Genomic DNA, 121,679 nt, shown 5'->3' with positions numbered 1-121,679 from the left:
AAGGAGGTGAGGAGTGAAGATTTGTGTCCTGCAGCTCTTGCAGATTTGAGAGATCAGGACACGAATCAAGGTGCTTAGCATTCTTTCAACAATGGAAGGAGCTCGTACCGGGCCTCCAGAGACAGTTGACATTTGATCGGCATCCGTGGCAGCTGGCCTCACTACTGAGGCAAGGCAAGGGACGGAAATACAACTCACTGTGTTGGTGACCAGAGCTGCAGCCGGGCCTGGGAAGCTCTTGCAAGGACATGTGCAGATCCCCTTCCAGTTTGATAACACCCTGGGTCTGAAAACCAGGCCTGGAATTGACACTGGGTGATGTGGGGGACGACGCTTGGGTCGGGGGCAGAGTTACCACCATGGAAAGGGCTGGTATCAGTTGACCAAGGGCTTCCCTTGCAGCCAGGCCTGGCGCCAGGCCCCTCATGAGCCTTATTGAGGTTGTGTTCACAGTGACCCCAGGAAGGGGCCGTGCGCTCCCGCTTACAGGGAAGCCAGCTGCAGCTGGGGGTCAAGTGTTTGGCCCGAGCTCCCGAGGCCAGCGAGCGGCAAAGCTGAGATCTGAGTCCAGAGCTCCGCTCGGCTTTGGGCCATTGCTGAGCTGTCCAGGGAGGGCCTCCAGGAAGCTGGCAGCAGAGGCCTCGCTCTGTCCTACCACGAGCTGCTGATGTCACCCGGCATTTCAGTGCTTCTGCTTCCCTATCTGCGAAAATGGGAGGGAAGCAGCCCAGGAGCCACAGCGCCAGCCTGAGCCGGGAGAAGGAAGGGGGCAGGAGGTGGTTGTGAGCCTTGAGAACCGGGCCTGCCACTGGGAAGCCCGGCCGGGACCCAAGTTTGAACAGATTAAGTTTATCTACTCTTCTGCCTAGGTTCTTGCCCCCTGACAAAAGCAAATCTTCACCGCCGATTACACCGAATCCCTCCCTTGCCCTTTCCCTGGGGTTTTACTCCAGGTTGGCCAAGCCTGAACTTCCTACAAGTGTGAAGGACAAAAACCTGATGTGAGGCCCGCCCTCTCCAGGCCTCCTGGGACATCTTCGTGGGCAGGGATTAGCCGCCTGGGATCCCGGGAGATGCCAAGGAGGGAGTCTCGGTGGCCTCAGGGACAGAAGGTGGGGATGTTGAGGCAGGCCCTGCCCAGGCTCCTGGCTCCCACCTAACTTGGCCAGTGCCTGCCAGGGAGGGCAGACGGCACTGGGCCCAGCTTCTGACAGCCAGGCCAGGCTCCAGGCTGGGCCCCTGGCAGATCCTGGAGGCTGAGCCTCCCTCTTTCCCCTGCACAACACACACAGGGTTGGGCCCCCTCTCCACCCTCTTCTGGGGAGCTTGGATTCTCCCCAGCCCTGGCCCAGGATGCAGGGCCACTCCCCTCCGGCCAGCTCTTTCCCGGCACCGTCTGACCCCAGACCAGCTGTGAGTGAGGCGGGGAGGCCGCAGGAGTCCCTGGCAGGCTTCTGGGGGATGGAAACTAGCAGTCTGCCTGGTCCAAGCAGGCAGGCTCGGGCGGGGGGTTGGGGGGGGGAGGGGGTGGCGGGGGCAAGGCGAGCAGGCCCTGGCAGCATTCTGGAGGAATTTCTGAATTACTTCCTGGCTGGAGACCAGAGGCCAGAGCAGGCCTGGGCTGGTCCTGCTGGCTAAGGACCTAGAGGAGACTTTCTCCTGGTTCTGAGGCCTCACCACCTCCCGCCTCTTTGCCCCACTTCCCTCCTGCCCGCCTCAGAACTGAAGCCTCCTGCAATGGCGAGCTCCAGCTGAGGGGGGTCACCAGTGCTCCCCACTACCTCATTTGTGCAAGAGGCAACCAGGGCCTAAGGAGGAGGGGCTTGTCCTCTCCTGGCCCCTGCCCTTCTTTCTTCTCGGACTTATGGGCAACCTGTTGAAGTCAGAGCTGTTCTCGATCTCTCCACTCTTCTGAAAACACATACTCCATCTGGCCAAGAGAGGAGGCCCTCTCTAGTTTCTGGATCTTTACTGTGTTGTTGCAGAGAGGATGGTGGGTTGGCTGTTCCCACGCTGACCTTCCTCCTGGGAAAACTTTGGCAGCAAGGAGACTGGAGCCTCAGGATCCCACGCAGTCCCACCCACCTGAGACGACGAGGGAGGGCCGGCAGTGATAGCGGGGCTCAGGGGCTCCCCTTAGCTGCCCATGTGCACCAGCCCCAGAGCTCTGGGTGGGAGGTCAGGTCCCCGTCAGTCAGCTGTCCTTCCCGAGGGGAGGGAGCAGAGGCCTGCAGGGCTGCTTTGCCAGCTCCAAACCAGGCCTCCACGTGGCCAAGTTGCTTCACTCTTTGTCACCTCTGCACAGTAGCCGGCTCAGCTACCAGCTGGCAGGGTGACTGCCCTTGGGGCCGTGGCGTCCCGAGCCAGGGGAGTGGTGGGACCTGGGTCCAGGAGTGTACTGACTCAGGAATACTGTTTTGACTCCAGGAGCTGAAGCTCGGCCAAGGTCTGGGAAAGCAGGCAGGCCCTGCCCGGGGACTGGAACCCACCCATTGGCTTCGTGACAATGCCCGACCAGAGGGAAGGTGGGCCTGAAGGGAACAGAAACGAGTGCTGCTCCGCCCTGGCAGGCCCCGTGGGCACAAGCCTCTGCAAGACCCTCCTTTCTGCAGCCTCGTCCCCAGGTTTCCAGGCCTGCAATCAGCCTCCTGAAGTGGAGGCTGATTGTGGCCACCATTCCTCCCATCAGGAGGCACTTAGGGCCTGGTGACGGGCTTAGTGGCCCGTGGGTGGTGTCTCATTTATTTTCAGAGAAGCCATGGGAGGTGGGTCCTATTGTCCCAGTAACGAGAGTCTGATTAACTGAATGACTGGTGCCAGTCCCCACGGCTGCCATGCTGTCCCGGAGCACTCCTACCATGGCGACATTCGGGTGGCTGTTTGTTTCCGTGCGCCTCCCTGATTGTGGTTTCAGCTCCGTGTCACCCAGTGGAGCTGCTGTGTGAATTCACATCTGGCCGACTGTGATGCTTAAGGCTGTCACCCTCCTGCCACACGCAGCACCCAGCACGTAGCAGGACCTCATAGATGGTAAGGGGAGGAAGGAAGAGAGGATGGGAAGGAGGGAGGAAGGGGGCGGCTGAGTGAGGACTGCGGCATAGGCCAGCCTCACACAAAGCATGCGCCCCTAACCATTGGACGACACTACCTCGCTCTCACTGAGGGCTCCCTGCCAAGCTGACGTGGCTCCTTGTAGCAAACCCAAACGGGGCTCTGCACCCAGTCGAGGCTGGAAAGGGGGCAGGACTGACCTTGGCATCATGGAAGGAGCTTGGGGTGAGGAGGAATGAGGCTTTGTCACCCTCGCCACCCCCGGTCAGGGTCCCTACCACTGAGCTCTTGGGAAGACCCCTTCTTCGTAGGAGACCCCACTGGGCCAGCTGGTTCCTGGCTGACTTGTTGCCTCCCTAGCCCTGGGAGGCTGGGGTCTTGGCAGGTGGAAGAGACTATCTCTGTGGGGGTTGGGTAGCAGGGTGGGTGTCCGCAAGGAGGCCTGTTCTAGAAGAAACATCTGCGTTTACAGCATGTTTCCAATCTGGCCCCATGGAACGATTCAGTCCTTGGCTTTCCCCATGCACTTGGAATTTCTGCTTTCGGAGTTGTGCTGGAGCCACAACCTCTGGGCCAATACTTCTGTCATCTCAGCATCTGTGGGCGTTCACCCCAGACGTGTTTACACACGGGCACTGCCAGGCGGCTGGGATGGTGTGTCCCCCAGAGCAGCTCACAGGAAACCCAACAGCTGGGCTGAGAGCAGGGATCCCTTCACTCCATCTTCCATTCTTCCAATGTATTCATCAGATATCGCTGAGCCCCTACTCTGTGCCAGGCATGTTGCTAACTACGCGTGGAGATCGCAGATGGGAACACAGCCTGGGCTTCCAGGGGCTCGCAGTCCAGGAGGAGAGGGCCGTGTGTCACCAGACAGTGGTCGCACAGTGATGCTGTGCACAGGAAGCATGGGGAGGGTGATCTGTGTCTCCTAGGATGCTTTTCGTACAAGTAACAGGACTCAACTCAAAGAAGCCTAAGACAGAAAGACACTTATTGGTTCATTTCACAGGCGAGTGTGAGGCAGGGTTGCCTAGCAACTTAGTGATGTCATTGAAGTCGGGCGAGTCCCATCTTTCTGCCCTGCTGCCCTCAGCCTTTTTGGTGATGCCCCCTCCAGTTCACACGACGGATGCCACAACGTGAAGCATCACGTCCTCACACAGCCATGCCCAGGAGCAGAGTGGAAAGCAGGCTCTCTCGGTGCCTGTTCCTCTTATCAAAGAGGAAAGATTTTCCCAGAAGCCCCTAGTGGCCTGCCTTTCGCATCTCAGAACCCCATTGGGTCACATGGGCACAGCTCGTTGCAAGGGAGGCTGGGAAAGCGAGGGCCAGGCATTGTCAGTTCTCACTAGAAGACAGGGAGGGGCACCTGCCCCCTGCTCCATTTAGTGTCAGTTTGTTGAGACTGCTACAAAGGAACAGTGTGGACTGGGTGGCGTATAGGCAACAGAAGTTTCAGTCTCCACAGTTCTGCAGGCTGGAATAATGAGGTGCCACCACGTTTGCGGTCTGAAGAGCTGGTCCCTGGTTTACAGATGGCCATCTCTGTGTCTTCACATGGTGGAGGGGCAAGGGAACGCTCTGGGAGTTTCTCTTATAAAGGCATTATTCCCATTCATGAGGGCTCTACCGTCGTGATCTAATCACACCCCAGAGGCTCATCTCCTAATGCTGCCACCTTGGGGTTTAGGATTTAAACACACGGATTTGGGGGAGCACAAACAGTCTACAGCAGGGTTCCTGTGTGCATCACAGATTCGGCAGCACCCTTGGCCTCTGCCTCCTCGATGCACCCTTCCCCAAGCTATGACAGCCAAAAAACGTCTCCAGACGTTGCCAAATGTTCTTTCGGGGGGAGGGGGCGGGATCACCCCCGGTCGAGAACCATCGATCTAGTCTTTCTTAAGCCATGTTGAGAAGCTAGGGAAGGTTGGCCCTGACTGAACTGAGCTCTGAAGAGGAGGGCTTCTGTAGCTGAGTGAAGGGTCCCCTCTTCCCCCCTCCCTCCTCCTCTCCCCGCCTCTCCTCCTCCTCACATTCCGGCAAATGCATATTGATAAACCCTCACATTTGTATACAGCTCTACAGTTCATAATGTGCTCTCGTTTATTTCCTCTTACTTGTTCCTCGGGAGGCGGGTGGGGGAGGGGTAGCGGGCCTCTGATCTCCTCCCAGCCCAAGAGTCTTTGGCTGCTGGTGTGACCACACCGAGCTAAGGACTCCTGCGGGGCCCCGATGGGAGATTTGATATTTAGGGCCCCCTCCTGTCCCTTTCTTCCCCTGTCGCTTTTGCCCTCAGCCTGTCCGAGCTCTCCCTGTCCTGCCCACCCACCGACACTGTTCCTAGGAGAGGTTTTGGAGTGAGTCTTTGTGGCTTGGCCCCTTTCCCTGCACCCTGGGCGCCCCCCCCCACCCCCGCCAGCCCCGTCTCTCTGCTCAGTCCCTCAGGGGCCTCCGCTGGTCTCCTGGCACTAAATGTCATCTCTACCACACCCAGTTCCCCCAAGCATACACCCAGTCCCGATGCTTCCCCCAGAGCCCATTCTTGGACCTGTGTGACTCCTCCCTGCACCATCTAATAACCCCCTGAATTAATTGATTTTCCTTCTCCCCACCTCCAACACCCGAATCTGCTCCTTCAGAGACTTTTCTGTTTCAGCGATGAAGACTTCATTCTTCCAGGTGCTCGGGGCCCCAAACCTTGGGTCACCTTTGGCTGCTCTCTTTCTGCACAGTCCACATCTTATCTGCTGGGGGAATCTTGTTGGCACCACCTTTAAATATACCCAAGGTTCTGCCACCCCCATCGCCTCCACAGGTCCCCCTTCACCTCTGAGTTATTGTAATAGCCTCGCAAGTGACTCTCCTGATTCTGCCCTTGAGTCTCTAAAGTCAGTCTTTTTTTTTTTTTGATGTTTATTTATTTTTGAGAGAGAGAGAGATAGAGACTGAGCACAAGCCGGGGAGGGACAGAGACAGAGGGAGACAGAATCTGAAGCAGGCTCCCTGCTGTGCTGACAGCTCAGAGCCAGACGCAGGGCTAGAACCCACAAAATGCAAGATCATGACCTGAGCTGAAGTTGGACACTCTCCAGGCGCCTCCCTAAAGTCTGTCTTCACGCAGCAGCGGCCCAAACACCCTTCTAAAGGATGTCTGAGTATGCCCTCTGCTGCCCGAACCCTGCAAGGGCGCCCTTCACCCAGACCCCGTGTTCTATCTTGGCCTTCAGGGCCCCCACCTGGGCTGGCCCTCCCCTCTCACCTCACCCCTCACACGGAGCAGTCTCCTCCCCTCACTCAGCTCCAGCTGCACAGGCTCGCTCACTGGTCCTGCACGGCTGCTCCTGTCTTGGGGCCTTTGCTCTCCCTGGAAAGCTCTTCCTCCAGACGTCCTTCAAGTCACTGTTCAAATACCTCTTTTTACAGCCCCAACAATGCACCTCCTGAACCTCCTTCCCTGGCTCATCCCCCACCCTCATAGCTCTTATTATCTTCTAACTTACTGTATGACTCACTTATTGATTGTATTTATTGTTTGTGGTCAGTCTCTTCTTGCTGGAATGTCATCAACTCCATGTAAGGGATGGCTTTTGTTTTTACTAACTGATGTATCCCAACATACCCACAGCAGCCGTGGACACCAGTTAAGCCCCTAATAAATGTTTGTTGAATTTACTTGAAGTCGTTTACACTTTAGTATAAATAAATGTACGTAATTTCCCCCACCCCATCCCCCAGACTTGCATTCCCCACTAATTTTTAAGAAAAGGTTATTTCCTGCCTCACAGGGCCCTTAGGAAAGGCATTTTAGGGGCTGTGAGTTTTACAGTCTTGAAATAATGGCAAGTGGATTGAGAAACCACTGTGAAGCCAGGACTCAAGGAAGAAGAGAGATCTCCCTGGTTCCTCAAAAGGCAGAGGGGACAGGCTCCAGGGTGTGGCAGAGAGGAAGGGACAGCGTCCTGCACACGTACCTGGTCATGGTGCGGCTTCAACTGGTTGCTCCAAGGACTGTGGTGGGGAGAGAGGGGTTGGAGCTGAGTCTTTCTAGCCTGTTTTCATGGCAGGATGGGCTCAGGAGGCAAGCTGGACTCCCCATTCCCAAGCGTCTGGCCGCTGCTGGCGGTGATGCAGGCAGAGGCGGAATCACCTCCACCCCTAAAGAAGCTGAAAAGTCTGGAGCTGAGGAGACCCTCACTCAGTGAGACCCTCTACCAAGGCCTGGGCTGATGTTCAGGCCACTGTCGGCTTTTAGAAAATGTGTGGATTTCTCCCCCATTCTAAATAAGCATCCACTTACTATACCTCATATTGTATTTGTAATTTTTTATTTCTTAAAGAGATCCCCCAGATTGCAGAGCTCAGCCCCCACAGAACCTGGACTACCCCTGGGTGGAGAAACTTGATCTCCAAGCAGGTGGAGAGTTCCTGCCCACGCTCCTCCGGTATGACCAGTATCGCCGAAGCCGGTTGCACCGCTGCCCTTTTCGTCTGAATTTGATTTCCTGGAGCCAGTTTGGGGTCCTGCTTTCTTTTTCTCTACTCTCCCCAGACCCCCCACCCGACCCCACCTTAGAGAGTGGAAGCGTTCGGAGGTGGAGGATTTGTGAGGTTGGAGCGCCCTCTGCTGGGAAATCGGAGGTTCAGCCAGGAGAGGTACACGCTGAGAGTGACCCGGTTTGGCCTTTAGGATGCCTGATAGAAAGGATCCTTTCTTGCTTTCATCCTTTCTGGGGGTTAGTACACAGGTAAGCTCCTCTTGTTGGGCACCGACCCCCTCTTGTTGGTCATGGACATATTTAAAACATTTTTTAAATGGTTTTTTTGAGAGAGAGAGAGAGAGAGAGAGAGCAAGCATGAGCAGGGGAGGGGCAGAGAGCATGAGAGACACAGAATCCAAAGCAGGCTCCAAGCTCTGAGCTGTTAGCACAGAGCCGGACAAGGGGCTCAAACTCACAAACCGCAAGATCATGACCTGTGAAATCATGACCTGAGCTGAAGTCAGATGCTTAACCAACTGAGCCACCCGACGCCCCCCGTTCCTGGACGTATTTGGGTACACACACCATGTCTCCATAATTCAAATGTGAGCATACATTTGTATACACGTGCTCCTTTTCCATCATACCTTGGGCAGCATCTCTAGAGTGAGCTTTGGAGTCCACAGGTGAAGGGCTCAGTCCCCTACAGACTACTTCAGATGCCAGCTGCAACGGGGTCCCCTGGGATATCTGCACTTCTGATCTGCCAGCTACAACGGGCGGGGGGTTCCCAGGACCCCCTCGGGTTTGATAATTCACTGGAACAATCCATAGAACTCGCGGAAAGTGCTATACTCATGATTACAGTTTTATTAGAAAGGATCTGGCTCAGGGTCAGGCAAATGGAGGTGTGTGCAGGGCAAGCCCTGAAAGGGGGTGCAGAGAGCTTCCATGCCCTCCCACCCCAGGACATCCAGGTGTTCACCTCCCGGGAAGCTCCCCTGAGCGGCGCTGTCCAGACTTTCCACTGGAGTTAACTCTAGGGAGGCAGGATTGCACACTGGCTGCGCGCTTGAACTCAATCTCTACCTCTACTCCCAGGTTGGTCTTTCCCAGCTACCAGCATCCCTAAGCGATCTAAGGGCCCACTCAGCCCTCATTAGCATAACAAAGACAGTCTGGCCACTCAGGAAGTTACAAGGGTTTTTATTATTTTTTTAGTTACTTTTTAAAATGAGACTCTTTTCTTTTTGATAAATGTTTACTTATTTGGAGAGAGAGAGAGAGAGAGAGAGCGAGCATCCCAAGCAGACTCCACGCTATCAGCACTCAGCCCCATGAGGGCTCTATCCACAATCCTGAGATCATGACCTGAGCTGAAATCAAGAGCCTGATGCTTGGCGCCCGGTTGGCTCAGTCAGTTAAGTGTCCAACTTCGACCCAGGTCATGATTTTGCAATTTGTGAGTTCGAGCCCCGTGTCAAGCTCTGTGCTGACAGCTCAGAGCCTGGAGCCTGCTTCAGATTCTGTGTCTCCCTCCCTTTCTGCCCCTCCTCTGCTCGCGTTCTGTCTCTCTCTCTCTCTCAAAAATAAATAAACATTACAAAAAAAAAAAAAAGAGCCAGACGCTTAATGGACTGAGCCATGCAGGTGGCCCCCAAGGGTTTTTAAGGCTTGGTAGCAGTCTGGGAGAAAAACCCAGTATGTTGATTTATACTACAACGTGTGTACACACACACACACACACACACACACACACAGGAGTTTTGTCTTACTCATCCTGGCCACCATGGCAGCCAGCTGGTCAGCCCTCCTCCAGCTGATCCACAGACTCCCTAAGGTGGTGGCCAGACAGCAAAAGCAGTCTTCCCAGGGTCACACCATGGACCTTCCTTAAAGGCACCACTGGGCCTCAAGGTGGGCCTCCCAGCCTCCTGGTCCCCCTCCCCCTCCAGGATGTCTGCTTCCTGAAGGAGAACTGTTCCCTTCCTGTAGTTCAAGGCCACTGGTCTGCAGCCAGGATTTAGGTCACAGGCTTGCCTTGCCAATCATTGTTTTCTTTTGCTTAAAACAAAACAAATCAAAACAAAACCCATCCAGAGCCCCCGCTTGGCAAAGCAGCCTGGTCCCTCGAGGACGCTGCAGCTGCCACTGTGGCCACACAGCAACCCTGAAGCTCACCCCGCCGAGCCGCGGGTTCTGTATCCTGGCCCATCCCACCAGTACTGATGTGGAAATGTCGGGGTTTGGAGCTGACGGCCAGGAAATAATTCTTGAGACGTCTTTGGTGCGAAAAGGTGGTTTTATTAAAGCATGGGGACAGGACCTGTGGGCAGAAACAACTGTGCTGGGGTTGTGACGGGTGACTGAATATATTCCTTCAGGTTGGGAGGGGGTTAGGGATAGAGTAATTCTCCAAGGTATTTGGGAAGCAAGGTTTCCAGGACTTTGAGGGGGGCTAGCTGCTGTTAGGAAAAGGTCAGTTATTACTGTTTAGTAAACAGTCATGAGGCCCTTCAGATGTCTGTCAGTGGGCCATATGCTTGGAGGATGACGGTTAACATATATTTGGGGGGCGGGTAGAGATAAAGGAAGTTTCTAAAGGAATTTTTATATGTTAAAGCAGACTTAGAGGATTCTGGGCGGTAGGCTAAGATTGCCTTTTGCCTTTAGCAAAGTATCGCATTGAGGCAGCAGAGTTCCTGGCAAATGTCACTCTGCCTGTGTCAAGGACTTGTTGATGGGCTGTAGGCCGTAAGGGAATTTAAGTTTTCATTTGCCTGTGTTTCCCGCATCAGTCTCGCCACCGCTCTGAGGCCACGCAGCTGCCACTGCTCTGAGGCCACGCATCCAGCTGCCGTGTTGCAGCTGTTAGAGAGAATTCACTGTGGCCTTTGGTTTTTGGGGATGCTAGCTCTGGATTCTCGTTCTGAGCCTCTGGTGGAGGTGTGATCCTAGGTCCCGGCTGCAAGTCACAGCCACCCCTCCCCCGAGGTGAGGCATTCCCAGCCCAGGGAGAGGGGTTTGGACCTCAGCAGCCAAGAAAAATGCCAGCTCTTTACCGTGTCCCCTGCGTTGTCCACATGGCGCTGCTAGTCCCTGGTCCGCCCTCCTCCCTCTAATTCCTAAGATTCTGGACGAATTCTTTTGATCTGATGCAAGCCTTAAACCAAACCCTGAGATGAGAATGCTTCCCATGACGTTTCAAAGGCCCAGTACTTAGTGCTCGCTTCGGCAGCACATATACTAAAATTGGAACGATACAGAGAAGATTAGCATGGCCCCTGCGCAAGGATGACACGCAAATTCGTGAAGCGTTCCATATTTTTTTCAAATTTGTAGATGGTTCAGTGTGTGTGGGGACATGTGCATATGTGTATATGTGTGCACGTGCATGCATGCATCTTAAATTTAGAGATGGGTTACATTATCAGTGAGCCAAACTGTGTCTGTAAGCCAATCTGCCTTTGGTTTCTTTAATTATCTGGGGGACCCAGAGAGGCCACAGCTAAGAAGGGGAAAGGAAATCCCAAGAGTGGTAACATTGATTTTGGTGTAGAATCATCTTGTGTAGGGGTGCCTGGGTGTCTCAGTTGGTTGAGTATCTGACTTTTGATTTTGGCTCAGGTCATGATCCCAGGTTTGTCAGATTGAGACCTGCATTGTACTCCATGCTTCAGTGTGGAGCCTGCTTGGGATTCTCTCTCCTTCTCTCTCTGCTTTCCCCTGCTCAAGCCCTCTCTCTCTCTCTCTCTCTCTCACACACACACACACAAACTTAAAAAAAAAGAATTATCTTGTGCAGAAATCTGGCAAGAATAATATAATTGTAGCTTTTATTGACCTTCCATTGGTCTTCCATATCATAAGCTCAATATAGACACAGCGTTATTGATAATTCTACAAGATCTGCATTTTAATAGCCCTCAAGAATACAGGATTGTTAGAAATTGTCCTATATCCTAATGATCTGAAACTGAAGACAAAAATGGATGCCTAGCCTTCCAGAACAGGGGGTTAGTGTGCTGGGTGCTGATGATACGGTTTTAATGTCCTGGTCTTAGAGTGGCCTCAGTAATTGGTTCTGAGTAATTAACCATTGTCAGTGCTGTTGATGCAAAGGATTGTAAAGCTAATGTCATTATCATTAGCAGATATTTCCCAAAATTCAATTGATTTAAATAAATAACAAAACCAAACAAAAACAAAAATCAAAATAAAACAGAACCCAAATCCAAAAAAAAAAAAAAAAAGGCCCAGTACTTAGATATTTCAAAGATGGCTGCTTGGTGTGGCCCCTCTTGTGCCCTGCAGGACCTAGGCCTCCCCGCCCCCCACCTCTCGGAAAGGAAAGCCACTGTGATGAGGTCATCCTTATAGGAAGCACTTATTGTATGCTAGGCCTTGGGTTTCACCGGCACAATCTCATTAAATTGTGGGGGAGGGGAGACCATTATCATTTCTATTGACGGGTGAGGAAACTGAGATTCAGAAAGGTTGAGTGACTGGCTCAAAGTCACAGAGCTAAGTGGGAAAGCCAGGCGCAATTCAAACCTCAAAATGTCCGGTGCCAGAACCCCGTATGCTTAACTGCTTTAAGATGCGGGTGCACAGTGCTTTCCATGTGCTTCCTTCTGTCCTCCCATCCTACCTCCCTGGCACAATTTCTGATCAATACTGGGAGCAGGGACGGCCTGTCAACCTGACCTTCAGCAATCAGCCACACTAGAACAGTATCTTCCGCCTTTGCCTCCCTCCTGGCCTGCAGCTCCTGCTTGCTTATCAATCTAGTTGTTCCTCACTCTGTTGTAGACACAGTGTAGACAGAGTAAGTGCATTTAAACTCCGAGGTCTGGATGTGGAGCTGCAGCACAGAAGCTGCAGGGGGCAGGGAAGCACAGTGGTTAAGACCCCAGGGAGCCAGAGCTATATTGTTAGGGCCTGCATCTCCGCCTCCCCACTTACTAGCAAGAAAGCTTGAGTGAGATGCTTAACTTCTCCATGCATCCGTTTCCCCAACTGTAAAATAGGATAATAAACTCTTCCTGCACCGGGTTTCTGTGAGGAACAAAAACCTACCACATGACGCTCACCGAGTTAGGGCAGGTTAGGAGGGGCACAGCCAGGTGCTGATTCCCTCGCTTGCAGCCGGACCTCCTTCAGTGCTGGGCGTGTAGTCCAATGCCTCTGGGTCATTTTGACCTGCTGGCCTCTCCTACTTTGCAAGATTCCTCTACCTCCACCTTGGGTTTGCAGCTCCCGCCCACCAGCCTCCAGACTGGGCAAGCTGATGGTCAGAGGATGAGTTCCTCGCGCACTCCTACCCAAATGAAACACTGTCTCTTCTTGTCTTGCTCGGCTCCAGGGTGGGCTGACTGGGGGAGGGGACTGAATATTTACGGAGTTTTTACCCGCCCACCCCTGATTTTCTGCCTCACAGCACGGGTGCGAAGTTCGCAGTTAGAAACCGCAATTCACAACGAGGACATTGAGCGTTGGAGAGGTTTGCCCAAGTGTCAGGCTGCTGGACACTCCGGGGCTCAGATTTCATGTGTCGGGCTTTTGGGGGGGTGGTGGGCAGAAGTTTGGGAGATCACAGAAAGTACAAAGGCTGCAAAGCGTTCTGTAAGGATCTGGAAGCAGTGTGTTCGCCAGGAATTTGAAGCTGACCTGACACCTAGTGGCCACTAGTCGGAATTACTCCAACTTTGGGAAGGTTCCCAGACTGTTGCAGGCAGGTTTTGACTCTGTCGTCCTTCACTTTCTTGGGATTGGTAATGTTGAGGGTTGGCCTGGAGGATTGGGGGCGAGGGGGTGGATTTTAGCTTCCCTATATCTCCATAATTTCCCCAAAGCTACCCAAACAAAACATAACATTTGATCAGAAAATTGCTGCCTTTCATTTTTATGCAAGAGATACATTAAAAGCATCTGGAGAAAACTTTGCTGTTTTTATTGATCCATAACATAGTCCACAATTTTTGATACCCCCTGGCTTCATAATCCTCAGGGCTCCACCCAGACACCAGCAGCTGCTGGACAAGAGACTTGGTGGGGGAAATTTATAGATTATAATAAACCTAAATGACACGGCTCCTGATTTTAAGGGGATTCGATTTATTTGTGGAGTCAAAGACATCTACATACCCTGACAAGTATGAGAGATGTGAGTTTCAGCCCACGAACCCCTTAGTGCATTTCTTTATTTTCTTTTATTATCCTAATTTTGACTCTGAGCCCCTCTGTCACCCAATTAATGGAAATTCAATTTCAGGCTAAGACCTTGAATAAGGAAGGGAAAGGGGAAAATGCACTGCGGGGAGGGGGTATAAATTATTTCAAATAATGATTCTGCCACATGGGCAGAGAGGCCTCAGCCTCCACTCCAGCCCTGGTGAAGCAAAGGGAAAGCCAAAGGCAGTGACTGGATTCCGAGATGCCGTTTCAGCATGCATCACACATCAGGGCTCTAAAGGGTCGGTTCCTGGTCACCCCCAAACTTTCCCACTTTTCCACCACTTGCCCCCCAAAATTGCCAGGTGAATGTGTTTGTTCACCCCATAGGTCTTTATTGAGCATCTCCTATGTGTCAGGCACTGTGCGGTGGTACAGAGATGTGTGATTCAGTCCCTGCCCTTGTGCATCCACAGAGACGACTGGCGGGGCTAATCAGAACCGGCCAGTTACCCATCCCCGCACCTGCTCAGCGCATGCTGTTCTTGACTATCCCTGCTCTTGTGCTCAGCAATTCGTGTCTCCTTAGCTTCCAAGGAATTTTAAAAAGAAATGTAGAACAGTAGATTCCCAGAACAGATTGGGAAGCCTTAATTTCGGCTGTCCTACTTTTTTCCGATGGAAGCGTAAGGCTCCACGCTCAGGTGGCGAGGTGGCGCTGGGCTATGACTACATGCCAGGTCTCTCTGTCTCCCATCCTGGGCTCTCTCCACATGACCCCTCAGCATTTGCTTCTAAAGCAGCACCCCCTCCAACCCCGTCCTTGTTCCTGAGCATCTGCTCCCTCTCCACTGCCTCCGGTGTCTCCGAAATCTCTCTCCTGGATACAGTTTACATTTACTAGGATGACTGCCTTTGTGCACTGATCTCCAAGCCCCACTCGCCCCCCCCCCCCCCCCCCCGCTCTTTTCCTGCTGCCTAGCAACGCCATTGCATTCCCAATTTGTTTTCCGGCTCCTACTAAGGCCACCAAGGATGCGCCCCCTGCTGGTCGCCAAAACCAAAGGGCGCTGCTCCAGTTGGGGGGGGGGGGGTGGGGGCGGGGGCACGCCACCTACAGCCCAGAGACGTGGGGACCCAGGCAGACTTTATTGGCTCGCTCGCAGTCTGGCCTTGGTGTTTGTCTACGGAGGTTTCAGAACAGATCTTCGCCTCCTGAATGCCACCAATCGACTTGCCAGGACCTCTCCGTCGCGGCGACTTCTTCTCAGACCAGACTTGTTGCTACCGCTTCTCTGTTTTTAGGAAACTGGTTTGAAAGGTAAGGGGATAATGCTGAGTGCCAATGCCGCCTGATTGAAGGGAGTGTTTAGGCAGACTCAAATCCAAGCAGGATCATTTGTAAACCCATCGCAGCAGGAGGGTTGAACATGGGTAAGTTTTGGTGTCAGCCCGGGGAGGGGGCAGAAGAATCGGTTTTTGCCATTGGCAAGGAAGGGTTTAGCAGTCGACTGAAATTTAGAATGTGCACACCCTTTGGCCCAGCGATTGCCCTGGATCCGCTCCACCTTGTTAGAGAAGCATGTGTGGGCAAACACCATCTACAAAAGGATGCTGGGTATAGTATTATTTGTAGTAGCAAAACAATGGAAATAATTTAAATGTCCCTAACAATGAGATAAATAAGGAGACTTCTGTGCTATGAAATAGCACGCGGCAGTTAAAAAAGACTGAGATGGATCTAAATGCACAAACACGGAAAGATTGCCAAGACATACTGGAAGGCAGAGCAAATTCAGAGGAACGTGATAGCATGATTCTATTTAGGATAAACAAGAAACCGTGTGTTTGTCAGTGTGAGGGTACAATAATGTATAATAAAACATATGTGTACTCGGAGCCTAGCACATGCCAGGTAATGTTCTAAATGCTTTACAGGCATTAATCCATTTACTCCTCAAAAGCTCCAATGTCATGGGTACTATTATAAGCTCTACAGGACAGATGGGGAAATTGAAGCTTACGGAGATTGGGTAACGTGCACAGGAGTGGAGCTGGGCTTGGAACTCAGGCAGTCTGGCCTCAGAGCCCACGTTTTAAACCACTACACCACACACACTCAGGTGTGCACGCACACGTGCACACTCGATGGCAAGTATGGGAAAGGCACGGAAATGTGCGCTGGGACTGTTCATGGGAGGCGGCATGTACCGTGGAGAAGAAATAAAAAAAAAGAACCTTCACTTTCTTCTTGCTATACTTCTGTGGATTTAGAATTTTTACAAGTAGATATTATTTGTAACAAAAATTAAAATAAAAAATTCACGCAACAATAAAAATGACCGCTCTGCTCTTCAATGAGAATAGAGCTGAGGGACAATTTGAGGTGCCCACGAGAGACCGCCCCCTCAGTTCCCAAGACACGGGGACCCAGACCCCAGTATTGCCTCTTGATGGCCACTTGACCTCATCTGCAAAGCTGAAGGGTTTGCTGGACCTGGAACCTGGTCTCTTGGCCTCTGCCTGGGCACTTCCCACCAGCTTCCCAAGGACAACAAGCACCACTTTAGGGGGGACAGGTGGGGAGTTTCAGGACAGAGATGCGGTGTGGGGGACGTGCAAGCCTGAGACATCTTCAGAACGAGCCCCCTTGCTGGGTGACGTGTGCCAGCCTCTTAGGCACATTGTCCCTACTCTATCCTTACAAAGCCGCTTGGGTGCTGTGGTTACACCCCATTCTAAACACTTGGAGACTAAGAGCCCTGTGAAGAGCTGCCCCCTCCCTAGAAGCAAGGTGTGCAGATGGGTCCGGCTGCCTTTCCTATCTTTGCCTTGGTTTCTCCCCATGGCAAGTATTGAAGAGGGCACAGAACAGAGGTCCAGGGTGGGGAGGCTCGGGGGGCAGGACCAGAGGGGGGTCCCTCTGATAGAGCTCCCTAAGGACTGGTGTCTAAGACAAGAGGTTGCTGGGTCAGTTGGGAGCCTTCATCCTTCACCGCGTACGGGTGATGACAGAACCGGGCACCTGGGCCACATATGGGTCATGACAGTGCCGGGCACCTGGGCCACATATGGGCGACCACAGCGTCAGGCACCTGGGCAGGTTTGGGGCCCCACAGAGTACTTGGCCCAAGGAGGTAGGGGCTCACAGGTGTTCTTACAGTTCTTACTGTTACACAGGCCCTTTCCTGTCTCCTTAAGGAATTGAGCCCAAGTCACAACGGCATCATCCCCTAGGCCACAGCAGAGCTGAGTGGCTGCAGTTTCCCAGCCACGTGAGGCTCACGCTTCCACCCTTGTTTCCTGCCCGAGTAATCCTCCTCTTTGAGCTACCCAGGCACCTGCCACAGACCTCTCACCACGCCAGGGCCTACCCACGTGCTCTGTTATGTCCCCTCCTACTTGGCTTTGACACTGTGTCCCCAGAATCTGGTCCCACAGCCAACAGCACACGGTTGAGGCTGCAGCTCTGCTGGGAGGGTGAATTGGAAGTTGAGGAGGAGGGCAGACAGTGGGGCCAGCCTCGGAAGCCAGGGAGGGCGCGGCCAGCTGCTTCAGGGGAGGCTGTACCTGATCAAATGTAGATACCACTGGGACGCCTTATAGAGAACTGGGGGCCTGCCTGGGGCAGAAGCAGGATAAGACGGGCGCTGGGCCTAGACTGACCTGAAGTTCACCATGCCTGTCTTCTCAGCCAGCTTCTTTATCAGCTCCCTGACTTGGTACGGGTTCATAGGGACCTTGTCCTGCTGAAGAAGTGGATGGAACATGCAAAGTCAATGGAGCTCTCTGCCTACCCCTTCCCAGGCCTAAACACACACACACACACACACACACACACACACACACACACACACACACCCCACACTGGCTATTGCCACTAGGGTTCAGCACACCTGTATCATAGCTTTCCGGAAGTCACCCACAGACATCATCATTCTTCCATTAGGGTTCAAGCTCTTGAAGAAGTCTATGACCGTGATTTGGTGCTGGTCTGCATAGCTCTGAGAGAAACCGGAGACACCAGAAGCAAATACTTGACTTTGTAACATCTGTTAACAACACCCTACCCCATCCCCACCCTCCACTGCCACCTTCCGCCAAAAGGTGGCCCAGGCTCCCAGACCTGGCAGGCCCAAGGAGGTGAACTTGAATAGAGACCTAGAGAAAGAGTAGGAATGAGTACGACACTGAGGACAGGAAGAAGGGTGTTCCAGGCAGAGGAACCTGCACGTGCACAGGCCTGGAGCTGAGTGAGAGCTAGTGCAGAGAAACAGGGGGAAATCTTGTGGGGCTGGATTTCCGGGAACCAGGGGGGATGGGTAGGTGGAGAGGGTGGGGCTACAGAAGACCTCCCTGTGGTGGCAGCGTCACCACCTTTATTTTAGTCCCTTGGGCTTGACGTTTTGGAGTTATCATTGGCTCTCTCCTATCATCACAGGCCTCCCTTCTCCCAGCACACACACACACACACACACACACACACACACACACACACACACGCATACTTGCCCACATGCACCATGTGCCCAGCCATTTACCAAATCCTGGAGCTTCCCATTAGGGGATCTCCTACATCTGTCCCTCCACTTCCACTGCTATCCTCAGGCAAGGCACCATTCTAGAATACTAGTTAGCACACGGAGAATACTATCATAGTGCCTTCATTAGCATTCCCACTCTCATATTTACCCCCTTCAGTTTATTTCCCTCCCCATTGCCTGAAAGGTTACTCTTTGGTCCTACCGGATTCACCTTACCCACTGCTCCGCAACTGTAGCTGGCTCCCGCTCCCTGTGGAATCCAACCCCAGCCCTGAGCCTAGAATCTGAGGACCGCCACATCTAGCCCCAGCCTCCCTGGGTAGCCTTGGCTTCCAGGCTTTGCAGGAGCCTGGAACCACACGGTTCTCCTGCTGGAGCCACATGGTTCTGTTCCCATCTCCCAAGCACACTGTGTGCACCCTGCTCTGCTCCTCTGCTAGTGGGAACCCTCTCCCCAGAACTCCCTCCCTGTCACTGTCACTGACCTGAATTCTTTCTTGCTCTTCAAGACCCTTCCCCAGGACATGTCCCTTTCTGTTTGCCTAATCCCACAGTGGCCTCTAATCTGGATTCAGATGGTATTTGCTGCCTTGGTCACTCATTTATTATTTATCGTATGATGCTTTCTATGAGAAGTTACTGCTTCTGTCCCATCTTTGCAACCAGATTGTTGCCTGTCCTCTCTCCCCAGAGGGGAAGGACTGTGTTTTACATCGCATATCTGGCTCGGTTTCTAATCTGAGATTCCTATGAGATCCCTAGAGATTTCTATGCTGTTTTAAGCAGGGGTGGGGCCCCCGCTTTCCATCCGAGATCTCCATCCCTTGCAAAACAGGTGTCCCCTCGGTTCCAACTGATGTCATCTGACTTGTGAAGGTACTCGATACCCCCCTTGCCTTCTAGAACTTTCCACACAACAATAATTGCCATGCAGAGCTCTTCTGTTTAGTCCTGGAAACTGAGGCACAGAGCAGACCAACCAAGGGGCAGGAGGTAGCCCCAGCGGCACATGTCCTCTAGAATCTACATCTGCACGGGTATCACCCCAGGTAGCAAGAGGTCTGTATCCAGCTTCCCCGTCAACTCTGCCTCCAGTGAGAGCCAGGCATGGGAACACCAGCCTGGGCTGGGCGCTACTCTGTGAGGTGGTCAGACCAGAGGAGCTCCCTGGCAGCTCTAAAATTGTCTGGGTTTTCATTTCCATGGCTTTATCTGCCTCCTGTGATCTAAGACTAGAGCCAGGGGCAGGTCACCACTGGATATAAAGGATCTGAGGGTCCCACTTTAGCTGGAGCCACCGAACAGCTGTCTTCACCACAGGGGTGTCTTGGCATCCTTACTGGCTATTGGAAAGAGCTGGCTTTTGTTGGGCGCTTATTATTGGCCAGGCATTGCTCTAAGCACTTCTTGTGTGTTGTAGAATTCAATCTTCACAGCAGCCCTCCCGGGGTGAGTCCTATCGTTATGCCCATTTTCCAGGTGAAGAGAATGGGGCACAGAGAGCACAGCGACTTGCCTTCAGCCGCACATTAACAGGTGGAGGATCCTGGCTGGTGGAAACCATCCTGTTCCAAGCCCCTCCCTCTTCACCCAGATCCCAGAGCCCCTCTTCCTGCTGAGGGGACCCAACATCCACAGGGAATATTCCATGTCTGAGACATTCCTTGTCAGAGAGGACTGTGCAGACACTTCGGGGGAGGGGAGACGCTGGTCCTTGGGGTCTCTGAGAGGAAAGCAAGGGCTCACCTGGATCAGTTTCATGGGGTTTGTCCACAAGAGCAGCTCTTTCTTGGCAGAGAAGCCTTGCACTGCCTTGTACGTCACGTCCAGCTGGGGGTGGATGGCACACACCCCATCCAATATTTTTACGAACTGTTCAGACACCAGCACATTCTGAGGAGGGGAGAGAGGGGACCCATCGTGAGGAAGGCATCGCCTGCTGTTGTAACACCTCCACCCCCACGCCCATCCCCCACCCCCCTGCAGACCAGCCGCCCCATCCAAGCCAAAGGCAGAGAGGTTTTTTTTTTTCCGTTTTTTGTTTTTTGTTTGTTTGTTTTTGTTTGGTCTTTTCCAGCTTGTTCTGCAGTGCTGCTTCTAGACTGGGAGAGTTCATCTTTCCTAGGGCTTGTGATTTGACTTGTAAAGTTTGCACATGAGTGTGATCAGATGTCCTAGTCGAGTGCCAGCAGCCTGTGTCACACACGGTCAGCTCGGCTCTGCTCTTAGATGGCGAGCATCGGTGTCTGCATGGGACAGATGAGACACAGCTATGGGGTTAGGAGACTGGTCCTGAGGCAAATGTCCTAAAATGTCCATTTCTACACCAGTGTTGGTCTTGGGAGCAGGTGCCCCGGACGAGGATCCCTCATTCCAACCACCTGTCCTGGCTGAAAACCCATTGGGAACTCCCCTTTTGGAAGTGCCCTCAGAGCTGGGTTGTAGGCCACAGGAGAAGACATGGTCTATGAAGCAGTGTTTGACCAAACTGGGCCTTCACTGGTTCAGTCAGCCTGCTTCACTCCTTAGATGTGGTTCTGACCACTTCTGCCACTTCAAATAATGAAACTCGTGTTAAAGGGCTGACGGCTTCCCCCATCCTGATTTGTAGATATTCTAGAGAAAGTTCTAGAAGCAGTGAAGGAATTCCAACACTGTTTAGAGTTACATCAGGAGAGATGATAAAAGAGAAGGAAAAGTGTAATTCAGACCTGTCTGTCCTGGCAGGCTTGTAAAATGCCAGTGTGATCCCAGCTTGTGGGTTTCTGTGCCATCTGGGGCCTAAACAGCACCATTTCTAATGTTCCCTTAGACACCAAGACAGTGACTGACTCCATGCCTTCCAACCTGCCCTGGGGGCGGGGGGAAGGAGGGAGAGCAAGTGCCAACAAAATCTGGACACATAACTGAGACCCAGAGGCAGGGTGGGGTGGGAGCTAAGGCAGCCTCAGGGGTACAAGGTCAGAGCTGTAGGATGAGCATAGAGAGAAGCCCCCTAAGGAGAAACAGACTGAACCAGGGGACAGACTGAAAAGAAAAGCAGGTATGTTTTTCTAATGTTTTATAATCTGTGGCAAACCTAAGTCCAAATTTTACTTATTATTTAAGTTCCAAGGTGTTTGGGTTTAAATATTCAAAATATCATCACTGATATAATTGTAAGGCATTGAAATCTTGGCAAAACGTCATATTTGTGTGGCTTTAAAATAACACAACAAGACTTTAACACTGCACTAGAGTGGGAGGCAGAAGCCTCGGCTTTACTCTTTGTTGTGCTTTTCACTTGCTGTGTATTCCTGGGCAAGTGATCCAACCTCTCTGTTTCAGTTTCCCTGTATGTAAAATGGGAAAATGAGGGAAAGTTCTCGTTATGGGTTGAATTGTGTTCCCATCAAAAAGATGTTGAAGTCCTGGGGCGCCTGGGTGGCTCAGTCGGTTAAGCGTCCGACTTCGGCTCAGGTCACGATCTCGCGGTCCGTGGGTTCGAGCCCCGCGTCGGGCTCTGTGCTGACAGCTCAGAGCCTGGAGCCCGTTTCAGATTCTGTGTCTCCCTCTCTCTCTGCCCCTCCCCTGTTCATGCTCTGTCTCTCTCTGTCTCAAAAATAAATAAACGTTAAAAAAAAAATTTAAAAAGGGGCATTTGAATACAGAGACAGACGTGCACATGGGGAGAGCGCCATTTGAAGCTAAAGACAGAAATCAAGACGATGCTCCCACCAAGCCGAGGAACACCACAGATTGCCACCAAACCACCAGGAGCTGGCAGGAGCACAGCACGCATTCTTCCTCGTGGTCCTCTGAAGGAACCAGTTCTACCACGACCTTGATCTTGGGCTTTGGTTGACAGGACGGTGAGACAATACATTTGTGTGGTTTGAACAGCTCTAGGACATGGGTGCACTCTACCTGCCTCCCAGAGAAGGATCAAATGAGCCGAAGCCTATAAAATCCCTTTGGGGGGAAACCGTATAAAGTGGGGGGCGGGTCTAGGATATTGTTTTTACCAGCTACCACCTCTCTGAGGATTCAGGCAAGAATACCTGGTCCAGTGAAGTCACCTCCTCAGGCCTTCCTCCTCCACCAGGGGGCCTTACCCTCAAATTCTACTCAGTCAGCCAAGTCACAAAATAAGCATACAAGTTATTACGTGTTTTAGGACTCAGATTCTAAAAGTTCTGTGATTCTGGGAGTGCCTAGGTGGCTCAGTCAGTTAAGCATCCATCTCCAGCTCAAGTCATGATCTTATGGTTCATGAGTTTGAGTCCCGCATTGGGCTCTGTGCTGTCAGTGCAAAGCCTGCCTGGGATTCTCTCTCTCCCTCTCTCTCTGCCCCTCCCCCACTTGCACATGCTCATGCATGCTCTCTAAATCAATCAATCAATCAATAACAAAAAAGTTAAAAATTCTATGATTCTGAAACCATTCTGGGACCCAGGGCTGTCCATCAGCAAAGGTGGCAGTGAACAAATTCTGTTCTGGGGGCCTCTCACCTTTGATTCTGGTGTTTCTGCTCTTAGACCCATCAGGATCTGGTAAATGATTTCACACCACAATGTTATCGACCGAATGGCTACTCCTATTAAAAGGACCCCAAGAGAAGGCCAAGTCGTACTCCAGAAGAAGTGACCTTTTCATGGAGTATTTGTGTGAGGGCCCATGAGGGGACAGAGCTGTTGCCACCTGCCAACATAGCGTGGCCGTGGTACCTGGCATGCTCCCTGGTGCAAGCAACCACGATCTAATCACTTACAGAAATGTCAATCTCCTCCATCTTGGATTTGGGGTTCCTCTTGATGGACAGGATAAGTAACGTAGCCCCATCCATACTCACAGGGTTCAGGAAAAGCTGTGGGAGGAGGGGCGAGACAGAAGGAGGACGAGCTGGCTAGAGGAGAGCCTGGCTCAGAGTGTGGCTTCCATTTCTTCCCATCAAATTGTAATCTCTATCTTCCACCCAGACTCCTCTGTAGGCATCTGTCTCCCTGTCTGTTTGTCCAGTCATCCATCCACCTACCCATCTCACTGCTCATCCATCCATCCATCCATCCATCCATCCATCCATCCAGCAAACATTTATTGGAGGCCTGCCATGTGCCGGTTGCTGGGTTGAGTGCTAAGGGATGCACAGGCAGATGTGACAAGCTCTCTGCCCTCACGTAGCTTACACTCTAGAGGGGGACACAGGCAAACAAGCACATAGCATCAGACGTGTGGGGAGGGCAGTGACAGAGAGGTACACACTGGTACTGCAGGAGCAAGGAAAGGGGCATCTGGTACAGTGGAGGGGACACTGGAACTAAGCCTTGCGGGACTAATAGGGATTATTCTGGTCTGAAGAAGCAGGGCTAGGACCAGAGGAGGGAATGAGATGCACCAAAGAAGGCAAAGGGGAGGCAAGTGCAAAGGTGCAGAGGTGTTTGGGCAATAGCAAACATTTCATGAGCAGGAGCAGAAAGAACGAGGCCACAGAACAGGGCTGGGCCAGATCACGGGGACCATGTGGACTTAGCTAAGCACTCAGGGCATTATTCCAATGGGGCTGGGAGCCAATGAAGCTTGGTGTGGTGCTTCACAGCAAGGAACATAGATCCCAGTGGCTCTGCTTACTAGCTTTCGGGCCTTGGGTTATTTCCCTGGCCACTGGGCACCTATCACTTAGGGCTACTCTGAGGATCCAATAAATCAATTCAAGCAAAGTATTCAAGAGAGTGCTTGGTACATAGTAAGCAGCAAACGAATGTTAGTTAAGCCTGTTGAAGGCTTTCCACAGGGTGGCTTCTTGATGAGGCAGCCAAAACCTTGAGTATCTACTATGTGTCAGGTGTCTCCCGGGCTCTGATGGACTCCAGAGCGAAAACACAGACTTCGTAGGGCTTAGCTTCTAGAATCCTTTGCTTGACTCCCTTCCCTGGGAACATCATTATTTTTCCAAGAGTAGGGAAAGGAGGGTGGCACTTGATGTGTTTAAAACTTTTTCTTGGGGTGCGAGCCTGGCTCAGTCAGTAGAGCGCGTGACTCTTGATCTTGGGGTTATGAGTTCGAGCCCCACATTGGGCATGGAGCCTATTTAAAAAATAAAAATAAATCAATAAAATTTTTTTCTTTCATTTTAAAACATTTACAAATTTTAAGTATATTTAAACACGGGACAACGTGTTTAAACATTTAAACAATGATGCATGGTCATTATAGAAAAAATCCAAAAAGAGGTAGAAAAAAATGTTAAAATCACCAGTAGCACCACCAATTAGAGAAAATCCCTATTGCCATTTTGTGGAGGCAACCTTTCAATCTTGGAAGATGCAGGTTCTCTGCACTTTCCTTGGCTTCATGGTTCCACGGAGGCTGAGCCACCGGCAGGCTGCATCAGTCTCTCTTCTCTGAGTTACTCCTCCTCCCACTCCCAGGCCTCGTTCCCAGCTCTCCCTGTCACTAGACAGTCACCATGCTCCCTCCAGTGCTGGCAATCTGACTTCCTCTTCGCAGCTCTAAGGTGCTTGTCCTCTCGGATGGCAGCTCATTGTTGCTGATTTCTTTTTTTTTTTTAATTTTTAAATGTTTTTATTTATATTTGAGAGAGAGAGAGAGAGTGAGCGAGCATAAGTGGGGGAAAGGCAAAGAGAGAGAGAGAGAGAGAGAGAGAGAATCTGAAGTAGGCTCCAGGCTCCGAGCTGTCAGCACAGAGCCTGATGCGGGGCTCAAACTTGTAAACCACCATGAGCCGAAGTCAGATGCTTAACCGACTGAGCTACCCAGGCGCCCTATCGCTGATTTCTAACTCCCGTCCTTCTCCACCAGCACCCCCACACATGTGGTCCTCCCGAATCGCCCCCACATCTTGAGGAATTTGAACTGCAGCAGGGAAGCCTGGCAAGGCCAACTTCCTTGCCTCTCGAGTTACATCACCCGAGCAAGTCACAGAGCCTCAGCTTTCTCATCTGACAGGGGAGCTAGTGGAGCGCACGTCGGAGGGTCGGGCTGTGAGCCAGCAGCAAACCACCTGTCTGCCCCTGGCTCACGGCAGGAGCCCCAGAAAGGGGAGCCGGTAGTGGAAGTCCTCATCTTTCTTCTGTTTTCCAACGACCCAGGAGCTGCCATGTTATACATTAGCGTCTATAAGCCAATCAACTTAAAATGAAAGATGGATCCACTCATTCACTTAGCTGACATTCATCAGGCATCTCCTATATGCCCAGCACTAAGCTAGGCCCGGGGGGAATAGTAATGGGCAGGACCAAACACAGTGTTCGCTCTCAGGAAGCTCTCACACCAGTGGAGGTGACCAGTCAACTAGTCACTGAAATGAGAGTATAAGGAAGAATCTTGAAAGAAACCCCCGAGGCCGTGGCTGGACAACAAGGGAGAGCATGGGGTAAACTGAGGCTGGAGAAGCACACCGGGGTGAGAGAACTGGACTTGCACCACAGGAGGCCACGGAGTGGGGAGTCTAAACTGGAGGGGACTAGATGGGGGGTGGGGTGGAAGTCAGACTTCTGCTCAAAACACACACTCTGGCTTCAGGGTGAAGCAGAGTCTGGAGGAGACCCAGATGGGAGGAAGGAAGACTGGTTAGGAGTTGACATCATGTACCTGGTGACAGCAGAGGGTGACATTAGGTTTATAGGAGAGAGACAGTCAAGAACCTACGCACATGTGAAACATAAGGTGAATTTTCCCAATGATTCTCTCCAGCAATATGTAACTCCATCACCCTGCTCTCCCCACCCTCCCCCCACAGATACACACATACACACACACGGATGCGTGGACACACAAGGACACAGGGACATGCACTGATACACACACACGGGCACAAGGATGCATAGACACACACATGGATGCACACACACAGATGAACACACATAAGCATGTGGATGCACACACACAGATGAACACACATAAACACGTGGATGCACACACACAGATGAACACACATAAGCATGTGGATGCATACACACAGATGCATGGGTGTGCACGCACAGATATATACACGGATGCAGGCACACAAGCGTGGACACGTGGGTGCCATGGAAACATGGACGCACAGAGAAGCATGGGCGTGCACACATGCACAAGGACACACACACAAAGTGGCCCATCCCCAGCTTAAGTAAAGACTTTACCTTCAGAACTTTGAGGCTCTCATTGAACTCCAGTCCTTTGCTGATTTTGATGACTCCTTCGTTGCTGATGTCATTGCTGCTGACGTCTATGTAGACCAGGGAGTTGTTGAGCCTGAGGACCTCTCCCAGGGCCGTAGCCCCCTCGTTCCCAAAGCCGTTCATAGAGAGATCCAGTTTCTGCAGGGTTACATTAGCCTCCGGGGAGGAAAAAGAACAGCACCAGCCTCAAGGTTGCATGTGACTCACCCAGCCAAGAGGCCCTGGTTTCTCTCCCCTGCTGCCATCCAGACTGGGTGCTCAGTGGCCCCCAGGAGGGAGAGCTCAGTCAGATCCCTCCCAGTGGGGGGAGTCAGAGTCTGGTCATTCTTTACCCCTTAATTAAACTGCCCTCTTGAAGTATCCCCAAAGATGACACCAAGACCCCAGCAAGGTGAACCAGCTGAAGTAGGATTTATCCTAAAGAAGAAGGCACATCCAGGAATTGGGGAGGGATGCTAACAACTTGAAAGCACTTGATGAGAGCTCAGTGTGTACTCATCAGGAGGGGGTCACGAGGAAGAGGTTCAAGATGGTGGGATGCGAAACCCTGACCATCCTCACTGGTTTCAACACACCACTGCCAGAGAGAGACTTACCCGGAGACCATTGCACAAGGCCACAGCTCCCCGTGTGTGGAAGTGATTCCAGCTCAGATCCAGTGACTGGAGTCCTATATTGAGGGCTAGAGGAGGGAGGGAATCATCTCAGCATGCCCCAAATCCCAGAGAACCCACTCTGAGAGTTGACAGATAGCCATGACATTGGGGAATAAGGACTACTCAATACTCACTCAAAGTAAAACTCTGGGACAATAATTTTTCCATTATTCATTTAAACCCCAAATTGTAAGATGATTCCCAGTGTTGGCAGTAATGTAGTAACATAATCATGCTCCTGTATCGCAGGTGGCAAGCAAATTGCCACAATTTGGCAAATGTGAGGTGGTCACAGGTATTTTGCCATCAGACTGTGTGTACCCCTTCACACAGCAATATCACCCTGAGGCTCTTCCTAAGGAGACAGTGCAGGATATGAGAAGAGTGATTTATCAGGTGTTTATCATGGCATCACTTATAAAAGTAACATTCATGACTCACAGGGGAAGGGTAAAGTACAGAATAAACATCCATTTGGTAGAATGTTGTGCAACCATTACACTAGGAAGAGAGAGCATGGAGAACAGGGGTTGTATTTAGGGAGGGAGGCTGTGGTGGGCAGGGCATATGACCCCACGTGATGTGTTTTTCCTGGAGAACTTCAGGAGCAGAGGTGGCTCCAGAAAGCTTTCGGGACACTATCACTTGTAAGTGCTGCAGCATCAGGCTTGTCTAGAAGCTGACTTGCACAGACGTTTTAACTTGCATAGAACTTTTTAACTTAAAAATATTTTTCCTTATGTGCTGCGTAGGGTTGGGGAAAACATCATGTGGAAACACATCATCATCCTTATTTTTATTGGGGAGGGCGGATATGCTGAGGACACTGTTGGAAGGACGCTGAAGCACTCCTGACGTTTTACTGGGTGGGAGGCATGGCCTTCAACCCTCAGGCCCAGGACGATGTCTTACTCTATTTTCTTCTCCATGGTCAGTGCCCTGTGTGCTGGTTGTGGGTCTCTTGTGTCAACAACCAGGAGCTACTTTGCATAAAGTGAACACCGTATCTTATTTTGAGAACAAACTTTCTCCTGCCTTTATCCTCTCCCTCATTCTCTCTCTCCCTTCTTAATGTTTTTTTGTTTTTGAGAGAGAGAGAGTGTGTGTGTGCAAACTGGGGAGGGGAAGAGAGAGAGGGAGACACAGAATCCGAAGCAAGCTCCAGGCTCTGGACTGTCAGCACAGAGCCCAATGCGGGGCTTGAACTCAGGAACCGACTTCAGCTCAGGTCATGATCTTGCCGTTTGTGAACTGGAGCCCATCAGGCTCTGTGCTGCCAGCGGGGAGCCTGCTTCAGACCCTGTCTGCTCCTCCCCAGCTTGCCCGGGGCAGGGCATGCTCAAACGTGTGCGCTCTCTCTCTCTCTTTCAAAACAAATAAACATTAGAAAAAAAGTTGTTTTAAAATTTAGATGTTTTTTTTTTTTTTTAAGATTTTATTTTTAAGTAATCTCTAGACACAACATGGGGATTGAATTTACAACCCCGAGATCAAGAACCGCAGGTTCCAACTGAGCCAATCGGGCACCCCTAAAATTTAGTTTTAGAATATTTAAAAATCAGTTTTCAGATGGACTCAAATTGCCCCATAATGCTTGCAGACTTGCTCCTTCCCTCAAACCTGCCGGCCTGAACCCTCTCTCCAGGAAGGTGCTGTTCACACATCCCTGAGGGGGCGGCAGCAGAGAGATGGGAGAGCTCCCCCCTCCCGACAGGACAGACTCCCCGCCCCTGCATGCTCGCTCCTTCTCCTCGCTCTATTAGCGCTGCGCCCTGCCTGTCGGTTCCAGTCTCCGTGGCCGCCAGCCTTTTCAAGGATTCTGCTCCTGCCACCATCTCCTCTTCCTTCCCCAGACGCCTATCTTCCTTCCTTCCTATTAGCATCTTCCATCCTTGGGAACCTTCCTGCCCTCAAATCACCCATCTTTCTGGCGCAGCCTCTCTCAGTGGGGGTTCTGCAGGTGCCTTTCACTTTTTTGCGTCCCATTTTCAACTCCACCCCCTGGGGGCGGGTCTCCACACTCATGGCACTTGTCAAGGTCACCAATTATCTCCATGTTGACGAGTCCTGTGGTCACTTTTCTGACCTCATCTTATTTAACCACTAAGTAACACTTGACCCCGCCGAAGATTTCCCCCTTCTTGAAAGAATCCCTTACTTGGCTCCTGGATACTTCACCTTCCCCCTCCTTGACTGACCACTCCTGCTCAGGTTCCTCCTCCCTGCCTCTGGTACACCTAAAAGTGTCAGAGTGACCCAGGCAGCGATGGGACAGCTGCCTTCTCAACTCTATCCACACTCCTTGCCAGGATCTCATCTCGCCCTGTGGTTTTAAATGCATTGGAATGCCTATAACTCCCAGATGCGTATCTCCAGTCCTGATCTGCTCACCAAGCTCTAAACCCATATAACAAATCAGGTGTCTCCATGTAGATGTCAACAGGCAACACAAACATCACATGGCCAAAATGGGAATTTTGGCTCCTGACTCATGTCCCTCCATACCTGTTACTCCCTGAGTTTTCCCTCCAACCACTTCCTGAAACAAAATAACCGGGCATCTATCTTTCTCCCTTTCCTTTGTTCTGCACATCAGCAAGTGGGTTTGGCTTTACTTCCAAAGTACGTCTGGATCCATTCACTCCTCTCTGTCACTACCTCCTCCCTCAGCTCCAGCTATTGTCCTGTCTTGCCTGGACTATGGCATTAGCCTCCTAACTGGCCTCCCTTCTTCCATTTTGTTTTAAGTGTCATTAACATACAATGTTATGTTAGTTTCAGGTGTACAATGTATTGATTCAACAATTCTATACATTACTTAGCATTTACCATGGTAAGTGTATCACCATCTGTCGCCAAACAATGCTATTACAGTACTGTTGACAATATTCTCTATGTTACACTTTTCATCTCCATGAGCTGGAAGTGTGTACCTCTTAATCTGCTTTGCCTATTTCACCCATGCCCCCCCTTCCTTGCCCCCCTTCCTCGCCCCCCCCCCCGCCCCCCTGCTGCTCCTGGCAGCCACCACTTTGTTCTCTGTATTTAAGAGTCTGGTTGTCATCAGTTGTGTTCTTCATAAAACTGCGTAAAACTTCACAAAACAGTTCCTTAGAGGAACTGCAAATCAAGCCATGTCACTCCCCTGCATTAACGTCCTTCAATGGCTTCTCAGCACATGGAGAATAAAATCCAGATTTCATGCACCTCATGGCCCACAAAGCCTGACCTTAGCGGCTGCAGGCCACCTTGGTGACCTCCTCCTTCCATTTCCTTCCCCTGCTCTGCTGCAGCCACAGGGTTCCACCCTCCTCCCCGCCCCTCCCCCCCCCCCCCCCCCCCAGTCTGTTCTTTCAGCCTGGAATGCTGTGCTTCTGGAACTTAGCATGGCTGACTCTTCTTTGATATTCAGGTTTCAGCAAAAAGCCACCTTCCCTGTAGGGCTTTTTCTCACTCCTCCACCTAAAGTAGCATCTCCTTCGCTCATAATGACCGCCCCCCCCCCCTTACTAATTTCCCCAGGAATGAACACTTAGGTTCTTTCTTTTCTTTTCTTTCTTTCTTTCTTTCTTTCTTTCTTTCTTTCTTTCTTTCTTTCTTTCTTTCTTTCTTTCTTTTTAAAAATTTTATAACAAATCTGCAGTGAACCTCCTCGGACATCTCTCTCTGCGTACGTGTGAGAGCTTCTCCAAGACATGCACAGATGAATTGCTATATCAAAGAATACATTTTTAATTTCACTAAATACTGTCAAACTAATCTCCAAAGTGCCTTTACCTTGTGTTTACTTCACTGGATGTTCTCTCACTTGAAATTTCTGCAGCTTCGGTGGATGACAAGGGGAATCTTTTTGTTTGTTTTGCATTCCTCTAATTACTAAAGAGCTTAGGAATTTGGTTTTCTGTTTTCACTGTCCATAGGCCTTGACCACTGTTTTATTGGGAGTATTTATCATCGTCATGGATCCGTAGGATCTTTTATCAATATTCTGAAGACAAATTTTTTATATTCTACAAATACTGCAAGTATCTATTTTCTGTCGCTTATCTTTTAACATGGCCCAATCTTTTATCATAAATAAGTTTTAAACTTATTGTTGTCAAGTAAATGAATCATTTTTGTTACGGTTTATGCCCACTGTGCATATTTAATAATCCTTTGCTTCCTTGAGGTCAGCAAGTTATGTTTTTCTAGTCATTTTATAGTTTTTAAAAAATGTTTTATTTGTTTAGTTAGTTATTTGTTTTGAGAGAGAGCATGAGTGGCAAAGGGGCAGAACGAGAGGGGGACAGAGGATCTGATGTGAGCTCTGCACTGACATGCCGACAGCAGTGAGCCTGACGCGGGGCTCAAACTCATCAACTGTGAGATCATAACCTGAGCCACAACTGAGCCACCCAGGCACCCCTGTTTTTCTAATCATTTTAAAGTTTTATTTCCCGCATCTAGGTGCTCGCTCCACTTTAAATGTATTTGGGGTGTGGTTTACATCACTTTTTATAAGCAGAACGTTCAATAACAATAAAAACCAGGAGATGCAGCTCTGACAGGTGACTGTCTGCTGAGTGCCCTCTCCTAGGCTGGCCCCTTGCCCCCGTGGGGGACTCACCTAGCATCTGCCCCAGGTGTTCTCCTCCCTTATCAGAGAATTCGTTGTGGCTGAGATCCAGTGTCTTAATTCGGTAATTGGCCTGGAGAGAGAAACGGTGCAGAGAGAGGTGATTTTTGTTTTATGTGACCGCAAATACCTCTCTTATCTCAGGGCGTTGTGATGGAGGGCTCCCACACACCAAAAATTGGGTGGACTAGAGATTTTAGACTGAAGATGACTTCTTGTGCATTTTTTTGTTTAACCGTCGGTGACTGCTAGGAGGGTCTAGTCCCATCCAAACAGCCCGCCCTCTGCTGCGCTTTGGTCAGGATCGGCAGAGTTCAGCCACTCACCAGCTCCCTAAACATTCAAGTGACCTCACTTCTCTATACCAAGAGCCACTCTCCAGATCCCCCACATCTCCCAGGGCCATCCCCCACAGGGCTGGGTTGCCCCTGCCCCCTTGTTACTTACCGAGAAGGCTTGGCAGAACAGCTCTGCGGCTTCGTCCTTGAAGTTATTTCCTGTAGTGAAGGTGGGTGTTTGCAATGCTGTCCAGACTAGGGCTCCCTCACCCTCCTGCATTCTAGCCCTGCCAGTCTCTCCCCTTTGCAACCATCAGCCACAGGAAAGGTGGCAAGTGCTTAAAGCAAATATATGGACACAGAAGAAAACAAGAGAAAAGAGGGCAACTATTTGCCATCCCCTTTAACATTCCTTCCTTTCTCTGCCATGATAGCTCGGGGAGTTCCAGAAGTCAGTCCAGCATGCCTTGTGCCCCCACTGGCAGCATCAACCCCTAGCTTAGCGCCTAAATTCTGTAACATTATTAAAAATACGAATCCAGCGGCAGGGCCATGACCAGAGAGGCACAAATGAGGCACTCCCTCTGTGTGCAAAATCTAAGCTCCGTAATCACAGGGAGTAACGTCTTAATATTTGTAAAAGTCAAAAGTAATGCAAGACATCTATGATGAACAAAATTGTATTTTTTTAATTTTTAAAAATTGTAATTTTTTAAAATTCTTCTTAGAGAAAGAATCCCATGCAGGCTCTGAGCTACCAGCACAGAGCCCGCCAACGTGGGGGCTCAAAGCCACTAACCGTGAGATCATGACCTGAGGTGAAATCAAGAGTCAGATGCGTAACTGACTGAGCCACCCAGGCGCCCCTCAAAATTTTTAAATTTTACATAAAGGCAGGATCTGACCCTGTACTTGAATGGTTAGGCCTCACTCACCTCACCAATAACCTGTCCCTGTTGGATCCTATTTTATATTTAAAGTGTGGATATTTTGTTCACCACAGGCATTTTTCGCATTATTTTTGACTTTGACAAATATTGCAACAGGATATTATTTACTTAGTTACTGACTTTTTTGAGCCCCTTGAGTTCTGTGATCGAGGTGTGTGCCTTCCTCATCTTGCTCTCACCCCAGCCCTGCTGAATAGTTTAAAAGATTTCTGGAGGGGCGCCTGGGTGGCTCAGTCGGTTAAGCGGCCGACTTTGGCTCGGGTCATGATCTCGCGGTCCGTGAGTTCGAGCCCCGCGTCGGGCTCTGTGCTGACAGCTCAGAGCCTGGAGCCTGTTTCCGATTCTGTGTCTCCCTCTCTCTCTGCCCCTTCCCCATTCATGCTCTGTCTCTCTCTGTCGCAAAAATAAATAAACGTTAAAAATATATATATAAAAGATTTCTGGAAAATATATGCGATTTCTGGGAAATAAGTGATATAGAGACTTATCCCCAAATTTCTTCTTTAAACCCTTAATAATCTTTGTATCTCTAGCACCTAAATAGTGCCTGGCACATGATAGGTGCTCAGTAAATGTTTCCTGAATGAATGAATGAGTCCACCTAGACACAAATGCTTCTTGGTTGCATTTGTACCAGTGTAATAAAACGAGACAATAAGCTAGTCAATGTGTAAAATTAGGTTATTAGCTATTCAAATTGTTGTGTTTACATCAGTGGTTACAAATAGTACGGAGCTGGCAGTAACAGAGTCATTTGGGAAGTCTGATAAAATACAGATTCCCAAACCCCTCCCTTTCAAGATTCTGATTCAGCAGTCTAGGATAGGGCTGGGTAATTTGTATTTTTACAGAGCTTTCTGTATTATTTAATGTTATATTAGAGGTGTTAGCCAATGCGACTAGAAAAATCATTAGGAGCTGCAGATATTGGAAAGAAGAGACAAAACTCCCATAATTTACAGACATGATCACCTGCCTAAATAATCCAAGAAAATTAACTGACAGAATGTTAGAACTAATAAGATAATTCAATAAAGTCACTGGACATAGGATCAACGTACAGAAATTAACAGCTGCCAGACATATCAGTAATAACCACTTAGAATATATGATAGAAAAAACATTCTGTTCACACAGGAATAAAATGATAAAACACTTGGACCTGATATGAAATGTGCAGGATTTCTAATGGAATGAAAGCATAGGACTTTATTGAGGAAGATAAAAAAAGACTTGAAGAAACAGAGGTAAACCCAGTGCTTGAAATTTGGACCCAAGCGCTGACCTCAACATCCACACATTTAATCATTCTGATTCACAGATAACTTGCTGATAGCCAAAATGGACGTAGTACAGGGAAACAGAAAACAGTTCATTGTAGAACTGTAACCTGGTACCATCTTCTTTTTTTTTTTTTTTCAAATGTTTATTTATTTTGAGAAAAAGGTTGAGCAGGGGAGGGGCAGAGAGAGAGAGAGAGAGAGAGAAAGGGAGAGAGTCTCCCAAGCAGGCTCTTTGCTATCAGCACAGAGCCTCATGCAGGGCTCCATCCCACGAAACACGAGATCATGACCTGAGCCGAAATCAAGAGTCAGATGTGTAACTGACTGAGCCACCCAGGCGCCCCTAGGCCATTTTTAAAAGTTATCTCTACACCCAACGTGGGGCTCAAACTCACAACCCTGAGATCAAGAGTCACACACTCTCCTGACTGAGGCAGCTAGGCGCCCCTGGCACGGTCTTCTTGAGGGGAGATTTGGAAATTCTTTCTCAACTTCAGAAAAATAGGTGTATCTTTTTATATTCCGTAATTTTGCTCTTGGGTGTCTATCTAGAAATACTAGAACATATGTCCAAAAGTTGCATGTACAAGAAAGTTCTTTAAAAAGTATTTGAAAGATTGAAAAACTGGAAATGTGCCCCTTCCATACACACACAAATGGAGAGAGGTTAGATAAACTATGCTATATCCATCCCATGGAATACTATCCAGCTGTTCCAGAGAATGAGATAAATCTATTTTCTATGTCATAGAAATAGAAGATATATTTAGAGTGAAAAAGAGGAAATTGGAGAAGAGAACCTGATATGTCATAACATTTATATTAAAAATTACACAAACTCTATTTTTGCATTTTCTCTCTGGATACTTTTAAGATCTTTTTATTTTAGATGTTTTTTCTATGATATATTCAGGGGTGGATTTCTTTTTATTTACCTTATGAAGGACTCACGAGGATTCCTGCATCTGAGAATTCAGCAATTCAGGACATGTCAGCTATTGTTTGCTTAGATATCACTGCTCATCCATTCTCTTCTTCTGGAACTCCAATGAGCTCTGTTGGGTCTCTCTCTCTCTCTCTCTCTCTCTCTCTCTATATATATATATATATAGATATAGATATAGATATAGATATCTATAGATATCTATATATAGATATAGATAGATGCAGAGATTACTTAAAAATAAAATCTTTTAATATAATTTTTAAAAGATTTTATTTTTAAGTAATCTCTGCATCCAATGTGGGGCTCAAAGTCACCACCCCAAGATCAAGAGTCACATGGTCCACCATCTGAGCCAGCCAGGAGTCCCTCATCCTTTTATATATTTTTTTATCTTTTATGTCCTCTGTATCTTAAAAAAAATTTTTTTTAACGTTTATTTATTTTTGAGAGAGACAAGAGACAGAATGCGAGTGGGTTAGGGGCAGAGAGAGAGGGAGACACAGAATCCGAAGCAGGCTCCAGGCTCTGAGCTGTCAGCGCAGAGCCCAACACGGGGCTTGAACTCACGAGCTGAGAGATCATGACCTGAGCCGAAGTCACTTAACCGACTGAGCCACCCAGGCACCCCCTATCTTTATCTTTCTGTACTGCAAAGGATTTTCAAGGTCATTAATTTTATTCACCTGATTCTAATTTGCTGTTAAATGTATCCATTGAGTCTCTAGTTTGGATGATTATATACTTTCCATTTCCAGAAATTCTATTTTGGGGAGGTCTTTTAAAAAATAGTGTTTTGTTCTTGTGTGTTTTTATTTTTATGTTCTTAATCATATTAAGAACATAGTTTATCGTTGGGGTCAAGATATCTGTTTGCTTGCAGTTTTAGTTAATTAATAGTGCTTTTATGCAGTTGGAAGATAAATTATATGGTCACCAAATGTACAGTTTATTTCTGATAATTCTATTTTCTGTAGTCCTTGACGGTCTGATGCTGCCGCTTGTTAGAATCTGACTGCTCTCATGGTGTTTTGTTTCCTTGTTTTGCAATTTTGGACTCTGAGCCCATCTTCATTGGAGCTTTATCTGTGGGAATCCCAAGCAGCCTGCAGCCTGGGTCAAGGGTCATTCCTCCAATGAGGTTTTCTGTTTGTGTCTGTTGCATGCCCCAGGGTATTACCAGTATAGGACGACTTAGGTTAATGTCTTAGGGGTTCCAGGACCCTGAAGACAGTATAAACTCAAACCACAAACCTGGGTTCTCAAGTGAATTTTTTTTTTTCTGTGAGAGACAGATAACAGACTAATTAAAAAGTGAGTGTACAATAAGGGGCCAGGGGGCAATAAATGCTGTTAAGAAAAAACAAGTAATGGAAACAGGATAGTGATGGTGATGGAGGGGAGGGGAGGGAAGCCCCCCTCAGGAGATGACATTTGAGCAGGAGCACGGATAAAGCAACAGAGTGAGCCATGCAGTTATCTGGGGTAGAGACTTTCAAGCAGAAGCAGGTGTGCTGCTGAGTGAATCAGAAGTTTCTTGTTTGGGAAAGCCAGCAAGCCAGTGTGGCCATGGGGAGGGGGAAAGGATGACTGGGAGGGTTTAGCGGGTGTGGACACAGTTTTCTGATCTCAGAACTCGGAGGGGCCTGGTCTGGCTCACTTAGACCCTGGATTCTCCCTGCCCTTCCCCTTCTCTTCTTTTCATCCCTTTGTCCTCTCCCACCTCTTCCGTGGGCTCACCTGAAAGCTGGAGGTTCAAGAGCGAAGAGGTATTTCTCTGAAGAAATTCTGAGATGGTGCTGGCCCCCTTCAAGCCAAGATCATTGTTGGAAATATTCTAAAAGGCAAGAACACATTCATGTGTGTAAAAATCCCACCCAAGGGCCCTTACTAACGAATGGTGCCAGCGTGAGCCTTACTTGAGGCCTGCACCAGGGAGTAGGGCTGGGTGGGGAGAGGGGCAGGAGAGGAGGGGCAGGATGGATTGGGAAGAGCAAAGGAGCAGAGGACCATGGGAACTCAGCCCTCCTAATGCCTGGCTGGGGGGCCCCTCCCACTGGTCTCAGTTTTTCTGAAGTTGGCTTTGGTGACTCCCCACCTCTCCAGTTTAGCTCTAGCACTTTAGATAAGCACACTGTACATTTATTTTTTGAAATCCAAGGGAGCTTTGTTTAGACAGTTCGACGTAAAGCAATTGAAAAATTAGCTTCGAGTAATTCATCGTTATAAATTCCATTCATTGATTGGTGAAGCATGAATGAGTCTGCTGGGGACACCCAGGGATACAAATGGACACATTCCTTTCAGGCGAGTGGGAGGGACGTTCATGTAAACCAGCCATTATTATCTTAATTGTTTCTCCCCTCTCTTTTTCCCTTTTGTGTGTGTGTGTGTGTGTGTGTGTGTGGTAAAAATAGACATAACACAACATTTACCATCTTAGCTGTTTTTAAGGGTATAGCTCCGTGGTCTCAAGTGTATTCACCTGGTTTGCAACTATCACCATCATCTATCTCCAGGCACATTGTGTTTGATGAAAGTATTTCGTGTCTTTAAGTTCACTTTAGAGTGACTCTGCACAAATAAGGGCTTATAAGGTGCAGACAGAATTGGTTTCTTAGGGTTCCTGGGACCACAGGGAACACAGCTCCCCTCGCAACCCTCCCCGCGGCCAGCCTCGGATGTGTGGCCCTCCTCTGGGGAGTCACATCTGGAGGAGAGGGCCTCCAGGCTGCAGAAAGCCGGAGGCTGGCCAGGGCTCGGGCAGGGGCCCCCGGCCCGTGTCGGGTGTGTTCCGAGAGCCCAGATGGTAGGGATCGGCAGAGCAGAGCACAGTACCAAGTCTTGCAGGTAGTAGTTTTCTTGCAGCATCTGCACCAGGCTCAAGGTGCCCTCCTCCATGATCCAGTTGTCTGCCAGCTCCAGGGTGACAACACTCGTGTTGGACTTCAGCCGCCACAAGAGGAGGGGGAGAAAGACAGAGGTAGTCGGCGACCTAGTCAGTTCCCTGCCCTTTCCCAGATCCCGTCCTCGCTCTTGACCGTCCCAGCCTTTTCAGAGGGTACGGAGAGGCGGGCTAGCAATTCTGGAGAAAGCACAGGGATGATCCATCCCGCTGAGTTTTGCTAGCACAATATGCTTATTCTGGGCACCTCCACCAAAGGGGGCTCTGCAGGGGAATTTCGAAAGGGGACATTAAAACGATGAAATCCTGGGGCGCCCCGGGTGGCTCAGTCAGTCAAGCCTCCAACTTCGGCTCAGGTCATGATCTCAGGGTTCGTGAGTTTGAGCCCCACATCGGGCTCTGGGCTGACAGTGTGGAGCCTGGAGGCTGCTTCAGATTCTGTGTCTCCCTCTCTCTCTGCCCCTCCCCCGCTCGTACTCTGTCTCTCTCTCAAAGATAATAAAGATTAAAAAAAAATTTTTAAGTAAAAAAAACAATGAAATCCCAAAAAAGTGTGGGGCACAGGGATGAGCTAAACAGACTGTAGCTCTTTCTCAGGGAGGAGAGAAGCCGTGACCTACTCTGACATTAAGGAGAAGTTGATGCCTTTAAAAAATTATTTAAACATAAGGCATTTACTGTGCCTGTTTCTTTCACAGGTCTTTCTTCTAGTTTAGGCTCTGGCTTATCTGGTACTTTCTTTCAGTCAGGACGTTGTCCCAAGGCTGTTCAGAAGGACCTGGGTTTCAGTCTTAAGTATCCATATCCAAGCTAGTCAGCACTCCTACAGGCAGCAAGGTGAGAGGAAGCAACGTGCAGCATGAGGGCCCGGGGTCAGCTCTAGTCAGGACTGTTATTCTTCCCTTCCCCACCTCAGTTCCGGTGCAGAAAGGTATGAAGAATAGACACATCTTTGGATTTGGGTATTCTCAAAGTGCACCAAGCGGCGGGAGAGGCAGCCACCGGGAAGGAGTCCTAGCCGCACCCCCCCCCCCCCCCCCCCCCCCCCAGCAAAGGGCAAATGTGACGGCTCGGATAACACAGTGCCTAACAGTCCACCCAGGGCCTTCACCAAGTGCCTTCTGGCCTCAGCTCTCCGAGGTGGGCAAAATTACATTGTGTGCAGAGGCAAGGGTCAAGGCTCAGGGGGCCAGGTGTCAGTCAGTGCCCAGCATCGGGGGCTGGACGACCAGCTGCATGTCACCCTGGGGACCAGCGCAGTGTGTGGGGCAGTGGGCAGAGCCCGCACCAGGCCTGTCCACATTCACGTCACACAGGCCAGTGGCCGCTGGTTCCTCTTTGTGCCAGTTTCTGGAGAAACAAGGATGAGCGGAGGACATCCCTGCACCCCGCCAAGCACGAGGGCGTCGAGGCAGGCAGGTGAGAGATGGACGGGAAGCATGAGATATGAGCGCTGCCATCAGCGTGCTTTCAAGCCGAGCCAGGGAAACACAACATGTGCAAAGTTAACCAGTACAAAAAGACAAATAACAGTTCAGTCCCCCAGCATGTCACAGTGATTAATTGTCAAATTAGTGACACAGAGAATCAGGGAAAAAGAAACTCCCCCCAAACAGAAACTGTTGGTGCTAAGAGACAAGCAGCCCAAGTCCCGAGAGAATTGCATTGTCCGTGAAACTCATGCCGTAATGGTGCATTCCTAACACCTCATTAATCAGTCTTTCAACACTCAATAAATTTCAAGATGCCTTTGTTCTTTCTGTGCTCTTCCCTTCTTTCCTCCCTCCTCCAGAAAGCAGCACAATCTCACATTTCACGTGGCCTCTTAATGGGCATGTGCCAAATGCAAATGCTATGATATTTCCCAAAATGAATGAGTGCTTTTTTTTTTTTTTTAAATCAAACTTTCTCTTTACCGTCCTAAATGAACAGGCAGTGTTGTGCTGACATACAGTTGTTACATGATCTGTTTTTCTGGGATGGAAGCTGGTTTGTATACAATCAATTATAATTATATAAGGCTATGACGAATTCAAGGTCAAGTCCTTGGTTGCTCATGCCAGGCTGAGAGAGAGAGAGAGAGAGAAAGAGAGAGAGAGAGAGAGGACATTATTCCTATGGGAAAACATGAGTTTATTCTACAGTGTGATCTTTTAAGAATTGCAACATTGCAAAATGGGGCGCCTGGGTGGCTCAGTCGGTTAGGCATCCGACTTCGGCTCAGGTCATGATCTCACGGTCCGTGAGTTCGAGCCCCACGTCAGGCTCTGTGCTGACAGCTCAGAGCCTGGAGCCTGCTTCCGATTCTGTGTCTCCCTCTCTCTCTGACCCTCCCCCGTTCATGCTCTGTCTCTCTCTGTCTCAAAAATAAATAAACATTAAACAAACAAAAAAAGAAAGTGGCTGCACTATTTAAAAAAAAAAAAAAGAATTGCAACATTGCAAAAGGCAAACTTTGAATAGAACAGCTCAGTAGTGAACACCTTTATAGTAAAGGTGAGCTTTGGAATTGAGATCCAGGCTGGCATTTTGTATCATGCACCAGCATTAGTGACAAGCCGAGCCACTTACCTGTGGCTGCTGCCTTTGCTTCCTGAATCAGAAAGAGCATAGACTTCCAAAGCCAAGGTCCCTAGCAGCCCCCTTCCCAGGAGCCAGTGGGGCATCCATGCCTATTACGTAAATCGACTGGCAGTCAAGCAGAGCCTAGGGCAGGGCGGGCATAAAGCTTGCAATTTAGGATCCCATGGGGGGGTCTCTCTGAGTCTTGAGCCCACTACTCTGTCAACCCCCACCTCTACCCATCATCAAGGGCCCCCATTAGCATGCTCACCACCAGGGCTATGGCAATAGCCTTGGTACCACTGGGTCCCAGCCCATGGTGGTTGAGGTTCACGTAGGACTCCTCCATGTTCCGGATAAAGTAGGAGACGGGCACTACACCCACCAGTTTGCAGGCCTCCAGGTACAGCTCCCTTTGTCCGGTGGTGAAAAGTTTCTCCGTATCTACACAAAAAAATGGAGGAAGTGGGGTTTTTCTTCCACCTTTGCCTCATTTCTCCTCTAACCCTGGGCCGAGTGTGCTTCTGCCCGGTGTCCCCTCTGCCTGAGGATGTCCCTGTGGGTGTGTGTGGTGGAGGGCAGCTCTAATCAGAAGACGGCCAGAGGCGGGAGAGGGAGACCCAAACTCCAGAAAGCCCCAAATCTCCCTCTGAGTAAGAGATAAGGCCCCTGGTTTTAGGCCCCAAGCCTTCCCAGGAGAGGGAGCAGCATGCCCACACCTTCCCGTGTTGCCACATCCAGGACTGATTATCAAGGATGCATAAAGGCCAGCTCTCTTGTCCACCTTGGGATGGCTCTGAAAGGCCAAACCAAAAGCTGATTTGTGACGGCTGAAGGAACCCTATTTGTTTCAGTTTCACTACCACTATTGAACTGAGAGCCACGAATAAAGCTTTACTAAAGATTTAGAGAGGTTCCAACCTTCAAAACCCCTAGTGGGACTGAGTGGGCTTCTCAAGGTGGCAAATCACTGCAAGATGGAAAGACCTCCCCAAATCACGTAGAAACAAAGTTGTATTTGAATTGATACTCCTCTTTCAAAGACTTGTATGTCATTTTTCCTGACAAAAAGGACTATTGTGTCTACTTTACCAATGACAAATCTAGCCGCAAATCACACACAGCTCATCAGTGCTAACACCAGCTACCAGAATTGGGGACTTTATCTCTCCGTTCCAAGCTCTTGGGGCCTTTGTTCCTTGGACTTTAGATGGGTCTGGCTCGTGGTCAATGGGCCTCCCTGGATTCCATATGCCCTCACAGCTGTGTCCTCATTAAGTGGGTCCCTTCAACAGCTGGGCCTCCCATGGCTAGCTGGGGTCTAAGTGTGCATCTGTGATCCCTTTGGATGCCAGGGCCTTTAGCCAACCCACCTCGGACATTTTACGAGGCAGACAACGTGAGCTTTGTTGGTGAACAGACAACTTTACGAGGAGGCTCACTCTGCAGGCACAGCTTCTAACTGGCCTTCTCTTTGGAATGGTTGTAGGGTAGGCTCTCTCAAGCTCGGTGCTGCTGACATTTTGAGTTGGGTCATTCTCTGTTGCAAGGGGCTGTCTTGAGCGGTGAAGGATATTTAGCAGGATTCCTGGCCTCTGCCAGTGAGTTGCCAGTAGCATCCCCTCCCCCTCCCCCCCCCCCCCCGGGGTTGCCAAATGTCACCTGGGGTGCAAAATCGCCTCTAAGTGAGGACCGCTGTCGCATAAGCAAAACTGCACGTGGCAGGTGCCCAACTTCTGCCTTCTCTCCCTCTTCTGTAGCCTCACTGCCAGCTTGCTGTTCCGCCGGGGGCTCACGTCTCAGGCCAGCTCAGAGAAGTCCTCCGGCCACATTCCCAGCTCCTCAGCACCAGGGGGCACCAGCTGCTGGAGCAGCTGGGCCCTGAGTTTCTGCCCCAGCACAGCCTAGCTGCCGGTAGAGATTCTTCTTTGCCAAGGCAGGCGGTAGGTAACCCCCACCTTTGTCCTCGACACTAATTCTGCTCTGTTTCACTCTGCTGACCCTTTCTAGCTGTAGTCGCTATGGTTATATTTTAGAGGCAGCTGGCAACCGTGTTATCTCTTGTGGGGAGCTGGGGGGGGGCGTGGAGGGAAGACGCGACAGAAGCAGGAGTCTGGGACAAAACATCCAGTTTCTATCTGCCACCCCCCCAACCAGGTAAAGGTCCAGGTTGAAACCAACATCAGCACACTAGCGGCAGCCTGGACGTGGAAAAGAAGTCAGAAAAAGCAACGAGATGAGGGCGGGGGCAGGGAGGAGGCATATGGGGAGGGGAAGTTGTACGCTGGCCACCGTAGGGAGGTGTATGAACGGACTGACCCAGCCGCCAGAACACAGGAGGCGAAGGCAATGGGCTAGCCTCAGCCTGGAAGTTCCGGGCTGGCCTTTCAGGTGGGGCGAGCAATGTGCTCATCTTGCTTCACAGGTGTTCTTGGCACTTCCCTCCCTGGGGAAATGGAGAGGGCGAAGAGGGTGGAGGCATTGTTTGCAATAACAGTCTTTGCTGCAGCTCAGCCGGCCCTCTTCCTCCCCACCCCCACAGGGCACACTTGGCTTTGTCCAGAGCAAACTCTCAAGTAGGGGAACCAAGAACTCTAATGAGTAAAGAGAAAAGTCACCGGGTTGCAAGAGGGGCCACAGACGGTCCAGCGGCCCCCACAACACCGAGCACGAAGGCAGATCAGCAGAGCAGCGTGAACAGGGGATCAGCAAACATTGGCAGCTCTCTGTGGCCTTGGGCAACTCACACAATCTCCTTAAGCCTTAGTCTCCTCCTCTTTAAAAGGAGGGTAATGATGACAACCTCCTGGGATTATTGCAAAGAGGACATAAGATGCCACACGTGGAAACATTTAGAAAACCGGAAATCCCTGTGTAAGTACTGGTTCCACTTTCAACAAGCTGATGCGACCACTCTGCTCAGCAGGTAGGCCATGAGCACGGGGCAGCTGCTGCCGCCAGGCCAGCCTCGAAGAGGACGTGGCATAAGACTGCCCCAGAGGTTGCTGCCATGTTCCTTCTGTGGGGTGGCCCACTGGGCAGAGCCACGGCCGACCCGGGACAGCTGAGGTCTCCAGCTTCTGAGGAAGGAGGCGCACCCCCACCCCGTCCACTAAGCGCCCACGGTCACCTTCGATCTCCAGGTCTGTTTCTGAGCTCTCCCCGCCTGGCTTCTCTTTTTCTACAGCCACAGAGGCCTCAGCCTCACAGTAGAAGGTCTCGTCACTGTTCTGTGCTGCCGGCTCGGTTTCAGGTTCATCTAGAAGAACAACTCATCTCCTTGATTCTGGAAATGAAACCTGAGGGCCTCTCAGGTGAAGTCTACCTGTGGCTTCTCCTCCCACCCCCACCCCCTTCCTTTGCCAGCTAGGTCCTGGAGGACCTCCCCCCACCAGCCAAGGACCTGCAGTGTGCATTCAGTCCTGTCAGGGACTCCATTCTACAAGCCCTCCCTCTTGGACGCAGGGCCACTGCCTGATCGTCTGTAGAGTCTTGTGCTAAACACCCCCTCATGTCCTCTGCAGACTCCCTGCTCATTCCCTGCTTTGGGCTCATCTCAGAGATTGGCTCTTTGCCACTATTTTCCTTCTTGTCGGCTTGGGTGGGGTTCAGGGTCTGCTTTACTCTTTCAGGGAGAGGGTGTGTGCCGATGCCTAGGCTGCCTCATTGGCAGGCACAAACGATGTTGCAGAAGGCGAGGGGCAGGGCAGAGCAGGTGACTTGGAACATCCGTAAAATGCAAGGGAACACAAGCAGTCCCAAGGAGAAAGAAGGATAACTTGATCCCTAAGAATTTGACCTAGCTTCTCTTCCTTCCAATCCAACATTTATTTTAGGATCATGAAGAAGGAAGAGCTCGGGGGGGGGGGGGGGGGGGCGCCTGGGTGGCTCAGTCGGTTAAGCGTCTGACTTTGGCTCAAGTCATAATCTCACGGTTCATGAGTTTGAGTCCCGCATCTGGTTCACTACTGTCAGCGCAGAGCCTGCTTGGGATCCTCTGTTGCCCTCTCTCTGCCCCTCCCTTGCTTGCACTCTCTCTCAAAAATAAATAAACATTAGGGGCGCCTGGGTGGCGCAGTCGGTTAAGCGTCCGACTTCAGCCAGGTCACGATCTCGCGGTCCGTGAGTTCGAGCCCCGCGTCAGGCTCTGGGCTGACGGCTCGGAGCCTGGAGCCTGTTTCCGATTCTGTGTCTCCCTCTCTCTCTGCCCCTCCCCCGTTCATGCTCTGTCTCTCTCTGTCCCAAAAATAAATTAAAAACGTTGGAAAAAAAAAAATTAAAAAAAAAAAATAAATAAATAAACATTAAAACAAAAAAGAAGGAAGAGCTTGCAAAATCTTGCTGGGGTTGAAACTAATTGCTATGATTAAATACACATGTCCTAAGCTTCTCTTATAGCAGTCCCGATACTTTGCTGGACCTGAGTTTTCTGCTGCTGGACCACTGATCTGGGACTAGGATGAGTTCCTGAAAGCCACACACAGGAGTCTAGAGCTACTCCTCCCACATCCACAGGATGCAGTGTTTGGGGGAGCCATGCTGTACCAGCAGGTAACCCATCAAAACGTAGCCAATCTACTCTTTGGGTGGACTGAGCATTTGTGGCAGGGGTCCCCAGCTTTAACCACCCAAGTTCTCAGATGGTGGGCTTCCTAATAAGTTCATGCAGATGTTTTCTTAGTCCTTCTCCGTACACCAAGCTCCAGGAATTATTTCCGAGACTGTAAGACAAGGTCTGTGTGATAAGGGGTGGAAGTAATAGTGGCCCAGCAGTTAGAAGATATACAGCAGCTTAGCCATCAAATGCAGCCATCAAAAAGTTATGACTTTCTGAGTCTCAATAATCTCATTAGACACACAATTTTAGAATTCCATCCAACCAGTAGAATGCTATTATGTGTTCAACGGGCTCTCTGGAAAAAAAAAAAAAATCCTTGATTTGTAAAGTTAGCCAATTCAGGTGGGGTCAATATTCCCAGTATGGCTGATTTCAAACTACCAACATGACATCAGACAGCTCACAAAGTGGAAATTAAAGTTGGCCAGAGCTAGTACGAGCCAATTCCAGCATAGCATTGCCTCCAACTGTCTCATTCCCTGTTTGGGAGGCCCTGAGGCCAAGTTGACGTAACACATCATCCCAATTCTAGAGGATCCCGGGTGAGGAGGGAAGGGGGCTTCAGGGTCCCTGTGATCACTGGGTGTTATAGAGACAGCCCAGAAGGGCCTGAGTGGTGAGAGATGGGATGCCTGTTCACCTTTTGTCTCAGGCTCAAGAGGTTCATCATTGTCCATGGCGCCAGGGCCCTCTCGGGGGCCACTGTCCACTTCTTGTCACCTTTCTGCCGCTTCCCTAAGAAGCACACCCGTCCATTCACTTCTGCCTCAAACTTCGTGCACCCTGCCCTCACACAGACAAATCCCAGGGGGGCTGTAGTTATTCTTCCTCCCCAGCAAGCCTGGAGAGAGTGGGCTTTGGTGGGAAGAGGACATGCGTGGATTTGACCCCAACTCTGTCTGGGAGAAGCAGCTACTTGCTGAGATCATCAGGGAGAGTGGTATGGCTCTATTCCCAGGAGCCCTGTCAAAAGGATGCCCACCCTCCTGCGACTTTGTGACTTAAGAGCCACTTTAATGTCACCTCTTCAACATTCCATGACCTCATGCAGCCATTGTGATCCACACGGGTGGACCTGGCAACAGCCAGCCTCCCGCCCTCTTGGTGGCTCTGGCAGTCCTCTTTCCTCATATGTCCACTGGGGCCGAGCCCGGGCTCGGCTGTGAGTGGGCAGGTGTTGTGGGGGGGGGCTCTTGGTGGTGGTGTTTCCCTCTGAGTCGGGAGCAAACCCGAGCCCCTTAGTCAGGTGACTGTGAAGACGCACCACAATGTTCTTCTCTCAAGGTGGTTGTGCTTCAGGTACGAAATATTTCAGTGATGGGTGAAGTCCGTTTTCTTCTACCCTGTTCTCATTCCTTTTTTCTTTCCCCCTTGGGAGAGTATCCTCAACGTTGGAGCAGAAGATCAAAAGCAAAGCACGACAAACATATGCTCTATCACTACAATTTGTTGCAGCCGAAGTACTGTTCAATCCAAACTACTGGGCTGCCTAACTTGAAACCACTCAACCATCATTCCCGCGCTTGGCTGTTTTCACATGTCTTGGAGTTGAAGTTCACTTGCAGTTTACTATCAAGAGAATCTGGAGGCGTGTTTGTTCCTTCTTGATAAGCTTCCGGCACATCAACGGTCAGGTCAGTGACTGGAGGGCTTGGGGACACGGAAATCCCTCTTTGCCACTCAGAAGAATGAGGAACATCTGGGAATTTGTGTAGGGAGAACATAGTTAGAGGCTTGGACCAAAAGAAACATGTGCATCTGACACGTTACTCATTCCTTCAGGCATTTGTTCTGAAAAATATTTATAGAGCATCTATTATGTAAAAGGCACTATGCTAGGCACCACTGTGGGGAGGGAATGCAGACATGATTATGGCTTGGACCCTTCAAGGCATGTATGATACAAGATAGAAATTGACACAGCTACTCCTAGGGTATGAGGGTTGTGGGCAAATATTTTTGGCAGAGCTCCTGTTCACATAAAGAATTGGAGTCACCCCAAATCAGCATGGCCACACCAGTCTAGGGGTCCCATCTCATGTAGTTCCTTGAAAGAAACACCAAATAGACCAGGGGGACTGGTCAACTCCCACGATGATTTGGTAAGCATGAGTCCTGGAGACTCTTTGGGCATCTGGTCTACGCCATGCTGGCGAAGAGGATAGAAAATGTCCTTAAAGGAGAAAAATGGGGACTGGAGAGTATGTAGATCCTGGTCTAAACTCTAGGTGCTCTGCCTAAACAGCACCATGTGGTCTCAGGCCCCAAGGGCAAATTAGAAAATTTGGGGGAAAGCACTCTAGCCACCAGCCAGAGGCACCAGGCAGTACTGGAAATTGATAAGGATCATGAGGGAGATTTGCTGGGAGTTCAAGGGAAAGTGAGGTTTCTTCATGCTGCAGAGCATTTGTGGGCTCTGGACAAGTAGAGTCCTGGCAAAAGGCATTTCTAGGAAGGCAGAATAAAGGAAGGAAACAGAGCCCAAGGTGGGTTTGGAGGAGTATAGGGTGCAAAGAGTAGTGGGAAAAAGAGGCGCAAAAGGAACACAAGCTATTTCATAAATAGATTCAAATGCAGTGAAAAGTCAATAGAAAGCCACTGAAGATTTTTGAACAGGAGCATGATTTAATCAGGGCTTCTCTTTATAATGATGGGCAGCAATTATTTACTTATTTGGGGAAGAGTTCATTCTGGAGAAATAAAAATGTTCAGGAACCACAATTTAAAAATTTTGTATCTTTTTAGAAATGAAATGTAGGGGCGCCTGGGTGGCGCAGTCGGTTAAGCGGCCGACTTCAGCCAGGTCACGATCTCGCGTCTGTGAGTTCGAGCCCCGCGTCGGGCTCTGTGCTGACAGCTCGGAGCCTGGAGCCTGTTTCCAATTCTGTGTCTCCCTCTCTCTCTGCCCCTCCCCCGTTCATGCTCTGTGTCTCTCTGTCCCAAAAAAAAATAAATAAAAAAAAAAAAAAAAAAAAAAAAGAAATCATGAAATGTAATACCTTCAACTTCTTTTGAAAGTTTATTATTATTATATCCTGTTTTAATTCAAATTCTAATTTTGAAATATTTTGGATTATAGCAGAGTTACAATAATAGTAGAGTTCCCATATACTCTTCATCCAGCTTTCCCTTGTGTTAACATCTTGCACAGAAACATTACCAAAACTGAGGAATTAACAGTGCTACAATGCTATTGACTACATTACAGACCATTTTTATATTTTATCAGTTTTTTCACTAATGTCCATTCTTTGTTCCAGGATCCCACACTGTGTTATCACGTCTCTCCCAAAATATGACATTTCTTTAGTCTTTGTCTCTCATGACCTTGACCCCTTATAGAAAGTACTGGTCAGATATTTTGTGTAATGTCCCTCAATTTGCGCTTGTCTGATGTTTTCTCATGATTACTGGGAAGGGTGCCAAAGTTGATGTGCCCTTCTCAGTGTGTATCAGGGACACATGATATCAATATGTATCACATCGATCTCTTGGTCAGGGTGGTATCTGCTGGGTTTATCTACTGTAAAGTTCTTTCCCCCTTTGTAATTAATACATATTTTGGAGAAGATATTTTATGCAAATATCTTATTTCTGCTTAAAATTTTTGCTCAATAATTTTAATATCATAAAATTAAAAAAAATTTTAAACATTTTAAAAAATGTTTACTTATTTATTTTGAGGTGGGGAGGGGCAGAGAAAGAGAGAGAGAGAGAGGAGGGAGAGAATCCCAAGCAGGCTCCATGCAGACAGTGTGGAGCCTGACATGGGGCTCCCATCCCATGAAACTGTGAGATCATGACCCGAGCCGAAATCAAGAGTCGGATGCTTAACCAACTGAGCCACCCAGGCACCCCAGCACCCATGGATTTTATTGAGATCTTGCCTCAACAAGTACTATTGTCGTGTTCTAAGGGTGATTTTCTGTTCCTACCATCCTTCTACCTTTGTTAATTGGAATTTTGTAAGAAAGAGTGGTCCCTTTACCTCATTTATTTATTTGGTTGTTTATATTAATAGGGATCATGGATGCTTATTTTATTATTCGGGTTACAGTACAATACTATCATTATTTTGCTGTTCACATTCCAACTTTGGCTATGGGAGCTCATTCAGGCTGGCCCCGGTGCCCGTTTGACATGCTCTCCGCCTTTCATTTTTATTTGTTTGCTCATATCACAGGCATCAAGCACTTTTCCCAGGAGAGTGAAAACCTAGATGTGGGTGCTGGCATGCTCATCACCGTTAAGTTCTTACCGCTTCTCGTCATTTTCAGTGGGTAGAGTGAGGAAATGAGTGCTAGCATGTATGTATGGGTACTGACCTGTGTATAACACACATCTGTATTTACTTCTATACCCATCTATCTATATGTATGTGAAACAAAAGCCCCGGATACACCAATACCTCTGCTTGTAAGCCAGCACCACAGGAGACATTCATGTCTTTCGCCAGTGCGTGTTTGTCACTTCTTTCTCGTCAAGAAACCCGGCTCTCGTTTTCTACCATATATTTACTTATTTGCTCATCTCTAGTATACACACAAAATAGTTTCAGGATTGGTAAACCATAACAGGGGAAACAAATTTACCAACTAGAATACAGTATTTATTGTGTAGGGGTTTTTGTTTTTTGTGAGTGTGTGTTCATCCTTATGTATCCAGTTAAGACACTTGCCCTGCCCCCCGAATTATCTAGGTCTACTCTTTCTTCCTAGCCCCTTCGTTGTGGTTATTTGATGCATTTGTAACATAGGTGCACTTGTCACAGCCTGCGTTTCATCTTTCCCCGCTTATCTTGGTTGATTTTACTTGATTTACATACAGCAACATCCACTTCGTGCAGCACGGTTCTGTAGGTTTCAACAAATGCAGAGAATCATGTGTTTACTACCATGCTTCCACTCAAAACACTTCCATCACCCCCAACTTTCCCTCATGCTGCCCCTTTATGATTAAGCCCTTCCCCCAACCTAACCCCCAGCAATCATTGTTCCATTTCCAACATTATGGTTTTACCTTTTCCGGAGTCATATAAATGAAATCATACAATGTGTAGTTTTGGGGGTGGCTTCTTTCATTTAAGATTTATCCTTATTGTTGCATGAAGCTGTAACTTGTTGTTCCTTTTTATTGCGGAGTAATATTCCACTGTAGGATGTCCCACACTTATCCATTCACCTGCTAGCTCTTCATTTTTTCCCTTTCTTGGTGATTATGAACAAAGCAGCTATAAACCATCACATACAGGTTTTTGTGTGAACGTAAGATCTCATTCCTCTTGAGTATTAAATACCCAGGAGTGGCATTGTCACGTGTATATAGCAGGTGTATGTTTAACCTTGAAACCACCATGTTGTTACCCGAAATCCAAAGGGGGTGTACCGATTTGAATTCTCAGTAGGAAGATATGGTAGGATCAGTTGCTCGACATTCTCGCTAACACTTGATTATGTTTTTGGGTTTTTTTGCCATTCATATATCTTCTTTACCGTTTGTTCAGATGTTTTGCCCATTTTAAGTTGGGTGGTTTATTTTCCGATGGAGTTTTGAGAGTCCTTGATATATTCTGAAGTCCTTTGTCAGAAATGTGGTTTAGCTTCTTATCCTTAACAGTGTCTTTCACAGAGAACACACTTCAATTTTGATAAAGTCAAATAATTTTGATAATTTTTCAGAATCCATAATCAAAACATTTTCAAAATTTATCAAAATTATCAATTTTTTTTCTTTTATGGATCATGTTTTTGGGGTCATAGCTAAACTTTCTGCCCACCCCAAGTTCGTGTAGATTTCCTCCTGTGTTGCATCATAGAAGCTTTACAGTTTTAGTGTTTACATTTAGGTCTGGGATCCACTAAAATTTATGGTAACATAAAATGTATCGTTTTAACCCTTTTAAAGGACACAATTCAGTGGCATTAAGCACATTAACAATGTTGTATAACCATCACCATTTGTTGTTTTTTTCTCCATTTAATTGCCTTTCTACCACCGTCAAAAGTCTGTTGACTATATGTATCCTTTGGTGTTATTTGTGGGGCTAGCATTTCAGACTGTATAACCAGCATGTTACATTCCATCTAATCAAAATGTTGGACTTTTAAACTACTAATTTGTGAGATGAGCCCCTGAGGCGCTTGGAGGTAGGCGTAAGGCATTTAGGGGGCGGCAGGTAAACTAACTCTACAGTTAATCCACAGAGCAGGGACAAAAGAGAGTCCCTGGGGAGGAGGGGAGCTGTGATTTTGACTTGGAATGAGTCAAGGAGAATGTCACCCTGGGTGAGGTATGGCCAGTTACTAACAGAATGAAAATTTCTTCCTTTATAGCCAATTTTATTGCTACAACACTTCCACTAGTGGGGAACATGGCAGAGGGACCCTTTACTATCCTATAAGCTACCATTTATATGGCACTTGTAAGTGACCACACTGTTCTGTAGAGTTTACATTTAAATTGTCTATTATTATGCTATTATGAGATACTATGTTTAAAAATTTTTTTAATGTTTATTTTGTGAGAGAGAGAGAGAGAGAAAGAGAGGCAGAGTGCCAGTGGGAGAGGGGCATATGAGATACTATTTTTTAAACTTTTATTTATTTATTTTGAGGGGGGAGGGGCAGAGAGAGAGGGAGAGAGAGAACCCCAAGGCTTGGCACAGATCCTGGTGCGGGGCTTGACCCCATGGCTCAGACCTGAGCCAAAATCAGGAATCAGATGCTCAACCAACTGGGCCACCCAGGTACCCTGAGATACTATTTTTTATTACCATTTTACAGAGGAGGAAACTGAGCACAGAGAGGCTAAGTAAGTAGCCCAAGATCACACAGCTAAAAAGTGGCAGAACTGGGATATAGATGAAGTCTGGCTGCAAAGCCCATGCTGCCTCTCTGCACTGACCCCCTTGCTGTTAATTTAACATGACAAGGTTGTTCTCCATTCAGGACAGCTGCTGTTCATGGTTTAGAAGGGTCTGGGTGCAGGTGATATATTTCAAGAATTGTCAAACTATAGTAGAGTATATATAGAGGACCAACTCTGGACCACTGCTTGTTTTGTAAATAAAGTTTTCTAAAAATACAGTCACTATCACTCATTTAGGTATATCTGTTGCTGCCTTCATGCAGTCACATCGCAAAGTCAAGCAGTTGCTACAGAGATCCATGGCCTGCAAAGCCAAAAATATTTCCTATCTGGTCCTTTAAGGAAAAGTTTGCCATTGTATTTGATAGCCACTAGCATAAGATCATAAGATAATGAAGGTTCCAGCTCTCCAAGGAAAGAATGGAGGGAAAAGAATCCAAGAAAGTTGGCAGAAACCATGTTAGAAGGCAAGATGAGGAAGCACATGGCCACCTGGGTAGCTCAGTCAGTTGGGCAACCGACTCTTGGTTTTGGCTCGGGTCATGATTTCACGGTTCATGGGATCGAGCCCCACAGTGGGCTCTGTGCTGACAGCATGGAGCCTGCTTAGGATTCTTTCTCTCTCTCTCTCTCTCTCTCTCTCTCTCTCTCTCTCTCTCTCCCCCCCTCTTTGCCCCTCAAAATAAATAAACAAATATATTTTAAAAATTAGGAAGCACAACCAAAGAAAGAAACAGATGCCATTATTATTAGATGTAAAAAGATCCCATTTTATGCAAGGGCTTTTCAAAACAATGATAGTTGTAAATCAAGTGAGATTTCAAATATGAGGGGGTCTTTTCCTCTTGCACTGCTGGTGGGAATGCAAACTGGTGCAGCCACTCTGGAAAACAGTGTGGAGGTTCCTCAAAAAATTAAAAATAGATCTACCCTATGACCCAGCAACAGCACTGCTAGGAATTTACCCAAGGGATACAGGAGTGCTGATACATAGGGGCACTTGTACCCCAATGTTTATAGCAGCACTTTCAACAATAGCCAAATTATGGAAAGAGCCTAAATGTCCATCAACTGATGAATGGATAAAGAAGTTGTGGTTTATATACACAATGGAATACTGCTTGGCAATGAGAAAGAATGAAATATGGCCTTTGGTAGCAACATGGATGGAACTGGAGAGTGTGATGCTAAGTGAAATAAGTCATACAGAGAAAGACAGATACCATATGGTTTCACTGTTATGTGGATCCTGAGAAACTTAACAGAAGACCATGGGGGGAGGGAAAGGGGGAAAAAAAAGTTAGAGAGGGAGGGAGGCAACCCATAAGAGACTCTTAAAAACTGAGAATAAGCTGAGGGTTGATGGGGGGTGGAAGGGAGGGAAAAGTGGGTGATGGGCATGAAGGAGGGCACCTGTTGGGATGAGCACTGAGTGTTGTATGGAAACCAATTTGACAATACATTTCATATTAAAAATAAATAAAAAGAAAAAAAATGGCAAATATGAGGGGGTCTTTGAAAGAAAGGCACTGGCAGAATGATAAAGCAAGAACTGCCCCATTATGTGTCTACTTTTGCAAGTGTGGATTTTATTATGCTTGGTTTCCTTATGAAACTGAAGCTCTTCATTCATTCGGTGTGTTGAATGCCCTAGTGCTGGGCTAGGCGAGGGGAACAGAGTGGTGAACCTCATGAAGGGCACTGATGAGTAAAAAGACAGTGACCGTGTTGGGTCCAGAATAAGCAAGGATGAGAGAAAAGCAAAGAGGAGGAGGCTGCTGGTCCAGCCTGGGGGCAGTGGTACGTTTGTGTGGGGGTGGTGCTGGAGATTTGGGAGAGCTTCCTTGAGGAAGAAATGTCTAGGCTGAAACTTGAAGGTCCATTAGGCAGATGAAGGCAGGGGCAGGGGCAGACCCAAGGGAGGAGGAGTATTTGAGGCTGGGAAGAAAGCATATACAAAGTCCCTGCAGCATGCTGAGGCCATCACAGGTGGTTTAGTGAAGCTGGGTTGGGATCCTCATTGACGGGAGTGGTGATGGAAGGGAAAAGCAGACAGAAGAGATAGGAGGTGAGCAGAGGCCAATAACAGAGAGCCTTTGGTGCTGTGCTAAGGAGTTTGCCCTGCATTTGAGGACAGTGGGGTTTACAGAGAGGTTTTAAGCATCAGTGTGACCTGACATGATTCCCAGAGTAGAAATATTGCTCTGGCTGCAGCGTGGAAAGCAGACTGGGGAAAGGAGGAGGATCAAAGCCAGGTAGAAGTGGCTGCAGGGGGCACCTGGGTGGCTCAGTTGGTTAAGCGTCTGACTCTTGATTTCAGCTCAGGTCATGATCTCACGGTTCGTGAGATCGAGCCCCGCATTGGGCTCTGTGCTGACACGGTGGAGCCTGCTTGGGATTCTCGTTCTCTCCCTCTCTCTCTCTCTGCCCCCACCCCACTCATGCTCACTCTCTCCCCCTCTTAAAAAGAAAAAAAAGGGGCGCCTGGGTGGCTCAGTTGGTTAAGCGTCCGACTTCAGCTCAGGTCATGATCTCATGGTCCGTGAGTTCGAGCCCCGCGTTGGGCACTGTGCTGACAGCTCAGAGCCTGGAGCCTGCTTCAGATTCCGTGTCTCCCTCTCTCTCTGACCCTCCCCCATTCATGCTCTGTCTCTCTCTGTCTCAAAAATAAATAAACATTAAAAAAAATTAAAAAAGAAAAAAAAAGTGGCTGCAGGGATGAAGTGGACTTACTGAATAAATATAAAGGAGGCCAAAACACTCGGACTCGGAACAGCTCGGATATGAGAGTAAAAGGGAAAATAAAAAGCCTGAGGCCAGGGTAACTTGGTAGATGACTGTGCCATTCAGAGCCAAGAGGACAGAAGAGCTGAGGGGACAGAGGGGCAGTCATTTTTGGAGAATGGTGGGGAAAGGTGCTGAATGCAATTTGGGGTGTGTTGAATCTCTAAGGTGCCTCCGGGCCATCTATTGGAGAGGCCGTTAGGCAAAAGGATTTATGAGTCTGTGGCCCAGGGAAAGGATTAAAAATGTAGATATGTGAATTGTTGGTATGTGAATGGTATCTGAAGCCATTGGAAGGGTGAACATTTCTCAAGGAGGGATTTTAAAGTAAGAAGAGGAAAGAGACCAAGGGTGAAATCCTGGGAACACCATCATTGAAAGGGGGGTGTTCAGGGGAACAGAAATAAAAGACACTAGGACAAATGTCCACAGTGTCAGAAGGAAAACAAAAATGTCAAAGAAACCAACAGGAGAGAATCTTACAAGAGGCGGGGAGTTAGGCAAGATTACAGAACATTCAAGAAATAATAAAGCCTGGAGGGTGCCCATTAAATGTGGCCACAAGGAAGGCACTGGGAAATCTGGTGGGGAGTTTCAGTGGAGTGATGAGGACAGAAGCCCCACTGCAGTGGGATGAAGATGAGACAAATGAGAGATGAGGAAGTATGGATATCAGGAGTGGACAACTCAAGAAGCCTGGCTATGAAGGAGACATGGGGAGATGGAGGGATGGCTGGAGGAGGACTTGGGCTGGGGGAGAGTTCTGTATAGGAGATCCGAAGCATGGTTAAATGCTGATGGGAAGGAGTCCAGGAAAAAAAGGAGAGTGGTGAGCAGAAGGAGCAAAATCTCTGAAGAAGCAGGAGGAGGGGATCCTATGAAAGATGGAATGGCCAGCCATCGTGTTGGGAGGGAAGGAAGGCAGTTAGAGTTGCCTGTCAGTGAGTTGGTGTGGCAACAAGCAGTAGAGAGTTTTCACTTGGTGGCTCTAGTTTTTCTCTAAAGTTGGTAGGGAGACGATCTCCAGAGAACAAGAAGGGACATCATAGGACAACAAGTTTGAGAAGAATGGTCATCGTGGAAAGGGAGAGAAACCTAGTTAAGAGCACAGGATTGCTGGGGAGGGTTGAGGGCTGAAGTGAGGTTGGAGGCCAGCACACTAGGAGCTCCAGTCCAAGGGGCTGGTAATTTTATTCACCAGTGCTCAGCAGCCCAGATGTAAGAAGGAGAATGGTTTTACTTGACCTAGGAGTAATCAAAGAACAATGGGCAAGAGAGATGATACTGGGAAGACAGTGATTTAAAAGATGGCTCATGGGGGGTGGGGGGCACCTGGGTGGCTCAGTCAGTTAAGTGTCAGTTCGGCTCAGGTCATGATCTCACAGTTTGTGAGTTCAAGCTCTGTGTTGGGCTCTGGGCTGACAGCTTGGATCTTGGGGCTTGCTTTGGATTCTGTGTTTCCCACTCTCTCTCTCTGCCCTTCCCCTGTTCACACTCGTGCCCCTCTCTCTCTCAAAAATAAATAAACATTAAAAATAAAAAAAAAAAGATGGCTCATGGGGATTCCATGTTGGATAGAGAAAGAAATGGTGATTGAGGGAAAGTGTGAGGACAGAATAGAGAACCCGAGGGTTTGATGGAGTTAGAGAACTGCTGAAGTAGAAGCAAAAGTGGGCCATGAGGTGATCTGTCGGAGTGGGTGTGTGAATTTATGATTTCGGAGGCAGGGCAGTACCCCGTAATGATACTCCAAGGGTATCTGATGTATAGTGGGAATGTGGCCACCGAGGAGGTGGTGACAGTGAGCTTCTAGGGCTTGGGATGGCTCATCCACATTGGGCATAGGAGGATTTGAGGTAGGAAAAACGGAGTCTAAGGCTAGAGTCTGCAATGAAAGAGGAGGAGGGTGCTGGAGGTCAAGAAAAGACAGGATGAGGCTGGGGTAACACTGATGAGTGCTTGATAAACATCTAATGGATACATGAATGTGTGAATGAGTGAATGAGTGAATGTATCAATTCAGACCAATCTGGCACATTCTGGGAATATCTAGCCATAAATCCCAAGATCCAGGAGGAAACACTAGGCTAACAGAAGCCAAGTTAGGAGAAGTGCACGGGTGTCAGGTTATCGTAAGATTTGAATGGAGGCAGTTCTTTTCAGCATATCCCATCTGAGAGGCTGTTGAGCCCTCTAGACCTGCGCAGGTTCAATACGATATCTACAAGCCCCTTGTAGCCACGGAGCACTTGAATTGTGGCTAATCTAAACTGAGATGTGCTATCACATATACTGGATTTCAAAGGCTTAGTACAAAAAAAGAAAAAAAAAAAGAACATAAGCTGCCTTATTTTAAAATATTGACGATGTTGAAATGCTGATTTTTTGGATAAATGGGGTTAAATAAAACATACTATTAAAAATTAATTTCACCGTGTTTTTTTTGTTGTTTTTTTGTTTGTTTTGTTGTGCTTTTTATATGAGGCTACTAAAATTTTCCAATTACATATGCGGCTCACATTATATTTCTCTCGGGCACCTTTGCTCTAGGCCTTGCTCAGCAGCCTCTGCAATCCTGAAAGGAAGCTTCATGACAGTCTGTGTAATGTACACGTTCGACCAATAAATTAATAAGGGCAGCCATCTTGAACTTCCACACATACCTGCTGGCATAAGTAAAATTTGAATCCGCAAGTACTTAAGCTTCTTGCATACAGAAAATTTCCCTGTAAAAGAACATTTTATATCCCTCAAAGTATTGCAAAACCTTCCACTTGCCCTATTCGTTAGGTTCTGCGTCCTTGAAACCACCCAGTGGTTTATCATTGCCTCCACTGTTATCACAGTTGGGATGAATCGAGGGACTCATCCGGTCTCTCTTCTTGGAATATTTCTGACATGATGAAGCTGCAAATTGTAGTACCACATTACAGTTTGGAAGGCCCTTATTTCTGCCAGAGACTGTAGAAGGTGACCCTACATTAGCAGTAGCCAGAGCTGGTTTGCGCTTACGTTAAAAACATGCATATAATGGTAAACACTAAGAGCTTACCCTGGGTTGGGCACAGCGAGGAAGCTGAGGTTTCAAGAGGTTCAGTAACCCGAGAGGTTCCACAGGTAGGAACTGGCAAAGCCATGGTCTGAACTCAGGTGGCCTCACTCCAAAACATGTGATGCTCGCAACCCCCTACCCTTTCCAACATAGCTGAAAGTGGATTAGGAAACAAAAAGAGATCAGTCTTGCTTACTTGGCCTCGGGAAAAGCCTCTGAAAGAATATGGCATGAGCTGGCCTGACACATTTTGCTCACACATGCATTGAACAGCACAGTTGAGGATTAGGTCCTTTAGCAGAAGTTCCCAAACTGTATGCCAGAATAACCTGGTCAGTGTCCATGGCCCCATTCCAGACCTGTTAAATCAAAACCCTGGGAGTAGGGCCTAGGAGTTTGTACTTTTAAAACATTTCCAAGTGGATAAGGGAACCCTCATTTCACAAAATGAAACATAGTCCCTAGGTAAGTACCTTGATTTGGGATCTGATTTACAACTTGGACTTCTCGGTAACCACTGGGACAAAACAGAAGGAAGGTACAAGGAAGGTTTATTTAAGCCACATAAAAGGAGTGGGCCTGGCTTTGGAGGCTCTTTAGATAGAGCTAATATTTGTGCACTAGTTTTTAAGAGGCTTCTCAACCTTCAGATGGCCCCTGGGGCTCCTGCTTCTTCTCAGGCAAAGGTGAGAGTGCTGTTACTTGAAGCCAGACTGACTCTCTCCGTCTTCTTTTAGCCTTTCAGTGTTATGATGTATCCAGCTGGTCCTGGATCTGGTGACTCTCCAGAGGGCTTCTCCGAGCAACCGAGGCTCCAGTCACAAATCGGAAATCACACAGCTCAGACACTAGGTACCAAATTTGGGAGTATTACACGGTCCTTCCTTCAGAGTGTGGCTGAGGCAGACTGAGGGTGAGGGATGGGGGAGAGAAACTCAGAGGTCTTTGGGTAAGCGCACAATGGACGGAAGACCTGGCCTTCATTAGGTGACATATGCTTTGTTTGGTCAACAAAGATTTGGTCCCTACTATGTGCCTGGCATGGTTGGAGGCACTAGAGAGATATACCTCAGTGAAAACTAACCAACAAACCAGACTTGGTCCCTGCCTTGTGGAACTTTTTTCCCCACCTTTCTTGAACCCTTTACCAATGGGATACCCCCTCCCCTTTTTTTCCCCCAGATTGGGTAAAAAAAAAAAGGGCCCATTTTGAATAGGATGGGAGAGGAGACAAAGGTGTAGACTTAATTTGTGACCTAGAATCTGAGCTGAGTAAGACAGTAGAGTCAGGAAAAGTAAACAAATGGGGAAGAACTGGCTCTCTTTTCTGGGATGAGAAGAGATTATAGAAGTCAGGGCTGTGTGAGGCCTTAGAGAAAATTCTGCCCTTCATTTTACAGATGAGAAAACTGAGGGGCAGAGAGGTTATAGTGTACCCGAGGTGGGCCCCCTAGCTCCGTGGCAAAAGTAGCTGTGAAACTGCCTTAGAATGGATACTATGGGAGCCTCCAATGCGGTGCTTAATTTTCAAACTGGGCTCCTGGATGGCTTCCGGGAGGCAGGCCGGGCCCGTTGCCACGGAAACAGACTCACCGACCTCGCGGTCCCACACATGGCTCTGCGCTCCCAATAAAGTTGTTGTTGAATCGCAGCGGTACCACGTGAGCCGCCCCGGGGGCGGGGCCGGGGGTGGGGCCGAGCTGAGAGAGAGCCGGCGGGCGGCCGTGAGGAGGGGAGGCGGGCGCGAGCGCGAGCGCGGCGGCCGGCCATGATCGCGTCGTGCCTGTGTTACCTGCTGCTGCCGGCCGCGCGCCTCTTCCGTGCCCTCTCAGGTACCGGCCCCGCGTCCTGGCAGGCGGGCGCCAGGCCCGGGCCCACGTCGGCAGGGCCCCGCGGGGCCTGGGGCCGGCGTGCGGCGCGTCGGGCGTCACGACCACTTTTCCCCCCGGCCGAGGTGTGGGGAGGCGGCCCCCGGTGCCGCTCCTGGACCCCACGAGGCCCGGGCCTGGCCGACGAGCCTCGCGGGCGGCCCCCCTCACGCCTGTGGCCTGGTGGCGTCGCGCCACGGTTAACGCGGGAAGAGGCCGGCGAAGGGGCAGGGGCCCGCCGAGGCACGGCCCTGGGAGGGGTCGGCGAGGGTTGGGGCGAGGCGAACGCCCGAACTCCCTGGGGGCGGGGGGTGTGAGCCGAAGACCCGCACGCACTTGCCTTTCCCTGGGTTACTCCACACTCACCTTTCACAGCCGCCTCTCCGCTCTCCCGCCCAGTGCCTGGTTGAAAACCCGGTGCTCGCAACCCGGAGACCATTTAAACCCCAGCTTTGAAGCGGTCTCCCGTGGGTTTGGGTTTAGAGAGTCCGTGCGGTGGAGCCAGCGCCCAGAGAGAAGAGAGTTATTCCGTCACTTTTCCGTGATCTGCCCGCGCTCCCGTTCCTGGTCTTTGAAATTCCCGAGGCTCTTAGGAGACCGTCAGTCCCTGTGACAGATCCCGCAGAACTCCCAGAATGTTCTCCGGCAATTTAGAGGGCGGGACAGACCAAGAACTACTTTCTTAGAAATACGCGGTTCAGCTGCATTCTGTGCTTGTCGTTTCCGGAACTTTACGCAACGTGTGTATGTAAAATAGCCACTCAGGTATTTATTTCTGTGGGTCTGTCGCTAGAATGCAAGCCGCAGGAGGGCAGGGCCATGTCTGTCCTGCTCCCTGTAGCTCTAGCGCTAGCACACTGTCCAGAATATAGTAGGCACTCAACTAAGCAATATTTGTGTGTCCGTACTTCTGAGGAATGAGAAGCTCCGCGGAAGTAATTGTTTTCAGAGAATTAAAGCAGATTCCTTTACCCATGTTGCTGCCATTTCTGGAGCCCTTCCGATGTCTCGTGACAGTCTTAGTGACATATACTTGTCCACAGGTTTATAGACCAGTAGTCAGAGTTTAGAGAGATCACAGGAGGGGCCACTCCCTCCCTCCCTCCCTCCCTCCCTCCCTCCCTCCCCCATAGAAGTAGTGCCACTTCTTTCAACTTTGTGTATTGGTTCCTACAGAAGGTTTTCTTTCTATGCTTCCCATTCCCTTCCTCCCTCCTCCCTTATAAAACGATTCTGTTGAAAAACCAACGGCCGCCGCCACGCCACCACCACCACCACCAAAAATCTGCTAAATTTGAAAACGAGTACTTTCACACTTGTAAACAAGAGAAACTCTTCCATCTGGTATGCAGAGGATGTTTTCAGGGGCAGGGGATTAGCAAATCCCTGAGGTTAAAGCCAGCAACACAGCCCGTGGATTTAAAACAGGGTTTCCCAATCTCAGCATTATGGACATTTGGGCCTGGGCTGTCCTTTGCACTCTAGGATCTTCAGCAGTATCCTTCTCCTCTGACCTCTAGATGCCAGTAGCATCCCCACAGTTGTGACAGCCACTGTGTTTCCAGATAATATCAAATGTCCCCTGAGGGCAAAATTACCCTCTGGTTGAAAACCACTGGTTTAGAGGGCCATAAATCAACATAGACTATAAATAAGATAGTATCTCTCAACATTTGAACCATTTTGAAGTTTTTCTTGCCTTTTAAAAAATAGAGCTGATAAAATGAATCTCTGGTGATTGAGGGTGAGTGTCGTGCATGTCACTTGTCCTGTGTTGTAAATAAGTGATTTAGTGAGTGTGGGTGTTTGCTCGCACCAAAATACTGTGCTTGGAGTTTGGGGGCTCTAATTTTAGAGTTTTCCCACCTGCTTTCTTGCCTGTTGGCTGTCATTTGTGGCTGCCGTAGCAGAGAGATGACAGCTGTCTCTTGCTGTCAGTTGTTGGCGTCTTCTGATTTACAGCCTCTGGTGTGTTATGGAATGGGAAAGCTGATAATGAAGTTTGTGAAGATTGATGAATAGAATACATAGCTTTGAGACAAAGAGCAAGGGCCTTTGCTAAGAAGTAAATTGTATAGATTTTGAGACACTCTTTTTGTCTACTTTAGGACTTTTTCTTTTGGAATGTATTTGTAGGTTAGAGGATTTATAAAACTGGAAAGGCTCTTGGAGATTATCTAGTTCAAACTTCCCCTGTCTCCACTTTATAGGCAAGAATGAGTTCATCTCACCAGAGGCATTGTCCAAGGTCACATGGTTTGCTAATTTCATTGCTAGGTCGTAACCCACGGTTCTGATTCACGGTCAAGTGCTGGTTCCAATGTAATATGGCCCTTAGAACCAGAGAGTTGTGGTTCTGATGTTTAATAGGAGTCTTAACCTCCAGATAAAAGGGATGTGGTTACATGTGACCGTCTTTGTCCTAGATTATGTGGGATAGCTGTTCTTTCATTCATACAGTGAATACTTTTAGATCCCTACCATATACATTAGTTAATATGTATGAAGCACTTAGAATACCACCCAGCACGTAGTAAGCACTTCATGTTAATGGTGAGGTGTTCCAGGTATTAAAATGGGCAGGCTCAGTGATGGTACAACTATGAGCAAGGTGGATATGATTCTTGCTTGTATGGGACTTACATTCTAGTTGGGAGAAGAGTATGGGTTGGGTGATGTTGTCATCTTATAACATGGTATTTTGCCTTCTTAGATGCTTTCTTCACATGTCGAAAAAATGCCCTCCTGGCGAAGAGCTCGTCCACCCAGGTAGAGGGCAGCTTTGCCATGGCCCCTCGGGGGCCCGACCAGGAGGAGTGTGAGGGCCTGCTACAGCAGTGGCGAGAAGAAGGGTCGAGCCAGGTGCTCTCAACTTTGAGTGAGGGTCCCCTTGTAGATAAGGGACTAGCCCAGAGCAGCCTGGCGCTTCTGATGGATAATCCTGGAGAACAGGATGCTGTGTCAGAGGACAAGTGGTCCAGCAGGCAGCTGAGTGACCTACGGGCAGCAGAGAACCTGGAGGAGCCTTTCCCTGAGGTGCTAGGAGAGGAGCCACTGCCCGAGGTCGAGGGCCCAGTGTGGACGGCTGTCCCCATGCAGACCGGCCCCCAGTATGCAGACTGTGCTGCCCTCCCAATGGGTGCCCTGGCTGCAGAGCAGTGGGAAGAGGACCCTGCAGTGGTGGCCTGGAGCATAGCACCTGAGCCTATGCCCCAGGAAGAGGCTCTCATCTGGCCTTTTGAGGGCCTGGGGCAGTTGCAGCCTCCCCCGATGGAAATCCCATATCATGGTGAGTCTGACAACTGGCTGAGTGAGCCAGGGTAGCAGCTTGTCTCCACTCTGGGCAGAGCCATTGCTAAAGAGAAGACTCTCTGGTGGGGAGCTCTGTCTCTGCATTCTGATCTTACAGTGTCAAATCTAGAGGGGCCTTAGAGATCGTCTCATTCAGCCCCATGGTCTTTCAGATGAAATAACCATGATGCAGACAGGTAGCAGGACATGCCTGAAGTCACATGGCTAGATGCAGAAGCGAAAGCACTGCATCTGATTCTGATTCTCCATGATGCTGCATCTAGTTCTGATTCTCCATGATGCTGTTTCTAGGAGTAGTGGTGGAGAGATCTCAGGGCCTGTACTCTGCCTCAACCAGAATTTTATCTTCTAGTTTTACCTACATATTTGGCTTCCATTAAAATTTGAAGAATGAGTTCTGTGGCTCAAGTGGGTTGAGCCCACTTGCATCTCCATGCTCTAGGGGAGATGGGGAACATGTGGTTTACAGCTCCACAGGCTTTTTCAAGTATAAAGGTTAGAAAACACCCAAGGCTAAGATTACTCTCGAAATGTCTTTAACCTCAGGTGACTATTAAACACATTGATCCGAGGGATCCTCCACAGAGACCCATGGATTTATCAAAAGTGAGAAATTGTCAGCCTTCATTTATTGAACATGTACTAGGTGCCAGGTACTATGCTAGGTACTGGGGATCCACTCCACGCTGAACAGGCCAAGATTGTCTCTGGCTTTACGGAGCTTGCTGTCTAGTCTGGAAATGTCCATAGAGTACTGCTGAAATAGCCAGAGAGAGGGATGGGTGACAGGAAAGATGACAAAAAGGAACTTCAGACACAGTATCTCTGAGTCAGGAGTGGAGATGGTGGGGCCTGTGGATAACATGTACTTCTTGTGGACTTCTCCCCAACCCCTTTGCAGAAATCTTGTGGCGAGAATGGGAGGATTTCTCTACTCAGCCAGATGCTCAGGGCCTGGAGGCAGGGGATGGCCCTCAGTTCCAGTTCACTCTAATGTCCTATAACATCCTGGCCCAGGACCTGATGCAGCAGAGCTCAGAGCTCTACCTGCATTGCCACCCAGACATCCTCAATTGGAACTATCGCTTTGCGAATCTCATGCAGGAATTCCAGCACTGGGACCCTGATGTGAGTGATGAAGGGGGGAAGGTGCCATCTTGTATTTGCTCTGGACCTGGGCTATTTCCCAAATGCTCTTAAAAAATGAGTTTACAGTTTATATGTGTATAGGGTCAGAGTTCTGCCTAGGGCTGGAGCCTTCTTGCCTGGAATAAATGAGTTTTTGGCAGGTGTTGAGAAGACTCCGTGGGTACACACTTTCCAACACCTTTATGCAGGGAGGGAGACTTGAGGGATTCAAGGAACAGGAAAACCCAGCACATGCTTCGGGTCTACTCAGCTTAAGTCTAGGCTTTTCCTTGATGGGGGTGGCTGTATGGGAAGAGTTGGCCCTGCGGGAAGCTTCAGTGTGACCCTGCCTGAGACCAGCAGCAGCTTTCCACCTGCCCTCAGTCCCTGCTCCTGGGGTGGGAGTCACTCTCCAGCACTCTTGGTACTCTGGAGTGATTGGTTTCCTTGTCACTTTTCCAGATCCTGTGTCTCCAGGAAGTCCAGGAGGATCATTACTGGGAGCAGCTGGAGCCTTCTCTGCGAATGATGGGTAATGCGGTTCCCTGGCATGTTCACCAATCTTGCTTCCTATGGCCCTGTCTGTTCTCTCCTGAAGGCACCATCTTTTTCTTTTGCTTCAGTAAATCCTCATTCTCACCCGTGCACTAGCTCCTCCTTTGTATATGGGTGAGAAAGAAAGAGTTCTGTAGTTTTAAAGCAATTCTGGCATTAATTGCCTTGAATTAATTAATTGACATGAATTGCCTTTAATCCTTGAAGTAACCAACCCTGTGAGGTTGAGTATTGTTATCCCTGTTTTACAGTGAGGAAACTGAGGTTCTGTAAATCTGTGTGACTTGCTCAAGGTCACCATGCTACAAAGCTAGTAGGTTGTGCAGCTAGGACTCCAATTTGTTTGACTCTAGAATCCATGCTTTTCCTGTCGAGTTCTGTCTCTTCATACCCTTCTGTCCTACTTCCCCTTTAGCCACTCAGTCATCTGCTTACCACTGTAAGGGAACCTCTGCAGAACCAAGGAGTTGGCAAGGACAGGAACTCCCCTTATGGAGCAGCGGGAGCAGTGCCTTAGGCATACACGCCTCAGCTACTGCCACTGCTTGGAGGGATTCAGGCTTCAAGGACTCTGACCCATCTCCTTGGCTGGGTGTTCCTTGCAGGTTTTACCTGTTTCTACAAGAGGAGGACCGGATGTAAGACAGATGGCTGTGCTGTCTGCTACAAGCCCACGAGATTCCGTCTGCTCTGTGCCAGCCCTGTGGAGTACTTTCGGCCTGGCTTGGAGCTCCTCAATCGGGACAACGTGGGCTTAGTGTTGCTGTTGCAGCCACTAGTCCCAGAAGGCCTGGGGCAAGTCTCAGTGGCCCCTCTCTGTGTGGCAAATACCCATGTCTTATACAACCCACGCCGGGGTGATGTCAAGCTGGCCCAGATGGCCATTCTCTTGGCAGAAGTGGACAAAGTGGCCAGGTTGTCAGATGGCAGCCATTGCCCCATCATCTTGTGTGGTGACCTGAATTCTGTTCCTGATTCACCTCTCTACAACTTCATCAGGAATGGGGAGCTCCAGTACCATGGGATGCCAGCCTGGAAGGTGAAATGGGGGAAACCACTTCAGGGGTGGGAATATGGCCAAGGGAGAGATTCAGGTGTTGGCAGCTAGTGCTGCTTCTGTGGCAGGGACCTCAGTTACACCTGTTCTGGCTCCCTCCTGCCTTTTCTTGTTCTGTTGAATAGTTTTTGTTCTGAAACCTGGAAGTTAGAAATTCCTGGGTGCCTTTGGCGTCTTGAAATCCTTTCAATTTTTATCATTGATTGGTAGTTTAGATGTAATACACAAGTACATCCTTGCAAGAATTCAAACATAAAATAAGACCAAACCCACGTTTATTACATACATTCCTTACCCTTTCCCTTAGAGTGAAGTAGTAACTGTTTGAAGTTTGGTGGTTGTCTTCCAGAACGTTCTGTATATATTTACGGTGATATCTATGTTCCTGTGATATTGTAATTATAATTTACACTTATTAGGTACTAACTGGATTCCAGGTGCTATTTTAAGCACTTTACATGTATTAACTCACTCAACTTTCACAATTTCTGTCATCGCTTAACATTTTTTAAGTGAGGAAACTAAGGCGTAGAGAAGTTAGGCAGTTGCTGGCTCTAGATTATGCAGGTAGGTAGTGGTGGAGCCAGGATCTGTAACCAGGATCTGCAAGCCCTAGAGCTCTTGCCCCACCAGTGCTATGCTGTGATTGCTTCTAACTGCTGATATTTGACCTATTGTGTATATGTGTGTACTCTATGTTTCGTTTTGTAGTTTGGTTTTTGTCACGCAGCAACGTATATATGGATCTATCTCATTCCTTTTAAATGCTGAATGTTGGTAGCATAGATATCTTACAGTTTTATCATGTGTATTTAGCCTTGCTGCTAGACCTTCAGCTTGTACTGATTTCTTTATATGTCCCTTAATCTCCCTGATCCTCTGTCTTGTCCTTGCTGTCCATCTTCTTGCTTTAACTTTTGGCAGGGCACAAAAATGGCTGAATTGTTATTAAGCACTTTGGACTTTTATTTTAATGAGGTTACTCAAGTGCTAGCAATATCCTGGTTCTCATGTATGCAGAGAAAGGCCTTATCCTGCTGGAAAGCTGCCATGGTCAAGGAGCTAGAGAATGGGGAAAAATAATTTAAGTGCCTACCATGTGACTGGCACCATTAGGCATAGTGATTAAGAGCACTCGTTTTGAAGCCAGACAGTCCTGAGTTCCAGACCCTGCTCTGCTACCCTGTGCAAGTTACTTAACTTCCTTAAGCCCCATGCACCTCATCCATATGCTAGGGAAACAATGGGAGCTACTTCAGAGGGGTTTTTTGTTGTTGTTTGATGGATCAAATACAATAATGCACAGTAAAGTATTTTCCAGTTCCTGCTTCAAAGGAAGCAGTTAACAATCAGTTATTATTATCAAGATCATTAATTGTATGTGGTATTACTATCCCATTTTATAGTAGAGGATATTGAACCCAAGGGAGTTAACTGACTTGCCCAAAGTCACACAGCTAGAAAGTGGCCATTAGATTCCAGCTCTGTTTTACTTGAGGCGGCATATTGAAAATTTATGTCCTTCAAGGCCAGAGAGATTGTTTCTCTCACTGCTCTTGCCTCCCCACTTAGCTAGTGTCTTGCACATATTTGGCATTCAAATATTTGTTGTTGTCAAATGAAATAAAGGGAATTTTGCTACACACGTTGGAGATATGCAGATGACTGATGTTGCCGAATGTGTTTCCCTACTGCGTTCTGTCCGTTCCCAGGCTGCTCATTGGCTTTGACCGAGGATGGTGACATAGATACGGTAAAGTGCTTTGGTGCATTTCCCATTTGGTTTGACCCTGTGGTTTCCTCATGATAGGCTTAAGATGCTAGACCTTGATCCAGAAGATCCAAAGATCAGGATAAACCTTTTCCCACTGCAGATTAAAGCCCCTGAAAGTTGATATTCTCCGTGGAGACTCAGGTAGATTTTTCCGAGGTGAAATTTAGGAGACTATATGTTCATACACGTTCTATTCTCTTTCACCCTCATACCTCATTCTCTTACCCCTTATTTCTGCCTCATGGACAATTCAGTGTTTCTAGTTAAAAAAACAAAAAGGGTTTTACTCTCTCTCCCTCAAAACAAACAAACAAATAAATAAAACGGGGCACCTGGGTGACTCAGTCAGTTAAGCATCCGACTCTTGATTTCAGCTCAGGTCATCATCTCACAGTTTGTGGGATCAAGCCCCGCACTGGGCTCTGTGCGAGTAGCACAGAGCCTGCTTGGGATTCTCTCTCTCTCTCTCTCTCTCTCTCTCTCTCTCTCTCTCTCTCTCTTTCTCTGCCCCTCCCCTGCCTGTGCACAGGCGTGCTCTCTAAATAAATAAATAAATAAATAAATAAATAAATAAATAAATAAGGTTTTCATTAGCTCCTTATTTTTAACCTTACCCAGAGACTTACATGTTTTGCTTATATTATGTATATAGTGTGTGATTGTGTGTGTGCGTGTGTTTGTCTGCATGTCCCAAATCATGGGCTATTTTCTTTTTCCATCTTGGTGTCCTCATTCCCACCTGCTCTTTCCTTATAGGTATCTGGACAGGAAGACTTCTCCCATCAGCTTTACCAGAGGAAGCTACAAGCCCCACTATGGCCCAGCTCCCTGGGTATTACTGATTGCTGTCAGTATATCACTTTTTGTCACCCCAAGAGATCAGGTGAGCATGTACCACATTTTTAAAATTTATTTATTTTGAGAGAGACCGAGAGAGAGCAAGCAGGGGAGGGGCAGAGAGAGGGAGAGACAGAATCCCAAGCAGGTTCTGCACTGTCAGTGCAGAGCCCGACACAGGGCTCGAACCCACAAACCCTGAGATCATGACCTGAGCTGAGATCAAGAGTCGGAGGCTTAACCAACTGAGCCATCCAGGTATCCCCATAGACCCCATTCTTAATTGGCTGTGCCTCTGTGCCCATTTTGGAAGAAAGCTAGTATTTCAGTGACAAGAGAAAATGTAATTCCTTCAATTCGGTTAGCAAATTCCTTTGTTTTTCTCACTGTCCTCATGATCTCCCAGTGAAATGGACAACTTTAAATCCTATCTGTTGGAGATTCAGCTTGTCTTCAGAGCCAGGCTTCCCCTGTGTCCCTACACTGGAAGCTTCTCGGTATTAAGGAGGTTTCAGCATGTGGCTTGTCTTCCTTTCTCTCACTGTATGGCTTTTCCTGGTTTACAGAGAGACTACAGTATAGCCGAGACTTCCTGCTGCGATTCCGTTTCTGTGATGTCGCCTGTCAGCGACCAGTGGGACTGGTTCTTATTGAAGGAGTGACAGATACTAAGCCAGGTAATGTAGGAACTAAGCTTGTTTTCTTGGTCTTCTTTCCTCTTCACCCCTGATAATTTGTCAGTTATGTGGTTCCTTAGTCTTTTTGTAAGTATAATTGTTAGAGGTAAGCTTGTGGTGATAAACATGCTTAGAAGGAAGGTCCATGGAGTTCTTTGGCCATATGCATGTATGGGTGTGCAGTGCAGTTAGAACATAGGCCAAGAATCAAGAGACCTGAGTTCCAGTCATCTTTGAGACCTTAAATGAGCCATGTAACCTTTTTAGGCTTAAGTTGCTAATAACTAGCATGTGTTCGGCATAGAGGAGGGAAGGTACACATGACAGGGCTTTCAGAATCATAAGGTGACAGTAGTCCTGCTTGTAATAAAAAGTTACTCCTACTGAGAACTTCCAGATCAAATATGGCAGAGTATACTTGACATTCTCCTCTTCTCGTCTCTGAAACCATTCCAAAGCAACAAGGAGAATGGAAAAAAGCAATACAACCTGTATCGTTGAGAAAGAAGTTTTGAAGGTATTTGAAACCATGGATCACAGCACAGGTGGAATAGCTTCAGAAAGCACTGGAGATCGTGCAGGGGTGCTGGAGGAAGTGTGGAGGGACTTATCTGGGGACTGTATGCATCTCACAAGGAATCAGCACAGTGTATTTCTCCAAGGTGAGAAGTGTACCTTAAGCCACAAAACTAAAATCCCTTGTTTCATCAGCAAGAATAAGTTGCACAGGTTGTGACAGGAGATTTTCTGAACCCGTTTTGGTCTTAAGAGGCACCGGAGAAAAGCCTGATCAAGGAATCAAGCCCTATTTGCATTAAGCAGTTTGAGTGGCAGTGGGGAGATGAGATACTTACAGAGCTGCATATCGCTTTTGGAGGGAGAAATCAAGATTAAAAGGACTCATATATTCATATATGGCCCTGTGTCATCAGGAATATTCCTTTTCCTTGGAGTGCCTACACAGTTCTTCCCTTAGAGAAACTATACAGATAGCTGCTATAGAAAAACCTCGACTGATTCAAAGCTGGGCTGCCTAAAAGGAGCCAGCATGAGATCTGTGCTAGAATACTGCAAGAAAGAAAAGCAGAAGGAACTGGAAAAATAAAAGGCAGATAAAGAATGCTTACCTCAGAGATAAAAATTGTTGCCATGAAGCATGTGAAAAATTATGAACATTGTCCCGTGAATAAAAAAGTGAAACAATTGCCTTTATAAAATAAGAGTACAAAAACAATTGCCTTAGAATAAGTTCATGCAAATGGCAAGGCATCGGAAGATGAGACAGAAGCTGCAGAACTCAGGAAAGAAGTAGACTAAAAAATTTTAAAAATCACATAAAATGAAGACAAAATTGGGTGTAGCATAAGAAGGAATAGGAAGAAATACTGCTGAAAACAAGAGACCGAGGCCATGAAAGAAAAAGCAAAATAAAAAGAAGTAAAAAGATAAAAGAGACTGGAGAGAAATGACAGTAGTGAAGGATAAGGAAATTCTCAGCATACACATAATTGAAGTTCACAAGAAAGTCTGTATAATGGCATACAAGAAATGTATAAAGGTATGATTCAAGGAAGATTTTCCCCAAATTAAAAGATTTGAATCTTCAAATTGAGAGGATGTACCAATTTTCAGTAAAAAATGAAATAGGAGAATCAACAATAAGACATCCTTGTGAAGTTATTGGAAGCCAGAGATAAAAGAATCCTTTGGGCAATTGAACCAAAAAGATTGGGCTACTCTTAAAGGTAAAAATAACCAGGTTGGCTTCAGACTTCTTAACATTATCATTCAACTCTGGAAGACAGGAGAACAAGGCTTCAAGGAAAGAAGGTGTGGCTCAAGAATTTCATACTCAACCAAAAGCGTTTCTTGGCCAAACGGCTACAATAACCTAAGACAACCAAGCAATGACTGGAAAAACTATAGAACGACTGGTGATAAAGCAATGAATTTATTTTTTTCTTGTAGGAATTTAATTTGAATTGGCATTTTGCACAGAGTAATGAACATTTCAGTGGCTCAGTTTTTTTTTTTTTAATTGCAAAGCTAAATCAATTCTCTAACTGTAGCGTTAGCGAAAACAATACTGACGGCCCTCGTGCATTAAGCAGCGAGCACGTGCCACGTGCCAGTGTTTTAGAATTACAAAAACCTAAAGTTAAACAGTAGTAGGATACCACATTTCAGGTTACGAGTAGAAGATTAAAAACAAAATGGGGGGGGGCGCCTGGGTGGCGCAGTCGGTTAAGCGTCCGACTTCAGCCAGGTCACGATCTCGCGGTCCGTGAGTTCGAGCCCCGCGTCAGGCTCTGGGCTGATGGCTCGGAGCCTGGAGCCTGTTTCCGATTCTGTGTCTCCCTCTCTCTCTGCCCCTCCCCCGTTCATGCTCTGTCTCTCTCTGTCCCAAAAAAATAAATAAAAAACGTTGAAAAAAAAAAATTTAAAAAAAAAAAAAAAAAAAAAAAAAAAAATAAAAATAAAATAAAAACAAAATGGGGGTCCTGGGTGGCTCAGTCGGTTAAGCATCCGACTTCGGCTCAGGTCATGATCTTGCGGTTCGTGAGTTCAAGCTCTGCATCAGGTTGTGTGCTGACAGCTCGGAGCCTGGAGTCTGCTTCGGATTCTGTGTCTCCCTCTCCGTCTTCCCTCCCCCACTCATACTCTGTCTCTCTCTCTCAAAAATAAACGTTAAAAATAAAAATGAAACAGGTCTCCCCTGGCTCAGTTCATGGAGCATGTGACTCCTGATCTCGGAGCTGTGAGTTCGAGCCCCATATCAGGTGTAGAGATTACTTAAATAAATAAACAAACAAAATGTAAAACAAAACAAAATAATACTAAAAGCAAGTATTTTTTACTTCATGTTTTTGTTGGCCATTTGTATGTCTTCTTTGGAAAAATGTTTATCTGATGAATGTCTTTTAAAGACTCCAAATCTAAAAATCTACCACCTTTTTTAGACCGTGACTAGAAAGACTTAAGTGCAATAAGGAGATGATAATATGTGATCTTTTTTTTTAGAAGATGTATTAGATGTGCTAACAAATAATATTTCTAGTCTAATAGTAGAGTCATGCAACCCACTAGTTAGTGCACATCAAAACTTGCTGACTTGACTGTGACACTGATTTCAAGGGGCAGCATGTGAGTTGCAAAAGAAGCTGCAATGCTAGGTAATTATGGTACCTTCCTGTAGGCCGATGTTGCATTGCCCTGGAGCATTCTACATTGCCCAAGTTGTGTAATAAAAACATGTGGTTCTCACTCTCCCCAACTCCCTTTTTGGGGGAATAATTCATAAAGAGGGAATCTAAAGTTCAAGTCCTCTGCTTGTAAACATTTTCAGTTATTAATGATTTCTTCTTTCCAGTATGGCCTTAAAGACACTGAAAAGGGGTTACTGTGTTTTTTTTTTTCTTGTGAGCACTTGCCCATTTCCATTGAGCTCTCGACCTTCAGGTCTTTTTATAAATAAGAACAAAGCATGTACCCAATAAAGTGCATTATAGGAAAAAATAATTGCTAACAGATTATTTTTGTAACCACTATTTACAAACTGACCAGATGGCCACAGACCAAAGTCTGTCTGATCAGTTTTCTTTCTTTTTTTTTTTTTTTTAATTTTTTTTTTTTAACGTTTTATTTATTTTTGAGACAGAGAGACAGAACATGAACGGGGGAGGGGCAGAGAGAGAGGGAGACACAGAATCGGAAGCAGGCTCCAGGCTCTGAGCCATCAGCCCAGAGCCCGACGCGGGGCTTGAACTCATGGATCGGATCGCGAGACCTGAGCCGAAGTCGGCCGCTTAACCAACTGAGCCACCCAGGCGCCCCTGTCTGATCAGTTTTCTAACCAGGGAAGTTCTGAATCCAGCTTCTTCACTCGCTTCTCCACATGCCTGGACACAATTTATCCTTTTCCCAAGTACTTGCAGAAGAACTTACTTGTTTGGCTGCTACTTTGCTGACTGGGTCAGGAAGCCACTGCAGCTCAGGTAGAGGCAGCTGTGGCCCATGTGGTCAAATGGCCTAGTGGGGTATGGAGAGGCCTCTAGTCTTGTGTGACTGCCAGAAACGCTGCTGTTTGTACCCAGTGCTGCATGGACAGAGCCTGGTGTTGAGGGAAACCATTTTTAGTATCCTGCTGGTCACTGAAATTTTTCTGGTATGTTGTAATGGTAAAAGATGTGACTCAAAATGAAGATATTAGCATTACGAATATTTATGCTCTGAATAACATTACATTAACAATCACAAAGTGAAACTGCAGACTTTAACAAGGAACAATAGTCAGAAAATAACTAATGGTAAAAGGCTTTAAATAATCTCAGCCTACAACAGGACAATTAGATAAAAGGTAAGAATATGGAAGTCTTGGGGCTCCTGGGTGGCTGACTCAGTTAAGCGTCCGACTTTGGCTCAGGTCATGATCTCATGGCTCGTGAGTTCAAGCCCCGCATCAGGCTCTGTGCTAACAACTCAGAGCCTGGAGCCCACTTCAGATTCTGTGTTTCCCTCTCTCTCTGCCCCTCGCCTGCTCATGCTCTGTCTCTCTCTCCTTCAAAAATAAACATTAAAAAAAAATTTTTAAGAATATGGAAGTCTTCAGTATATGTATTATGGTAAATCTGATTGGTACATATCAAACTCTGAATATTGAAAGTAGAGCAAAGACATCTTTTTAAGTATTCATGGAAAATTCTTAAGAATTAGACCACCATTGGGGCACCTGGGTGGCTCAGTCAGTTAAGCGTCCAACTTTGGCTCAGATCATGATCTCACGGCCCGTGAGTTCGAGCCCCATGTTGGGCTCTGTGCTGACAGCTCAGAGCCTGGAGCCTGCTTTAGATTCTGTGTCTCCCCTTCTCTCTGCCCCTCCCCCACTCATGCTCTGTCTGTCTGTCTTTCAAAAATGAATAAACATTTAAAAAAAAAGACCATCATAAAAACCTCAGTAAATCTCAAACAGTAGAAGTTGTACAGCCTTTCTCTGATCACACGTTCAATAAAAATAGAAATTAAAAACAAAACATTATCATCTGGAGATTTGGAAATTTTCAAGCAACTTTTGAATCAAAGGTGAAATTTAAGAAAAATTGCAGAATATCTAGAAAATAATAATAACAAAAGTGCCGTATTGGTGGAGTATGGCTAAAACAGTGTTCAATGGAAAGTTCGTAGAATTCTGTAGAATATTTAGAATCACAGAATTATATTAATAGAGAAGAAAAAAGTATGTAAATTACATTCAACTCAAGAAGTGAGAAAAAAGAACAAATAAAGAGAGCAGAAGATAAATGGGAGCAATTTAGGTAACAAAAATAGTGGAATAAAATCTAGAGTTGTTTGGGCAAAAATCAGCTGTCAGTTAGGTGAGTCCATTAGCTAACCTATTTTCAAAGGGCAGGGAAAGGAGCAAGTGAAGGTATCCAGATGCAGAAAAATTAATAGGATTACAAGGGGGTTCTTGGCCCAGCTAAGTGCAAAAGAAATTAAAACTTACAGGGCATATATTAATTTGAGAAAATGTAATTTAGTAAAACTGATTACAGAGAAGAAAGAGAATCTAAATAGGGAAGAAATACATAAAATTCTCAGAGATGCAGTCCCATGAAAACACTAGGCTCAGATTGATAGAATATTATCAAATCTTTAAAGAATTTGTAAAATCATTATTATTTAAATTACTACAGTGCACAGAGGAAGAAAGGGGCCAATTATTTTTATGCAACAAGTATTTGACACCGATACCTGACCATTACACACAACCATAGACGCTAATATTCTCCACTTATGAAAATTGATGCAAAAAATTTTAAATAGATCACGAGACAATCTAGCAGCACAGTGAAAGAGCAGTATACTGTGACCAAATGGAGTTTATCAGAAATATAAAGATTATTTGATATTGAGAAATCTATTAATATAACATACTAATATATATGAAATCTACTAAAACATATGAAATGTGTGTCATCCTATAGATGTCAAAGAGACTTAAAATTCAACATCTATTCTAGATTATTTTTTAATTATTTTTAAAATATTTTTTATGTTTATTTTCGAGAGAGAGAGAGCAGGGGAGGGGCAGAGAGAGAGGGGGACAAAGGATCTAAAGTGGGCTCTGTGCTGACAGCAGCCCAACACGGGACTCGAACTCATGAACTGCAAGGTCATGACCTGAGCCTAAGTTGGACTCAACCGACTGAGCCACCCAGGCACCCCTATTCTAGATACTTTTTAAAAGACCACCCCCCCCGCCCTAAAATTAAGGAAAAACTAGATACAGGCGTACTTTGTTTTATTGTGCTTCACTTTAAAGAGCTTCACTATTGCTCTTTTGCAGACATTGTGTTCTTTTTACAATTTGAAGGTTTGTGACAAACTTGCAATGAGCAAGTCTGTCAGCACCATTTTTCCAACACCCATTTGCTCACTTTGTGTCTGTGTCACATTTTGATAGTTTCTGCAATATTTCAAGTTTTTTCATTATTACTATATTTGTTACGGTAATCTGTGATCAATGATCTTTGATGTTATTATTGGAGTTGTTTTGGAGGGTCAAGAACCACTCCCATATAAGATGCCAAACTTAATTGATAAATGTTTTGTGTGTTCTGACTGCTCTACCGACCAGCCATTTCCCTGTCCTTCTCCCTCTCCTTAGGCCTCCCTGTTCCCTGAGACACAACAATAGTGAAGTTAGGCCAATTAGTAACCCTACAATGGCCTTTAAATGCTCAAGTGAAAGGAAGAATCATATGTCTCTTACTAAATCAAAAGCTAGAAATGATTAAACTTAGTGAGGAAGGCATGTTAAAAGCTGAGACAGGCAAAAGCTAGGCATCTTGCCTCAAATAGTTAGCCAAGTTGTGAATGCTAAGGAAAAGTCCTTGAAGGAAATGAAAAGTGCTACTCCAGGGAACCTGTGAATGATAAGAAAGCACAACAGCCTTCCTACTGATATGGATGGAAAAAAAGTATTAATGGTCTGGATAGAAAATCAACGTGGCCACATTTCCTTAAGCCAAGGCCTAGTCCAGAGGAAGGCCCTAACTTTCTCCAATTCTGTGAAGGTTGAGTGGTGAGGAAAATAACAAAAGCAGAGTTTGAAGCTAGCAGGGGTTGGTTCTTGAGGTTTAAGGAAAGAAGCCGTCTCCATCACATGAAAGTGCAAGATGAAGCCTGCAGTTCTCGAGAAGATCCAGCTAAGATAGTTAATGAGGGTGGCTACACTTAACAGATTTCCAGTGTAGACAAAACAGCCTTCTATTGGAAGAAGATGCCATCTGGAACTTTCATAGCTAGAGAGGAGAAATCACTGCCTGGCTTCAAAGCTTCGAAGAACAGACTGAATGCCTTGTTAGGGGCTAACACAGCTGGTGACTTTAAGTTAAAGCCAGTGCTCATTTACCAGTCCAAAAATCCTAGAACCCTTAAGAATTATGCTAAATCAACTCTGCCTGTGCTCTGTAAGTGGCACAACAAAGCCTGGATGACAGCACATCTGTTTACAATGTGATACACTAAATATTTTAAGCCCACTGTTGAGAGCTACTGCTCAGAAAAAATGATTCTTTCCAAAATATTACTGCTCACTGACAATGCACGTGGTCACCCAAGACTCTGATGGAACTGCACAGCAAGATTAATGTTGTTTTCGTGCCTGCCAACACAGGATCCATTGTGAAGCTTATAGATCAAGGAATGATTTCAGCTTTCAAGTTTTATTATTGAAGAAATATACTTTGTAAAACTGTAGCTGCCATAGGTAGTGATTCCTCTGATGGATCTGGGCCAAGTAAACTGAAACCTTTTAGAAAGGATTCCTTTTCACTAAGAACATTTGTGATTCATTAGAAGAGGTCAGAATACTAACATTAATTAACAGAGCTTGGAAGTTGATTCCAGCCCTCAGGGATGACTTTGAGGGGTTTGAGACTTCAGTGGAGGAAGTCACTACAGATGGGGTGGAAACAGCAGGAAAACTAGAATTAGAAAGAAGTGGACCCTGAAGGGGCCCCTGGGTGGCTCAGTCGGTTAAGTGTTTGACTTCAGCTCAGGTCATGATCTCACGGTTTGTGAGTTCAAACCCCGCATCGGGCTCTGTGCTAACAGCTCAGAGCGTGGAGCCTGCTTTGGATTCTGTGTCTCCTTTCTCTGTGTCCCTCCCCATCTTGTGCTCGTGCTCTCTCTTGCTCTCTCTTGCTCTCTCTCTCTCTCAAAAGTAAGTAAATAAACATTAAGAAAAATTAAAAAAAGAAGTGGAGCTTGAAGATAGGACTGAATTGCTGCAATCTCATGATCAAACTTTAACTTATGAGGAGTTGCTTCTTATGGATGAGCAAAGAAAGTGGTTTCTTGAGATGGAATCTACTCCTGGTGAAGATGCTGTGAAGACTGTTGACATCACAAGATTTAGAATATTCCTTGAACTTAGTTGATAAAGCAGCAGGAGGGTGTGAGAGTGTTGACTCCAGTGTTGAAAGAAGTTCTGTGGGAACAAGGTCTATCAAACAGCATCATGCTACAGAGAAATCGTTTGTAGCCACCACCCTGATCAGTCATCAGCCATTGACATTGAGGCAAGACCCTCCACCAGCAAGAAGATTATGACTTGCTGAAAGCTCATGTGATGGTTAGCAGTTTTTAGCAATAGAATATTTTTTAATTAAGGTATCTACATTGTTTTTTTTAGACATAATGCTGTTGCACATTTAAAATATAGTACAGTATAAACATAACTTTTATTTGCACTCTGTTGTGGTGGTCTGGAACCGAACCCGCCATATCTTTGAGGTATGCCTATAATATCTTTGAGGTATGCCTGTAATCTCTTACACCATTAAAATAATCTTGGTCAGTCGGAGTGTGTGGCGGCAGCCTGCACGGCAGAGGTCAGGAGCAGGAGGAGGGAATGGAGCCACTGCAGGCCTGAAAATTAAAAACGATACCAAAACCAAACCACAGCATTTAGCTCAGCTCCAAAAATCAGCATCTTGCTTAAAAGAAGACAACTGTAGTAGCATCCGTGTCAGTCAGGAGTAAGACAAGGATGGTCACTGTCATTATTCAACTGTGTTCAGAGATTCCAGCCAACAGAATTAGAAAATAGGGGTGTCTGGGTGGCTCAGTTGGCTAAGTGTCCGACTCTTGATTTCAGCTCAGCTCATGATCTCGCTATTTGTCAGTGCACAGCCTGCTTGGGATTCTCTCTCTCCCTATCTCTCTGCCCCTCCCTTGTTTGTGCGTGCACGCACTCTCTCAAAAATAAACTTAGAGTAAGATTTATTTAATACCCTTTTTACAGCTTTGTTGTATTGAAATTCATATACCATAAAATCCACCCATTTAAGGTGTATAACTCAGTGGCTTTATTCAGAATTGTGTGACCATCATGACAGTCTAATTGTAGAACATTTTCATCACTCGTGAAAGGAACCCCTATATCTGTGAGCTGTCATTTTCCACTCTTCTTCCCCTTGTGAAAAATTCATTAAACATGGCCATATGGGTGTCTGGACACTCCATTCTATTCCATTCATCTATGTCTATCCTTATGCCAGCACCACACTGTCTGGATGATTTTGGCTTTGTATAAGTTTGAAATAGGGAAGTGTACGTCCTGTAACTCTGTCATCTTCCAGGTTATTTTGTCTATTCTGGGTCCTTTTCATTTCTATATGAATTTTAGGGTAGGTATGTCCATTTTTGCACAGAAGCTAGCTGGGATTGTGATAGATTTCTACAAATCTGTAGGTTAGTTTGGGAAGTATGGCATTTAAATAATGTCTGATGATCACTGAATATGAATGTCTTTCCATTTATTTAGCATTTCTTCCCATGTTTTGTAGTTTCCAGTGTGTAAGTCTTAACACTTTTGTGAAATTTAGTACTATCTATCATATTCATTTTGATATCGTAAATAAATAGAAACGTTTTCTTCATTTCGTTTTTGGATTTTTACTGCTAATGTATAGAAATGCAATTTTTGTATATTGAGCTTGTATGTTGCAGTCTTGAGAACTCATTTATTCGAATAGTTTTTTAGTGGATTTCTGAATATTTCCTGTATATAAGATTAAGTCATCGTGCACACAGAAACAGCATTACTGCTTCCATTTTAATCTGGATGCCTTTTATTTCTTCTTTCCCATGATTGCCCTGGCTAGGCCTCGTTAATGTTGATTGGTTAAAGTGGACATCCTTGTCCTGTTCCTGACCGTAGAGGTAGAGCTTTCAATCTTTCACCATTAAGTGTGATGTGAGCCCTGGAGTTTTTGTGGGTTCCCTTTATCTAGTTGGAGATGTTCTCTTCTGTGCCTAGTTTTTAATGTGTCCGTTTTTTTTGGTTTTTTTTTTCATAAAGCGTGTTGAATTTTGCCAAATGTTTTTTTCTGTGTGTGCTCAGATGGTCATGTGGTTTTTGTCCTTCAGTATTCTATTAATATGATGTATTACATTAATTGATTTTCAGATGTTAAACCAACTTTACATTCCTAAGATAAATTGTAACTGGTCATAGTATGTAATCATTTTTATATTTTGCTGGATTTGGTTTGTTAATATAATGTTCTTTTGGTGCTCTGAAACTTAATTTCCAACGTTGGGAAGATGGGGGTTTCCCTCCCACACCAACAATTCAATTCTATTCTGACACCATCTGCCCAGAGATAGCATCAGATTCCACAGGTTAAATAAAGGTTCAGTCCTGGAAGACTGCCCCCTTCCCCAACTTCAGACACCAGTCACAAGCCCAGCCTGTGCTTCTGACAAACTGTAGGTTCCAACAACCCCCTCCATGGACTTTAGATGCCAGTCATAAGTCCAGGATGTTACCTGTACTTGCTGACCAACTGACTATTATAAATCAGAGGTTTCCATGACCCTCTCCTTCCTCGGCTTTAATTAATTTGCTGTAATGGCTCACAGAACTCAGAGAAACATTTTACTCACTAGACTACTGGTTTATTATAAAAGGATAAAAGTCAGGAACAGCCAGCCAGATGAAGAGATGCATAGGGCAAGGTATTTGGGAAGCTTCCATGCCCTCTCTAGGCATGCCATTCTCTCCAAATCTCCACGGTATTCACCAGCCTGGAAGCTCTCTGACAAACTTTATTACGTAGGCAGGGTTGATTAGATCATGGGCCATTGGTGATTCAAGCTCCAGCCCCGCTCCCTTCAGGGAATTGGGACAGAGAGTACCAACCCTCTAATAACAGGTTGGTTTTTCTGGTAACCAGCTCCCATCTTCCAGTGCTTCCCAAAAGTCACCTCACAATATAACAAAAGACACCTTTATCACGCTCATCTCAGGATATTCAAAGGGTTTGGGGAGCCATGAGCCAGGAACTGTGGACGAGGCCGAGTAAATATTTCTTATAAATCACAGTATCACAGTCATTGAGGAATTTTGCATGTACATTCACAGGGGATATTCTGTAGTTTTCTTTGTGATGTCTTTGTCTAATTTTGATTAACTTAGTAACACCTTATAGCATGAGTTGGGAAGTATCCCATCTTGTTATTTGCAAGTGTTTGTGAAGGATATGTATTACTTTAAATGTTTGGCAGAATTCATTAGCGAAGCCATCTAGTCCTAGACTTTTCTTCGTGGGTAGTTTTAAAATTACTAATTCAATTTCTTTCCTTACAGGCTATTCAGATTTTCTATTTTTTCTTGAATCAGTTTACATAGTTTGTGTCTTTTTAGAAATTTGTCCATTTCATCTGAGTTCTCTCATTTGTTGGTTGTAAGCAGTTGTTTACAGTATTCTCATGATTTAAAGATTTCTATAAGATTGGTAGCGGTGGCCCTTCTTTCATTCCTGGTTTTAGTAATGAGTCTTTTTTTTTCTTGGTCATTCTAGCTAAGGGTTTGTCAGTTTTATTTATCCTTGTATCCTGTTGTCTTAATCAGTTTGGGCTATTATAACAAAATGCCACAGCCTGGATGGTTTATAAACAATAGAAATTTATTTCTCACAATTCTGAAGGCTCGAAGTACAAGATCAGGGTGCCAGCATGGTCTAGTTCTGGTGAGGGCCCTCTTCTGGGTTGCTGAGTGCTGACTTCTTGTGTCCTTACATGGTGGAAAGCAGGTGAGGGAACTCTCTGGGATTCCTTTTATAGGAGCATTACTTCCATGCATGAGGGCTCCACCCTCATGACCTAATTACCTCCAAAAGGCCCACCTCCAAATACCATCTCATTGGGGATTAGGACTGCAACATACTTTGGGGAGATACACTCAGTCTATAACACCTATTAATGTCAGTAGGCTCTGTAATAATATCCCCTCTTTCTTTTAAATTTTTTTTTTAACGTTTATTTATTTTTGAGACAGAGAGAGACAGAGCATGAACAGGGGAGGAGCAGAGAGAGAGGGAGACACAGAATCTGAAACAGGCTCCAGGCTCTGAGCTGTCAGCACAGAGCCCAACACGGGGCTCGAACTCACAGACTGTGAGATCATGACCTGAGCCGAAGTCGGACGCTTAACCGACCAAGCCACCCAGGCGCCCCTATCCCCTCTTTCTTAACTGATGTTGGATATGTATCTTTTTTCTTTATGTGTGTGTACATATTTATGTGTATTTAAGAGTTTATACATACATGTTATATGGTATATGCACATATATGTATGAGCACATACGTGTATATACACATAACAGATGGTGTGTGATAGAAAATCTCTGAAGGAATATACCAGGAATTTGGTAACATTGGTTGCTTCTCGAGAGGGAAATTGGCAGGAGTCCCAGAGTGGGAGGGAAACTTTTCACTGATATTTTTCTCTACATTTTGATTTTTATACCATGTTACTCTATTACCTATTCTAAAGAATAACTTTAAATAAATTATTTGAAGAGGGGCTGAGCCAAGGAAGAAATGTCTGTGTTTAAGGACTCTGTCTGCCTTCCTGGGTTCTTGACTTTGGTCCATTGTTACTATCTCCCATCACCTTCTATTTCTCCTTTTCCCTTTTGGAGTCCGGTGAAGGATCTGAGAAAGATTTCAGGGTGCAAGGTTCTGCCCTTCTTAACTGTATGTGAAGAATAAAACCTTTTTTCTCTGGTCTTCTACAGAGCGACCTGCCGGCTGGGCTGAGTCTGTCCTTGAGGAAGACACATTGGAGCCTGAGCCTGTCTTGCCCAGGTGATCTTCCTTCCAATTCCCCTCAGCTTGCTTATTAGCCCCTGAGTGTATGAGATTCTCATTGGCTCTCCTGAGGCTGATTGAGGGGGACACTTTTTGCTGAGCTCTCTCTTTTCCTAAGATGTGCTAAGCTTTGGAGGCGCTGGTGTGCAGAGGCCAGAGGTGACTCACTTAAGTTCTTGCAGACAAAGAGCCCATGCACTTTTCCTGAGGGAGTAAGGCTTCACAGAAAAATTTGCTGCTCTCCCCCGCCCCCTGCCCCCCCCCACCCCCCCCCACCCCCCCGGACAGGGGCACATTAGGTATACATACTTTACCAGGTAATAAGAGGAGAGTTGGGGGGTGGGGTGAGGAAAGTCAGGGGGACTGAGTATAAATGTGTCTGTTTCTAGGCTAATTTTAGCTAAGACCATCTGCCTCTTATTAGCATGGGAAGTAATTTGCTGAGATGGAGTTATTTGGGATCGTCCCTTAAAAAACTTTATAAAACCCACAGAGAAAGTGACTTTGAGAAACGTTCAATGTTTGTTGACCGACATCTTCTCCTTCATCCCTGTAGGACTGTAGGTACCATCCAGCACTGTCTTCACCTGACCTCGGTATATACTCATTTCCTGCCCCAGCATGGCCGCCCAGAGGTCACCACAATGCCCTTGGGTCTTGGAACAACAGTGGATTACATCTTCTTCTCAGCTGAGTCCTGTGAGAACAGGAACAGAACTGGTAAGCCTGGTGGGTCCTGGGTTCATAGAAGCCACCCTCAAAAGTCCCTGGGAACAGCTGATAGTAGGTCAGGCGTTTGGTCACATGGCTTGGGCTACTGGGACCTGACTCGCAATGTAGCAGATTTCTTTTTTTTTTTTTTTTTTTTTTAATTTATTTTTGGGACAGAGAGACAGAGCATGAACGGGGGAGGGGTAGAGAGAGAGGGAGACACAGAATCGGAAACAGGCTCCAGGCTCCGAGCCATCAGCCCAGAGCCTGACGCGGGGCTCGAACTCACGGACTGCGAGATCGTGACCTGGCTGAAGTCGGACGCTTAACCGACTGCGCCACCCAGGCGCCCCGCAAAGTAGCAGATTTCATACCTAACCTGGCACTGGTCGTCCTCATCATAATTCCCTTAGGCCATTTGCCTGCCTTTTCTTTTTGCAGCATTAGAGAGAGGTGGGCAGACCAGCCCCACCTCTATTTAAGAGGTAAAAATAGAGCACCAGGAGGTAAGTGGATTTTGAACAAGGCAGCCATTTAGTGAGGGGCTTGGTTAAGTTAGAGATCCTATTTCTTATTTCTTTCCCTGATAACCAGCAGACAGTGTAGCAGTCTGTCAACCCCATGCTTATCTTATTTAAAGCAAGTCTTTTAAATGTTGGAATTGGTTGCCTATGTTGAAAAATCAGATTTTATGTAGAAAATCTGGATTTCCAACTTTTCTTGGAAAATCTGAAGATTTGGTAAATGCTGAGCCTGGGCATACGTTCTCCATTTGCCGCAGTTTCCCTGAACCCACCTTATTTCATTCATTGATGTATCACAGAGTATCTGAGAAAGTGAGGCCTCAGCCACAGGCAGCAGGGGAAGTGAGGGAGGGTGGGGCATCAAGGGGATGCAGCCTCCCTGTGTAGCTCCCGCAGGCCCCAGCCATCCCCATGCAGTGACCTGTGGCTGCTTTCTCCACTGGCTTCTGCTTTGTGCCCCAGATCGCAGGCTGTGTCAAGATGGGACTCTCAAACTTCTGGGCCGTCTCTCCCTCCTCTCTGAAGAGATTCTCTGGGCTGCCAACGGCTTACCCAACCCCTTCTGCTCTTCAGACCACCTCTGCCTGCTGGCCAGCTTTGGGATGCAAGTCATCGCCCCATGACGGGGCTCCCAGGGGAAGAGAGCTTCTCTTCTGGAAGAGCTCACTGGATCAGAGACTGTGGAAATACCCCATGCTTTTGGAAACTTAGATCCAAGAAACTTCCGTCCCCTCCCCTCCCTTCCCCTCCCCTGTTACCTTTTTCCTATGGTTAGATTTTCTCCAGGCCTGTCCACGTTCTCTGCCTGTGGTCCCTGCCCACCCCAACCTCTTCCTAATCCTGTGCCGCATACTCAGTGGCCCTGGGAGAGGCCGAAGGGGAGATCCCCCTTCCTTCCATGTATCCAGTGCTCCCCCTTGATTTTTAATTACCAGGGTTGTGGGAGCTATTGATCTCATTGGTTATTTGCTTTCAGGCTGTTTCTTGATGGTATCTTCGAACCCAGTCTTCTTCCTGCCTTCCTGACCTCTGGGCCCAGCCCTCTTGCCAGGCCCGTATAACATGTGAGATGTGCGTAGTGTGCATGTGTGTCCTCTCGGGGTGGGACTGCTCTGTACGGCGTGCCTGCCTCTGATCAGCCCACTTTCCACATGGGGGCTGTCAGCCTAGGGGCAGGTCGAGAGCATGACCTGGCTGCTGTGTGTTGCCAGGCAGCAGCAGGAGCATGGGCCCTTCTCCCCTTTTATCTTGTGTGTCTCATTAGGCGTTCATCATGCCAACCAGGGCATCCTCATCATCTGGGCTCTGGGAAAGAATGGGCCACACAGCCTGGAGCAGTGGATTCAGGGATGTGCTGCCTGCCCCAGCTGCCTCTGAGCCTCCAACCCAGAGCTCCCCACAGGCCTGGCATGCTTTCTCTAGGGCTTGTCTCTTTCCCCAGGCTGCTGTGAGAAAGGCAAAAGTTTGAACCCCTGTATGGAGTCAGTGGGCTGGAATAGTAGTTTGAGGTTTAAAAGGATGAGAAAGAACCTTCAAGAAACTCTTGTCTTGCTGGACTCTGCCCCCTGCGGAACTGGGGCAAGGGTGGGAGTCCTGGTAGGGGAAAGAGCAGGCAGGCTGTGCAGCTGCCTCAGCTGGGACCCAAGACCTCAGGGACTTGTTCTCTTCCTCTGCATACCTCAGAAGCAGTTTTCTGTTCCTTTCCTCCCACCTCTTTTTACCTCCTTCCCTCCCCCATTCCTTTCCATTTTGTTCTAGAAAAGCCAGGTATTTAGCTCAGGCCAAACCCTCTCTTCAGAAGGTGGCCTTGGGCAAAGCCTGTCCAAGAACTCAAGGTGGCAGTGTTTTAGGGTTTGTTCCTGCTGGCAAGACCTCAGCTGCTCATTGCCAGTGTTGCCCCTCTACCACAGGGCTACCCTGGCCCATTCATGGCCTTGCCCTGACCCCCCTGTGTCACCTGCATGCCTTAATCTTTCATAGCTGGGGTACAGCCTAGGTGTTACCGGGCCAGCTGGTCCTCCCAGAGTAGCTGCTGGTCCTTGCATACTGGCCTTGCTGTTGCCCTGCTTGGCCTTCGGAATGGGACTGAAGGGAGTACCTGAGCGGCTAGATGGCTAGAGTTAGGGACAGTTAGCCAGAGGTTCTCTCCCTTTTTTTTTTTTTTTTTTTTTTGAAAGCCAAAGACCCAGCTTGAATTCTGCTGCTGTGTTCATGGTTATAAGCTTTCTGTGCCTAGGTACTGGGGAATTTATCTGTGCGTGTATATTTCTGAACATTGTTTCCTGGGTACTGGGCATGTGCCTGTCTGAGCCCCAGGCCCACTTGTCCACACCCCACCCATCATTCACTCTGTCTCTCCCCGGGTGCCTCCTGAGATGGTCTTAAGTCAGTGCCCTATTGGTTGTCAGGACTATGGCCTATCACTGTTCTCTTCTGCCAGGAAATGCGGTTTAAACGGCTCAAGATGGCAGAGGGCAGGAGTTTTTAGATTATCTTTTCCTTGTTTTCTTATTTGTTTCTGTTTTGGAATTGAAGTGGGGGTTTTAAGTGGTCATTTAAGCTCTCTTTTCCAAATAAAGGTTTACCATTTCCCCCCTGCTGTTGGTCATTTGTTCGGATCCTGAAGGGCAGGGGAGGATGGGGGAGAAGGTCTGGAGAGTGAGGTGGCCAAGAGGAAGAGACATCCTGGGCTGGGCTCTCGGGTCCTGAATCTCAACCGGAGAAAGGTGTAATCGTCCTGTGATAACTGACACGTATTCCCGCTGCTTTGAGGCCTGGGACGAGCAGGGCTTGAAGAAACCTCGTTCCCTGCCTTTTGTTGGGGTCTAGTTCTCTTCTCCCTCCTCACCAAGCTAGAGAACAGCTCTTTCGGCTTCTTTCATTCCCATTCCATCTGCTACTACCATACCCCTGGTCCACATGCATTTCAGGAGGGTCTGTGCCGAACGTGGGGTGAGAAGTATTTTCCTGGTCAAAGCCACAGCCGCTGTGTGAGGCATGACGTGTGTGGCAGTTGCTACTTGCTGAGTGTCTGTTTCTGGTCATCTCTTTTGCACTGTGGAACCAGAGCTGGACTGTGGGCCATCTGTTGCTGGAAAGGTTTCCTTCCCGGGCCTCACTCTGCTGGTACTTTCGTTTTCCTCCAGCTCCCTTGTGCAGCAGGTCCATGAAGCCCACATGGCCACGTGAAACCCTGAAACCAGGTGTGGCTTCCTGCCTTACCTCAATGGAATTCCAGACCCCACACCTCTGAATCAGCCTGTGAGCATCTGAATTATTTAAAGTTACCTGGTGCTTCTGTTGAACCACCCGGGTTGGGATCCAGTTGAAAGAAAACAGCCAGGGATAAGGAACACTACTTGTCACGTTGGCCTGATCATTTGGTGACTGTGGGTAAGTTAAGCCCTTGTGTTTCAAAATCTTGCTGAAATGGGAATTAAAGTAATAATCCTTGGAAGCTTGTGAGGAATTGTCGGCTCTGGAATAGTGGTGTTGGGCTTTGGCAAGCAAGGGACTAAGACTTGCAGAGTGTCACTGGCTGGAGCTGAGGGTGGGTAGTTCTCCCCGATCTGGCTGCGTGGTTTGCCCAGAGGTGAGGAGTTCTTTCACAGCTCCAGGCTTTGAGGTGCATGCCCAGAGACCCTTTCCAGCCTGGAGGGCTTCCTGAGTCGCGTAACATTTGCACAGACTTTTAGTAAGTTTAAGCAGTGCTTCCACACCCACTGTCCACAGACGATAGTACCACGCGGTGGCAGGTGCAGCTGTTCCTACGTTACCTTATTTACATCTGAGGAAACGGAATTCCCAAATTCCTTGACTCCCCAAACTCCTCAGAACCACAGCCTTTCCTGGGGTAGGAGAGACAGGTTATCTTGTAAGGCGGACACATGGGGGTGAAGGAGAAATGACTGACCAGCCTGCTGCTGCTGCTGCTGCTGCTGGTTTTTGTCTTTAAACTTTTTCTCTCCAGTTCTTGCCCTGGTGTAGCAACTAATTGAAGGGTTACTTTTGATTGGTTATGTAATGTGTGGTGTGGCCTCCCTTTTCCTAGGAGTTGGAGGGGCCCACCTCCTCTAGCTTCCACCCAAGGAGAGTGGACCTGCGGCCCCAACACTTCCAGACTCATCCTGGTGTGCCTTTCCCCTCTGTTTCTTCCCTCCTGAGCAAATGCATGAAAACAAAATTGTTCCAGGCAAGGACCAGCCAGACAAGAGAGCCTGGTAGGGTGTAGATGTGGCCCCACTTAGAAGAATGGGAACTGAATGTGTTTCTAAGGGGATTCTGCCTCCTGCCCCATCCCTCCTCAGTTCCTCTGCCCCCGAGGCCTCACACAGCTGTGGAGAGAAGAGTGGCATCTCTACACTTAAATTTAAATTCTGGGAGGTTGTCTTTCCCATGACCAAGCCCTTTCTTGTTGGGACTTAGAGGAAGTGCACATCCCCAGAGAACTGTTCCTTCAGCCGACCTGAGGTGGCCCATCTCCACCACCTGCCAAGCCTCAGCAGTGGGTCCCCTAACCCACTTGGCAAACACTGAAGACTATCTGGGCCAGTTGGCTTGGGCCTTGGTATGATCACCTCTTGTCACCATTGCCCTCCACAGTAGCAGTCAAGAGGTCAGATCCTGGTAGATGGCGATGACAGGGCTTTCAACCTCTTCGTGTTCAGGGCTCCAAGAAGTGCCACCTGCATCCAAAAGTCCAACACAAATTAGTCATGTGCCTAAATGAGGCTGGGACCTGCTGAGAGCCTGAAAGAAACAGGGCGGTAGGAAATGAGGTAACCCCCCAGCCCCCGTAAGCTGGGCCCTGATCCTCCTGGAAGTCCACGATGACATTTACCTCTGTGTCAATTCTAAGCAGTGTCCACAGTGAGCCTGTTGGACTCATGACAGACTGGCCACAGCACTGACCCAGCCCTCATTTGTACATGAGCAATCCAGGGGCTCTCTGTGTATTAGCCCGTGTCGCTGAAGTCTATCCACAGGTCCTTTACTTGGTATCTTAGGTGGACATGAATGTGTACATTTTAATGTTGCCTTTGGGTAAAGGTGTACAATCCATGTTATTCACAGATTCTGGTTACCTCTTTTGAAAGGTCTTTTTTTGGTATCCTTTAAATTGGACTTAAATGAACCTGTAAGTAACAAAATAGCCTCTATTGGATGGTCTACAGTCTAAGATGTTCATGGATTGAGCAGACTGCTTCTTCTCTTCCCAGGTGCCACGCCTCACCACCATGCCACTGAAAGTGAGGGAGCCCTGTTGTGCTAAACTACACTTCTAGCTAAGACTTGATGGGGATTGGCTGGGATGAGGAGGGGTAAATGCCCTACCTCTTCTTTCAAGTCCAGGCTTTACTCTCAGCTGAATGAGAGGGTAGGGAGAGGAAGGGTACAGGTGAAAAGTAAGGCTGTGGAGTCTAAAGCTATTTCTGTGCAAGTCTGGTTGCAACTGTTGGGAAGGGGCCCAGAGCTGGAGGGAGCAGGGACGATGAGTGGAACCAGAGGTGTTTTCCAAGGCTGTGGCTTTAGCCGCCATTGATTCTGCAGCAAAATTGTGGGCGATGGTGCTGAGAAGGGACTTCAGATCCCTGTTGCTGTGGTTTCCTGAAATAACCTTCCCTCCTAGGGGAATACTCATCCTTCCTCCTCTGTTTCCGGGGGACTGCTGGGGACCTGTTAGGGACTGGGATGGGAGGAGCAGGTGCTGGCCTGCGGGGCTCAAGCGGGCTGTGTGAGGGAGAAGGGTTCATTTACAGCCAGTGGGAAAGATCTCCCAGGGTAGGATCAACAAGAGTGGAGCGGCTTCAGCAGGCTGAGGGTGACAGTCTGGGACCTCAGGAGTCACCCTGACTTCAGAGGCCTTAAGGGTTCCTGTTGGCTAGTTTCGGGCTCCCCTCACCTCTGGTCAGGTTTTTTTTCTGGAACCACCGAGGCTGACACTGGTAGGTGGCCAGGCTCCAGGCCCAGCTCCCAGGGGAAAGGAGACAAGGCTTTCAAGTGGTTTCTGCCCAGCCCGTGCAACCGGAGCTGGGAGCCTTTATTCATTTCAGGAAAAAATTGAGCACAGCAATGAGAGGGGTGTAAAAGTGAGAGGGGAGAGAACAATACTGACGCGGGAAGAGCAGGAAGGACAAAGTCTGTTCCCACAGGCAGCCCAACACAAAGCTTAAGGGAGGGGTATCTCCCATCACCAGGTCCCTGAGGCCAAGCACACCAGAGAAAGGGGAACTTGGGACCCAGGAACACCAGGATGTGGCACGGAGGCCAACACTGTTGAGCGTGCAGCTAGCACCACAGCAGCCCTGTGCGGCCTGGGGCAGGACCCCTCCAGCCCCACACTCCAGAGGCCCTCCCACCCTTCAGCTGGTTTCTCAGCAGGAACAAGTGGAGCAGCACAGGGTGCTCTGGCACAAAGAATGCAGTCAGTGTGCCAGCCCAGCTTTGCACCTTCCCGTACTTCGAGGCCAGAGGGTGGGCCTGGGGATGTTGTTACATCAAAGCCAAAAAGCTACTCAGGCAGGGGACCCAGGGTGCACACAGATACATGGGCCTCTGGGCACGCTGCTGACCAGAACTGGACCCTAGCTCGGAGCCAGGAGGTCAAGTCCAAGATGGAAGGAATGGGGCATGTGCTGGCAGACAGGGTCAGAAATCAGACACAGCCAACCTCTGGGCCCCTGCTGCTCCTTGGAACCCTGGCCCTAGGCTTCATGGTACCTGGGCTGGGGGGCTGCTACCCTCCCCACTTGGCCACAGCCAGGAAGGATGGGGTCTGGCATGATGGGTGAGGGGAACATGACTGTGTTGAGGCCATGGGAGGGAGAGGACTGGCAGCTAGGTGGGCAGGAAGGTGCTCTAAACACTGTTTCCCAGTGTTCTGAGCTGGCACTGAGCACAAGGAGCCGGGCTTTGGGGAGCGGTCATCGCCACCCCGACCCACCTTCATTAAGCAGCTTTCTCTGACCTCACCTTGGGCCCTCCTCAGCCAGCAGCCCCCACCCCTAGGGGCAGAGGAGCCCCCACTGGGTGATGGAAGGCAGTCCTGAGTCAGGAGCCAGGCCCCTCTTCCTCACAGGAAGGAGATGAGGTGAAACCAAGGATGGTGACTAAGGCCCCAAAGTCCCTGCCTCTGCCTCCCCAGAAACTGCAGTCAGGCCAGCCCCAGGGAGCAGAGCCTGTGTAAACATGCTCAGGAGGGGAGGAGGGGTTGCTACATATGAGAAAATGTTAAAAATAAATTAAAAAGCACCGCTGTATCCTGTGGTGGCCTCCACAGGCCCAAGGTCTCAGCGAGGAAGGGGGCTCCTGGGGGTTATCAGCTCAGGGTGATCAGCTCCCTCTTGCGGGCAGCAACAGGGGTGGGCCTCATTTCACTCTGTCTCCCCAGAGGGCTCTGGGGAAGGAGCCTGTGGATTGAGCAACTCCCCACCCCCCCACCCTCATCTCCCTGACCCTAATCCCCTCTCCCCTCTCCCCTCTCTTCTCTCAAGCCCTGGGGTCCACAGGTCCTGAGTCCCTCCCCTGCTGCTAAGTGGCTTGCAGGAGGCACCCACACATAGACCTAGAAAAGGCCTCATTCATTTTCGGCTGCACGCCTCCCAGAGTGAGCCATCCCTGCCTCAGGTCGATGTGGAAACATGGGGACCACCACCCCACTCCCTAAAAACAGGGATGGGATGGGATGGGATGGTGAGTCAGGGGTCATGACGGCCCTTGAATTGGTCTGGCTGGGGACTACAGTCCAGGGGCAGGTTAGGTCCCTCCCCAGGGCCCAGTGACCCCTGAATAACCCAAGGGACTGCCCAGCTGGCCCTCCTGCTGGGCCTGGCTCTGGGCCAGAAGCTGCTGGTGTGGAGAGCTGCCAGCCCCTGGGGCTTCCCCGACGGCACTCGCATCAGCAAAGGCATCCTGTCTCCCTCCCTCCCTCTTTCTCTGCTTCTCAAGCCCCATCCATCTCCCTGGCAGGCTGGGAACTATGCCATCTCTACTCCACCCCGACTGGTGACCCTGGTGGGTCTCTGGTCGGCAAGGAGCGTGAAGAGGACAAACCTGGGCCAGTTGCCCTCCCCGGGAGAAGCTTCAGCGGCAAGGACTCTGCCCTGGCCCAGCTTGCTCTGGGAAGCCTCGAACTGTTCTGATTTTCCACCTCAAAGCATCTCACTGGACTTCTCCCCAGCGCAAACTCTACCTCAGAGATTACAAACTGGCATTCTCTTTCATGTTGGGTTTTTACATTTTCTGAACTGATTGCCATTTAAAAATCAGGATATTTCACATAAAAAATTCAGAGTCCTGGCTTCTGGAAAAAAAATCAGACAATCTGGTAATGCAGGGCCCACATTCTGAGAATAGCTGAGCAATAGTTGCTGCTTGAAAGGGATATGCCCTCTCTTGTTTGCCACAGTGGCCACCCAGCCCTGCTGCCCTTTTAATCCCCCTTCTGGCCCTGTCGGCATCTGAGGTTCTGGTCCTCCCTTTTCCAGGGCTGAACCCCAGCTGAACCCCTGGCTGAACCCCAGCCATTTCAGTGAAATGAAACCTTGATGGTCCTCTCATCCTGCTACCCCTTCCATAACCTGAACCCTCTCTACAGCTTTCTGACAAGTAGCCATCCGGACTTTGCTTGGATACTTCCAGCAACAGAGAACTCACTATTCCCCAAGCAGCCCGATTCTGAACTCTCCCCCACATCCTTTTCTCACTTACGCTCCTCATTTCTCAGTCTCTACTCCTCTGTGGTGTCAGCCGCACCCTTGCCCTACCGCCTCCTTGTTGTTTGAGCCTCCAGAACCTTCCCCCAACCCTGCCAACTTCCTTCCACCTCTCACTTGCCTGCCAGGTATCTCACACTTGCCAGGCAGACTGTGTAGTCTCCAGCTATTCAGATTCTTCCCTGACAAGCCACATGCAACAAATCTGATCATCACTGGTACCCCCAAACCTATACAGGTTGCTAAATGAGGGGAGACAGGCATGAGGCACAAGCATCCTGATCTGGTCTTTGTTTTCACAGCAAGGACTGAGGTAATAGAAAGGGGGGAGTAGCAGTGCCTCTCACCCCCACCCTTGGGGACAGGACTGCCAGGGGATAGCCCCAGGCCCAAGTGTCTTACTCTGTCCCCAGCCATGCTTCCTGGACCCACTGGGTCTGCTCAGTCCCTACAGTCATGCTGAGCCCAGGGCAACTCTGGGCCTTTGGCAAGGCTCAGCCCCTCTGCAGGGAGCCCCCCGGGCTTCAGCAACAGGCAGAGCTGGGCTAAGTAAGGAGACTAGGTAGGAGCTGGGCCTGGGATTTCCTCCCCCAGTGGTCTCTCCTGGGCTCTCCTACAGCCCACACAGCACTGTCCATGGGCCACAAGCGCACAGAGCTGTCCTGGGCCATGGACTCTGCCCTTGGGGCAGATGTGGCCTTGTGCCAAGCTCCTGATATTGGCCACACAGACCTTTCCCAGGATGATTTCTACCCTGCTTCCCGTTCCCTGGCTCAAGATTCTGCCAGGGCAGACAGAACTGGAGGAAAACCTCCGTCCCTCCCCCTTCCCCACCCCCATCCTGCCACAGGCTTAGGGGGCCGGGAAATTTCCCACAGGTAAGATGGACTCAAATCCCAGAGGGATACCAGCAGAGCCAGCAACCCCCTCCTTGCTCAGCCTTGTGGCACTTAGATGTCCTAAGCACTGGCCTTCCAGCCACCGGCAGATCCATTAGTTTTGTTTTCCCCAAATCCCTTAAACTTCAGTTACTGGGTTAAAAACTCCAAAGAAAATACTAACTGCTTCTTGGCCCAAAGTTAGGGGGCTTGGCCCAGCGGGAGGAGCAGCAGCTTGGGTGGCTGAGCTGGGACAGCCTCTTCCTGCTGCCTCCCACCCTGCCCGGTCACCAGCCCCTCCCTCCCCACGAATGAGGCTGGTTCTGGCAGATGGATCCCAGCCAGAAGTGGTGAGGCTGGGCACTGCCACGTGCCTCACACCCGAATCTGGTACCCGTTGAGGTCCGGCATGGCTTTGGGCTCAGAAGGCTTCTTCTCACCCGATGGCCTGCAAGGAAAAGAGAATGGAGAAAGGGTGAGGGGCTTGGCAGGGAGGTGGGGGAGGAGGGAGCAAGCAGTGGCTGCTCCTGGTCACTCCCCCTCCCTTCTTCAAGGTGCCCCAAATGCAGCAGTAAAGTCCACTTGGAAGTGTGTTTCTGGAACCCTGTCCTGCCTGTGCTGTCCTGAGTGTGGTCCCTCCACTCTCTTGCAGGCTCTTGCTCTTTGCTGGGGGTCCCCTAATCCGCGGTTGGCTGTAACAGCTGAACTGTGTGCCTCTCTGCGTGGGGAATCTGTTCTCTACAAAAGCTGCCTAGGTCCAAGCGAATGACACTGCATATCAGAGGCCTGCTTGTGCCCCTTAATCATCCCCGAGCTGTGGCTCCTGAATGACGATACTAAATCAAGAGCCAGACCCACATGTAGGGGACACACCAGAGGAGGCAGCCTGGTATTTTAATGGGATGTTTCTCGCAGGGGCAAAGTCACAGTCAACGTGGCCTGCTAGCCGCAATCTGATGTTAACCTCTCCCAACCACTGGGAGAGTTCCCTGTCTGACAGGGGCCCACCCCTCCCACCCTCCCTCCCTCCCACACGAGCTATCTTAGACCCTCTGTGTGGGTCCTCTGGCTCTGGCAAGAGCATGGAGTAGCCAGTGGGCCAGTGAGTGGCATTTTCTCCGGGGAAACGGGACAGCACTTCTACCAGGAGGTAGCAACACAAACGCCTAAACCCACCAAACCTACATCGCCTGCCTCTGGCGGGGGCCAAAAAAGGAAGGGTGGGAAAAGGGTGAGAAAACGTGGGGATCTAGAAGATGAGAGAGAAAAGCCTTCTTCAGGCTCCCCCAGGTCCCTCACCAGCATCCCCCCACCCCCCAGGCACAACCCCATCCCTCACCGCCTTTCGCTGCGGCTGTTCCTGCGGTGGGGGCTGGACTGGCCCCTCTGTGGGGAGGAAACGTCCTTCTTCCGGTCCTTGGTGGGGGAGGGAGGGCCAGTCCCTTTGCCAATCTTGGTGTGGAGGAAGAAACAAAGTCTCACCTAAGGCTTCCCTAGAGCCCCTCCTGCCTTGTCCAAGCCAAAAGCCCTGAGACTGCCCTGTCTGCAGGGTCATCCTGAACCTGTTTCCCAGGAACTAAAGCTGCCGGGCAGAGCTTCCTCTGCAGGACAGCCTGCACTTACGGGCAAGTCACCGAGCTTTGTGCTGTTGTAAGAAGCCCTCAGGAAAAGGGCCATTTACCCATGCCAGACAAACGTGACAGCTGGGGAAGCAGCCTATGCCGAGCTCTGGGCGGGATCTACCAGCCCCAAGGGGAACATTGGCTATCTCAAGAGCAGAAGCTCAGACTGGCGGCTATGTACGATAAAGGAAAAAATGAGAAAAGCGACCGAATCCCCTTTTACACAGCATGGTCAGCTTGACCGGAATTCTCAAAACACAGCGTGGGGGTGCTAGAGGGGGACAAATAACTTGGGGAGTCCTGAGTGCCAAATAGATTGGGAATCACAGTGCTAAAGCATAGGGAACTCTTGGCTCCAACTCTAGGTCCAGCCTGCTTTGAAGCCCAGTACTACTCCAGCAGCAGAAGCCAGGGTGCTGGGCAACTGGTGATATGCAGGGGAGGGCCAGCCCCCGAGAGCCAAGCAAGGTCACCGCAGCTGGCTTCTACCCTGGGGAAAGGTGTGGTCACCGCACAAGGTCAGGCCTGAGGCCTGGCAAGGCGGGGCCAGCTGAGCTCTGACACGCCCTGCCGGGGCACCTGTGACATGCCTGCATTCCCTATTTCTAGACTGAGCTCCTGTCCCACCTCCTCACCACCTGTGAGGAAGCTACTGGGCGACGTGCACTTCAGTTTCGTGCCCTGAAAACAGCTCCCACCTGCCACCAGCCGGCCTCCTGGGTTCAATAGTGAACAAGCAATGGGGAGGGGCTGAACCCAGGAGAGCCCAGGCAGGCTCCAGGGGAGGTACCCTGGTCCAGGGGGACCCAAAAAGAGACCACCATCTGTTCACTGTAAGGCTGGGTGGGGGCAAGCTTCTCAGCAGCTTGGCCCACCTGCTGGGGTACTACCCCCCCCCCCCCCCCCCCCCCCCCGTTCATTGCAGGTAGGAAAGAGGGAGAAGGAACATCCTCATCGTCTTCCCACGGCATGACTTCTTCCTTTTTCTGACTTCCTCCCAGTCCTTTATTGAATGCAGGGGTTGGGTACTCAAGAGTCAGGACACAAGACTGATGGAGGCTGCTTGCACCTGGCCCTACTTTCCCTCCCGACAGCCCATGGCTTCCCAACCAACGGCTCCCCTGAGGGTCTTACCCCTGCCCTTCTCCCCAGGTTCTGGACTTGCCCTCTGCCCACAGCCAGCTCACCCGTTGCCTCCTTCCAGGGCCCTCCCCGGCCCGGTGTCAACAAGGAGCAACGGTAGCCGGTTCACCCCTATCACGCCCTGGAGCCTCACGCCACCTCTGCTGGGGTGGGGGCCGAGGTGAGGGGATTGGTGGCATTCCCTGGAGAAGCGGCGGGGCCCTTCCACTCCCACAGCCGGGCGGAGGGTGGGCGCCGGCACTGACCTTGAGCCGCATGTCGCGGGCGTGGCGCTCCAGCTCCTTGCGGAAGTCCTCGCGGCCCAGCCTGTCCACGTCCAGCACGGAGTGCTTCCACTCGATCTGCTCCACGCTGTGCGGGTCGTGGGACACGCACTGGCCCAGCTTCACCTTCTTGAGCACGTGCCAGCAGCGGCCGTAGGCGGCCTCGTAGTCCAGCACGAGCTCGCTGAGCGTGCGGAAGGCCGGCGGCTTGTACATCAGGTCCTCGCGCCGGCTCATGCCCAGCGCCCCGTAGCGGCCGCCGAAGTTCACCCCCAGCACGATGTGGCGGAAGTAGTTCCCTGAGAAGTAGGTCTTGAAGCTGATGGGGAAGCGCTCCAGGGTGGGCATGCTGTTGGTGAGGTAACTGCGCCCGCCAGCCCGGCTAAGGAAACAGCGGCGAGAGGCGCGGGGTCGGCGCACCCCGCGGGGCCCCTCCACCCTGGCTCCTGAGGGACACCCCGTGTCTGGCCCGACTCCACAGCCCGCCCCCGCCCCCTGCACCCCGCCTGGAGCCGAGCATGCAGTAGGTGCCCAATAAAGTCACCGGCTGGGCAAGGTGCCCAGCGATTAGTGGCCGCTGTCATGATGTCAAGCGGGGCTCACAAAGTATGAATAGCTAACTCCAGACTGCAGGGCTCTCCAGGGTCCCCGTGGCGGAAGGAGGAACGAGAGGGGCCCCCCACCCGCACCCTCCTTCCACCAGTCACACACATTTCCCCTCGCCGGCCCCTACATTTGCTCTCAGACACACTCTCCCGTTTTCTCTGTCACACATACATCCCTCCAGACACAGACACCTCTCTTTCCCTCGCTGCCCCCACGCCCTGCCAAAGGACACACATGCCTGCCCACCAAAACCCCCGTCGGCCTGGCCTAGGAGGCCGGCACCGCCCGGACCAGCTGCCCACTCCGACCTCGTACCCTGCCTGCCCTGCCCGTGCAGTCGCTCCATCCACCTGGATTTCCCACTGAGCACCTTCTGCACCAGCTCCTCCCTTCCACCGCAGGGCTGTTCCCCATGTGCCTTGGCCTGCTCCTGTCACACCTCAGGCTTAGTTGTCGTGGCTGACCTCCCCTTCTAATCCAAGTCAGCTCTCCTGTTTCTTTTCTCCGGGACACACCCCCACACTCAGTAATGATTTGGCTTCTTTGTTTGCTTGCTTGTGTTTGTCTCCCCTGCCGGAATGCAAACTTCTGAGAGCTGAGACCTTGTGTGACCATGTTCCCTGATGCCTGTCTGGGGACCAGCATGGAGCCAGGCACCTAACAGTTACTCAATAAACTCTTCTTGAACACATGAGTAGAAGAAGATGAATGGATAAAAGCTTGGAGCAGATACCCCAAACAGACACTGTGCCAAGGGTCCTATTCGCAGTGACTTGTTCAGTTGTCCTAACAACTTTGTGAGACAGACACTACCGTCGTGCCCTTTTGCAGAGGGGGCTCCAAGGCTCAGAGACGTTAAGGAATGAGCTTGGGGTCACACAGTGGGAAGCTGCGGAGCTAGGGTTCACGTCCAGGTCGGCCTGACCCTAAAGTCTATGCTGTCAGTCACTACCGTGCTTCCTGAGCCCAACTCCTTGCAAGTGTCTGAGGACGCATAGATGAACAAGGCACAACAGGCTCAGGGAGCAGCGAGGAAGAGACACAGGAACAAACTCAGTATAGCGTCCACCGTGTGCACAACAAACGAGGAGACAGTGGCAGTTCTGTGGGGATGCTGAGGGGCTCCAGTCCAGATGGGAGCTGCTCTTGTCATCTTCCTGTCCAAGAGCCACGAGGTAACCTCTGAGAGGCCTCTGGGACCACATAATCCTGCCTGGACCAGCTTTCCGTGAGCACTGTGGGGAGGAAGCTGTCTCTCTCCGTCTCTGTCTCCACTTTGGTGTGCGTGGCCCCCGAAGAAGAGGATGTGGGAGCATGACGGAGGCACTGGCAGTGGCCTGAATCAGTTCTCAGGCACATCCCGACAAAGAACCCTTCGGACAGGGCAAAGCTTGTCAGGAGTGAGCTCCTGGGGCCTCTGCGGGAGGGGACTGAGGAGGTGGGCCTGTAGTTCCTTTGTACAATTTAAGGTAGGTATGTCCATGAGGGGTGGGGGGAATCCCTCCCTCAGATGACAATCCTCCTCAGGGGAGCTGTGTTCCTGGCCTGACCACCGTGTTCTCCTTCCTCCTCGATCTGTCCCAGGGAGTGGACCCCTTGTTCTGTTAGGCAGCTTCCCCGCTGCCCTCTCTGTAGCACTAAGCCAGGCATCTACATCGGGGCCCGGGGACAGTGGGGAGGCAGACAGAATGTTTAAGAGCGGGTAGGTACTATGGATAGGGGGAGATGGGAGGGGTGGGCAGAGGCGAATCAACATAAGCCTTGAACTGGTAAGACTGAGTGATTGGGCACATGGGATTCATTATATTGTTCTGTTTGTACAAGCTTAAATTTTTCTGTAATAAAACAAAACAAAAGGCTAGAGCTGAGGCATGGACTCCTAGAACACAGAACTGGCCACGAACACCAGTCTCCCTCCTGCTCTGATCAGGGGTTTGTCTGTCCCACCTAGATACCCGATGACCCAGCTATAGGCCTCAGTTCTGCCCTTTGGATGGGGGTGACCAAGAAACTTTTTTTTTTTTAAGCCAGTTCTATTTCAAAGACCCCATCTAACATCTCTACAAATCAACATGTCCTGCAAATGCCAACATTTGGGCATTCAAATGGCTTCTCCCAGACTGTCTGGTTCTCAGAAATGGCACAAGAGCCTTTGTGAGACAGTGTGCCTTGATTTGGGGTTCAGAGAACACAGTAATGGTGTCCAGAGGACTCAGAAAAGAGCTGCCCGGTGGGCCTGGAAAGTTAGCAACTGAGTTGCTAAGTTGGGGACTGAGCTCCCCCTCGAGCTCCTTCACTTTGGGACCAAGTTCATGACTGCTGGGAGGGCTCTGAAGCTCATCCAGCCCTCCTCTTCCAGAGGAGGAAGCTGAGGCTCAGAAGGGCTAAGCCCACCTGCCCCTAGTCTCCAAGGGCCAAGGAAGGATACATTCCCAGGATCACGGCTTCCAGGCATTTGATTGGCAGAGCCTCTTTGGTCATCTCCTTGGCCAGGTCCATCAGCCTGGGGGGAGGGAGGCAGAACACTGAGGACAGATTCTCCAGTCTGGTAGGGGGTGGTCAGAAGGAGGAAGCAAGTCTAGAAGTGTGACAGGACCGACAGCTCCCTCCCTTCCAGCTCGGGCCCAGCACCTGCCCACCCCTCCAAGTCTGTCCTGAGCCTAAGGGGGGAGAAAAGAGGCAGCCACTGAAAATAAAGAAGGAGTCCCCTTCCTTCTCTCCTCCCCTCCCCTCCTTTCACTTCCTCCTCCCACCCCAGACTCCGGCTCCAAAGACTTCTGGGAGAGGGGAGCACGAATGGGGGTTGTGCCTTGGTAGGCAGATCATTGACACCCACCAGGCTGGGAGCCTTTTATGAAGACGGTGTTGCAGGGGCTGGTGGGAAAGCATACCAAGGATGCTGGGGACGTTGGCATTGCTCTTGTCCCTTCCGGAGCACAGTGAACACCCCTGACTCAACCATGGCTTCTCCAAAGAGCTTGTAATTGATTACAACTGCTCCCCCACAGCTGGCCAGCTGCCCAGGGCAGAGACACAGGATCTCAGGCAGTTAACTGCCCAGCGACTCCCTGGTCTGCTCCTGAACTTGCAATTCAGGCCACTTCAAGACAGCCTATCCCTGAGGCTGTTTCCTTCCTCCTCGCCAAATGCTGCTCCCAGGCCTGGGAATGCAGCCTGGCCACTGGCTTTGCTCAGGAGGGTGTTGGATTCCTACATCCCACCATCCCACCGAGGCTGGAGCTGGGCTCCCAGCACACGGCAACCACGGGACAACAAGAGCAAAGCTTCTGTGTTAGGGAGGCTGGATTCTACCCAGGGGTTTGGAGAGAGGGTAACGAAACAGTTTAGCAAACAAACCATTTTAAGTAGTTTTCGTAAGAAAGCAAACATGGACAGACTATATGTGAAGATGTAAAATTCAAGTTAATTTCTGAAACACAGGATTTTAAGCCTGCACGCAGCTTTCGACTGAGCCCCCAGACCCAGCTGTGGTGTTCGCTCTTCACTCTGCTCTGCCCTTGGGGCTTCTCTGGGGTGAAACCAGCTAGAGGTCTGCATGGGGTGAAGGAAAGGCAACAGAGAGATGCAAGCTTCTCTCCCAGGGGTCCCTGCTTCTCAGACCCTGGGCCTTGTACTAAATGACTAGGATGGAGTCCAGCAAGGCAAGTGGGGCAACATACAGGTGCCCTGCAACGGGGAGGATGCAGGCAGTTGCAGAGAAAGGAGAGAACGGGAGGGCTGGCTCTCTCCTGCCAGGCTCAATTCTTATTAAAGAAAAAAAAAAAAAGGGGGCGCCTGGGTGGCTCAGTCGGTTAAGCGTCCGACTTCGGCTCAGGTCAGATCTCGCGGTATGTGAGTTCGAGCCCCGCGTCGGGCTCTGTGCTGACTGCTCAGAGCCTGGAGCCTGTTTCAGATTCTGTGTCTCCCTCTCTCTCTGACCCTCCCCCGTTCACGCTCTGTCTCTCTCTGTCTCAAAAAAATAAATAAGGGGCGCCTGGGTGGCTTAGTCGGTTAAGCGTCCGACTTCGGCTCAGGTCAGGATCTCATGGTCTGTGAGCTCGAGCCCCGCGTCGGGCTCTGGGCTGGTGGCTCAGAGCCTGGAGCCTGCTTCCAATTCTGTGTCTCCCTCTCTCTCTGCCCCTCCCCCATTCATGCTCTGTCTCTCTCTGTCTCAAAAATAAATAAAGGTTAAAAAAATAAATAAATAAATAAACGTTTAAAAAGAAAATTAAAACAAAAGAAAAAAGGCGGCTCACGTCCGGACATCTACCTGGGACCACCCTCTGTCATCACCAAGGAAAACTGGGGGGGGGGGGCTGCCCATCACCCCACATAGCTCAGCACAGATGTTGGGGTTTCCATCAAGGAGGCCCTGGATATCCATCTCGGCCAGAGGGTCCCTCTGTACGACAACCTTAGAGCCCCACAGTGGTACTTGCCCCTACTGGCTGGCTCTCCTGGGAAGTGTCCCTCCCGGCCTCATAAGCTTCCGCCCAGAGGCTCTCCCCAGGTGCTCCAGCCCACCTGGGGGCACTAGTAGCCTGGATGCAGAGGGACAGGGTGTTCCCCAAACTTACCCTGTCAGAGGTCTGCTCTTCTTAATTTCAAAGAACTGTGTCCCTGTGTGATTGTACCTGCAGGTGCCAGTTAAGGGCTTCCTAGCTTGTTCTGGAAGAGCTGTGCCCTTCTGTCCCCACCCATCCCCAAGTTCTGGGGCCCAGCACTCCTGGGGTGCAGGCTGGGTAAGAACCCTACAAAGTGTTCCCACAAGGTACCTTGGAGGATGCTGAAGACTGGAACATCTGAGAGCAGAGGAGAGCACCTGAGGGGAGACTGAGCAGTGGACAGCCCTCTGCAGCACACTCCCATTTTCCAACCAGCCGAGAAGCAAGCAGCGTGAACAGAGAGGGGGCTGGAGGAGGGCTCCAATGCAACCAAAGTGCTGGGCAGTGCTCCTGAGCCAAAGGCGTCCCCTCTTTGGGCCACAGCTTCCCCACTGGGAAATGGAAGGACCGGACCCAATTTCCATTAACGAGCTTGTCTTTTCTCCTGCTCAGGACCCATGCCTGGTCCTTCCATCCCTGTCACATGTGCAGCTAGAAGGGCCTAGGGAGAGGACTCAGGACACACAGCTCTGAGCAGGCACAGGGGGATAGAGAGGCCCAGAGCAGGGACCCCGGGGAACCAGGCTCAGAGGGGCCAGGTCTTTCCATGCTAGGCAGCCGGCCTCCTACCAGGGGAGAGAAAGGCAAAGGACTAGGAGAATGTTCCAAGATGTGGAAGTTACCTCCTGGAGTGTCAAATCCTTGTTCTCCTCCATTTGCCCCCCACTTATTGCTTATGAAACAGCTTTTAAACAGCCCCGCGGGAGCTGCTCCGTTCTCCTACTGGGTCTGGATGGACAGCAGAGTAGGGTCTATGCTGGCGGCCCGAGACACGGCCATCCCACCAGCGGGTCGCTCAGAAGACATTGCCCTGTCATGAAGAGGAGGAGGAGTGGGGGGGGGGTGGGTGGGTAGGGAGGCCCGAGTGGGTCTGGCATTCATCAGATAAAACCCTCCAGCAGTCAGGCTGTGCTGGCACCACGAGATGGACACAGAGGTCACCTGTGAGTGGCACTCTTGGGAGCTGTGGGATCCGGCTGCTCTGCTGATGCCTCTCCAGCCCTGTCTGAAAAAAGCCCCACTTGGGTGTTTGGACCAGCATGCCAGCCAGATGGTGGCCATGACCCTGAACCAGGGAGGATACTGCAGCTCCCTGATGTAGCGCTGCACAGCTTCCAGGCGCTCAGGGACGGGCGTGGAGGGCTGGAACGTAGGCACACTCGGTATGGGAATCTAGGGACCGAGAAAGAGCGCTGGTCATTACAGGGAGGCTCACCCCGGAGCTTCCAGCCACCCGACACCCAGGATTAGCCCCCAGAGAAGCCACCACCCAAAGATGGCCTCCTCCTTCCGTCCTATCCCGAGCCTCTGTCCTTGGCAACTCCTGCCAGAGACTCCGGTCAGGCCCCCACCATGGCCATTTCTCTCCTTCCTGGCACTTGACGGCATTCCTCATTTGGAGCTTCTGTCGAGGTTTGAATTTTATGCTTCTGTAATAATTTTAGAAAAACATAGGTTGCCTCACCAGCTGTTTTGAATTGTAACAACTTCAAGTTGTTAACAATTTGAATTCATCAACTTCAAGGCTTAACAAGAATGTCCATATTGGGGTTAAGTTCATTTGCATTCGGGATTTGCTCTGGTTCAAGTGCTGGATCAAAACTAATCTACCTGGTGTCCCCTTCCCTCCCTGCCCTGCCTGGGCTGGGGTGCCCCTCCCGTGGGGGGTGGTGAGTGCGCCCCAGGATCACAGCACATGGAAAGGCACAGGCCCTCCAGCTGCGAGCTGGACTGCTGAGGAGGTCAGCGCTGCCCAGCAGGAGGGACATGTTTCGGGACAGGTCTTGCCATGGATCTGCTTGCCATGGCCTGGCTGCTTTGGCCATGTTCCCCCTTCCACACCCTGTTTCCTGCCAGCTCCACGTCTGCAAGCAACATGAGCAACCAGGTAACTGGGCTCTCCTCCTCACCAGAAGAGACTTTCCAGTGCCCGGCCCAGGAAGCGGGGAGATTGGGGGGGGGGGGGGGTCCCAGGCAGGCACCTCCTGATGGCCAGAACTCATGGGCTGCCCGGCTGCCAGGACTCAGGTCAGGAGCCGCAGACCCGCAGCCGGGCAGTCTCCAGGAAAGAGGCACTGCACAGCTGTGTGCCCAAGGCCACAGGCCCCCTTCTCAGGCCCGGGGAGCCTGCAGTTTGCCCGCATCAAGCCAGTGAGGCTGAGGTGGCCCAGACAGGCACAAGCTGGGGGCCCTCTGGGGCTACAGAACTCCTCTAGGCGGAAGCAGCAGACTTCCAGGAATAAGGCCCACCTGTCGGGGCTCCCCCTTGGCCACCCCCTTGGCCACCAGGATATCCTGCTGGGAGGTGGCCTCAGGCTCCTCACAGAGAGGTCTCTCTCGCTCCCCCTGAGGCCTCCGCCCAGCGGCCCCCTCAGTTCACATGGAGCCCACCCGACAGGCTGGGGCTGCTGAGGGTGTCAGTCTGCATGGACAGGGGTTATGTACGAGGGAAAGGGCAAAGCAGGCGCCCTGTGTGAACTTGGGGCAGGGCTGGGGTGGGGGAGGTTCTCCCTGCAGTGAGAAGCTGAGCCCACAGGGCACAGCCTTTTAAACGACTGGGCTACCATGTCTGGGGCCCTCATGTGGAGGGAGGCGACACACCAGTGACCACCGCACACTCACGTCTGGGGTGCCGCTGATGACTGGGACACAGGACAAGCTATGACAGACCCCTACTGGCTCTAAAGGGTAAAGATGCTGGGGGGAAGGCCCGGCTGGGCATGTCCGGAGCACAGTTCTGCATGAACTTCCTGTCCCTTCCTTGCCGGTCCCCTTCTTCCTGTCTGGGCAGTCCCGACCAGCTGACCCCTCTCTCTGGAGGAAGCTATTTCCCCTTTTCACATTACACCGCTGCCCAAACCGATGCCACCGCTTACAGTCACCAGGGGGATAAAAGCCCCAGGACGGGGCGGCGGTGGGGGGGCGGGGGGGCTCTCCCTCTTCCTGACCACTCTGCCAGATGAGCTCCAGAACTCTCTGAGGGCCTAGCCCAGCCTCCCCCCGTGTCAGCATATGGGTTAGCGGGGAGGTGGAAGAGGAACTGGAAAAATTCCTTCACACTGTGCTGTGAACAGCATGGCGCCTGACCTCCTCAGGCGGAAGGTCCCTGAGAGGCAAACGGGTCATCCCCTTCTCAAGTGAGGCCATGTGGGGACTTGCAGGAGCTCTGGATAGAGACGGAAAATACGCCCTCCCTTGGGACACTCCAAACAAGGAGGGAGCTACGTTCACCAGAGCCGGCCCTGGGTCAGGGTATCACCTGCCATCCTGACGGAGAACCTAGGGACTTGTCACTCTGGGACAAGGAAACGACTCCAAGAGAGGCAAAGAAAAAGACGTGGGATTCACAAGCAGGGCCTCAAAGGCTGCCACCACTGAGGCTTAGCTGGAAGGAGCCGTCTGGCCAGCTGCATGACTCACGTTAACTTGTGTGCATCAGTGCAGACCCCATCCTTCTGAATGTTCACGCACACACTCATTCGCTCAAAACGAGTAAGCAGGATTCTGTACATCCAAACGACCAGGTCCGCTTTAGGACTGGGAGCCCGGATTTGCGCCCCTCCCCCCGCCCCGGCCCCCACCTACAAACCGGGAGCCAGGAGGGGTCAAGGGGTGGGATTAAGTGGGCTATATGGCAGTGAGGGAGATCTACTACCCAGATCTCTCCGGGCACAACTCCTTCCCCACTACCAAGGCCAAGGATTAGCCCTAAAGTCCTGGATTCTATAAGACATTCTTTCTGGTGGAGGCCACGTCAGCCCTGCACAATGAGAATGCTTGGGGGAGGTGCAACAGCCCGCAGATGGATGTGGGGGCAAGAGGCAGGACAGCCTGGAGGTCGATGGAGCGGCTCTGGAACCAGACCATCACTATCCAAATCCCAGCTCTGCCATCCGCTGTCTGGCATCTAGTTCCTTAACGTCCCTCTGTGCCTCAGACGCCTCGTTTGTGAAATGGGCAGCGTAAGAGAAACAATTTCATAGCATAAATGAGATGCTATGTGCTGAGGCCTTAGAACAGGGGCTGGCGCGCAGCGAAGGCTAAATTCCTGCTCGGTGTCGTTACAGGGTGTGCCAAAGCGATTGGTCAGCACAGGCCGAGGCCGCCGGCAGGGTTACCTTTTTGGAGGAGGTGTCCAAATTCCCATTCTGCAGGAGCTCCGTGGCCAGAGCCACAGTCAGAAGACCTTCAGCAGCTGGGTCTGGGATGAGTGGCCACTGAGCTTTTAAAGGTGGTGACAGCTTGGAACATCAAGGAGAGATTCTTATGAAAGAACACAAACTATTCCTGGACCTGGGATCCTTTTAGAAATGGCTGTCCTTCAACAAACTGTATCATCCTCTTAAAGGATGTTCCCCTAAAGCACCTGTGGGGTGACCGCTGCACCCTCAGTCCTTGCTCCATTGGCTGGGTACACATGACATGCTCACCTGCTTCACGTGCCTGGCTTCATCACCTCCTCCCCAAGTCCCTCAAACACCGGTATTGCTATTATCCCCATTTTACAGCCGAGGAAACTGAGGCACAAGGAGGTCACATGCCTTCCTCACAAAAACAGCTATGCGAGAACTAGGATTTGAATGTGTTGGATTTTTCTGCCAAGCTCTTTTTATCACACGACACTGCAGGGCTCCCAGACTGAACTGCCCGCAGGGGCAGGGGCAGGGGCAAGCAGCACACAGGGGAAGGCAGGCGGCGAGGCGGTGGTGGGGACTGTGGCCAATTGGAGGAGGGGGGACCCCTCCTCAGCTCCAGCTGCCAGCTGCTATGTGGGATCATAGATTCTGTTCCCAGATCTTCTCATTTTCTGAAAAGATGCCCAAAATCTGGATCTTTATGTGAAATCTCCCAATTATACATTTTGGCTCGAGTGATCTTTTAAAACATTACGCTCTCCCAACAAAACAGCTCTTGGGCCCACCATGATGTGACCTTTGTGGAGAATGCCAAGGGCATGGCCACGCGGGGAGGGGCCAGCCTAGTGGTCGTCCTCTCCGCCGCTGACACTCTGGGATCCAGCCACCGGTGCCTCCCAGACTCCACTTTTCTACTCTGGGCTGAGGTCCAAAAGGAACCTCGTACAGACATGTAGGTCCTCTGCCTGTGACATCAGTCCCGTGGTTTGAGGGCCAGTTTAGAATTTTTCCAGTCTGCTCTCAAGACTCCTTCCACTCCCACCACACTCCTGTCAGTCTTGACATCTCCAAACCCCCACCATCCAGATACTGGCTTCATTTCTTCATGGGTGTCTTTCCTACATGTGATGGCTAAAGATGACAAGATGACATTACAGACCGGTGGCTCATGAATCCGTTGACTTATTTTAGTCTTCAGGAGTGGTAACAGTTTTGCAGGGAACCCTTCACGCTCTCACACAGCCTGATTTAAATATAAGCAAGGTGGCAGGAGACTGTCTGCTAATCACCAGCTTGCTGCTGTGGGAGAGGCGTGTGGCTCTGGCCCTAGGGCTACAGATGCCGAGTGAAGTCTAGCCTCCCGGCTTCCGGAGGAAAGATTTGAAAAAAGAGGGAATGGACATCCAGTAACAACTACTGGCTTGAGACTTTACCGTTGGTGAAATGCTTTAACGCATAGTCTCTCATTTAACTTTGACCACAATCCCCTCCATTGTACAGATGAGAAAACTGGCTCAAATGGGCTGAGGGCCTGCTTGAGTTCACACAGACAGGTGGGCGATCAAAACCAACATCCATATTCTTTGGCACGGTGCTTTCTTTCCAGGAATTTATCCCAAGGAAATAACCAAGGGTGGACCCCCAAATTTATGTTTTAGAATTTTCACCACAGTGTTCAACTTAAGAATAAAATATTAGACACCATGTCCAATCATGGGGGACTAGCTTAATAAATTTCAAGTTTATACATAGGGCAATTACATAGCCATCTTATTTCCCTTGGAAATACTGGGCTGTTGTTCAGCCTTCAACCTCTGAATTCTCTTTTCCAAGAAGACAATTTCTGATGGCTCTACCAATAACTTGGTAGAAATGAAACAAAACAGGCCATCTCCATGTCTACTCCACATTAACTGCCACTCTCCCGAGCCCCCTTACTTTCCAACTGAGCCGGCACGACTAAGCGCTGGGCTCTGACCTTTGCCCAAAGGGCTTTTCTTTGGACATTTCAGGTCTCTGCATCTGAGAGTGTTTCTTTAGTCTTAACCGTACGCCTGTAAGTCTCAAGCACTCTTTCATTTGGCAAACACACGCAAGTGCCTGTGTTGTGCCAGGCACACAGAAAGCCCTGGAAAGACAAAGATGAATGAGACACAGCCTCAGTCTTCATGGGTGATGCAACTGAAGGGCAGCCGTCATGGAGCCAGCCCTCCACCGAAAGATTATCTCACTTCACTCGTTTCCACAGACCTTTTTCTAACTGCCCTGAATCTAGCGTCCAGCAGAGCAGAGGGCATGGAACTTCAAAACCTGAGGCTGAGTCCTGGCTCTGCTACTTACTAGCTGTGGGATCCTGAGTTTTCAGTTTTTCCGTCTGTAAAATGGGGCCCCAAACCACACTTGTTTCACAAGGCTGTTGGAGAACTCAGTGGGATAGGGCATGAAAATATTTTCTCAACATCTGAAGCCCTGTGTCCTCCTAGTCATTTATTACGTGCCTGCCCACAGTTCACCGGCTTAGCAAATAAGATGTAAAGCCACATTAGTGTACTTGTTAATCTGCTGCCCTGCCCACAAAACATGGGTATTTAAAAAGGGATGGAAGAGGCGCCTGGGTGGCTCAGTCGGCTAAGTGTCTGACTCTGGATTTTGGCTCAGGTCATGATCTCACAGTTTGTGAGATCGAGCCCTGTGTCATCTCTGTACTGACAGCATGGAGGCTGCTTGGGATTCTCTCTCTCCCTCTCTCTATGCCCGGCCCTCTTTGCTCATGCTCTCTCAATAAATAAATACTTTTTAAAAGTAAAAAAAAAAAAAAAAAAAAAAAAAAAAAAAAAGGGATGGAAGAAAGCCTCCTGGAAACAGGGCATGTGGATCTCACAAAACCTCAAAGGCAGTTGAGAGAAAGTTCTTCTGGACAGGCACAACCTGTTTGTATTTTTAAAGTGCTACTATGCCAGTGATCCCCTACCCCACCAAGGAAAAGTGTGATTTGGCTCTCCCAGCCCCAAGATCGCTAAAACCTGATATACCACTCCCCCCAACACACGTACACAATGCTTACCTTGGGCAGGTCTGTGGCCCCTCGGATCCGCTGGGCCACCTTCTCTCCATCGGGGTGGATCTTGGCCACGTGCTTCCACATCCTTTCCCAGGTGGCCTCGTCCACAGGCAGCCCACCCCGGTTGACAAAGAAGGGGACGCCTCCGTCTCGCAGGTCCTCTTCCCCTTCCTCCTCTGGCTCATCATCTCTCTGGGCTGAGGCCCCTTCACTTGTCTCCAGGCGTCTGACCCCAGAGGGGGCTGCAGCGGCAGTGGGGGCAGCACCGCTGCTGCCACCCCCGACCACCTTCTTCCCCCCTGGCATCCCCGAATCCTTGATGGGGGTAGGAGTATGTATCAGGAGGCAGGAAAAAAATAGGTGGCTCACAGGAGGCCTCCCACACACCAGCTGCAGAGATAACACATGGCCAAACAGAGTGCAAGGCGCCTTTAAGAAACCAGGGCGTGGCTCCTGTACAATAAAATACTACTCAATAAGAAAAAAAAAATCAGTGCCTCAACGTGAAGTAGGGGGTAGAGAGGTGGCGGTCCGGGGTCAGCCTTAGAGGCTTTGTTCTTTTTGTAAAACGGGATAAAGAGAACACACCCCAACTTGGCAGCCATCACAAAGCTCCCCCATTTGACAGCGAGAACAATGACGGGCAGCAGTCTGGGCTTGCAGAGTAAAGTCGGAGGGAAACTGAGGCCAGACAGCTCACACCTGCGGCCACAGAGGGTCAAGGCACGGGGTCCAGGCCAACCGGGTGCCCCAAGTCGTAGTTTTGGAGAACAATTTCGTCTCCAAAATCTCGCACGCTCACAGCAGCGCGCGCTCCGGGGGGTACCGAGAGGACTCCGCGCCGCATCAGCTCGGAGCCGGGACCCCCGGACAAGAGGGTGACGAGGGGGCGCGATTTCTCTGACGCGACGAGCCTGGGAGCCAAGACTCACAGCTGGCTGGGCGCGGGGAGGGGGCGCACGCCGACGCGCTCATTCCACGCCCGCGGCCAACTCCCCGCACAAAGTGGGCTTTGTCTCGGCCCCCGTCCCCTCGCCCCCGGGAAGCAGCAGCTCAGCTCCCAGAAGGGGGAAGGGCGCGGCGGGGGGCGCCAAGGCCCAGCCGGTCCCGAGCCGGGCGCGTCTCAGCGGGCGGACAGCGGGCACCCGGCGCCGCGCAGCGCCAGCCGAGCCATCGCGGGGCGCGGGTCCCGCTCCGGGGCCGGGGGCTCAGCGGGGCCGACTCGGGCGGCGCGCAGGGGCCAGGCTGAGGTCACCGAGCGGCGGGCTCCGGCCGCGCGGTCGCAGCCTCCGAGTGGCTGCGGCATGGGCGGTGGCGCGGCCGGGCCGGCGAAGGATGCTCCGCGGCGGTCCTCTCGCGCTCCGGCTGCCCGGGCTGAGTGGGAGGAGGAAGGACCGCCGGACGGGGAGGGAGAGCTCGGAGGCTCGCGCGGCCACAGCCCGCGGAGGGAGCTGGAGGCGAGTGGCAAAGCCTCGGCAAGCGCGGGCTGCGCTAGTCCCGCCGAGCGGGAGGTCCACGCTGAGCTGCTCCGCGAGGCTCAGGCCGCCACCTCCGCCGCCCCAGGGCCCAGCTGCCGCCAGCCGCGCGCGTCCCCTGCCCGCCCGCCGCCCACCCGGCTCGACTCCGGCCCGCGCCGCGCATGCGCTCCGTCCCCCCCTTAAAGGGCCAGCGCGTTCCCGGCGGGCCCTCCGCCTTCCGCCGCCAGCCCTGCGCCCCAAGTTATCTCTAGGATGCAGGGTGTCGTCCGCGCCGCTCTCACCTCTCTCTCAGGGCGCGGCGAAGCCGGCGACGAGCTGCGGAGGAAGCTCACAACGTGCCACACGGAGCTCAAACTGCGTGGAGATTCCGGCCTCGGGAGGCCCGCGGTCGGGAATTTCCGAAAGGAAGCACCTCGCAGGGGCCCTCAGGAGGTAGAAGCGAGAGTTCTGGCCTGGAGGACCGGGTCTCATTTCCTGCGGGACATCCTACAGGTCGCTTCCCTCCGTGGGCCTCAGTTTCCCCATCTGGCAGCCGAGCTCGTCACACCGGGTGAGCGCAGAGCCCTGGCGTGCGGGTTCCTTAACGGAGGCCATCTGGGGGTTAGTGTCACGACTTCTGGAAGCGAAAGGGTTAAAAGCCACCCTGTTGCACCCCAAGACCTGCATCAGTGGGAGCGGGGTGCGCGGGGTTCGCCCCCTCGTCGACTTCCCCGGACCTGGCGATGGGCTCCCCTGCGCCCCCCTGCAGGAGGGTTGCCGCGCCCGGGGTCTTGGGACGGCGACCCATGCATGGAGTGAGTTGACAGTCGGTAGGGTCCTGCCGGCCCAGAAGAAGGGGACACCACAGCCCATTGCTGTGTGCGGGCCCAGGACGGTGGAGACCCAAGGCACGCTTCTCTCCACCCCCCCCCCCCCCGGGCGCCCCCCAACAAAGCAGCAGCGCGGAAAGGAAAAGACGCAAAGGGGGAGCAGAAGGAAAGAATTCACTGAAAGACAGCCATGTGTGCTTTAAGACTTCTCTCCTGTCTCCCACCAGGAGTTAGAATGAATGGCAAAGCAGCTTCCTGGGCCCTGGCCCGCCTGCCCGCAGATTCAGATTGCTTAGGTCTCCGAGTCTGCTGCATTTCTCACCGTGCCCCTTTCCGCCAAGCTGAAGTTTCCACACCTGGGCTGGGACAGAGAAGGCCTTGGGGACCGCGGAGGTGGTCAGTGGTTCCCCGTCTGTTTTCTCTAAAGCCCCTGTGTCTGAATTTCCTAGGTCCCCTCCTGTAGCTCCCTCTTGCTGCCTCCAGGGTCAGCAACCAAGGGTGATGAGTGATGGGAAGGGTCACAGGACTTCGAGAAAGCCCGTAAACGGGAGTTCCTCTTAGCTTACAGAGGCTGGAAGACCCCAAGCATGTGAAACCACCAGGGACCAGCAACTGCAACCTACTCATCCTCTAGATGGGGAGATTGAGTCTCAGAGAGTGACTTCCTCAAACCCACACAGCTAACAATTGCAACGGACGCTTCACTTCTTCAGACACTTACCGTTCACCCTGCACTTTGCCTCTCCTGCTAGCTAAGTTGTGGTAGTTTAAAAATGTTTGCCAAGGTCTTTACTGCTTCTCCTTTCAACAGATGTTGTCTAGGGGCACCTGGGTGGTTCAGTCTGTTGAGCGTCCAACTTCGGCTTAGGTCATGATCTCAGGGTTCGTGGATTCAAGCCCTGCATCAGGCTCGCTGCTGTCAGTGAGGAGAGCACTTCGGATCCTCTGGCCCCCTCCCTGTATGCACCACCCCGCTCTCTCTCTCTCTCTCTCTCTCTCTCAAAAAATGAATAAACATTAAAAAAAAAAAAACCCAAAAGATGTTGTCTTACTTCCTCTCCCCTTGACTGCTGGCTGGACTTGGCAACCGGCTTCTAATGAACACAACATGGTGGGGGTGATGCTATATAGCTCTTAAGCCTAAGTCCTAGAAAGGAGACATTTCTCTTGTCTCTTTCTTGCTTTCTCAGGACAGGCACGCTTGAAACCAGCCACCATGCTGTGAGGAAGCCGAAGCCCTGCGGAGAGATGACGTGACCCGTTCTGGCTGACGTCTCCAGTTAGAGCTCTGGGTTCACAACCAGCATCACTCAGATAGGTGATGAACTGACATCATCCCAGCTGCCAGCCTCTGAGTCTTCTCGCCAAAGTCCCAGACGTGGAGTAGAGACAAGCCAACCTTGCCGTGCCCTGTCTGAATTTCTCTCCCACAGAAACTGAGAGATAAGAAGCGATCATTATTGTTTTAAGCCAGTAAGTTTTGGGGTACTTTGTTATGTGGCATTAGATAATTAACTCTGTGAAATGACATTTCCTGAAATGACAAATAATACAGTGGATTTGGGGTATTTATTCAAACATGCCAACAGTGAGTAGTTATTGAGCACCTTCTATGAGCCTGGCTCTGTACTAGGCACTGGGGATACAGTGGTGAACAAGAGGAACATGGTCTTTGCCCTGGTAAGGCTTATGGTCTACTACTGGAGGAAATGGTTAAACATGATTCTAATAAAGTGCTTTGCCAGAGTCTTAGACCAGGAAGCTATGGGAGTGCATACTTAGGGCAACTTGGTCAGGTAAGTGGGTTGCTGGGGAAGGAGGAAATGAGTTGAGCACAAGGCCAGCATGGTCTAGCCGAGAGAGGTTTCTGGGATATATTTGTAGAAGGGGGAGGGGACAGGTGTCAGGCAGGGTGGAAGGGCATACAGATAGATTAGAAAATGGTGAAACCAGAAAGGGATGTGTCTTACTCAATCTCAGTTTAACCAAAAGCACTAGGGTCACAGAGTTTGTGAACTGGGGTGCAGATCTTGGGTCCCCTCCCACAGGGGGAGGGGATCAAACCCTCCCACAATCCCGCATACCTATACCCAGGGAACAACATCTCTAATGACTTGGGTCACTCCTCATTTGGCTCAAAGCTCTTCTGACTAATATCTCTTTTGCTGTCTTCACAAAGACAATTTCTGGAAGAAATTAAGAATGAGTTAATTTCCATTTTACACAGGAAGAAATGATGCACAGGGAGGCTGGGCAACTTACCTACCTAGTTTAGGGGCTGGCATGTCAGGGCTGCTAGCTACTGATGATGTACTTGGATGATGACAGGGATGATGATGATGATAATGACACCTAGGTCACATCATATCTCACTTGTTATTGTCACACTTGGGATTAATGTTCTGGAAACTAATATGCAGTGTCTTGGGGAATCAACGTTGGTATCAATCTGCTCCAATTCATTTTCTTGCGACACTGAAGCTAGAGTCAAATTCCTGGAGAGGAGAGTCTGGTTGACTGAGCTTGGGTTCTGGGCCCACCCTTCGGCTGGAAAAGGCCAGAACAACTTCATTAGCTGCTCCCAAAAGACCTCAGGCAGTGGGGGCAGAGGAATGCCCTAAATGAAAATAGGGCACTGTTATCAGAAGAAGGGCATAGAGGGGCACACTATAGGTATGTTTCTGAAAGGCAGACTGTATGTATGCATGTCTGCACTGCCCAATATGGTGGCTAGAGGTCACACATGGCTATTTACTTAACATTACATAACAAAAAAATTCAGTTTCTCCATCACACTAGCCACATTTCAAGTGCTCGATAGCCATATGGGACTTGTGGCTACTGTGCTGAACAGCACAGATTATAGAACATTTCCAGCATTGCAGAACTCTCTATTGGAGAGCACTGTTCTAGAATTCTTATTTGCAGTTCAACTGTTTGTTTTTTTTTTTCTTTTACCTCATACATTGTAAATAGGGACATAGCAAAAAAAGGTGAATCTGAATTTTCACTAACTTATTCATCAACTATGTACTAAGCGTCTCCTCTGAATCATACATTGTTGTTGGCACCAGGATGCCAGAGAGGGACCTTGGAGATCTCCTGGTCTAGGGGGTCTCACATTAGAATCATCCAGAGAGCTCTTAGAAGTACTGATATCTGGGCTCCACCCAGCAGAGACTCTGGTGACAGGGGTCTGGGAAGGGGCAGACCATAAGATGGAAAAGCTCCCCAGGTGGTTCTCAGGTATAGCTGGACCTGCAAACCAGTACAGTCTGGTCTGGCTAGGGAAGTGATTTGCTTCAGACAACCCAAAAACTGAATCTGGGTGTGTCTGCCCTCGGGGTTCTCGTGACAATAGCAGAACTCTCCATGGACGCGGCGTCCATCCGATCAAATGCAAAATTCTTAGAGAAGAGCAAATCAGCTAGCTCTTCCTTAATCCAAAGAGAAGCCAACTCGCTTCAAGGAAAGTGCCAAGAGAACTTCTGGTTTTAAATCACCTCTTTCTCAAACTGTGCTTGTTTCGTGCCTGGAACTGCGTTATTCAGCAAGTTGGTGAATTCCCTGTAGAAAGAGTGCCTGTTCTGAGCACCTAGTGTAGGTCAGGCACTTCACATGCCGTTTCATTTAATCCCCAGGACACCCTTACGGAGTGAGTTTTGCTGACACCAGTATATTGACGAGCATGCTGAGATGCAAGGAGGTTAAGGATTATAATTTGTCCAAGTCAGTACAGCTGGGACTCCAAGTCCAGATCTCATATTCTTTCCCCTTCGCCGCCCAGCACCTACCCCGTAGTCCAGAGTGCAGGGAAGCTGGCAGGCGGTGGCATTGTGCTCCAGTGAAGAAAGCTCTGTGGAGGTGAGTGGAGGTGACATGAGGTGCTCTGTGTGTCAGAGGACACCCCGGAGCTGATAGGACCCGAACAGTGAGACTACTGGGCGTCTGGAGGGAAGGGGGATTCAGGGATAAAACAGACGAGGGGATTTGGAGTGAAGTTCTCTTTCACTTAATGGTTGTATCTAGTTTCCTTTTACTAAGGGATGTGGAGGAAGCAGCTAAGAACAGTGTTGTACCTGGGACAGTCAGCTCTTAGACACCTAGCAGTCGTGATATATGCTTGGTATAAGCATTATCTATTTTTGGCCTGGATCCCTGTGAGCTGGCAAAGTGTCTGTGTTACCACGTTATCTTTGCATCTGAGTCCCTGCCTGATACTTCCTGGGCAGCCTGGCCTGGCCTCGGGGGGCTGTGAAGGGACAGGATTCATTGTGTCCATTGCAAAGGACTTCAACAGTGGGGGAGCTGTGTCTCCCCTGCCATTTTCTGCGGGCTACCTCCTGTAGTTATAGGAGAGCCTGGCCTGGGAGAACAGTAAGGGCTGGCTCAGGACATGTCTGTACGGCATTCAGTGGGTCTCTGTGGGAGACATGCCATGACTGGCCGTAGAAAGAGCACAGAATATCACAGTCAGAAAGCCCCTTAGAGAGCTTTCCGGGTTTCATTTCACAGATGGGAAACTGAGGCTTAGGGAGCCAGCAGGACTTTGAATTACAGCCAGTTAGAGGTAGGGATTGCATTTGCAGTCAGGTCTCCCTCCTGGCCCTGTATACCTTTCCTGATGTCTTCTCTATCAGGGGAAATGGGGTCGTAGAGGAGCGTCTGAAAACTTTGCAGTGGCAGGAGGTAGAGAAAACCTTTGCAGTGTCAGGAGGTAGAGAAAATGTTTGCCTCAGGGTGTGGCCGAGCGGGCGGGGTGTGTCAGTAGCTGGGTGGGGACTGGGTGTGGATCTGAAGGACTGGAGGATGACTTCTCTCATTTTCCAGGCAAATCATACTCCTCCAGACTTGCACCCCTCCTGTTAGGAAACTGGCCTTTCCTTTGACTGTCTTCTCCACGAGCTATAGCAGGTGTTTGGCTAGTGGCAAGTTATGGAGTTGGTCAGTTAGGAAGAGCGGGGCTGCAGTAGCCATTCCCATGCAGTGGCCAAGACTCTGGTCCCAGAAAGAATCAAAAGGCCAGTTTCAGCCTGCCTGCTCACCAAGGGCCTGAGACTTGGTGACAGGGAGAAACAAGAGGCTGAGATGTTTGTGTATCCTGAAGACTCAATCAAAATCGTGTAACGTTTGGCCCTCCGGGTTGTATCTAGTGAGACAGACACATCCCTGTAACTTGTTGAGAACTTACCATGTGTCAGGGGTTCTACACAGAATTCTATGTAATCCTTCCCATACGCTTGCAAATATGGATTCTAATTTCCATTTTTCGAATGAGGAAATGGTCTCGGAGAAGCTGAGTGACTGTTTCTGGGCTCTAGCCAGGGGTGGCTGAGCCAGGAGGCAGAGCCCATGTCCTCTCTGCTGTAGCAGGAGGCCACCAGATGTAACTAGAGTACCTGGCAGAGTCAGGCCAATGCCCCAACACAAGCTCAAACAAGGTTTTTGAAGAGCGTAGAGAAGGGAGAGGTTTGTTTTAATCGGGGCAACAATGTTTGGCTTTATGCACTATTGGTATTTGGGGCTGCATAATTCCTCGTTGTGGGGCCTCCCCTGTGCTCGGTAGGATGTTTAACAGCATCTGGAGCCTCTACCCACCAGATCTGTGTTACAAGTCCCCCGTTGTGATGCCTGGTGTAGAATCACAGGTTTTGGGAAAGAAGTGGTCTTCCACGTGGGCCTATGAGAATCTTGTAGATAGGACAAGGATGTTGGCAACCAAAGGAAGGAGGAAAGCATCCGTTTGTTTAGTGTTTTTCCACTTGACAAAGAGTTTCCACTTAGATTTTCCACTTTGGTCTTCCCGCTGGCCCTGTGGCTTGCTTGTGTCAGCATACAAAGCAAGCGGCCACATGAAGTTGCCCTGGGACCGCAGTGTGTGATGGGGCCCCTCACGGATTGCAAGCTTTCTCTGTGACCAGGGCCTTCCTGGCCTCTGTTCAGCCTGCAGTTAATGCCTGCTTTTCATCTTCCGCCCTTAGTTGCTTTCCAGGGAGCTTTTAGGGAATCTGTTTCCTCATCAACCACCACCACCACCTCCACCAAGTACAAACACTCATCCAGCCCTCATTTGGCCTGTGGCTCTGTGTTAAGGGCTTTATAATTGTGAACTGATTTTGTCCTCACAGCGCCCCTAGAGGAAGGGTGTTCTTAGCACCCCCATTGTATGGGGGAAAATGGCAGCCAGAAGAGGGGAACCAACATGCCCAAGTTCATACCTGTGCCAAGTGGCAGAGGCAGGATTTGAACTCAGGCCTTGCTGAGTCTCTTCTCTTAACCCCTGGGTGCTACTGCCTCCCAAGAGTGCCCTTGCCCCATTGGGCTGCCCACTGGGCTGTATGTACCCTTGGGATGAGTTCCCAGGGGAACAATGGGCAGCAGCTGGCCATAGTGGGCTTGGTGGTGCTTTGGGGGGCTGGTTAGGGCCGTGAAGGCCATGGGAGTGAGGAGTAGCTAGTATGCCCTTGCTGTCCCATGGTGTGGAGGAAGGGAAGGCAGTGCTTCTGGTGGTTCTGGTGGATCCTCCCCTGGTGAAGGGCAATGATCAGGCTTACACGGTGCTTGGCTAACAGGAAGGTTTCCTGTGAACAGGGCAGAGCGCCCAGTCAGGCAGCAAGACGAATGGGTGACATATGTGCTTCAGATCAGCACACAATGGGCTCATTATGTTGCATCTGCCTGCAATGAAATAACACTCTATTATTGCAGGAGGCAGAGAATAAGTAAACACCATATTTGGGGCTGGGTTCTGAGATTTTAGCCCTGTCCTCCCTTCTCTTGGGGGTCATGGTCCCTCTGGGACCATTAGTTCTGCAGCTTGGGCGTTTTAGCTGCCACAGAGTCAGCCCAGCAGGTGCAAACAGACTCTAGATGAAACCCTTTAAGGATATCTCGACATTCATGTTCTTTCTGGTTCACAAGGGACTCTTGTTCCATCCCTTTGTGCTGCAGGGAGAGACAGGAAGTAAATGATGGGACAGTTGAGGCATCCCTGGAGATGAGAGAGAGGGGTGGCCTGGCCTGTTCTCATCTGTCACAGACAGGCTGTGGGAGAGACCACATGACGTGGTCAGGTTCCAAGGCTTCAACAGTCAGGAACAACACAGCATCTTGATAGCATTTGATGGATGTGCCACAGCAGTATTCTCAAACTTGAGCATGTGTCTGAGCGCCGGGGGCTCACAGCCCAAATGGCTACACCCACCCCCAGAGTTTCTGCCAGGGATGGGCAGGGGCTTAGCGCCCTGCCTTCTCATATAGCCTTTCAGCCAGTCTTCCTGTCGTTGTTCATCTCCACCCTCCCTTCCAGAGGTGGCTGATGCCTCATGTTGGGGCAAGCTATGTTCCTTCTTAGCTTTCCCCAGCATTATTTTAGTACTCGATTTTCCCTACTAGCTAAGCCATTTGCTAATGGGCCATCTACTTTCCTGATTCCAGAAATTTGGTTGATATCATTTCCTTTCCTGTTGCTTTGTCATCGTGGGTTTATGACCCACCTCCCCCTTAACAATCCACATCCCTTCATTGTCATTTTTGTGTACATGCAGAAGGGAATGGAGCCCGCTGCACCCCTTATCCTGCCTTTTGAGCCTCAGAACAGCACTCTGAGACATGTTGTGGTCTGGTTATCACGGTGCCTCTTTTATAAGCGAGGAAACAGACTCAGAGAACTTACTTGACCAAAATCTCCTTTTGCAGATCTCATTCCATAGTCCAGGCTCTTTGCACAAGAAAAATAGTTCTAACCTAGTCTGATTCTCCCAAGCTCTTTGACGGCATTTCTCTGGTTGGCTTCTCATCGCAATCTGACCAGGCAGGCAAGGCAGGTGTTAGTCTCTGTTTTATGACTGTGAAGACTGATCAGGAAGAGGAAGGGACGCACCCAAGGTCACACGGCTTCATGTGCTTTGAGCCCACTAGTTCCAGGTTCGCATCCCGGGCCCTCTCTCCTGCTGACGTTGGAATAGCTTTAAAGACATATCCAGATAATAAAACACCTAATTACTCAACTAATATTTGTTGAGTGCCTACTATGTACCTGAAACCCCACTAGGTTCTAGGCTTATAATAGGGAACAGGATGGTTGGGGGCAGCATATGCTCCCAGTGCTATACCTGCATCCCCGTCCCTCATTTCAGAGGTCACCTGTGGGCAGTTCTATGATTCTACATGGCCTCCTTCTGTCTCTGCGGGAGGTGCCAGGGAGTTAAGACCCTGGGCAGTACCCTCGACTCATGAGGATGGAGTGAGTGGGCAAACCCCCGAGCTTCCTTGCCCCTCAGTGGGATACTTTTGAGGCATGTTCTATACAATCTCTACGAGGGTCCTCCAGGGCTGAGCCTCAGTTGCCCACAGTGGTAACTGTCTTATTAACAAACTATTTATGGCTTTCCTTCTTCGCTGTCACTTCCCCGTTTACTCACCTATGCTTCCCGGTATCACTTCCTCAATAAGCAACCCACTCTCAAATCCTTATCTTAGGGCCTGCTTTTGGGGGAACCCAAACTAAGACTTCAGGCTTTTAAAATCCTTTTGATTTGCAGCTGATGGTCCTGTTCCCTGTTGTTTTTCCCCATCCCTAGGGGTACAGACACCCCTCTTGCACCCCCCCCCAACCCAAATAATGTAAGTTGCAAGAAGGCAGGGCCTTCTGTTGTGCTGTTCATTGCTGTATCTCTGGTGCTTAAAGTACTGCCCGGAACATGGTAGGTGCTCAATAAATATTTGTTGATTCAATGAATATTAATTATTGCTACATTGATCAAGGGAGGGGGGATCCAACACCCTGCGATGGAATGGTGTGGGGGTAAATAACAGCAAAGTCTTTCTCTTTTTTGTGTGTTTTAGAGACAGTCTTAATGTCCCCAAAACTTGATTCCTGGCTGTTTCCTCCTCCAGATTAGTGGAAAGTGGTGAGAAGCAGAGCTGTGTCAGTGACAGGCAGGGCTTGGCAGGTGGAGGCTGGGCTCAGAGAAGGGGGTGTGAGTGTCACTAGAGGCACCGAAAGTGAGGACATTGGCATTGCCAGGGACTGTTCCCAGGAAGAGGCCAGGCTTGGCCTTAGTCTGTTCTGCAGATGAGAATTTCTCTGAAGATGGAAGTAGGACGTTAGCTCCCACTGATCACTGGTCTAGACTAATTTTCAGCAACAGTATCAGGAGCTCATAGATTGAGTGACATCTTGTACGGAGTGTATCCAGTTGCTGAGTTTTGAAATGAATGATATGCTTTTTGAAAAACTGCCCCCCCTCCCTAGGCCATCTGGTGGCTGTTGAGTAAAATTAAAATTCAGATTGAGAACTCGTTGTTTTGTTTTGTTTTGTTTTTTCTGAGTTTATTCTAGGCCAGTAACTCTCCTCTTGGCCTCTGATGTCACTTTTTTTGGCTGTTTGGGTTGTATAGCCTCAGCATCTCGGTTAATCAATAGATACTGGGAAAAATGCCTTACAGGGGGACGTAGGCTGGCTTTCCACAACGATGTGTTCAGTAATGTTGGTGAGAAAGAAGGTCTCAAGTTTGTATAAAGTTTTACATTTTGCAAAGTATTTCTATCAGACATTATTTCCTTTAATTAATATTTTTAGTATGTCCCCATTATAATCCCCTAAAAACATTGCATATCCAGGAACAGATTTAACAAAACACGTGCACGACTTCTTCACTGCAAACAGCATAACATTATTGAAAGAAATGAAAAAAAAACCCAAGTACTTGGAGGGCTAGACCATGTTCATAGATAGGAAGACTCAGCACTTCAAAGATGTCATTTCTCTCCAAATCAATCTTTAGATTCAGTGTAACCCCAATAAGAATACTAGCAGGTTTTATTTTGTGGAAATGGACAAGCTGATTCTAAAATGCATATGGAAATTCAAACAGCTAAGAGGAGTTAAGATCATCTAAAAGAAGAAAAAGTTGGAAGATGTGTGCTGGAAGAGTCAAGAATTACAAAGCTCTAGTATGTAGGGCAGTGAGGGATTCCTCCCACAGTCCCATTTTATTTTAAGTTTTCCTTGTTTGTATGGTTCTAAACACTGGGATGGAGAGTGTGGGAAGCACAGAGGTCCAGTGCACATCTCTGTTTCTTTCAGTTGTTTAGGCTGGAGTAAGTCTGATCCTAGGGTTCATGTGATAAAACAGCCATCACCAGGGACGCAAGGGCCACTCACGACACCAAAGCACTCCTTTGCTTAAGGCTCTGAGATGGCTTCCCATTGGAGTAAGTATGTAGTTCCAGCTCCCTAACTGGACCTAAATAAAATGGTCCTTCACATCTGGCCCGTCTGCCATGCTAACCCAATCTTCTGCCACACTCATCAACCCTTTTGGATGTCTTCAACTCCTTAGGACTCACAGACGCTAGTCTTACATTCTGGGCATTCGTCTGGTACATTGTTCCTCCTCCTGCCCCTCCCGTTTCCCTGCTTGGCGCACTCCTACTTACCTTCTATGTCTGAGTTTAAACTTCCATTCCTTCGGAAGGCTGGATCCTCAACTCCTTAGACTGGGTGCAGTCCCCTTGCTACACATTCTCAACACAGCCATTGCTTCTCTCTTTTCAAGCACCTCTGTACCTTGTTCAGTATCTCTCTTTCCAGCAACATGAGAACAGGGACTGCGTCTGTCTGGCTCACCGCTGTGTCGCCTGCTCTGAGAATTGTGCCTGGCACAGAGTGGATGGTTAATCAATATTCATTGAACACATGAATAAATAAACAAATGTATAAATTAAAAATCCATGCTTGAAAGGCTCACTTTATAAAATCA

The 121,679-nt window shown here is 49.4% G+C and overlaps 3 protein-coding genes and 1 non-coding gene across 20 annotated transcripts; 2 read left to right on the top strand and 2 right to left on the bottom strand.

Moving 5' to 3' along the window:
• Positions 1-10,757: 10,757 nt before the first annotated feature.
• On the top strand, positions 10,758-10,864 carry LOC131518313 (U6 spliceosomal RNA). Its single transcript, XR_009265004.1, has one exon. It is a non-coding gene; the product is annotated as a U6 spliceosomal RNA (small nuclear RNA).
• A 905-nt stretch (positions 10,865-11,769) lies between these two features.
• LRRC74A (leucine rich repeat containing 74A) lies at positions 11,770-46,359 on the bottom strand. Of its 11 annotated transcripts, none has more exons than XM_058739781.1 (14): positions 45,869-46,213; positions 43,741-43,869; positions 40,882-41,054; positions 37,982-38,089; positions 36,884-36,980; positions 32,137-32,186; positions 31,681-31,762; positions 27,012-27,097; positions 26,377-26,571; positions 23,004-23,099; positions 20,000-20,146; positions 17,606-17,713; positions 17,376-17,455; positions 11,772-13,567 (listed from the first exon to the last, which is right to left on the bottom strand). In XM_058739781.1, the coding sequence occupies exons 1-14, from the start codon at positions 45,903-45,905 to the stop codon at positions 13,441-13,443; spliced, it is 1,515 nt and encodes a 504-aa protein (XP_058595764.1). In that variant the 5' UTR covers positions 45,906-46,213; the 3' UTR covers positions 11,772-13,440. The 11 variants fall into 11 exon arrangements, with proteins under 11 accessions (XP_058595766.1, XP_058595773.1, XP_058595764.1 ...); XM_058739787.1 differs by having other exon boundaries at positions 17,376-17,458; positions 40,996-41,054; positions 45,869-46,212; XM_058739782.1 differs by lacking the exon at positions 45,869-46,213 and adding an exon at positions 44,014-44,479 and having other exon boundaries at positions 17,376-17,458.
• A 401-nt stretch (positions 46,360-46,760) lies between these two features.
• On the top strand, positions 46,761-86,132 carry ANGEL1 (angel homolog 1). 4 transcript variants are annotated; one of them, XM_058739775.1, is made up of 11 exons: positions 46,761-46,862; positions 58,669-58,783; positions 62,513-63,088; positions 64,013-64,239; positions 64,702-64,771; positions 65,400-65,833; positions 68,382-68,508; positions 69,029-69,139; positions 82,231-82,300; positions 82,860-83,023; positions 84,001-86,132. In XM_058739775.1, exons 2-11 carry the CDS (start codon positions 58,681-58,683, stop codon positions 84,159-84,161), a joined length of 2,043 nt encoding a protein of 680 aa, XP_058595758.1. In that variant the 5' UTR covers positions 46,761-46,862; positions 58,669-58,680; the 3' UTR covers positions 84,162-86,132. The 4 variants fall into 4 exon arrangements, with proteins under 4 accessions (XP_058595758.1, XP_058595759.1, XP_058595762.1 ...); XM_058739776.1 differs by lacking the exons at positions 46,761-46,862; positions 58,669-58,783 and adding an exon at positions 59,637-59,763; XM_058739779.1 differs by lacking the exons at positions 46,761-46,862; positions 58,669-58,783 and adding an exon at positions 60,430-60,543.
• A 3,406-nt stretch (positions 86,133-89,538) lies between these two features.
• Positions 89,539-110,216, bottom strand: VASH1 (vasohibin 1). 4 transcript variants are annotated; one of them, XM_058739791.1, is made up of 8 exons: positions 108,629-110,216; positions 105,547-105,669; positions 102,513-102,601; positions 101,342-101,401; positions 99,193-99,267; positions 96,141-96,522; positions 94,470-94,582; positions 89,539-93,578 (listed from the first exon to the last, which is right to left on the bottom strand). In XM_058739791.1, exons 1-8 carry the CDS (start codon positions 108,929-108,931, stop codon positions 93,506-93,508), a joined length of 1,218 nt encoding a protein of 405 aa, XP_058595774.1. In that variant the 5' UTR covers positions 108,932-110,216; the 3' UTR covers positions 89,539-93,505. The 4 variants fall into 4 exon arrangements, with proteins under 4 accessions (XP_058595774.1, XP_058595776.1, XP_058595777.1 ...); XM_058739793.1 differs by having other exon boundaries at positions 101,342-101,398; positions 108,629-110,213; XM_058739794.1 differs by lacking the exon at positions 105,547-105,669 and having other exon boundaries at positions 108,629-110,210.
• Between the last annotated feature and the right edge of the window lie 11,463 nt (positions 110,217-121,679).

The sequence above is a fragment of the Neofelis nebulosa genome, chromosome 7 (assembly GCF_028018385.1).
Source record: "Neofelis nebulosa isolate mNeoNeb1 chromosome 7, mNeoNeb1.pri, whole genome shotgun sequence".
NCBI lineage: Eukaryota > Metazoa > Chordata > Mammalia > Carnivora > Felidae > Neofelis > Neofelis nebulosa.
The sequence above is the reverse complement of the archived record's forward strand: the minus strand, read 5'-3'. Positions and strand labels throughout refer to the sequence as shown.

Excerpts from the sequence above, each read along its gene's own strand:
- VASH1 (XM_058739791.1), bottom strand. The coding sequence starts at position 108,931 with ATGCCAGGGGGGAAGAAGGTGGTCGGGGGTGGCAGCAGCGGTGCTGCC. Across the intron at positions 101,402-102,512 it reads CGCTACATCAGGGAGCTGCA|CAGGTACAATCACACAGGGA; the intron begins GTATCCTCCCTG and ends AACTGGCACCTG. Across the intron at positions 94,583-96,140 it reads CCCGCGACATGCGGCTCAAG|ATTGGCAAAGGGACTGGCCC; the intron begins GTCAGTGCCGGC and ends CTCCACACCAAG.
- ANGEL1 (XM_058739775.1), top strand. The coding sequence starts at position 58,681 with ATGATGTATCCAGCTGGTCCTGGATCTGGTGACTCTCCAGAGGGCTTC. Across the intron at positions 64,772-65,399 it reads GCCTTCTCTGCGAATGATGG|GTTTTACCTGTTTCTACAAG; the intron begins GTAATGCGGTTC and ends TGTTCCTTGCAG. Across the intron at positions 82,301-82,859 it reads CCTGAGCCTGTCTTGCCCAG|GACTGTAGGTACCATCCAGC; the intron begins GTGATCTTCCTT and ends TCATCCCTGTAG.
- LRRC74A (XM_058739780.1), bottom strand. The coding sequence starts at position 45,905 with ATGGACAATGATGAACCTCTTGAGCCTGAGACAAAAG. Across the intron at positions 38,090-40,881 it reads CTATTGCCATAGCCCTGGTG|TCCAACACGAGTGTTGTCAC; the intron begins GTGAGCATGCTA and ends TGGCGGCTGAAG. Across the intron at positions 23,100-26,376 it reads AGAGCCTCAAAGTTCTGAAG|CTTTTCCTGAACCCTGTGAG; the intron begins GTAAAGTCTTTA and ends CTCCTCCCACAG.